This window comes from Mesoplodon mirus (assembly GCF_964341445.2).
Source record: "Mesoplodon mirus genome assembly, chromosome: 8".
NCBI lineage: Eukaryota > Metazoa > Chordata > Mammalia > Artiodactyla > Ziphiidae > Mesoplodon > Mesoplodon mirus.
Genome location: NC_138984.1, coordinates 19799102 through 19939290, shown reverse-complemented (window position 1 = coordinate 19939290; position 140189 = coordinate 19799102). Strand labels below are relative to the sequence as shown.

Sequence of the window (140189 nt, the reverse complement as noted above, 5' to 3'; positions counted from 1 at the left end):
AGACTCTTCCAAATTCCTGGGGAGCATTCTACAGGGGGGGTAAGCCCTGCATGAACACACAGGGTCTAAAACAGTGCAATCTGGGTTATCGCTGCTGACGTGACTTCGTTTGTGCTCACAGGCTGGGGGTGACCTGGGAAATATGGGTGACATAATTATTTCTTTAAATTAGATGTCACTCGGATGCACTAACGTACATTGGTTTCCTCACTTTGTCAGTTCATTCAGTGCTCAACAAAATGATATCAAGTACCTAGGGTTTGCCAAACACTGTGTGTGTCTGGTTTGGGGAGACGAAAATTTCATTTTATTTATATATATATATATATATATATATATGAATGAAATCCTTGCTTTCAAGAACCTCACATCAAGGAGGAGGAAGCAGCCAAACTGATGATTATAAATCCCCGAAATTGATGCCATTGTAGAGGTAAGCCCGAGGATGCAGATGAGCACAGAGGGGGGGCGGCAATGCATGGAGGTGACGACTGGGCTGAACTGGAAAGGAGAGAGAGCTGGCCAGCCCAAGGGGGCGGGGATGAGGAAAAGGGAAATGAGTGCCGAGGCCCAAGCGGAACCAGAACAGCTCTGAGGGGGAACTGCAGGTTGTTCCCTGTGGCCAGAGTTAAGGATTCAAGAGGGCATGGCCTGAAATAAGGCTGGAGAAGCACACAGGGTCAGAGGCAGGGGCGTCAGGTGCCATATCAGGAATTTGACTCTGCCTGAGGGCAACGGGAGTCTTTGAAGGGTTGCAAGAGGGAAAGAGGGTGATCAAATTCACATTTTTTTTTTTTTGGCCGCACCACGTGGCTTGTGGGATCTTAGTTCCCCAATCAGGGATCGAACCCAGGCCCACCGCAGTGAAAGCGCTGAGTCTTAACCGCTGGACTACCAGATAATTCCCTCAAATTCACATTTTAGGAAGGTGGTTCTGGTAGAGAGTGGAGGATGGATTGAGGGAGGAAAGACTCGACACAGAGAGCGTTTAGGAAAATAGTGGTCTGGTAATGTTGGTAGTAGAAGTAGCAGCAGCAACCAACAGTGCCAAGCACCATGCTAACTGCTTTATAAATATAGACTCATTTAATCCACATGACAATTCCATGCAGTGGGTGCTCTCATTATCCCCATTTTACAGATGATGAAACTGAGTCCAGTGAGATGAAATAACTTGCCTGAGGTCTACAACCACTGACATTGCTGGGATCCTAACACAGACAGTCTAGCTCTGAAATCACAGCCATCCCATGATGAACGCAGTAGTTTAGGCAAGAGAAAATAAAGCGGGACCTAACATCATCAGTGAAGACGGTGAGGAAGAGATAATCAAGAGAGATGTTAAGGAGATGGCCTCCGTGGAGAGGAAGAGCAAGGCAAGCGTGAGGGGCACGCCTGTTTCCAGGTTAAGGAGGAGGGGCACCCGTGTCAGGGAATTCCGTGAGACCGGTTTTCTACATGTTGAGTTTGCAGCATCTGTGGGACCTCAGGGGAGATTCATGAAGTGATTAAATGTAAGAATTTGAGCTTAAAGAGAAGCTTAGAAGAGAAGCTGGGAACTATAGGTGTAGGAGACACTGGCAGATACTGGGTGGGGGCTGAAGCCAAGGAGGCAGGTGGGCTAGTCTAGGGAGAACAGGTAGAGAAGAGGACCGAGGCAGACTCTGAAGAACATCCATATTTGAGGAATGAATTGAGAAAAAAAGTAACAAATAAGACCAAGAGAAGTTCTCTGAGAAATAAGAAAACAATGGGATCAGTGGGGTTAAATGGTTCAGAGATCAAATAAGATAAGGCTTGAACGGTATCCATTTCACCGTAAATACAGTTAAAAAGCATACAGCAGGCTGGGAGAAGATATTTTACCATGATTGACAAGTATGAGACAGTATGAGTAGACAGGGTAACAGGCCCTTTTATAAACTGATAACAGGAGAATACACTGCAACAGTCTTTTTGAAGCACAATGAGTAGTAGTTATCAACATATCAACATGCACAGTTATGACCCAGCAAAATTATACTTAAGCTACTGAAACACTCGTACAAGTTTCCAAAGACCGATATCCAAAAATGTTCATAGTGAGAACCTAAATATTCATCTATAAGGTAACTGTCAAATAAGTCAGGTTATGTCCTTGCCATGGGCCATTATGTCATCACTGAAAAGAGTAAGATGGATCTATATGTACTGATGTGAAATAGGTATATAATACATTGTTAAAGTGCAGAACAATATAACTAGTTAGATACTATTTTATTAAAGAAGGAAAAAACACGTTTGTATGTGCATGGGGGAAGTCTGGAAAAATATTCACAAGATACAGGTGAACAGAAGGATGGAAGAGTATCACATATTACTTTATATGCTTTTTACCACCTGTTTTCTTTACACTATGCACAGTTTATTTTTATAATATTAAAACAGCTTTATTTAAGAAAAGAGTTTACTGGATTTAGCAACCCTAGGTCACTGGGAACATTGGCAAAAGCTGTTTCCTCAGTACAGTGGGCAGGAAGCTGGTTGCAGTGGGTTGAACAGTGAACAAGAAGATGGCAACGTGGAAAAGGCAACTGCTCACTGCTTTTTCAAGAAGCTTGCCTGTGAAGCGGAGGGCCCAGGGGGAGTGGTCGCTAAAGGAGTTCTAGAACAGAGGGAGGGAGAGAAAGACATATGCAAGTCCAGGGAAAGAGGTGGTTGAGAAGCAGAGGGTGCACGAGGCAAGACCTTCAAGGACGTGAGAGGCAGCGGGGTCCCACGGCCAGGTGCAGGACCTAAAGAGAAGGAAGAACACTTCTCACGCTGCTCGTAGAAGGAAGGAAGAAGTGTACACACAGAGTCCGGCTTACGTGTCAGCTGGGGGCTGGGGTTGCCTGCATCTCCCTTGTAAAGAAGGAGGTGTACGTTGAAAACGAGACAGAGGTAGACTAGGTAAACCTCCACCTTCAGACTGGCAGGCTCTTGCAGAAGCCTTTAGACAAGAAGGCCTGAAAATTCCCAGCGCTCATTACACGGTTGCCAGGAGGAGGCTTGGCCTTCAGTCAGAGTCTCAGAACAGACCTCGTTGTTCCTCTGTGGGAACACCTCCTCTGGTGGGCCTCCTGGATTTCCCCCTCAGCAGCCCTGGGTCAGAACTTTCCAAGTGAAGCCTGCTTTGCTTTTTTCCTGTGCAACAACTGTGACAGCTGTCAAGCCCTGAGTCGCAGAGGAGGCATCAGTGGGCACTCCAATAACACGGCAGCTGTAGCAGCAGCAACAGGTAGGTGAGCAGTTCGGTCCTCGGGCTGCTGGGGACTATTTCTGACAGAAGGAATTTGGAAACTTCAGTCTCCTCCTTTGAGTCCCCTGAGAACTGAGGTGGTAAACTGCAGACACAAAATAAGTCTGCGCCAAGACAGCACGGTGCACATGAAATTTCTACAGTAATGGAAAGGCCCTGTATCTGCACTGTCCAATATGGTAGCCACTAGTCACATGTAGCTATTGAGCACTTGAAATGAGAAACTAAATTTTTATTTTATTTTAATCAATTTAAATTTAAGGGACTCCCGTGGTGGCGCAGTGGTTAAGAATCCACCTGCCAATGCAGGGGACACGGGTTCGAGCCCTGGTCCGGGAAGATCCCACATGCTGCGGAGCAACTAAGCCCATGTGCCACAACTACTGAGCCTGCATGCCACAGCTACTGAAGCTTGCGTGCCTAGAGCCTGAGCTCTGCAACAAGAGAAGCCATCACATTGAGAAGCCTGCACACAACAACGAAGAGTAGCCCCCGCTAGCCGTAAATAGAGAAAGCCCGTGCGCAGCCGCGAAGACCCAACGCAGCCAAAACTAAATAAAAAAAATTTTAAGTGCACAGTATAACGCACTTCAAATATAAATATGAAGTGCTTTTACAAACATATTAAATTTAAGTAGCCACATGGGGCTAATCTCATTTTCCAGGGTACCACATTGAGGCACAGAGAGAAATGACCTGCCCAAGCTCACCCTGACCATTAACAGCAGAACCAGGACTGGATGCCGGTTCTGTATTCACCCCACCGTTGGTAGGCCTGCTGTGGGCTCAGTGGAAATGAAATCAATCTAATGAAAATCAAGAAGTAGGATGGTTAGGAAATGTCAAATCTGGGCTGCCCTTTGCACACCCTGTTGTCTGGGACAGAGAGGTACTTAGTGGAGCTCAGCCCCACACTGCAGTGGACACAATAGCAGATTTGAAGTCAGATTAAAAAAAAAAAAGTCTCAAAAACTGCTTAAAAGTCAGTTCATCTGCGTCACTCTAGGTAAGTTGCCTAACTCCGGAGTCTTAGTTTCCTCATTCAGAAAGTGCACTCTCCATGGGGTTGTTGTGAGGATTAAATGATACAGATTCTGAAAAGCACTTTCCCTGGAAGCTAGGCCTTAGCAGGCACTCAACATTAGAGCTAATGGGACTAACGCTATTCAGGTTAAAGGAAATTAAGATGTACCTGGAAGTCAGCCCCGAAAGCAGACCCACTGCTTTCTCTTGCTTGGGGATGTAGTGGGAGAGACCCCATGCTATTAGCTAATTAACTATTTCAGTAATAATAATCACAACGATAAATGCTAACACCGTGCTTTATATGTGTCTTAAGGGCTTTACAGGTAATCCCTCATTTCATCCTCAGCACAACCCAATTAGTTAGATTCTATCATTGGCCTCATTTTACAGATGAGTAAACTGAGACTCAGAAAGGAAAAGTTGCTTGCCCAGAGTTGCTAGGCTAGCAGAGTTCTTAACTGCTGTTCTCATGGCTTCTCTCCGTGTGTCCTGGGCCTCTGCCTGGGTTTAGCTTCACCTGGCCAGGAGTCACTGTGTTCTCCAGCGTGGAAAAGAGAAAGGTGACAAAGAACGTTTGCTAAATAGCTGGACTCAAAGGTTCTTGCCTAGGGGTCAGCAGCTTAGATGAGTTTGCCATAGGCTTTGAGCACTGTGTGGGCCCTGGGATGCATGGAGCAACAGGTCAGGGTAAGGAGTAGTGGAGGGGACTGAGGCTTCAGTCACTGGGGTGGGGGCTTAGGAGGGAGCAGTGAATTAGTGTTCACTGCTCTGCCTGGATTTATCCTTTCAATTATTATCAACAGCAAATGTGACAAAATATATTCTTGGTGTCACTCAACACTGTTTTCAAAAATGTATTTGAACTTGGGTGGGATTTTAACTTTTATCAAATGGTTTTCTTTCCAAATTAGATGGTCTTGGTTCCAAAGGTAGTAGCTACTGCAGATCCAATTCCAAGTGGACAAGCTAAGAAAAAATAGCAATGCCCTAAGAGAGGCATGCGGTCAGAGCAGATGGTTGGGGAGGGAGGTGAAAGACCAGGTGAGGTAGAACGGGGCCCCCATTTGGGGGTGGGAGTTCTCAAAGGGGTATGGCATGGAGAAGGAATCCTGTGAGGCTTTAAGGATGCCCAGGGTGGATGGGATGGAGACAAGAGGCATTAAGTACAGGGAAGAAAGCCACCAGGCGCACCAGAAGCTAGTTCCGTTTCTGTTGCCTTAAAGAGCTGTTCCCCTTTGAGATGGAAAGATGTTTAAGAGTAGTAACGCTGCTGGGTTGTAAGCATGGGGTGCCCGAGACTGCTGGATTGTGGGGAGAGTAAGACAGGGTGGCTGAAAGAGCCAGGGGCTGCTGAGCTCAGGGCAAAGATAAGAGAAATCCTTGCCGTCCTGGGCCAACTACTTCCTTTGGGTGGGTCTCAGTTTCCTCATCTGTGAAATGGAAAGATTGGCTAGAAAAACCCCACAGGCCCCTTCCCAGTGTGAACTCTGCCAGTTAATAAAATGACTACTAGTTATCAAAGAGTTGACCTGGGAATTAATTATTCAAGCTATCAAAGGCATCCCACACCCTCAGGGGCTCCACCCCAGAATTGAGCAATCTAATCCACCACTCACTTCCTCCACTGTGTTCTCACCACCGCCGCCCTTTGTATCAGGCACATCTGCCTTCCTGGAGGTGTCCCACAGGTGACAAGGCCAGAATCCTGGTAAGTCTTGGAACACCCTTCCAGAATGTCTCTGCTCTCTGTCCCCCTTGTCACCCAGCCTCCATTTATCCCCTCCATTTATCCCCACACTCCTCAGTCTCTCCATTCTTTCTCTAGGCTTCCCTATCCCCAAAGGGAGAGGTTCTGCCCCTCTTGCCTACACCTCTGTCCAACAAGCACCTAGGGCAACTGGCTGCCCACCGCCTTCTCTTGAGGACCCAGCCGGCTCTCCCTGCCTTGGCTAGGATTGGGTCTGAGGAAGAGCCAGATACTACTGAGGCCCTCTTCCCCTATATTAAATGTAAATATATGTGGATTATATTTCTAGAGAGAAAGGATACTGGAATTGTATACAAATAACCTTGAATTTGTTGTTGTTATTATTGTGTTGCCGTTGTTAAAAAGATTGCCTTAAATGTTTGGGCTTTTGTAAATGTAGCATTTTCATGAAGTAAATTAGAATCATCCTTTCCATGAGTTTTTGAGCTATCATGAGTCATTAAGGGGCTGGCAGTTTCATTCACTGAGGGGATCTCCTGCTTGGTTACGGAGAACATGACTGGGTGGTCAGCAGGGGCCAGTCAGTTCAAGGGCATTTGGTTTATGATTCCTGTAAGGGCTGTTTCTCTCGTTCTGGGCCTGAGGAATAGCAAAGAAAGCAATGCACAAAACCTCAAACAATGGGAGTGAACCAGAGCCAGGTTAACTTCATGATATCTCAAGAACTTAGCTTACAGCTATATTTGATACATGAGCTGTGATTTTTTTTTTTTTTTTTTTTTGTAGGAAGTAGATCTGTAGACTGAAAATAGCATGTGAAGCCATTCACACATAGTTGGAATCCGGGCTGTGGCACTAAAGAAGCTCTGTGACCACAGGCTGGTTTCTGAGCCTCGCTGTGACTGTCTATTTATAATTGCCGAACGACCCCATGTACCTGTGAGGCACAAAGCAGATCTCAGATGTGTATCTCCCTTCCCTTAGTTTCTCCCTTTAACTGTCAAAACATCCTCACCAGAGACTGGTAAATTAAAAAACAAACAAACAACAACAAAACATTCCCCTCCCTCACCTTCCAGTGGCTGGAGGTCATTGCCCTGGCCTGGTTTCCATTCCTGAGTTCTCTACCTTCTGTCCTAACTTGCATGGTCTCCCTCTGGACCCTGAAGCTGAGCCTTCACGTCTGGGCGCGGGAGTTCGCCCATACACCTCCAGCCCAGCTCCAGCACAGCCGAGCACTGGATTATCCAGAATGAGGACTTGTCTGTGAAACATGCTTGGCTGTTGCTGCTTCTTCTGAGAGGCAGTTTCTGCGGCTGCCCCAGCTCTGCCTTCTCACGGCCAATGCTTGTAAATGTGGGGTTCTCCTCTCTAAGGGCACAAGCTCTCTGCACCCATCATGCTCTGCAACCACTCTCAAAGGTGGCCTTCTCTTAGGTCATGGGTCCCCTTAAGAACATCTCTGATCGTCTGCTCCCAGAAGTGACCCACCTTGTGACTTCATTAGACATTACCCTGGGCTTCTGAGCAAACTTGCCCTTGACCTTGGGGCTGCAGAGTCAGTGATTTCACGCAGGTTTCGTCAGCAACACTGGCTGAGCCAGCTGTACTATCCACCTCTCTCACTACCGTCCCTGCCTCCTGGCCAGACTGGGCCCCATACTTATCATCACGTCTTTTAGGTTCACAGACTGGTCTAATCTGCTCTATCTGTGGTATCCGTGTGCTGAGAAGGCAATTTATCTGGCTCCCATCACTTAGGGGAGAAATACCTTCTCAGGAAGGTGAAGGCTAAGAATTCTATCACTCTGGGGAAAAGGGGCATTGTTTCTCCAGTTTCCTTAACCTCATTTTAGCTTTTTTTTTGTTATGTATGATTGACAGTAACAGTTTCTTCTGCTAAAGAGAAAAGCTTCCTAGGACCTTTGTTGTTGTTGATGATGATGTTGATATTGTTGTTTTAATATTTGTGTTTCCTTTGCAATCCTCTTTACCTTTGATTAATCTTTTTTAATTGAGATATAATTCACATACTATAAAAGTCATCTTATGTGCATACACACACACACACACACACACACACAATGGAATACTACTCAGCCATAAAAAAGAATGAAAAATGTCATTTGCTATAACATGGATGGACCTAGAAATTATTGTACTAAGTGAAGTAAGTCAGACAAAGACAAATATCACATGATATCACTTATATGTAGAATCTTAAAAAATGATACAAATGAGCTTATTTAAAAAACAGAAAGAGACTCAGACATTGAAAACAAAATTGATGGTTATGAAAGGGGAAATGGAAGGGAAAGGGATGGATTAGGAGTTTGGGATTAACGGATACACACTACTGTGTGTAGAATGGATAAACAACAGGGACCTATTGCATAGCACGGGGAACTATATTCAGTGTCTTGTGATAACCTATAATGGAAAAGACTCTGAAGGAGAATGTAATGCGTATGTGTAACTGAGTCACTTTGCTGTGCACCTGAAACTAACACAACACTGCAAATCAACTATACTTCAATAAAAAAATTTTTAGAAAAAAAAAGTCACCAATTTACAGTATACAATTCAGTGGGGTTTTGTATACAGATGGTCCCCAATTTACAATGGTTCAACTTAAAATTTTTCAACTTTATGATGGTGCAAAAGTGATTTTGCTGTACTTTGAATTTTGAATTTTGATCTTTTCCCAGGCTAGCAATGTACAATAGGATACTCTCTCATGATGCTGGGTGGCGGCCATGCAATCATGAGGATAAACAACCGATACACTTACAGCCATTCTTTACCCATACAAGCAACCATTCTATTTTTCACTTTCAGTATAGAATTCAATAAATTACTTGAGGTATTCCACACTTTATTGTAAAATAGATTTTGTGTTAGATGATTTTGCACAACTGTAGGCTAATGTAAGTGTTCTGAGCACATACAAGGTAGGCTAGGCTACTCTATGCTGTTCAGTAGGTTAGGTGTATTAAATGCATTTTCGACTTAGGATATTTTCAACTTATGATAGGTTTACTGGGACGTCACCCCACCGTAAGTTGAGGAGTGTTATACTCAGTAACACTCCCCCACCCCCAGCCCCTGGCAGCCACTAATCTACTTTTTGTCTCTACCAATTTGCCTGTTCTGGACATTTCACATACATGGAATCACACAGTATGAAGCCTTTTGTGTCTGGCTTTTTTCACTTAGAATAATGTTTTCAAGGTTCATCCATGTTGTAGCCTGTATCAGTACTTCATTAATTTTTATGATTGAATAATGTTCCCTTGTATGTGTATACTACAATTTGCTTATCTGTCTATCAGTTGATGGACATTTGGATTACTTCCACTTTTTCGCTGCATGCTGCTAAGAATATTCACATACAAGTTTTTGTGCAGACATATGTTTTCTATTCTCTTGGGTATACTAGGAGTGGAATCACTGGGTCGTATGGTAACTCTATATTTAGCTTTCTTAACAACTGCCAAACTGTTTTCCAAAGCAACTGCACCATTTTACATTCCCACCAGCAATGTATGAGGGGTTCAACTTCTCCACATCCTCATCACCATCGTTATAGTCCTTCTTTTTAAATTATGATCATGCAAGTGAGTGTGAGGTAGTTCCTGAGCCTTTTTACTTTATGTTCTTCACTTTAACACTGGGTTCCATGTTGAGGTGGGCTACAGACTGGCGTAGGGTAACAGGATGGCCAGATCTTGTTATAAAGAAATGGCATGATGCTGATATATTTTGTGGTTCAAAAGGAAGTTAATTCAGTAGCTGGTCACTTTACTTCCTCTCTGCAAACTGGGATAATATTTCAGGGTGGCTGCAGCTTCCCCCAAAAGAGGGCTCTCTGCTACCCCCATAACAAGGGCAGAGCCCACAGAGGTTAGCCGGGCATGCTGGAGAGTCAGGTTTGGAAGAAGGCACTACTAGCAAGGCAGGAAGGGTCCCCAGCAGGACTGGAAAGCCACCAAAACAAGGATCGTGTGTCTCCACCTGCCTTCTCTGCTTCCTAATGCCCCTCCTCCTTAGGCTGGGAACATACTGCCTTTCTCTGCTCACCCCTACATGGCAGAATCTGCCTGTTCAGAGCTCCCAAGATAATGTTACATTTCCACCCATGTGGAGAATCAGTCAGCCACCTGCTTATGATTTTTAATATATTTTTTTCAAACTACACAAGTATGCCCAGAGCAGGCCCCACGCATCTCAGAAGAAAAATTCTGGGCTGTACTAGTGGAGTCAACTTTCTCTTAGCTCGAGCATCCTGAAACTCCATGCTGCTATCACTCAGACTGTTTTTCCAGAACACTTCTTTTTTTTTGCAGTACGCGGGCCTCTCACTGCTGTGGCCTCTCCTGTTGCGGAGCACAGGCTCCGGACACGCAGGCTCAGCGGCCATGGCTCACGGGCCCAGCCGCTCCGCGGCATGTGGGATCCTCCGGGACCGGGGCACGAACCCACGTCCCCTGCATCAGCAGGCGGACTCTCAACCACTGTGCCACCAGGGAAGCCCCGGAACACTTCTTTTAAAATAACTTTCAGAAAGTTGGACAAAGGGACTCATCTCTTAGGTTTATAGTCAAGCCTTGATCTTTTCCTAGGGATCTAACACAATTGGATTGCCTGCTTAGTCCCCCAGATTGAGAACTGAATGGTACCTCATGTTTCTGACATTAAAATCAGCCTCAATAGTAAGAGATGCCCACCACCAAGGATCCAAGACATGTTCTGTAGGGATTATCCAAGGGGACGTTTCAACAATGGTTTGGGTGACAGCAATGTTATGGAAAGTGATAAGAACCTCTCTCTGATGTTGAAGGGAACTAGACACTTTTTGTGAAATGTATCACGTTTTACTAAATATGTCTCCAAAACCGTAGTGCTGTGGCCATTCCTTGAAGTGAAAGTTACTTCCATGCAATATACAAGCTAACACAAAGAATCCTATCTAAATGTTGTGAGCAGACAGACTAGAATCTGGGGAGATTTATTGTGCAGTAACCCTCGTCTCTCTTCTCTAGGCCGGAAATTAAGTTTACTTCAAATATGGAAGGATTTAACTGGGAAAACTACAGCGATGGAGATTTTGATAATTACAGCTACAACACTGATCTGCCCCCTATTCTACCGGACTCTGCCCCATGCCAGCCGGAATCTCTGGATATCAACAAGTATGCCGTGGTCGTCATCTATGCCCTGGTCTTCCTGCTGAGCCTCCTGGGAAACTCCCTGGTGATGCTGGTCATCTTATACAGCCGGGTGGGCCGCTCTGTCACCGATGTCTACCTGCTGAACCTGGCCATGGCTGACCTGCTCTTCGCCCTGACCTTGCCTATCTGGGCCACCTCCAAGGCAAAGGGCTGGATCTTTGGCACAGCCCTGTGCAAGGTGGTCTCACTCCTGAAGGAAGTCAACTTCTACAGTGGTATTCTACTGCTGGCCTGCATCAGCATAGACCGCTACCTGGCCATTGTCCATGCCACACGCACGCTGACCCAGAAGCGGCACTGGGTCAGGTTCATATGTTTAGGCATCTGGGTCCTGTCCTTGATCCTGGCCCTGCCCATCTTCGTCTTCCGAAGGGCCATCCACCCGCCCTTTTCCAGCCCAGTCTGCTACGAGGACATGGGTGCCAATACAACGAAATGGCGGATGGTGATGCGGGTCCTGCCCCAGACCTTTGGCTTCCTCCTGCCCCTGCTGGTCATGCTGATCTGCTACGGACTCACCCTGCGCACGCTCTTTGCGGCCCACATGGGGCAGAAGCACCGGGCCATGCGGGTCATCTTTGCTGTCGTGCTCGTCTTCCTGCTCTGCTGGCTGCCCTACAACCTGGTCCTGGTTGCAGACACCCTCATGAGGGTCCGGGTGATCGCGGAGACCTGTCAGCGCCGCAATGACATTGGCCGGGCCCTGGATGCCACCGAGATCCTGGGCTTCCTCCACAGCTGCCTCAATCCTCTCATCTACGTCTTCATTGGCCAGAAGTTTCGCCACGGACTCCTCAGGATCATGGCCACCCATGGCCTGATCAGCAAGGAGTTCTTGGTCAAGGACGGCAGGCCTTCCTTTGTTGGCTCTTCTTCCTCTACTACCCTCTGAGACCGCACGCAGCGCTCCTCCCTTCCCTTCAGTATCCGCCCCAAGCCGCATGTCCTCTGGCTGCTCACAGCCCTGTGTCAAGGCAGGCAGCCCCCCATTGTGGTTACAGAAAGTTGCTGAGGCCACATCCTTACTAGGCCCCCAGCTATGGATTCGAAAGCCCTGGCCCCCACCTCTTACCGTAATTACCATGTCAACTGCTAGAGCTCAGTCCATCCTACCCCTGAGACCACAGCACTCTGTCTTCTGGCAGACATTCTTTGAAGACATTCTTTGAAGTGATTACAAAAATTTCCCACCATTGGGAGGCATTAGTGTCAAACACCATTGGTTGCTTCCCCAGCTCTCCCTTTCCTTGCCTGCTAACAAAGTCCACCTCCCTTGAGAGAGGCTGAAAATGACAGATACTCACTTTCTCAGACTTCCTTAAGCCAGCAGTGGCCATATCATCTGGTTCTGATAAATAAGAATTAAAGGCAAATTGTGTGCTGGTAAATCACTTTCCTGGGGGAAAAAGTCTTGGTTTGTAGCATTTACCACCTTCTGTGGTGTAAATAAATGCTCCCACCATGACCAATTTCAAGGTGGCAGTGTTTAGCAATGAGATCACACGATCTAGAAAATGTAATAATCTGCTTTCACAAGCACATACAAACTGGCTTCAGTGCATCATTGCTTAAGAAGTCTACTGAGGCCAGGAAACCCCTGGGAAGTATTCCTGATATGAGAGAGAGAGAGAGAGAGAAAGGGAAACATATCTTTGGTTCTTGCTTTTTAATATGGTTATAGGATATGCTATGTGGTGCCAAGGCAGCCACTTTGTGAAAATGAGATGAAAAGTATGCCCAACACACTCGAGTTGCTGGAGCCAAAGGATATAAAGAACCGGAGAGGACTTCCCTGGTGGTGCACTGGTTAAGAATCCGCCTGCCAATGCAGGGGACACAGGTTCAAACCCTGGTCCGGGAAGATCCCACATGCCGCAGAGCAACTAAGCCCATATGCCACAACTACTGAGCCTGCGCTCTAGAGCCAGCAAGCCACAACTACTGAAACCCGTGCGTCTAAAGCCAGTTTTCCACAACAAGAGAAGCCACTGCAATGAGAAGCCCATGCACTGCAATGAAGAGTAGTCCCCGCTTGCTGCAACTAGAGAAAGCCCGCAAGCAGCAGCGAAGACCCAATGCACCAAAAAATAATTAATTAATTAATTAATTAATTTTTAAATAAAAAGAACCTGAGAATAAAGAGCCCAGAGTAAACCTAAGCATAAACAGTCAAACGATTTTCAACAAGAGTGCCAAGGCTATTCAATGGGGAAATGATAGTCTTTCACCAAATTGTGCTGGGAAAATTAGATATCCACATGCACAGAATGAAAGTGGACCCTCACCTTACACCATACACAAAAATTAACTCAAAACAGATCAAAGACCTAAAATTAGGGCTAAAACTATAAAACTCTTAGAAGAAAACACAGAGGGAAATCTTCAGGTCATTGGATTTGGCAATGATTTCTTGGGTATGACACCAAAAAACACAGGTAACAAAAGAAAAAGTAGTTTAATTGGACTGCATCAAAGTTTAAAACTTCTGTGCAGCAAAGATCACTATCAGCAGAGTGAAAAGGCAAATCACAGAGTGGGAGAAAATACTTGACATCGTATTTCCTATAAGGGATTAATATCCTTATAAAAAATTCCTACAACTCAGCAAAACACAGACAAACAAGCAAACCACCTAATTCAAAAATAGGCAAAACACAGAGCGGCTGGGCCCGTGAGCCATGGCCGCTGAGCCTGCGCGTCCGGGGCCTGTGCTCCGCAGCGGGAGAGGCCACAGCACTGAGAGGCCCGCGTACCGCAAAAAAAAAAAAAAAAAAAGGCAAAAGATTAGAGAATAAACATTTCTCCAAAGAACATAAACAAAGATCCTATCACTAATAATTAGGAAAATGTAAATCAAAACCACAATGAGGTACCACTTCACACATATTAGGATGACAATTGTAAAAAAAAAAAAAAAGAATGAAAGAAAGAAGAAAATAACAAGCACTGGCAAAGATACGGAGAAACTACAACCTTTGTGCACTGTTGGTGGGTATGTAAGATGGTGTAGCCACTGTGGAAAACAGTGTGACAGTTCGTCAAAAAATTAAACATAGAATTACCATATGATCCAGCAATTCTACTTCTAGGTGTATACCCAAAAAAACTGAAAGCAGAGACTCAAACCAATATTTGTACACTAATGTTCATAGCAGCACTATTCACAATAGCCAACAGGTGAACACAACCCAAATATCCATCAGCAGATGAATGGATAAACAAACTGTGATATACCCCTACAATGGAATATCATTCAGTCTTAAAAAGGGATAAAATTCTGTTATATGCAACAGCATGGATGAACCTTGAAAACATTATGCTAAGTGAAATAAGCCAGACGCAAATGTTATATGATTCCACTTATATGAAGTACCTAGAATAGTGACATTCATAGAGACAGAAAGTAAAATAGTGTTTACCAGGGGCTGGGGGGAAAGGGGAAAATGGGGAGTTATTGTTTAATGGGTACATAATTCAGTTTGGGATGGTGAAAAAGTTCTGGAGATGGACAATGGTGACAACTGTACAACAATGTTAATGCCACTAAACCGTACACTTTAAAATGGGTAAAATGGTAAATTTTACGTTATGTATATTTTACCACAATTAAAAACAAAAAACCTTGTACCAAAAAGGCAAACTTGAACCACTGGAACCACCGACCTGTAACTTCTTAAGTGAGATAATTAAATGTCTTTTTTTGTATAAACTACTTTTAGTTGGGTATTTCATTACTTGCAACAAAAAACATCCAAAGTGCTACAGAGAGGTCGGGCAAGAGTGAGCAGAGGTCCTGAATGAGGGTCTTTACAATAAATAAATCCCTTCGTTGTGTATCGGGTACATAGAGAGAAGGTCTAAAATCGAGATGGAGGCTGGTATTTCTTCCTTCTTCCCCAGCCCAAGCCTCCTGCTGCTCAACATGTATTATGGAAGGAAACATGTCCTGGCATCATCTTGTGCTTCTCGTATCCTTGGGTGAGACAGGAGTCAAGAGTGTCAAGGGTGGGACTTAGAATGGCCAAGAAAGTCTACCAAATCAGCTGGATTGGGTAGTTGGAAGGCAGAGAGCTCTTCTGAGCTCGACCAGCAGCTCTCACTTTGACTCATCCTTCACACTCTCCCCTCTCCCACCCACACACACACCCATCATTCAGGTTTGACAAAAGGGCACTCAGTTTTGTTTCTTTTTATGGCTGAGTAATATTCCATTGTATATATGTGCCACATCTTCTTTATCCATTCATCCGATGATGGACACTTAGGTTGTTTCCATCTCCGGGCTATTGTGAATAGAGCTGCAATGAACAGCCATAAAAAGAAACGAAACTGAGCTATTTGTAATGAGGTGGATAGACCTAGAGTCTGTCATACAGAGTGAGGTAAGTCAGAAAGAGAAAGACAAATACCGTATGCTAACACATATATATGGAATTTTTAAAAAAATGTCATGAAGAACCTAGGGGTAAAACAGGAATAAAGACACAGACCTACTTGAGAATGGACTTGAGGATATGGGGAGGGGGAAGGGTAAGCTGGGACAAAGCGAAAGAGAGGCATGGACATATATACACTACCAAACGTAAAGTAGATAGATAGTGGGAAGCAGCCGCAGAGCACAGGGAGATCAGCTCGGTGCTTTGTGACCGCCTGGAGGGGTGGGGTAGGGAGGGTGGGAGGGAGGGAGATGCATGAGGGAAGGGATGGGGGAACAGATGTATATGTATAACTGATTCACTTTGTTATAAAGCAGAAACTAATAAAAAATAAAATAAAATAAAATAAAATAAATAAAAAAGGAGGGTAAGTGAGGCAATTAAAAAAAAAAAAAGGGCACTCATGCACAATGGGAAAATGACTGTGTCACCCAGACAAAACAAAGAACTGGACTCATTCCTTCAACAGTATTGAGAACCTACTCTTCTAGGGCTTTGAGTATATAAACAATCAAAACAGAGAGTGCCTCACCCTGGCACAGCCCCTGTTCATAGGGCTGGTCTCTGAAGGAGGGGCCCTGGCTCTGAGCAGCCTACTAAGGAAGTAAGGAAACAAGGGGAACTGAACTTCACTGTCACCAGACTTTTACCAGGTTCCAATCCCTTTCATGTTAACAACTCTCTGACCATTAAATCAAGGAGACAGCATCTGTGGCTATGACAAGAGGCCTCTCCAGGCAGACAGAGGCAAACCTCTGAGCTTCAGTGCTCAGGGGGCAGGTAACCACTTCCCCTAACTCACGAAAGTGCTTTTCCTTTTCCAGTCAACAAGCAGGATTAATTCAGCAACAATAATCCCTTGTTCCAAGCTCACTCTGCCAGGCACTGGGCTAAACTCAGGATCAAGCATGACTTAGCTGCTCTGGCTGAGTCTTCAGAACAGCTCCCGATTCAGCAGGAGGGAAAGGCAAGGGAATGTGTATTTACAAATCATCCAAGTTGCCAGAGGGACCCATGGTGTCCTGACAGGACAAGGCAAACGGACAGGACGGCTCGCTGAGATGTCTGTCGGTGGGAGGAGGCCACTCTGGTGCCAGGAATGCTGCTCTTTCCTCCCTGAACAAGGGCTAGAGGAAACATGGTTCTCCAAGGAAAACAAGAGGATAAAATAAGCCCAGAAGCAATGAGGCAGAGGCTGAGTTGTACTTACGTGAACTATTAATATTTATCCCTGGCTCTTACACTCTCTCTCGCATACACATATAAAGACAGTCTTGGCATAAATAATCGACCAGCCAAGCCATCACTAGGACAGGGCATGCTTTTTTTTTTTTTTTTTTGCGGTACGTAGGCCTCTCACTGTTGCGGCCTCTCCTGTTGCGGAGCACAGGCTCAGGACGCGCAGGCTCAGTGGCCATGGCTCACGGGCCCAGCCGCTCCGCAGCATGTGGGATCTTCCCAGACCGGGGCACGAACCCGTGTCCCCTGCATCAGCAGGCAGACTCTCGACCACTGAGCCACCAGGGAAGCCCAAGGCCAACTCTTTTAATACATAAATGAGGAAACTGAGGCCCAAGCAAAGCAACTTGACCAAAATCTCATGGCTAAATAGTAATGGAACTGGAATAAAAATTCCTAGTTCATTTCTTCAGATATTTTGCTTTTCTAATGGTAAATTTTTAGACATCTTATGAATAAATAAATGAACTTCTCAAAGCATTCTGCTCACTTGGCAGGGCCAGTCTACCTCTTCAGTGCCTAGACTCATCTGTGTTGGCACTGGGGTTTGGAGTCTCCATCATCTTCTGCTAGAGGTAAGGGCCAGCTGAGGCTTGGGGCACAAGTGTGGGAGCAGGCTCAGGTGGGGTTACCCTATTCTGCGCTGGCAGGCAGGGTAGTTAAGAGGCAATCGGAGCCCAACACAAAGTTCAAAGACAGGCCAAACTAAACCCTGTGTTGAGACACACGCTCTATCACACAAGGTTGATTTAGAAAAGCAGAACCACTAGAAGGAGGGATTTGTTACAGGGATCTGACTATAGCAATTGGCAGCTGGTTTTTTGTTGTGGTTTGTTTGTTGTTTGTAAACAACAGAAATTTATTTCTGGAGGCTGAAAGTCCAAGATTAAAGCACTGGCAGATTTGGTGTCTGGTAAGAACACCCTTCCTGGTTCATAGACCTGTCTTTTCACATGGTGAGGAGTTTCCAGCATTTCTTTCTTTTTTTTTTTTTAAATTTTTCGGCCGCACCTCGTGGCATGCAGGATCTTAATTCCCCGACCAGGGATTAAACCAACGTCCCCTGCAGTGGAAGTGTGGAGTCTTAACCACTGGACCGCCAGGGAAGTCCTGGGAGCTGGTTAAATAGTCTAGAGCAGGCTGTTGACTTTGCTTCTGGTTCTGGGACCTGAAAGTGGGAGGACAGACAGCTGAGAAGGAAAGATGCACTTGAGGTGGAGAAGAGTGAGGATAGACTGAAAGTTGTGTGGGGCTCTCGCAGCCTCCAAGCTCAGGCTGTGGATGGCCTGCCTGCTGGAGAAGCTGGCTCCTGTATCACAAAGATCAGCACACTCCTGGCTCAGGAGTGTGCGGGGCTGTGGACCCGTTTCCAGCCAAACCAGCAAGAGCAGCCAGCAGATAAGCACAGCAACGTCACAGTGGCGCTGACCTGCCAGGGCATTAAAAAATGCAGCTTCTGCCCTACCCCTGCCCTCCAAATCCCACACTAAAGTCTCTTCTGGCCAACACTAACCTGGAGCTATGCAAGGAAGGGAATCGGGTGAAGCATAGTTCCAACTGAACTAAATGGACTCCGTACAAATCTTTCACACGTATATATGTTACCTATGAAAAGGAACCTAAAGAAAAAGGAATGTTTACCACAAAAGTTTGGATCATGTTTTTTTAAGGTTTCAGTCCATCAGGGAAGAGCACACTGGGGCTTTTGAGGGTCCTGATAATATTCTCTTTCTTTACCTAGATCACAGATATCTGGGGTTCATTGTACTATCATTCTTTAAGCTATAAACATAAGTTTTCTACAAGCTGTAGTATGTGTGCTATTCACAATAAAAATGCTTTTAATCATTAAAATAAAGGGGAAAACTGTGAAGAACATTATCAAAAGCACAGAGGGACAACTCCCATCATTTCAAGGAACCCTGGCAGGGAGCTGGGCAGAGGCTTCTACATCCTATAGCTCTGGGGTCAGAATTCAGCAGATTAGAAGACAATATCATCATCCACCACTCCTAGGAGAGTAAATAAGTGCAACCTTTAGAGAAGGCAATTTGATCATATCTGTTTTAGTGCACACACCCTCTGATCAAGGAGCTGCACTTCTAGAAATGTACCCTACAGAAATACCCACATAAGTGGACAAATGGATATAGGCTATTTGTTGCAGCTTTATTTATAAAATGCAAAGCTTAGAAACAACCTAATGCTCATCAATAGGGAAATGGCTAGTTCAACTATGAAGGTGCATCCACACCATGGAATACATTGAAGGCAGTGGTTTAAACATAAGGTTAAAACCATGATGCTAAGTGGAAGAAGTCAGGACAGAAGACCACATGTATGAGTCCATTAAAATAAAATGCCCAGAAAAGGAAAATCTATAGTGGCAGAAAGCAGATCAGTGGTTGCCTGCGGCTGGGAATGGGAGCAGGGAGTGACTGCAGATAGGCACTAGGGTTCTATTAGGGGTGATGGAAATACTCTAAATCTGAATTGTGGTAAAAGTTGTACAACTCTGTAAATTTACTGAAAATCATTAGATCATGTACTTAAAGCTGGTCAATTTTTTCCCCCCTGCAGTACGTGGGCCTCTCACTGCTGTGGCCTCTCCCATCGCAGAGCACAGGCTCCGGACGCGCAGGCTCAGCGGCCATGGTTCATGGGCCTAGCCGCTCCGCAGCATGTGGGATCTTCCCAGACAGGGGCACGAACCCGTGTCCCCTGCATCGGCAGGCGGACTCTCAACCACTGCGCCACCAGGGAAGCCCCCATAAAGTCGGTCAATTTTATATTAAGTAAATTATACTTCAATAAAACTGTTTTTTAAAATCTTTAAAAAATAATGAAGTAGTTACAGTTGGCCCTCCATATCCATGGGTTCTGCATCTGAGGATTCAACCAACCGTGAATCGAAAATATTTGGAAAAAGCATTCTAGAAAGGTCCAAAAAGCCAAACTTGAATTTGCCATCCATCAGCAAGTATTTTCATAGCATTTACATTGTGTTAACTATTATAAGGAATCTAGAGATGATTTAAAGTATACAGGAGGATGTGCAGAAATTATATGCAAGTACAATGCTATTTTATATAAGGGACTTGAACATCCATGGAGTTTGGTACCCATGGCGGGGGGTCCTAGAACAAATACCCTGTGATACTGAGGGTTTGTTGCATATGAACGGACATGGGAAGATCTTCAAGAAATAACGTTGAATGAAAAATGAAAGTCGAACAGCATGCGTAGTAAATGGCTTATCCATTTGTGTAAATACATTAAAATATATATGGTTTGGGGGCTTCGCTGGTGGCGCAGTGGTTGAGAGTCCGCCTGCCGATGCAGGGGAAACGGGTTCGTGCCCCGGTCTGGGAAGATCCCACATGCCGCGGAGCGGCTGGGCCCGTGAGCCATGGCCGCTGGGCCTGTGCGTCCGGAGCCTGTGCTCCGCAACGGGAGAGGCCACAACAGTGAGAGGCCCGCGTACCGTTAAAAAAAAAAAAAAAAAAAAAAAAAAAAAAGAACTAAGAAACATTCAAGGCCATTGGAGCAGTATTTCTAATGTATTTCTATAATAATTTCTATATCCGTGTTTAAAATGGACTCCTTGCTTAAAATGCAGCTTTATGGATAAGCCCTGAATGGATCCGGGTCCTGGCAAGAACCAGGTGGAATAGTGGAGCTGGGCAAGGAGAGAGAGATTCATCAAACTCATGAGAATTGAATAAAGGGACCTTTAACAAAAGTGTGAGAAGGGTTTGGGGAAAGTAATGAGCAATGGTCAGCACCCCAAGGCCAGTAACGACTGAGAGCTCTTACTATCCCTAGACCTAAGGGGTGAGGTAGGGAAGCCATTGCAGGAGCCCAGAGGGAAAGCTGTATGATAAGGCCTATCTGACAAGAGCCAATCGCAGCATCCAGCAGGGACAAAGCTGGGAGAATAAATGCCCTGACTTGAAGCTTCTGCCCACAGATACCCGACCAGTGCTCCTATCAGCTAAGCTCAGAAACCAGAGGATGGGGAATCCACTAAGGCATTCCATATTGGTCAGCATCCCAGGGCATAGAGCATGGTAGACAAACGCAGAGAATTGATCCGGAAGAACAAACAGAAGGTATCCAACTCACCATCCCAGCTTAAGGTTAAGGTAAGGTGACAGTCCCAGGCCCAAGGAATCTGAATGGTTGAGGGTGGGTCCTTGGAAATTTGGAGCCCAAGATGAGTCTGATCAAGACTCAAGTTTATTTTGGTGGGAATGTAAGTTGGTGCAGCCACTAGGGAAAACAGTATGGAGGTTCCTCAGAAAACTAAAAATAAAATTACCATATGAGCCAGAAATCCCACTCCTGGGCATATACCCAGACAAAACTATAATTCAAAAAGATACACGCACCCTATGTTCACAGCAGCACTATTCACGATAGGCAAGACATGGAAACAGCCTAAATGTCCATTGACAGATGAATGGATAAAGAAGATGTGGTACATATATACAGTGGAATACTACTTGGACATTAAAAAGAATGAAATAATGCCATTTGCAGCAATATAGATGCAACTAGAGATTATCATACTAACTGAAGTAAGTCAGAAAGAGAAAGACAAATACCATATGATATCACTTATATGTGGAATCTAAAATGTGACACAAATGAACCTATCTACAAAACAGAAACAGACTTACAGACTTAGAGATCAGACTGTGGTTGCCAAGGTGGAGGGGGTATGGGGAAAGGGATGGACTGGGAGTTTGGGGTTAGTAGATGGAAACTATTACATATAGAATGAATAAACCACAAGGTCCTACTGTAGAGAACAGGGAACTATATTCAATATCCTGGGATAAACCATAATGGAAAAGAATATTTAAAAATGTATATATGTGTAAAACTAAGTCATTTGCTGTACAGCAGAAATTAACACAACATTGTAAATGAACTATACTTCAATAAAAAATAAATTTTCAAAAAGTCAAGGTTAGGGCTTCCCTGGTGGCGCAGTGGTTGAGAGTCCTCCTGCCGATTCAGGGGACGCAGGTTCTTGCCCCGGTCCGGGAGGATCCCACATGCCGCAGAGCGGCTGGGCCCATGAGCCATGGCCGCTGAGCCTGTGCGTCCGGAGCCTGTGTTCCGCAACAGGAAGGGCCACAACGGTGAGAGGCCCACGTACCATAAAAAAAAAAAGTCAATATTATTTTTAAAAAACTCAAGTTTAAAACCCATCGACTCAGAAGCAATGGTGGCAAAGCTTTTCAAACTGGAGATGAGAAATGTCCTGTTGGAATTAAAATTGTCTGTGAGGGTGATTCTTTCCCTTGTGGGTACGTGTTCTACTTCCTCTCTCTCTCCACATACACCCGCTCTCTAAGACCCCCACAACTCCCCTTAGCTGACCTCTAGCCAAAAGCAAGGTGGCCTTGCATGGAGCCTCCTCCTGACCACCCCATCTGCCCAAGTTGGGGCAGATGTAGTGGTGGGGAGGGGATGTGGGGAGGTGCAGACATCACTGCCCCAACCTAAGTCCCCTCCCCCAGCAGCTTCAGAAACATGCACAAGGCACCTTCCGGGAGAAGACAGACGCATCACTGATTTCCCAACAGAGCCTTGCAAAGTCTGATGTCAGACACATTCCCCTGGCCATAAACAGAAGCACCAGTTTCCTAGCAAAGCTGGCTCTGTGCCAAGCTGACCCAGAGTTTGGGTCAAACTCTTGATTCCCACGACGTGTCCTGTCCCATGTTTGTTCTCTATTCCCACTACAGCAATAATACCAGCTGGCATTTCTAGAGGACTTGCTTGGAGGTCCAGCATTATGCTAAGGGATTTACTTCACTAGACTATACAGTTGGCTATGGCACTTGGACACCTCTACTGCCCCGTGCCTAACTCCCTTGCCCAAGTGTCCAAGTCAACTGCCAAAAATGAACAAGCATGACTCCCAGGGAGCTTCTGAAAGCTTCCAGTTTCTCAGTGTCATAGTAGCTCCCAGGGACCAGGGTCAAGGTTGCACAAAATCCCTCTGTTTATGGGAAGATCCTACTAATTCTACTTCGGATATATACATGTAATAAGTGTGGTTGTCACATTGTACTCTCTGCAAATGGCACCCTTCTAGGTCTGTACAGTGTCAAACCTGCCCATCTGTGAGTGGTGGCCTTGAAGTGCTTTACCTAAATCTAGAGTGTCTGGGTGGGAGGGAGCTTAAAAGATTCACTTATAGACTGACCTCCCCTTTTGACAAGTGAGCTACTTGTTACCCAGAGCAGGTGGACACTTGCCAAAGGTCTTGAACTACAGGTGATGGAAGCGGTGCTGAACCCAGGTCTCCAGGTTCCCCATTCATTCCCCTCTTTGCTATACTGGGACACCTCCTCACAAGTCGCTGGGGAATCTAATTCCCACAGGACAAATAGCAGGATTCGCCATTGTGCCCATGACCTTTTCCTTCCGTACGTGTAGATAAAGATTCAGGGAGAAAGAAGACCTGGTTTTGAGAGAGACCCAGAGGGTAGTTCCAAAGTTGCTCCGTCACTTATTCATTTATTCCCAACCATCATGTGAAGCAGGTAAACGTTTGGAGCTCATTTAGTGGTAAACATTAACATGATTAAAGCTTCTTGCAAGAGTTTTTAATGCCATGAAGTCTTAACAGCCACACAGAGAGGGGGTTTTTTACATTTTTTAACAGCGTCTTTGAGATGTAATTGACATACCAAAAAAGCTGCAGGTGTTTAATGTGAACAATTTGATGAGTTTGAACATATGAATATACCCATGACCATCACCATAATCAAGATAATAAGTATATCCATCACCTCTGAAAGTTTGCTTGTGTCCCTTTGTGCTTTTGCTTTTTTGTTGTTTTTTGTTTTGTTTTTTGTTTGTTTGTTTGCTTGCTTGCTTTTTGTGATAAGAACACAATATTTGAGATCTACTCTCTTAACAAAATTTTAAGTGCACAATATCATATGGCTAATTATGGACACTATATTGTACAGCAGATCTCTATAACTAATTCATCTTTGAGATGCATTTTTTCAATCCAGTAGATTAGAAAATGTTAAATTTTTTTTATTATACCAGTGTTAGGAAGAAAAGGGGGAAATTGAGATTCCAAACATGGATTTTGTAAGGCACAGAGAGATTTTTTTTTACCTAAAAGCATAAACATAAAGGATGTTTTAAAAGAAAAACTCAACTAAAGCATGGTGAAACAAGGCATAATTAAGTAACCATCATTAACAGATAAGTATTGGAAGAAAGGTACCAACCTGTACCTTGAGGTGGTTTAGCAGAGTGCTTGAGGGGGTAGGCCCTGGGGTCAAATCCCTGCATGCATATCGCAACTCTAGTTAAACTCTTGTGTCTCAGTTTCCTCCTCTGTAAAATGGGCTAAAAAGTAATTAACAAGAACTAGCCCCATAGGTGGTCTAGTGAGTAAATTAGTTATTTCTACATATAAAGTACTTAGCCCAGTAATAGACAATGGTAAGCTTTCAATATATGTTAGCTATTAGGGATTTCCCTGGTGGTCCAGTGGTTAGGACTTGGTGCTTTTACTGCCGAGGTCATGGGTTCAATCCCTGCTCAGGGAACTAGGATCCCTCAAGCCACACAGCGAGGCCAAAAAAAAAAAAAAAAAAAAAAAAAGTTAGCTATTAATACTTATTTAAATCTTTAATTTTGTTCCAACTTATGGATGTAGTAATTTGGACTAAACTTTATGCATAGCAATTTTCATATAAAGTTCAAATGAGTTCCTAGCTATAGTGTTAATACAAAATGTACACAGCCACCATCCATTTGCCTGTCATATAAAGGTGGTGATGTTTTTCAAATCTGTTCTAAAATCTGATGTGTTCCGCTTTTAGCCATTCATTTATTTACGTCAGCTACTAAGTGAAATTAGGCAGTTTTCATCTAGGAAGTCACAACCCTGTAAACTTGCAGAAAACTAAGCCTAAATTACGCAGTTTCCCGAGGGCTGATATTCATGGAACTCTGATGAACAATGAGGAACATGCTGCCATCAGAATAAGCCAACTGTGGTATTTTCTTTTTTCCCATCTTATGCCTGAATCCAGACCCTCAGAAAACCTGCATGTGGTGGATAGAGACTAATGGGCTGTTCCACTCATTCATTTAAAAGTTGAATCTATCCCCATTTTAGACCTAGCTATTCCTCCAAATCTAGAGGGGAAGAGGTGAAAGGTTCAGTGACCTCATGGTGTAGTGGAGAGATAGACCAGAAATCAATTAACACAACCCAAATGTGATAAGCGTTAGAGACAAGTTATGCAATGGTCTTATGGGAACACATGGAGGGACTCGTAACTCAGCCTGGGGAGGCTTTCTGGAAGGTCTAAATCTTGACCTACCTTTTGATGGATGAATAGAATTTAGCCAACTGGAGATGCAGGGAAGAACATGCAGTAAAGGGGAATAGTATATGCAAAGGCTCAGCAATGTTACAGTTTAGAGACTTTTGTATGGGTCATACAGAAGTCTCTCACCCAAGCCTCACTTCTCCAAGCTACGTGTGTTCTATGTCCCCGGCCAAAGCAGAGCTAACCAGAGTTGCTTTCCTGGAAATGGGAGACTGGGGTGTTACCTGAGCTTTTCAATTGATTTGGGGTGATGTAAACTCATGGATAGCTGTGGGCAGAAAGAAGCAGAGAAAGCTGGTGTACCTAGAAAGAGGAGTGAAATAGACCTGCTAAATGAAGTAGAGATGAAGAAGCGTGGCCCTCAAAAAGGGGGAGCCCAAGTAAGGAGCCACCTTCCTGCTCCTAGTACTAGTCCCTCTAAAAATCTCATGACCCTTGGGGTCCATCAGATACCCTTGGGATCTTGTCACTAAATTCCCTTTAGGCTTCTGCCTCTTTAAAGCAGATTTCTGTTACTTACAACCAAAGAAATCTAGACTAAGGCAGCCAGTATGAGGTATTCAGGGAAATTTAAGGAATCCAGTATGGCCAAAGCAAAGGTTATACCAGATGTGGGTATGCCATATTGAGACCTGGGCCAGCAGGCAAGGCCTAACGGCAGAGGGCCTTGAGTGCTGTGCTAAAGTGTGGAAACTTCATCCTACAGACAACAGGAGCTTTAAGCAGATGAATACTGCAATCATATTGCTCCCTGAGTGGTATATGAATAGACCGAAAGGGGTTGAGGATCAAGGCAGGAGTCCAGTTAGGAGGTTATAGAAGAAATGGTGAGTGTCTGGGCAAAGTAATGACAGAGGGGGTGGAGATCAGGGCTTGAGTTTAAGAGATCTTTAAGGGCAAAACAACAGGACTTAGGCTTCCCTGGTGGCACAGTGGTTGAGAGTCCGCCTGCCGATGCAGGGGACACGGGTTCATGCCCCGGTCCAGGAAGATCCCACATGCCGCGGAGTGGCTGGGCCCGTGAGCCATGGCTGCTGAGCCTGAGCGTCCAGAGCCTGTGCTCTGCAACGGGAGAGGCCGCAACAGTGAGAGGCCCACGTACCACCAAAAAAAAAAAAAAAAAAAAACAGGACTCGGCTATGAATTGGATAGGGGTGGAGTAGTGAGAAGGAGGGAGTCAAAAGGATTCTTCAACCTATAACTTGGACCAACGGCTTGAAGGAAGTGGGTTTTGGAGGGAAGACGCTGGCTTTAACTTTGAATTTATGGTGAGGGTACAAGGAGGCATGTCAATGTGCATTGGAATCCAGCTCTGGAAGCCCAGGGAAAATGGGCTACAATCTCCACATTTGGGGAGATAATTCTCACAGAGACAGCAGATCATTCAAGCCACAGGAGTAGATGATGTCATTCAGGGAAAGCAGACAGTAGGGAAAGGGCAGAAAAGGGGGAGGAAGAGGATCTGGAAGAATGTCAACATTTAAAGCACTGAAAGAGGAAAGGGGTCTTCCGAAAAGACTGAAAAGAAGGCAAAGATGCAGGAGGAAAGCAGGAGCCCAGAGAAAACAGAACTTTAAGAAGGAGGAAGTGTGTGGCAAGTGGGGAAATAACAATGATGCTCTCTGCACTCCTCATGGGACAGAAATCTGACTCCTTTCCTCTTTTTGAGCTCTTTCTTTGTTTATACCTGTCTGTGTACATCCAGTGAGAATGCAGTGATTCAGCACCTCAGGAAAGCTCTCCAGGACCCTCTTCCCACCTGCCCCCTTGAGGCTCCCGGGCCTTGTTGCCAAGCTGGCCTTAACCCTCAGCTGATTCCAGCTCAGCCACCTGGAAGGGAACAGGGCCAGGTTATCCATGTATGTTGCTTGCACTGCCAAAGTCTCCCGGCTTTTCTCATGTTCACTGCCAGCCCCACCTCCCTAACATTCAGGCGAGAGTCCACAGGCCAGGGCTGGTCTTAACTGCAGCGCCCACTCCCACTGCCCCCAGTTCTGAGTGATGGCCTTCTGCAGACCCATGAGTTTTACTCTTGTCCCCTAGGGATGAGCTCGTTCCCTAAAGGGCCCTTGACCACTCATTCCTTTCATTTGTGCCCAGACTTATCCCAACCCCAGAGTCAGCCCAGGTCAGGATCCAGCTGAGACTCTGCTAAGTGTTCCTCAGCTCCCTTCACAGGCTTAAAGCACCCTTTGAGCAGTGAGACTCAGAGCTTAGCTGCAAAGTGGAGCAGAGAAATAGGACCATAGCTGATAACACTGTGGGGTCAACAAGAGTTATTATAAGACGAGAGCTTGTATGTTAATGGCAATGACCCGGGAGAGGAAGAAAAAAATGGATGTTGGAAGAACATGAAGGAAGACCATTGGTCCCTTTTCCAGCTGTGTTTTCATCTCAGAACAGCCCGATGTCTTTGAAAGCAGTATATCCTATCTCTCCTATTAGCCCCTGACCCTGTGATATCATGCAGAAGCCCTGCCCTTAAAGTTAGATTTGGGATTACTTGCCTGTTCCTCAACTGACACAACTCTCTAAGATTCTCTGCTCTGATAATAATGTCTGCCATTTTTCAAGGTCCTAGTCTATTCCAAGAACCTGGCATCCATTACCTTGAACATTGACAAGCTTCTAATGCTACTGAGCCTTCAAGGAAACAGGGGTCAGAGAAGTTAAGTGCTTGCTCAAGATCATACAACTCAGGATAGACTAAGACCCAACCTGACTCAAAGCCCCCTGGGGCTCTCACTCCACCCCAGTGCTTCTCCATGTATCATGAGCAGTTGAGACCCCAGACTCAGAAAGCAGTTAATCCTTGATTTAAACTCCAGTTTACCACTTATCTGCTGCTGTGTTACCTTGGACAAGGTACTTAATCTCCTTGGGCCTTATTTTCCTCATCTATAAGACAGGATAATAATAATTCCTACCGTAAGGTCTTGGTAAGCTTTCAATGAAATAATTCATGTAAAAAATGCTTTTCGGGGCTTCCCTGGTGGCGCAGTGGTTGAGAGTCCGCCTGCCGATGCAGGGGACACGGGTTCGTGCCCCGATCCCGGAAGATCCCACATGCCGCGGAGCGGCTGGGCCCGCGAGCCATGGCCGCGGAGCCTGTGTGTCCGGAGCCTGTGCTCCGCAACGGGAGAGGCCACAGCAGTGAGAGGCCCGCGTACAGCAAAAAAAAAAAAAAAAAAAAAATGCTTTTCACCGAGCCTGGCACATCTTAGGTCTGCAGTTACCAGCAGACACATCTGTTAGTAAGAGGCTAAGCTGACGTGTTGGATTGTAGTGTGCAAGTCTGCTCATGACCCTGAAGGCTCAGAAAGAGAGGCTCTTCTGTGCAAGAGAATGATTTCAAAAACCCATTATCTTTCTAGGCTTAATAACTGAAATAAATGTATTCCCCTCACCAGGGGTATTTGCTGTTTTTCCAAGGGGCCTGCCAAGCACAAAGGAATGAATTGCTGACAGTTGAAGGAGGAAGGTGTTGGAGGGTGAGTTGTGGGGGGAAGGAGGGAGGCCTCTCTAGAAATTTTCATGTCAACCCTGGTCAGCAGCTGCCCAGAAAGCACACACTAAGAAGTGATCTTCTATGAAGCACCTAATTACTAAGGTTCATGTTCTGAGCAAAGAGAAGTTTCATATCAAGTTCACATCTGTAGAGGTATAGATTCTTCAATAGAGCATCTCGTCTTAGAACTAGAAAGGAGCTTACCTAATTCAACCTCATTTCATGGAAGAGGAAACTGAGCTCAGAAAGGTTTTTTGTTCATTTTGTTTTGTTTTGTTTCTTTTTACTCCTAAAAGAGCAAATATTTATTGAGCTCCTATGTGCCAGCAGAAAGTTTAAATGAATATTCTAGGTCACACAACTACTAAGTCTTTCTTTTCTTTCTAGGTCACACAACTACTAAGTCTTTCTTTTCTTTCTTTTATTTAATTAGAAACATTTTTTCCCAAATCTTCAGATTCAGTTTGTGGTTCACTAGAACCCCCAGACAGATCTCTTTGTCCTGATCACCTTGACACTACAGGAAATTTCATGAACTCCTCACATATCCTCCATTCACAAGTTTCCTTGTCCCCTAAGTTTCATTTCTATAGTACCTGTCCTTATTTTAAGGGTCTGGCACAAAGTTGGGTGCATAATAGGCATTTGATACATAATCAGCTAACTGGCCATTTGATTCCTATTTATGAACATATGTTTTCTATCACATATTGGTGAATGGGCACAGGGGACAGTGCCTGCAGAATATCATCAGGATCCCAGCTAAGGGAAGTGTACAAGGATGCTGGCAAAGTGGGGAGCCCTGCACTGTGTGGCCCTTAGGCCTTACTTGTTTAGTTTCCCTTCACCTTCAACACTCTCAAAGTTGGAGCAAAGCCAGCTGTTTTGGGAAAACAGCCTTGTTTACAACATGGGAACCAAGAGAAGTACGGATGTGGCCTCATAGGTTTCTGTTGGGCAATCTGATTTCTTCCCGTGTCGGAAGTGACTGGATTTCCCCAGAAGCACCTCCCCACTTACCTTCTATATCTTACTTCTTTCACACTGCTGATTTGAACCTGGCTAAAAGAAGGGCGTGATAATCCTGAGATACTGCAGGGTCATTCACCTCCAACACATACATACACATGCACATGTGCATATGCAGCATATACTTAGAAGCTGTGAGTTAACTAGACATTTGGTCAATGTGTCCTCCAGACTGACATTAAAATTCACTGGGAGAAAGTTTTAACTACACTTATCTTTAAGGAAGGGAAATAATGAATGGAAAGAAACTGATTGATTTTACGTGCTATTTGAATTTTTACTGATATCCTATTATGATAGTGCTCTGAGGAGCATGGGAAGCAACAGTACACACACACACACACACACACACACACACACATTGAAATGTTAGATAACATATATTTTAAATTTTTTAAATAAATATCTGAGATCAAAAGCAAGGGGGGGAGGGACTTCCAAGGTGGTCCAGTAGTTAAAATTTTGCCTTCCAATGCAGGGGGTGTGGGTTCAATCCCTGGTTGGGGAGCTAAGATCCCACATGTCTCGAGGCCAAAAAACCAAAACATAAAACAGAAGCAATATTGGACCAAATTCAATAAAGACTTTAAAAATGATCCACATTAAAAAAAAAAAAGCAAAGGGGGTTCTCTAAAGGCCAGATATGAAAAGGGAACTTAGAGATGTACAGACTTAATCAAGAAGCAGGAGTTGAAGCCACAGGAACCCAGAGGGTGCTAGAAATGGTTGTGCATCTCAAGGATGAGAATGATAACACCAGTGGGTCTACAGACCCTGGTACAGCTGGGAACTGGAACTGGATTCCCTGCAAAAAGCCAGGAACCAGAGAAGAGCTGACCCGCCCTTGCCTGGGGATAGAAAAACATTTGCCAGCTATGAGACATGACCCCAAAGTGAGCAGCCTGCCCTAGACATGGGGGAAAGAGGGCCACCTGAGGGACAATCCAGACTTACAAGTCCTGAGTAGAAAATGGTGAGGATCCAAATATGCCCTTTGGAATGATGTGGAAACCTAGGACCAAGAAATAACAAAAAAAATTACCAAAAATACTATGAACCATATGACCCAGTAGGGCCCCAGCAAGGACAGCCATGACACTGCACCTGTGTAGATTTCTTCATAATCCCAGACACATGCAAGACTCCCATGGGAAAAAAAAGTGCTCTTCGATAGATGAGCTCATAATCGAATATTACAAAGAACTAATAACAACTACAATCAACAGTCAGCCAACATAACAAAAAGGAGAATTCACACCTGAGGGACTAAAGATAAAATAAGACAATCTGGATGAGACTTTAAAATAAGTATGTTTTTTAAATCCAGGGGACTTATTATATCAAAAATGGAGGACTGGAGAAATGTTTTTATATCTGCTCCCTCTCAAAAATCCACTACAAATTACACTGAAGGGATTTTTTTAAGGCATACTCTCACACAGTACAAGAACAAAGAGAATGTGAAGGAAAATAGAAGATAAGAGATTTTTTTAATGGAAGTCAGAAGGTAGAAGTCTAGTTGTAACTGAGTTATCAGACCAAAAGAAAAACCCAGAGACAGTAAGGGAGCTAAAGAAATCTTCACAAAAACCATAATATCCTTAGAAAGATAAGAGGAAATATTACATCCATGAGGCAAGAAAGAAGTGCCATAAAAGGAAACATTAGAGAACAAAAAAAGCTTATTGGAAATTTAAAATATGATAGTGGAAATTTTAAGTTCCAATTAAAAAGCTGAGGAATAAAGTTAAGGGTAATTTCATGGAAAGTGAAAATATTAAGATTAAAAAAACAGGAAAAATTGAAAAAATATTAGAAAATCAACCTTTGGGGTTCAACAGTCAAATAAAAGGAATCCTGGAAAAAAAGAGAATGGGAAACATGAGAGGGAAAATATCAAAGAAATAATACAAGAAAATTTCACAGAACCTGTGTTTCCAGATTAAAAGCATTCACCAGGTGCCCAACAAAATGAATGAGAGAAGAACCCCCAGCAAGGCACATCATCATGTATTCTAATACTGAAAAGATAAGGAGAATATCCTAAAAGTTTCTAAGAGAAAATTCGGTCACATAAAATAGATTAAGAATAGAATAACATCGTAAGTGTCAACAGCAACCCTACAAGCTAGAAGAGATTAAGAAAAGCCTGCAAAATGAAATTAAGAAAAGCCTGAAGGAAAATGAATTCTATCCTTGAATTCAATACTCCACCAGAATACCAATCACATGTGAGAGTAGAATAAAGGCTTTTCTGAAAATTCAGGATCTCTAAAAAGTTATCCACTATATATATTTTCTCAGCAAAATCCAGTAGTACAACAAAATAAAGGAGTAAACCAAAATCATGATAGTTCACATTTATATAGCACCTATGGTATAATAGGCATTCTTCTAAATGGGGTGTGTGTGTGTGTGTGTGTGTGTGTGGTCATTTAATTTAATCCTCATAGGAATTAGCTGAACATCATCATTATCCACATTTTACAAGGTAGTAGATGGAGGTTAAATGATCTGCCTTAGTCACAAAGCATGTAAGCAGCAGTAGTCTGGCTCCAGAGGCCATGCCCTTAAAGAAAGAGGAAGATTTAACACCCATTCATGAAAGGAACTTCCTCAACCTGATAAAGGGTCTCCATGAAAAATCTTTAGCTAACATGATGTCTAATAGAGAAAGACTGAATGCTTTACCCTAAGACTAGGAACAGGGCAAACTCTTACAACTTCTATTCTGCATTGTACTGGGGGACCTAGCCAGTGAAATAAAGCAAGAAAAGTAAATAAAAGGCATAAATAAAAGGAAGAAATGACTGTCTTTATTCTCAGGTGACAAGATTGTGTACACACAAAATCCAAAAGAATCTTTAAAAATAAAACTACTAGAACTAATAAGTGAATTTACCAAGGTCCCAGAATACAAGGTCAATATACATAACTCAATTATATTTCTCTATAGTAAGAAAAAACTGGAAATTTTTTAAAAATTAAATACCATTTATAATAGCATTTAAACTACCATAAAATACTTAGAGATAAATCTAACAAAATATGTACAAGATCTATGTACTGAAAACTACAAAACACTGCCAAGACAAAATAGAAAAGACCTAATAATTGGAGAAAGGTGCCATGTTCATGGATTGGAAGACTCAATGTTATTAAGACATCAACTTTTTCCATATTGATCCATAGATTCAACATAATGCAGATCAAAATCCCAGCAGGACATTTTATAGAAATTAGCAATCAGATTGTAAAATTTATCTGGAAATGTAGTTAAAGCTTTTTAGAAAAAAAGAGCAGGCATAGTAACCTGCCCAGATTGGAACAGGGGTATAAAGGGCTCTAGGCAAGGGGTCTCCAAGAAAGAAAAAAAAAAATGATAGATTATCTGATGTTTATTACCTTGATTATCTGATGACTGTGAATGTATTGAGGGAGACACTTGAGAGTGATGTAATGAAAAGTACATGGGAAAATCCTATCATTAATTCTAAGGAAAACAAAACTTGGACAAAAAAAAAGGAAGTGTAAACATTGCACCCAACGGTGAAGTGTTTTTTTATATAGTCATTTTAACTAAAACATTGAATGCTGATTTGACCAAAAAAGTGTGTTATCCATGTCCTGGAAGAAAGGAAGAGGCAGTATTTGTGTTTGCTTGGACAGGAGTAAAAGCAAGAGAGAGTGTGAGAGAGTGTTAAATCTTCATAAGCCAAGATTGAAAGTCAATAGATGATATCTAAAACTCAGAAAAAAATCTCAAGAACTAGCAGAATAAGCATGATATTTAGACATATGTAGACCTCTATTGAATGAAACAGCTATGCGAGTTGAAATTTGTTGCCTTTGGACTTCTCTGGTGGCACAGTGGTTAAGAATCTGTCTGCCAATGCAGGGGACACAGGTTCGATCCCTGGTCCAGGAAGATCCCACGTGCTGTAGAGCAACTAAGCCCGTCATGCACCATAACTACTGAGCCTGCGCTCTAGAGCCCGCGAGACACAACTAATAAGCCCGCGCACCACATCTACTGAAGCCCACAGGCCCATGCTCCTCAACAAGAGAAGCCACTGCAATGAGAAGCCCACGCATCGCAACAAAGAGTAGCCCCCGCTCACTGCAACTAGAGAAAGCCTGCAAGCAGCAACGAAGACCCAACGCAGCCAAAAATAAATAAATAAATTTATTTTACAGAAAGAAAGTTGTTGCCGTTGCCTGGGGGAAGTGGGGCAGGAGGGCTGCTTCTGGTTTTCATTATAAGCTTTATAAAGTTATTTCACTTTTTTAAACAATGTAGGTGAAATACTTTGATAAAAAAGAAAAACTAATTTTAGAAAGTTTGCATTAACATATTCTGCTTATTTTTATTTTTTTAATTCTTTAATTCATTTCTACCCTCAGGCTTGGAAGAAGAATCCTGAGTTTAAAAACAGAATACCAGGATAGATAAAAACAGTCGTGGTGAGGGCTCAGCTGTTAGCCACTTGTGGCTTTCTGGGTCACATCCAGAGATCTTTGGCCTCTCCAACCTCTGCATAGAAATAGCAAAGGCTGTACAGGCATACCTCCTCATTTCACTGTGCTTCACTTTTTTTTTTTTTTTTTTCTCGGTACGCGAGCCTCTCACTGTTGTGGCCTCTCCCGTTGCGGAGCACAGGCTCCGGACACGCAGGCTCAGTGACCATGGCTCACGGGCCCAGCCGCTCTGTGGCAGGTGGGATCTTCCCGGACGAGGGACCAAACCTGTGTCCCTTGCATTGGCAGGTGGATTCTTAACCACTGCACCACCAGGGAAGCACCCATTGAATAGTCTTGGCACCCTTGTTTAAAGTTATATGACCAGGGACTTCTCTGGTGGCACAGTGGTTAAGAATCTGCCTGCCAATGTAGGGGACACGGGCTCGAGCCCTGGTTCAGGTAGATCCCACATGCTGCAGAGCAACTAAGCCCGAGCACCACAACTACTGAGCCTGCACTCTAGAGTCCATGAGTCACAACTACCGAGCCCATGTGCCACAACTACTGAAGCCCGAGCGCCTAGAGCCCATGCTCCACAATGAGTGAAGCCACTGCAGTGAGAAGCCCACGCACCACAATGAAGAGTAGCCCCCGCTCGCCTCAACTAGAGAAAAGCCCACGTGCAGCAACAAAGGCCAAACGCAGCCAAACACATTTTTAAATAAATAAATAAAGTCATTTGACCATTTATGGTTTATTCTGGGCTCTTTATTCTCAGGTCCTTTTTATCCTTTGGCTCCACCAGCCTAAGTGTGTTGGGCACACTTTTTGCCTCATTGTCACAAAGTGACTGGCTCAGCTCTACACATCATAACCTATAACCATATTCAAAGGCAAGAACCAGGGATATGTATGTGTGTGTATGTCTTTTAAGTCAGGAATATATTCCAGGAGTCCCCTGGTCCCAGTAGACTCCCTCTTAAGCAATAGTGCACTGAAGCCAGTTTGTGAAAGCAGATTATTACATTATCTAGATTTTGTGAGCTTGTTGCTAAACACCACCACCCTTGAAATCGGCCATGGTAAGAGCATTTACTTACACCACAGAACATTAAGACTTTCTCCCAGGAAAGTGATTTACCAGCACACTATTGCCTTTGAGTCTTATTAATCAGAACCAAATGATATGACCACTCTTAGTTTAAGGGAGTCTTAGAAAGTGAGTATCTGTCATTTTCAGCCTCTCTCAAGGGAGGTGGACTTTGTTAGCAGGCAAGGAAAGGGAGAGCTGGGGAAGCAACCAATGGTGTTTGACACTAATGCCTCCCAATGGTGGGAAATTTTTGTAATCACTTCAAAGAATGTCTTCAAAGAATGTCTGCCAGAAGACAGAGTGCTGTGGTCTCAGGGGTAGGATGGACTGAGCTCTAGCAGTTGACATGGTAATTACGGTAAGAGGTGGGGGCCAGGGCTTTCGAATCCATAGCTGGGGGCCTAGTAAGGATGTGGCCTCAGCAACTTTCTGTAACCACAATGGGGGGCTGCCTGCCTTGACACAGGGCTGTGAGCAGCCAGAGGACATGCGGCTTGGGGCGGATACTGAAGGGAAGGGAGGAGCACTGCGTGCGGTCTCAGAGGGTAGTAGAGGTGTTCCCTGAAGAAGAGCCAACAAAGGAAGGCCTGCCGTCCTTGACCAAGAACTCCTTGCTGATCAGGCCATGGGTGGCCATGATCCTGAGGAGTCCGTGGCGAAACTTCTGGCCAATGAAGACATAGATGAGAGGATTGAGGCAGCTGTGGAGGAAGCCCAGGATCTCGGTGGCATCCAGGGCCCGGCCAATGTCATTGCGGCGCTGACAGGTCTCCGCGATCACCCGGACCCTCATGAGGGTGTCTGCAACCAGGACCAGGTTGTAGGGCAGCCAGCAGAGCAGGAAGACGAGCACGACAGCAAAGATGACCCGCATGGCCCGGTGCTTCTGCCCCATGTGGGCCGCAAAGAGCGTGCGCAGGGTGAGTCCGTAGCAGATCAGCATGACCAGCAGGGGCAGGAGGAAGCCAAAGGTCTGGGGCAGGACCCGCATCACCATCCGCCATTTCGTTGTATTGGCACCCATGTCCTCGTAGCAGACTGGGCTGGAATAGGGTGGTTGATAAGCCTCACGGAAGACAAAGATGGGCAGGGCCAGGATCAAGGACAGGACCCAGATGCCTAAACATATGAACCTGACCCAGTGCCGCTTCTGGGTCAGCGTGCGTGTGGCATGGACAATGGCCAGGTAGCGGTCCATGCTGATGCAGGCCAGCAGTAGAATACCACTGTAGAAGTTGACTTCCTTCAGGAGTGAGACCACCTTGCACAGGAATGTGCCAAAGATCCAGCCCTTTGCCTTGGAGGTGGCCCAGATAGGCAAGGTCAGGGCGAAGAGCAGGTCAGCCATGGCCAGGTTCAGCAGGTAGACATCGGTGACAGAGCGGCCCACCCGGCTGTATAAGATGACCAGCATCACCAGGGAGTTTCCCAGGAGGCTCAGCAGGAAGACCAGGGCATATATGATGACCACGGCATACTTGTTGAGTGTCTCAGTGTCCATCTTACAGGGACTATAATGATGTTCTTCTGTGGGTGGCGTGCCAGTGAAATTTGCAAATTCATCCTTAAACAACTGCCACAGATCAGTGTCATTAGATAAATCATTCAGGATGATAGTCATGGTTTGATCTGGTTGAAAGATTAGAAGGAAGGAAAGGTGATTTAGTGACTCAGATTCAAGTCACTCTCATCAAGGATGTGATAACAGGACTTCCCTGGTGGTGCAGTGGATAAGAATCCGCCAGCCAATGCAGGGGACACGGGCTCGAGCCCCGGTCCAGGTAGATCCCACGTGCTGCAGAGCAACTAAGCCCACGCACCACAACTACTGAGCCTGCGCTCTAGAGCCCGTATGCCACAATTACTGATCCCACATGCCACAACTACTGAAGCCCACACACCTAGAGCCTGAGCTCTTCAAGAAGAGAAGCCACTGCAATGAGAAGCTTGCGCACCACAACGAAGAGTAGCCCCCACTAGCCACAGCTAGAGAAAGCCCGTGCAGCAATGAAGACCCAGTGCAGCCAATAAATTAAGTAAGTATGTAAGTAAGTAATTAAAAAGGATGTGATAGTGGTTACTGGGATATCTTCTGCTTCTCTGCTAGTTTGGTAGCCGAAGATCCCTTCTTTCATCTCTATCTCGGTCTGCTTTAGAGATCAGCTTCACCGTGTTGTCAACTTTCCATAACTCTGAGGCTTGAATGTGGGATAAGATGGACTACAGGGGAAAACCCCTGCTATTGGTCAGCCCTACAATGCCATCGACTCTACCCTTAATACTGCCTCTGTGCTCTCTTTGGCTTTCTCCATCCTCAGCCATGTCTGTGCATTCAGATGGGAGGTCCAGCTTGGTCCTATACATTCATGGGAGGGCCAGAATCAGGCAAAATGGAAGGAGGCAAACCTTCCTCAGATGTCTTCATCTGCTCAGATATCCCTTTCTATGTTATTTCCGTTCCATGCCGTGCGGCCTGTGAGATCACAGTTCCCTGACCAGGGATCGAACCCAGGCCCCAACAGTGAAAGCGCTGAGTCCTAACCACAGGACTGCCAGGGAATTCCCTTCCTGATTCTTGTTTAACCTTCTTAAAATCTACTGAGGGAAGAAAATGATAGCAATGGATTGCATTCAAGTGTATTTTAAGGGACTTTCCTGGTGGTCCAGTGGTTAAGACTCCATGCTTCAATCCCTGGTTGGGGAACTAAGATCCCACACGCCGTGCGGCGCAGCCAGAAAAAAAAAAAGGTGTATGTTAAGCCTTTTCTCTAAGGGAACAATAAATGTTTGGGTCCTCTGTCTAAAGGAAGTGTAAGCATTTAAGAGAAGTCCCCATCTTGGTCCATGAAATCACCCCCTAAACATCCACAGAATCGTCCAACAGTTTTCAAATATCTTTTAAAATTGTGAAACATTTGCTGAAGCAAAATCTTACCAGAAACCCAATATGTAAAACAGATAAAAGCTCATCTACTGGGGAGGGAGGGTGTGCCGCTCTCTCCATCCAGACAGCCACCATGGAGGTTCCCACAAAACCCCCAGGGCTCTTCCGAGAACAATCTGAAAACCTATAAAAAGTTACCAAGACTGGAAATAAGGATAACTGGTATCCGGTCCTCACTCTATCCTGATTCTGTCATTAATAAGTTACATGACCTTGAATGGGACCTTTTACCTCTACAGATTTCCATTTTCTCATCCAAATTGAGGGAGGCAGAGAAAATAACCTCTGAGATGCTTCCAAGCCTGAGGTTCTATGACTTCATTTAGATTCACACATTTTAATATCCCTGCCAGGACTGCATTTGCACAGAACACAAAGTCTTAGGGCAAAGCAATAAACATCAGATTGGGGAAAGTCATCCTCTTCCCTGTAAAAAGGAGAGGTATGAAAGGAGGAGATGAGACGGCTGTGGCCTCCTTGTCACCATGTATAAGGACAGGGTTGAACACACGGTCGCAAGGGAGGAGGCAGGGAGTCAACTGAGCAGAAGTCACAGGTCCCAGACAAATGGATGCATTTTCTAAAATACAGTCAAACCAAGTCACCCTGCCCCAAAGAAAGTCCTGGCAAACAGAGGTAGCTTCTTACCTGAGTCACTGGCCATGGGTGTCCAACTGTAAGAGCCTGGAATTCAGAGACCAGAGTGACTTAACACTGAGAGAGAGTTGATTAATAAAATGAAATAGGGAAGGCACGTCACAGCCCAGCTCCTCCCTGAGCCCTGCCCATGTCTACATTTGGAGAACAGGTTAAGTCAAGCATCAGAGACTCCCAGAGTCCACACGGCCAAGCAGGGGAACCAGGCATGAAGATGGAGTTCAGGGTCCATATCTGAATTCTCCACTCTGTGGATGATTATTTTTACTGTCTTCCTTTTCTTGCATTTACTTCCATTTATTTCCAGGCAAGCTTCCACCTTGCCTGACATGAATAAAGGGCAAAAGACTTGACTTTGCATGGTAGAGACTTCAGAATGAATTCAAAGTAGGAGGGCCTTGTAGGAGTCCTCCACTAGGGGGGACTAGGGGGCAACCCAGTGGGAAGAAGGTAGAAGATTGCACTTGACCTGTGTTTGGACAGCAAGCACACAATTATTACTTAAACTCTAGACTTCTTTGGGAAGCGTGGGTGGAGAAAGCTTGTTGGTCCATGAAATCATGCCCTAACCTGTTTGCAACAGTTTTCAAATATCTTTTAAAATTGTGAAACATTTGCTGAAGCAAAATCTTTGTTGGTGGAGCTTTGGAGGGAGAACTAAACCCCCTCCACCACCAGCCACTCCGTGGTACAACCACTGCCAGCTCACGATTGTTGATTAGAATGGCCCTGAGGCTGGGGGCCACTCCTGGAATCTGGCTGGACCACAGGGAGACCACTGGAGCTGGGGCAGTCGGTGAATGGAGGAGTGGGGGTCATGTCATTCTCCCCACTCTCAGTAATGATGGATGGCATCTCTGGGAACCTGCCTCAGCTGCTCGCAGCAGCTAATGTCGTCCCTTAGCTTTACCTCTGGTACTTTAGTCACTTCTCCATTATAACATGAACCCTATCGTTCTGTCATGATGTGTTTACAAGTCAGCCTGTCCCGCTAGACCGTGGGCTGCCAGAAACCCTCTCCAATTTTCTGCCAGGAAACAGAGTAAGTGCTCACTCAATGGTTGTAGAATAAATGACGTTAGTCGTATCTCCTTTGATTCGTGCATCGTGGATCCCCACCATGATTCAGGGTGTCTATCACTTGAAGCCACACAGTCTATATAAGGTGTGCCTGAAAGTTGCACTTCCATACAGCCGAGCTGGTCTGCCTGTCCTTTCCAAACCATCCTCTACTGTTTAGAGTTGGTGCTAACCTATGCAAGCGTAAATCCTGCCCCTACCATAAATGCCGAATTTATCACGGCACTGGTACCTACAGTTCTGCCAGGGGCAAGCATATTTCTTAAACTAAGTCATGCTCTCCTCCTGGGTTCTCTTATTCTTTATAAGTAATAGCAGGAAGTGTAAGGAGACAATTGCCCTGGGGTTACCCATGCTTTGCTTTTACAGGTGTTGACCAATTGTGATCTGATGCCTAGACTAGAAAGAACTTGAAGATGGGGTAGTCCCTCGAGGGAGCAGACATTACTCCTATTAATCATCCAGGGAAAAGGTAGCTCCTGGAGCAGAAGATAGGGAACACAAAAGAAAACAGACTGTCCAAGTTGTGTACTGCAAAAGCCTATACACACTCAAGTGCAAGCTGAGAGAGTATTTGCCACGAGGGGGCAGCAGTGACTGGATAGGGAAGTCTTTGCAAGGAAGAGACCCATTGAGAGAGACCAGGGAGAGAGCAGCCTGATCTAACACCTGGTTTAAGCTCCTCTTCGTGTATAATTCCCTTCTGCTTTCCCAGGCCCTCAGTCAAGTTGGTTCAGTGTTCCAGTCTATTTCAACTAATCCCTGGGGTCCTAGGGAAGGGTCTGGTACTCCCTCAAACCCGAGGAGTAAAAGGGAAGCAGCCCCTCTGGATGAGCATGGGGGTGGCAATGGTGGTAACTTAGGTGTCCAGTGGGAAGACGATCTGGAGGACAAGAGTTGAAAAGAATCTTTCCCTTCAGGGTGGGAAAGAGCATTTCACTGAAGGAGGGGGAAAGGCACATACAGATGTGCTTGGAATAAAATTTTACCCACCTGAAAATGTTCCAGCCAGTTCGCCCACCCGACGTATCTTCCATACGTCACTTTCCACTTATAACGGCTCCCTCTTAAATGGATCTATAATGTTCCTAATGGGAGAGCATTTTTCCATTCTGTGCAGAACATCCAGTGCCACAAAGATTGTTGTGACATGTGCAGCCCAAATGCCAGTCCTCCGGCAAAATGCAGAGGCCTGCTCTTGCCATTCTCTTTTAGAAATGGCAGCTTCTATGCAAGACCATGTGAACAGCACAATATAGCTGTAAGGATATCTATTTCGTCCCTTTGTCAGCTTTGATGCCAGCATCAGCATCTCTTCTCATCCCTGCAGAAGAATCCACTTGGACCTGGGGACCAAAGTAGAGGCAAGGGAGGTGGAGGAGAAGGTTCACCCCTCTCCCCGGTGATGGTCCCCATTGCCATAGTGACAGGTTCAAGGGCAAGCATGTGACCTAAGATGATCCCACTCAGAGCCAAGTTCAGGATGGTTGTTTAATGACTGTGGAAAAGCAAATATGTAGTCTTGTTGCTGCTGCAAATCATTTTGCTACCATAAATGGCAAACCAATCCAGAGATAAAAACTAACACTTGGAGGAGGACAAAACAGAGAGAATCACAGAAGAACAGAGCCAGGGCCCTGAACATACCGTGCCCAGAGGTCTTCTTCTCTGTGTACTTTTCAGTTACATGAACCAGTAAATTGTCTTTGTTGTTAAGCCCAGTTCAAATGGAGTTGTCTGGTACACGCAACCAAAACTGTGACCAACTGAGAGAGTTCTGGAACCCAACAGTGATCTAGGATGAGAGGAGAGGGGAGGGAATGTCAGTGTGACACTGGGTCAGGCAGACAGTCAGGTAATGGCAGGACTTGACAGGGGTGTGTCCTGGGGGTGCAGACCTCCCAGCCCTGGTTGCCAGCCTCTGGTGGAAGCCAGAGAGGAACCTTGGAGAGTGAGCAGGTGAGACCCCAGCTGAGGACACTCTCCTGAATGAACTCAGAAATCCTCACGAGGGACCCAGAAACCCCTGCTTTGGAGGCAGACAGACCATGATTCAAACGTCAGCTTTCCTTTAACAGTTTTTGACCTTGGACACATTTCTTAACATGTATCAAAATATCCTTATCCGTAAAAATGGGGATACTTGGGACTTCCCTGGTGGCACAGTGAATAAGACTCCACGCTCCCAATGGAGGGGGCCCGAGTTCGATCCCTGGTCAGGAATCTAGATCCCACATGCCGCAACTAAGAGTTCACATGCCACAAGTATGGAGCCCCCCTGCCGCAACTAAGACCCGGTGCAACCAACCAGATAAATAAAATTTTTTTTCTAATGGGGATCCTTGCCTCATGGAACTATGTGATGATGAAATGGGGTAAGATCACAGGCTCTAGAACCAAATCACCTCGATGCAAATCCCAGCTCTGTCCCTGGCCAGCTGTGTGCATTGGGAAGCTAGATACCCACTCTGTGCCTCAGTTTTCTCCTCTGTAAAATGAGACTAAAAGCAGGAGCCAGCTCATAGGGTTGGTATGAGGATCGTTGAGTAAATTAAAGTGCTTAGTATAGTATCTGGCAGATAATAAATGTTCCATGACTTTTAACTATCTATATACAGTCCTGTTGGGTGAATACGTATCAGACTCACTAAACAGCACAAACCCTCTGACCCTGCAATCCCACTTACATGAGGGAAGCAAAGAAGGAAAGAAGTAGAAACAGGGAGGAAGAGAGAGGATAAAGTTTATCTCGGAGTTGTTTATAATAATAAAATTTGGAAATATTTCAATGCCCTTCAAAAAACTTTTTTTTACAAATTATAGTATATCTGTAAAATGGAACACTATGTGTCTATTAAACACAATAATGTATAGCTACTATTAATGCTGTGGAAAGGTATCTATAATAGAAGCAGAATGTACAGGATGATAACATTTTGTAATGAATGTATGGATGTATATGCACAGGCAGAAAATAAGAGTCGAAATGTCAACAGTGGTTGTCTTTGGGTGTTGGGATTACGGATATTTGCTTTCTTGCTTATATCCTTTGATGTGGCCCAATTTCTAAAATGAGCATTAATTTTGCAATCAGAAAAGAAAAACTGTATTCAGCCATTTTCATTCAAAAGTAAATAAATAACACTCTGAGGGTCATCTTCCTTCTCCTCCCTCAGATTTGCCTGTCCAGCTAGGTTGGTGATCAGATGTCCAAGACTCAGCCTCCTCCTAACTCCTCAACCCTCAGTCTGCTACAGTCTTCTTCACCTCGGGGCCGAGTACCACCCACCCCGTTCTCTACTATTGTACTTTTCAGACTGGAATACACTCATTTCTAGGACTCTCTCTCCCACCCAACTGGGAATAGGCAAGAATCTGACACAGAGCAGTGATTAATAAAGCATCTCTCCTTTCCTCCTTGCCTCTCTGTAAAGGATTCTATTTTGCATCCGTAGTGCCCAGCAAAGTGTGTGACACATACTAGTAGATGCCAAACAGGGAGTGGGCATGTGATTGTGCAGTAGTACAGGGCCCCATTCTCGGAAGAGCCCTGCGCTTGGGGTGTAATGCTCTGTGGCCAGATAAAATTATGATTTTATCTTAGAATTTGTGTTTTGTAATTGAGGTCTGATGGGGCAATGGAACACGCACAGGGGCCTAGAGCTCTGCTCTAGTGCAGTCCCACCTCTTGTTGCCTCCCTGGGACAAGGGGCTCAGCCTCCCACTCCCCCCACCCCCGAGTACCCCGAGCCTCAGGGAGTGCAACATTAGATAGAAAATAAAAAACACTCTGTCCTCCTTTTCTTTGGAGGGGGGCATACCATGCAGCTTGTGGGATCTTAGTTCCCCGACCAGGGATCAAACCCGGACCCCCTGCAGTGGAAGCGTGGAGTCCTAACCACTGGACCACCAGGGAATTCCCCAGTCTGTCCCCTTGAGAGAAAGACCATGGAAGAAAGAAACAAGCTTTTTCCTGTTTTTTGAACAAGGGACCCTGCATTATCATTTTACATTGGGTCCAGCAAATTATACAACCAGCCCAGGCACCAAATATATATTTCTTAGGTGGGTGAAATATTGAAGGAGTGGAGAAGAGATAAATGGCAGACAGGACTTTTTACCTGAGTTCAGGTGATGGCAACTCCATCCTTCCAACAGCTCAGGCCAGAATTCGTGGACTCATCGACACATCTTTATCTCTTACACCCAACATTCAATCTACCAGAAAATTCTGCTAACTCTTTCAAAAGAAATTGCAACTCCTATTTTCTCATCTCCTCTACTGCCATTGCCCTGGTCCCTGCCACCATCCCTTCTCACCTAAATCGCTGAGGTGACCTCCCAGTCTCCCCCGCGTCTGCCCCTTCTCTCCTACAGCCTGCTCTCATCACACCAGCCAGAGTCATCTGTTTATGTTTTAAGTCAGATCGTGTCATGCCTTCTTACTACCCTCCAATGCCTCCAAAGGATGAATTTTACTGCTTTCATTTTTTTAAGTGCATTTTAAGTAACTGCACAGTGGAGAAACCAGACAAACACTACCTTCCTTCACCAAGTGAGGAAGGCTGATGCTACCAGGGAGGCTGTGTGGGTCTCACGTACCCTTGAGACGATGTAAAGAGAAGGGCACCTCACCTCTGTGATAGTCTCTCCAAAAACCCATCACCCCGTCTAATCATGAGGAAAACATCAGACATGCCCAGATTGGGGCATATTCTACACAATACCTGGCCAGCACTCCTCAACTCTGTCATGAAAAGCAAGGACAGACTAAGCAAAACTGTCACAGACCAAGGAGATTGGGAAGCCATGCCAACTGAATGCCATGGGGAACCCTGGATTGGATCTTGATACAGAAAGAGGAGATAATGGAAAATCTAGAAAAATCCAGATAAAGTCTGGAGCTTAGTTAATACTTGCTATTAACGTTGTTACCTATTTTGTTTTATTGACTTTTATTTATTTTTTTTAAATTTTTTTTTTTTTTGGCTGCATTGGGTCTTCATTGCTGCCACGGGCTTTTCTCTAGTTGTGGCGAGCGGGGGCTACTCTTTGTTGCGGTGTGCGGGCTTATTGTGGTGGCTTCTCTTGTTGTGGACCACAGGCTCTAGGCGTGTGGGCTTCAGGAGTTATGGCATGCAGGCTTCAGTAGTTGTGGCACGTGGGCTCAGTAGTTGTGGTGCACGGGCTTAGTTGCTCCGTGGCGTGTGGGATCTTCCCGGACCAGGGCTTGAACCGATGTCCCTGCATTGGCAGGCAGATTCTTAACCACTGCACCACCAGGGAAGTCCCAGAGCTTTATTTTTTAAATCAGGAATAGGTACTGAATTTTGTCAAAGGCCTATCAAGATAGTCATATGTTTTTTTCTCTTCTTAGATATATTAGCATGTGAATTATATTAATGGTTTTCTAACATTGAGTAATGCTTGCATTGGGGGTGATATAGCCCACTTAATCATGAAAAAAAGTGAATTTGATAAAAGTGAAAGTCCTTAAATAGCCTTTAAGGCTTTCTCCGTCACTCCTCCACCCCCTGCACTCTGGGCCACAAACCGGGTGGCTTAAACAACAGAAAAGTATTTTCTCACAGTTCTGGAAGCTGGAAGCCCAAGATCAGGGTGTCAGTAGGGTTGGTTCCTTCCAAGGGCTGCGAGGGAGAATCTGTTCCAGACCTCTCCCCTAGCTTCTGGTGGTTTGCTAACAATCTCTGGAATTCCTTGATTGTGGAAACATCACTACAGTCTCTGCCTTCATCTTCACATGGTGTTCTCCTTGTGTGCATGTGTTTGTGTCCAAATTTCCCCTTTTTATAGGACAACAATTATGTTGGATTAGGGCCCCCTCTGATGACCTCATCTTAATTAATTAATCTGCAAGGACCCTATTTCCAAATAAGGTCCCCTTTTTTTTTTTTTTTCGGTATGCGGGCCTCTCACTGTTGTGGCCTCTCCCGCTGTGGAGCACAGGCTCCGGACCTTTTTTTTTTTATTTAAAATTTATTTATTTTATTTTTTTATTTTTGGCTATGTTGGGTCTTCGTTGCTGCACTCTCTAGCGCAGCTCCCTCTAGTTGCGGTGAGCCGGGCTACCCTTCGTTGTGGTGTGTGGGCTTCTCACTGCAGTGGCTTCTCTTGTTGCTGAGCATGGGCTCTAGGCGCACAGGCTTCAGTAGTTGTGGCACACGGGCTTAGTTGCTCCACGGCATGTGGGATCTTCCCGGACCAGGGCTCGAACCTGTGTCCCTTGCATTGGCAGGCGGATTCTTAATAAGGTCCCATTTTGATGTAGTGGAGGTTAGGGCTTCAACATATGAATTTGGGGGGAAGGGACACAATTCAGTCCATAATACTCTCTAATCGTATCCTCTTTTTTTTTTTTTTTTGCAGTACGTGGGCCTCTCACTGTTGTGGCCTCTCCCGTTGCGGAGCACAGGCTCCGGATGCGCAGGCTCAGCGGCCATGGCTCATGGGCCTAGCTGCTCCACGGCATGTGGGATCCTCCCGGACCGGGGCACGAACCCGTGTCCCCTGCATCGACAGGCGGACTCTCAACCACTGCGCCACCAGGGAAGCCCTCGTATCCTCTTTTGTCCCTTAGAGCTCTGCTCTGGCCACATTGTCCTGCTGGCTTTGCTCCTGCCTTAGGGCATTGCCTCCACAGTTCACACTTCTGGTAATGCTCTTCTGTAGATGCTCCTGTGGGTAATTCCCTCGCCTCCTCCAAGTGTTTGCTCAGATGCTACCTCCTCAATGAGGCCCAGCCTGTCCACCTACTTACAGTTGCATCACCATTGCTGGGTGTCCCTAACCCCGCTTTATTTTGCATGTTTCTCCCCCACAGCACTTACCACTTTCTAACAAACTATATAATCTATTTGTTTACTATAGACTCTATTGTTTATTGTCTGTCTCCTCTCTAGAACATAAGCTTCACAGGGGCAGTGATCCTTATCTATTTTTATCACTGTATCCCAAGTGCCTATGAGACAGCTTGGCAATTAGGGTGCCATAAAAAGTTGTTGACGAAAGAAAAGGAAAGAAAGACGGATTATATTTCTAGACACTGGGAGACCCACGAGTGGCTTGCCTTCTGTTTATCTCGCATCTGGCCTCTGGGAAATTACCCTGGAGGGAAAGTGGACCCCATCATGGCTTTGGACAGCATGAGACCCCTAGCGATGCTGACAGCACCTGAGATCTAGCAAGAGTAGGGAAAAAAAAAAACAATCTACTCCTGGTGGCCAGAGGATGTAGTTTCAAAATAAATCCAGAAGAGGGCAGCATTACCTTCAATTCAAACCAAACACGGGGAGGGGGCCGGCAGGCAGACGAGGGGCGGGGCGGGGCGGGGCGGGGCGGGGCGGGGCGGGGCGGGGCGGGGCGGGGCGGGGCGGGGCGGGCAGTGAAATAATCCACGTGGAAATACCCTCTACCCGCTAGAAGTTGGATTAGGCAGCCAATGTCTAGAACCTAACACCACCTTTAAAGGTCTGCAAACCTTTTCGCATACATTCATTCTACATTCATTCTCCCCTTAACGACCTCCCAGATGAGAGTTTAGCAATTGCCAGAGCGTGAGCGCGGCTTGAGATGAGCAGTTGAAGTTTACCACCCGTTTGGTCGTATCTCACAAACTTGTCACAGGCTTCATGAATAGCTGTCCCTGTGGCCATCCCCCTTCCTCCGCAGACCCTTCCTCCAGACCAGCGGTTCTCAGTCTCTTTGTGTGAACCCACACTTTTAAACACAGCACGTTTGGACACACTTGGCAAAGCAATTAAAAGGTATTATTTCAGACAACTGAAAATCTTTTCACAGATTTCTTATAGCTCACTTTTTGGTTCTCCAAAATTCCAAAATTGTCTTAGTCAGCTGGGGCTGCCATCACAAAATACTGTGGACTAAGTGGCTTAAATAACAGATATTTATTTCTTACAGTTTTGGAGACTGAAAGTCCTGGTAGGGTTCTTGGTGAGAGCTCTCTTCCTGGCCTGCAGACCGCTGCCTTCTGTGCAGAGACAGAAAGAGCTCTGGCCTCTTCCTCCTCTTTATAAGGAGACTAAACCCATCACTTGTGGGGGGGGGGGCGGGGAGCCATCACCCTCATGACTTCATCTAAACCTAGTTGCTTCCCAAAGACCCCACCAGCACCACAAAATACCATCACATTGGAGGTTAGGACTTCAACACATGAATTTTGATGGCCCTGGCAGATTCAGTGTCTGGGGAAAGACCTCCTGGTTTACTCCAACTTTTGTTACTTTTTTCTAATTCTACTAAAATGTAACCACGGGGGTTTCCCTGGTGGTGCAGTGGTTGAGAGTCCGCCTGCCGATGCAGGGGACACGGGTTCGTGCCCGGGTCCGGGAGGATCCCGCATGCCGCAGAGCAGCTGGGCCCGTGAGCCATGGCTGCTGGGCCTGCGCGTCCAGAGCCTGTGCTCCACAGTGGGAGGGGCCACGATGGTGAGAGGCCTGCGTACTGCAAAAAAAAAAAAAAAAATGTAACCACAGGAAGTGACTGATCTCCGTTACAGCGATCTTGGATTTTCTTCCCAAAAAAAAAGAATTTTGATGGGACACAAACATTCACTCCATAACAACCACCATGTCCCAGTTTGAGGAGAATGATCTCCTTGCCTGATAGCACTCTCTTACATATTCATAAGACAAGGTTCTAGCAAGTTCTAACAAACTTCTGTCTTTAATGCAGACTTGCTCATGTTCTCTTACATGCTGCCAGCTGCACTAAGCTCTACTCTGTGTGGCTCAATCAGCATAATCAACATTTTGTCTGACAGACGGGGCAGGCAAAGTAGCATCCTTGGTTGCAATACAAATAAACAGCACAAATATTTACCTGGGAGTGGAGGGGTTGGAGATGGGAACTGGGCAGATGGGAGGCAGGTGGAAGAAGACTTTTCATCAATAGCTTTTAATTTTTTTTATTTTTGAAACACGTGACATAGTTCCCGTTCTAAGTTTTAAGTGTGAAGTATAATCTTAACATGTTAAAAGCCAGTAACTTAACCATGGGAGTGGGAAATATGTCGTGCTGCTGGGAGCTATCCTTGAAGCTCTGGTATCCGCACTTGTATGTCTTCTGGCTGCTCTCTCACCTTCCACCCAGCGAGCCAAAGAGGCCTCGGCCAACTCCAGGAAGCATCTTCCTGGGCCTGGGCCTAGAGGCCTGTCACTTCTCTTAGTTCCCATCACTCCAGACCCTTAACTCCAAGTCAGCTCACGCTGGACTCTCTTGGTCCTTGACCCTCTTCTGTCACTGGTCTGTCTAGCTACTTACACTCTCCCCTCCGTTGCAATCAAGGGCGTCCTGGACTCTCCTGTCTCCCGCTAGGCCCTCTCTCTGTATTGCTGCTAGATGCAATTCCAAATAGCTCCGCTGCTGTCCTTCCCCACTCTCCTAGGCACCAAAGAAACCTCAGGCCCTGGGGCTTTTTTTTTTTTTTTTTTTTTGACTTCTTTTTTATTGAAGTATAGTTGATTTACAATGTTCTGTTAATTTCTGCTGTGCAACAACTGACTCAGTTATACATATATATACATTCTTTTCTTTAATATTCTTTTCCATTATGGTTTATCATAGGATACTGAATATGGTTCTCTGTGCTATACAGTAGGACCTTGTTGTTTCAGGCTCTGGGTTTTAAACTCGCCCTGGCAGTGAATTCTCATGGACTCTCCTGAACTATTGAAACCCACCTACTTTCCCTGGCAACATTCCCACTTTCTTTCCCTTAAAATAAGGCCCTTAAATCAACTATACTTCAATTAAAAAAATTTTTTTTAATATATTTGAAGGAAATTTTTCAGAAAATTAAATGTGTGTTGATATACAAATTCCATAATAACATATTTCTATATTTAAACTTTAAGTATTTTTTTTTTTTTTTTTTTTTTTGCAGTACATGGGCCTCTCACTGTTGTGGCCTCTCCCGTTGCGGAGCACAGGCTCCGGACGCTCAGGCTCAGCGGCCATGGCTCACGGGCCCAGCCGCTCCGCGGCATGTGGGATCTTCCCAGACCGGGGCATGAACCAGTGTCCCCTGCATCGGCAGGCGGACTCTCAACCACTGCGCCACCAGGGAAGCCCTAAACTTTAAGTATTATAATAATAGATAACTAATTATCTTAGTGAAATAATAGTCACACAAACTTATATTTCCTTGATTTATTCAAAATATATTCTTCAACCTCAACGAAAAAACAAAATAAGGCCCTTGATTTATACTTGAACATAGATAGTATAACCAGCTTCCTGCTGAAATTACCTCTCCTAGTCCCCATGCCACAGACCCGATCAGCCTGCAGATGAGTTTCCTTGGCTACACAGGTTTGGTTTCTTTGTTTGTTCATTGAAATTAGAATTGATTTTCAACCTATTAAAATTTAAACTTTTTCACATTAAAAGAAATCTGGATTTCTATCCTCTCTTCTAAAATTTGGAAGATGGGACAATACTGAGCTCATGGCAAAAATCAGCTAAAGGGCTTCCCTGGTGGCGCAGTGGTTGAGAGTCCACCTGCCAATGCAGGGGACACGGATTCGTGCCCTGGTCTGGGAAGATCCCACATGCCGCGGAGCGGCTGGGCCCATGAGCCATGGCCGCTGAGCCTGCACGTCCGGAGCCTGTGCTCTGCAACGGGAGAGGCCACAACAGTGAGAGGCCCGCCTACCACAAAAAAAAATAAATAAAAATAAATCATCTAAAGTTGGTACATAAAGGAGATCCTAGAAGTAGAACCACATTCACACCATCACTTGATTTTCAACAAAAGTGTCAAAGCAATCAAATGGGGAAAGGAAAATTTCATCCATAAAATGGTGGTGGAATAACTAGATATGGAAAAATATGAACTTTGATGCCTACATTATACACAAATATTATGTTGAGATAAATCCTAGGTCTAGATGTAAAAGCTAAAACTGCAAAGCTTTTAGAGAAAAATGTAGATGAATATCATGACTTGAGCATAAGCAAACTATTTTTTACAAATCAAAGAAAGCAATAACCTTTAAAAATTTTTTGGTGAATTAGACTTTGTCAAAATTTTAAGTTTATGTTCATCAAAAAAGACACCATTGTAAAAAGTATTAAACAAGCCACAAGCTGGGAGAAAATAATTGTAAAACATGTATGTGACTGGCATCAAGGATATACAAAGAATTCCAAAAATAATAAAACACAAACAACTCCCCCCAAAATGGGCAAAAGATTGGAACAGACACTTCACAAAAGACAATATACAAATGACTACTATATACATGAAAAGTGTTCAACATCATTGGTCATCAGGGAAATGCAGATTATAACCACAATGGAAATACCACTATGCAATCACCAGAATGACTCAAAAAAATGTTTAAATGATAATATCAAGTGCTGGTGAGGATGTGGAGCAACTGGAATTCTCATACATTGTTGATGGGAATGTAAAATGGTGCAACCACTTTGGTAAAAGGTCTGGCAGTTTTTTTATAAAACTAAACATACTCCTCTTCTATGACCCAGAAATTCCACTCCTAAGAATATACCCAGAGATGTGAAAATACATGTCCACAAACATATTTGTGCCAAAATATTAATAGCTTTATTCATAATAGCCAAAAACTAGGTGTCCATGCATAGGAAGATGGATAAACAAACTGTGGTACGTTCATAAGTCAAATACAATGGAATACTTTTCAGCAACAGAAAGGAGAGCTGCTGATACACTCAACAACATGGATGTATCTTTAAAACTTTATGCTGAGTGAAAGAAGTCTTACACAAAAGAGTATATACTGTATGATTCTGCTTTTATAAAGTTCTAGAACAGGCAAAACTAATCTATGAAAGAAAAATAATCAAAACCGTTGTTGCCTTAGGGGGATGGAAGCAGAGACAAACTTAGGAGGAACGTGAGGCTATTTTGCGAATGATGGTGATGTTTTCTAGATTGGGGGATATTTCTCAATGGAAATTTAGATGACAGGAGCACATTATTTGTCAAAACTTAGTGAATATACACTGAAGGTCTGTGCATTTCACTGTACATAAATTTTATATCTAAAAACTAAAAACAAATATTGATCTCTAGTTAATGTACAAACTGGTGTATTTAGGGAGATGTGCATGCAATTTACTTTGAAATATTTACAGTAGAAAGAAATAAAATTGATTAATGAATAAATGGATAGATATTAGATAAAGCAAGTAAAATGTTCCTAGTAGAATCTAGGTACTAGGTAGATAGGCATACAGTGTAAAATTCTTTCAGCTTTGCTACATGTTAGAAATTTTTCACAAAAATGCTGGGGAGGCAGATCAGCTGGCACTAAGTCTTGGCTAACTCCTTGAAGCAGAGTGTACACCCTCCGGTTTGCCACACTCCACACCCCTCCTTATTGCCTCATGCCCACACTGCTTCACTCACCTACATTACTTGCACCCCTCAATACAGGGTTGTTTTATCCTAAACACATATGGCATATCCTAGTGGTTATTACATAAATCTCTGGAAGAGGCAGAACAGCATTGTACCAATCCCAGCACTTACCAGTTTTGTGATCCTGGGCAAATTAATTAATCTCTGAGCCTCAGTTTTTTCATCTGTAGGATAAGTGAAGTGGTGAATGCAAAGTTTCTAGCACACAGTGGGCACCAGGTAAATGTTGACTGTTACCACACAGTTTAACGTATTGAATTTGCAAATGTAAACAGATAGAATAAGGACTGCTTTTCACAGTAAGAAACTCTATAGAGTTTCAACTCACAGGGGAAAGAGTGGCAATACTATTTTTCTGGAAATTGCCCTATTTGTTTTCACTAAATTTCTTCTCACAGAGAAAAAGCTATCTATTCAGTAGTTGTTTAACGAGCACCGGCAACAACTACAAATACTACCTGTACCTGTGGGCTAAGCAGAGACTCTGCCACAGAGACTTCAGTGAGGCAGCTGCAATAATAAACATATGCTCAAGCTCCAAAGGGGGCAAGGAAAGCTTCAGGGAAGAGGGAACACTTGAGTTGGATCTTGCAGGATGGATAAGAGTTTTCCAGGTAGACCTGGGGAAGGTGAACTGTCCAGGCAGAAAGTACAACATAGGCAAAGGCACTGAGCAGTGAAAAAGCAATGGGATCCTCAAATCTGATGAACAGTTTGTATTATTAAAGTCCAGGGAAGGCAGGAAATGAGACTGGAGAGGGAGGTAGTGACTAAATCACACCCTGTTTATAAAGTTACAGAGTCTGAGTTTTGTGCAGCACAAAAAAAAAAAGCCTCTGGTACAGTTTAGGAAGATACTTCTTCAGCAGAGCAGGGCTAGATTGACAAGGGAGAGACCTGAGACAGGGAGACCAGTGAGGTACCAGTGCTGCCCATTGCTTGGAAAAATTGCCTGGGATGCTTGTTAAGCATACAGATTCCAGGGCCCTACCCCAGGCCGATTGACTCAGAGTCTAGGAGAAGGGCCTGGGAATCTAGATGATTAGCAAGCACCCCAAGTTTTCCAATGAACTTGGAAAACACCAAATCCAGGAGATGGCAGCCACCATCCTCTGAAAGGGAATGAAGGGCTGAACTGAAGCATTCGGGGAAGGAAAGAAGGGGCGTACTGCAGCGTGATTTAGAGGAAAGAATCTACATAACGTGGCAAGGGTTTGCATGTGGGGGAGATGACGTCCTGGCATGACTCTGTAGATGGCTCCACCATTTGCCAAGATAGGGAATGCAAGAAAAACAGCAAGTTCAGGGAGAGGAGGTAATGATTTCCGCTGGACCAGGATGAATCAAGATCTTGAGAGTCAGCACTGTCTTGGTGGTGGTTAAAATCATGGCTGGTTGAGGTCACCCACGGAGCGACTCTGGTGTGAGAAGGGAGGAAAACCACAGCTCCCAAATGCATTTGATGTCTCTTGTGCTTCTCACACAGATCTGTAACTTGGATGTCTCACATCCTCTAACCACGTTAAATTGTAATCAGGACAATAAATTACATGCATGAAGTTTGGAAATAGGCAAGCAGAAAACTAAACATTCCCTAGGTCTCTGAAACCCAGATGCGTGACAGAGTCAGGCTGCCTTCTGCCTTTTGATTTAAGCCAGGGACAGAGCTGATGGGTGACATTGACCAGCCCCCAAGGAAACTCCCTCTCTCGTGTATTTATTCCTTTGTCCTCTTGATGCTATTTAAGGAATAAACACTTCCCCTTTAAAGATGGTCCTTTAAAAAATATGGAGATGGCATAAAGAATATATTAGTTGTCAGAAAACCTAAGTTAAAGTCACATGAAGTTGAGCAAGTTAACCTCAGAACTTCTTTTTCCTCTTGTGTAAAATAAGGATTCTAGTAACTGCTGTAAAGAACAAATGAGAAAACACACTTTATGCATGTCAAAAACTCTGCTTGGAGCACGGGGAACTATATTCAATATCTTGTAATAACCTATAATAGAAAAGAAAATATATATATATCTATATAAAACTGAGTCAGTTTGCTGTACACTTGAAACTAACACAACATTGTAAATTAACTATACTTCAGTAAAAAAAAAAAAAAAACTGCTTGGGGCTATAATGAATAAAAACCCACTCTCACTAGCTCAAGTCAAAGATGGTTTATGGAAATGATACAACAGGCAATCTTGCCAACTCGCAAGAACAGGAAATGAAGTACAGTTGGCCATTTAGGGATTGGAGCTGAGAGCCTGACATTAGTTCCACAGTAGCATCTCTTTGGGCAGATGGTGTCCCATCTCTGCTTCTCTCTGCAGGTCCACACATCCCCACATGGCAGACACTGCAGTTGTCTACCCACCACCCGTTCCCGTTCCTTCCTCACTAAGAGGACCTCGGTTTGATGAGGATGATCTAAGCCAGTTACAACAATCTACGGTCCACTTTCCCAGCCTCCTTTACACCTAGCAGTGGCCATTTATAAGGTTCTGGCAAATGAGGCTTAAGGAGAAGACTGCTGGGAACTCTGGGAAAGCTCTTGCTTTTCCTGACAAAAGGCAAGGCACTGCTTGTTGCCACCTCTTCCTTTTTCTTCCTTTTGGCTGTGATAGCCAGAGCAGCAGCAGCCATCATGGGACCATGAGGAAAAGGCCAAAAGAATCACAGAGAGGTCTTTCACCCTCAGACATCATTGAGCCCCTGAACCAACATTGTCCAACAAGTGGAAATTATGTGTAAAATAACAAAACCCAAAGACAAAAACCAACTTTTTTTTAAAACTTCACCCCCATGCTTTTAAGCCATTATGAGTTAGGTTTTTGTTACTTGCATCTGAGGGCACTCCTTCTTCTTTTTTTTTTTTTTTTGGCCACCGCACAGCTTGTGGGATCTTAGTTCCCCACCCAAGGATAGAACCTTACCCTCGGCAGTGAAAGCCCAGAGTCCTAACCACTGGACCACCAGGGAATTCCCCTGAGGGCACTCTTGACTGATAATACTGCCAACTAATTTGGGAGTTTCCAAACTTCAATCATCCTCAAACCTTCTGTACCATTTTGCCATGTTCACTCAAATACAGTGTTCTTTACATTTATTCACTTGTGTTAAATTAAATACCTATTTTAAGCCTTGTGCTCTCATGTGTGTCATTTTTTTAATACCCATTAGAATAAAATAAATAAATAAATGTAACGATTAAAATTAAAACAGTTTCTGGATGGCTGAGTACATTTACCTGCCACGAGGGTGGTACACCCCATCTCCACAGGGAAGATCCTGCTCTCAGGACACTTCTAGACCTTGCCTGTTCATTTGTATCCTTTACAATGTAAGTAAAAAAGAATAATAATTTTTAAATTTTAATTAAATTAAATTAAAACAGATTCACCATGTACCACCCCAAATCATCTCGTTTTTACCAGTGGAGCACTTTGCAAAAGCAAAGCCAGATGACTAGATATTCCTGTTCCAGATTTCCAGGAGGGAATGCTATAGATGAGGGTCTTCCCCTGAGTCACATGGTGCATAAGGCCGTACACACTTCAAGTAGCTCAGGGGAGATGGAAATAGTTGGCAGGTCTACCACAACCTTATACAGGATGATGATGATGATGATGGTGAAGGAGAAGAAGGAGAAATGGCCCCATTTCAAAGCTAAGATTTCTCTGTACATCAGTATAAAACAACTAGGGAATATTGGTCAGTCCTTTATGTCTGTTCAGAGCAAGCTACATGGCCAGGGGAGAAACAGGAATGCCAGGCCAGCTAGTATAGCTGGTACAGCAGAAGAGGAAGGCCTTCATATTCTCCTGAGCACTTTGCTATGCCCATCTCCCAACATTGTCAATCTAGTGTTCACTCAACTATAAAGTAACATTTCAAGTCAGTAGAGGAAAGATGGGTTATTCAACACATGGTATTAAGATAGTTGGAAAATTATTGGGAAAAATTAAGTTATATCTCTCACTCTACACAACACACACACACACACACACACAAATTCAGATGAATTGCAGACAAATATTTTTTAAAAACCACAATTTATGTTACATTCATACAATAAACTATCATTCAGCAGTTAGAAAAGAAAGAAATCAATCCATAGGTACTGACAAGGAAATATTTAAACACTGTTCAATGAAAAAACAAGTTATAAATAACACATATAGAATGATGCCGTTTATATTGAATATGTGTGTGTATCTTCATATGAACATATAAGAGTTTGAAAGCACAGACCTTAATCAAATAGCAGTGATCACTTCTAAGGAAGTGACTAGGATGTAATCATATATTGCTCTTGTAATTAAAAATAAGCAGAAACAGATAAAACTTTAACTAAAAAATGATAAACTACAAACTAATAGAGAAAACAGAAGAATTTTTCAATAATTTTGATGTGACAATCAGCTTTCTTAGTACTATGCCAGTGACAAAAACCATTTTTTTAAAAAATTGAGAAAATTGACGTGAAAATGAAAAATCTCTGTATAGCAAGGCAAATCAACAGCATAGCTAAAAGACAAATAACAAAATGGAAAAAAATATTTGCAACGTGCTGGAGAAAGAGTAGTATAATTAAACTATGGATTATTTAGAAATAAATAAGAAAATTACAAGCCAAATAGAAAAGAAGTAAAAGACACAAAGAAGCACTCCATAAAAGAAGACTTGTTAATGTCCAAAATTCATATTCAAGATGTCAAACCTCACTAATAATTACATCCAAGCAAATTAAAATGAGATTCATTTTTCACTTAGATGGACAGGATTGAAAAGATTTCTAATAGCCGGTTGTTGGCAAGAGTGTGTGGAAACAGGCAACCTGACATCCTGTTGATGGAAGCTTAAATTGGCACAGTCCTTTGGAGGGCAATTTGGAGATGGGTATCAAAATTTGAAATGTGCATATGTGCTGCCCTCCTCTAAATTTATTTTAATAAAATAATGGTGCAGGTGTGCAAAGCTGTACTGAAAAATTAGCAACAACCTACATGATTATCAAAGGGTTTTTGTTAAATAAATGTATGAGACTCAGAGGTGGATACCAAGCAGGTGTTATGAAAGATAAGGACAGTTTTTATGTATTGACACAAAGGATACAATGTTAAAGTGAGAAAAACAGCTCACCCAATTCCACATATAAGGTGATCCTCTTTTGTTTAATATATAACCCACTGGCAAGGTAGACGCTCACCATTTACAGTTGTTATCTCTGTGGGGGAGAATTTCCAGGGAAATTTTCTATATTATTTACATTTTTTATAAGGAGCATGTATTATCTGTAGGATAACTAAAGTCAATAAGTATTTCATTTTGAAAACTCAAGGAAGACAAATGCTATTTATGCTGTCCTTTAAAGGATTTCTGCACGTATTCTTTTATTCAACAAATATTAAGTTTATTATATGATAAGTTGTGTCTCGCGGATGGGGGTGGACACAAAAGGCACTTGGACCTAAGCCCTGGAAACCTCCCTCTACTTCCTGACACCAAACCAATACTCTCACTGGGCCCACCGCACGCCTTCCTCCTTGCTTGTGCCACAGAGGAGTTGCGTCCCTCAGCCACCGCAATGCCAGTTTGTGCCCTACTGTCTGTCTACCCACCATTCTCTCAGAAGCCTCACACTATTAATTACCATCTTTGCTTTACCTCCAACTTCTCTTTTGCAGCCTACTAGTCCTCAATGAAAACTGCTCAAGCCTCTTCCATACTAATGGAGGGAAGGAAGGAAGGAAGGAAGGAAGGGGGGAAGGGAGGGGGGAAGGGAAGGAGGGAGGGAGGAAGGGAAGGAAATACATTCTGGACAGAATGATTTGGGAGCAGGACGAAAGGAGGGAAGAGGAGGAAAAAAGGGGGAAGGAAAGAGACCTCTTGAGTGTATTTTCCATCCTTAACATTCTTAAAGAAATGTGTTAGCTTGACTACAATAAAAAACGTGATAGGGGCTTCCCTGGTGGCGCGGTGGTGGAGAGTCCGCTTGCCGATGCAGGGTACACGGGTTTCGTGCCCCGGTCCGGGAGGATCCCACACGCCGCGGAGTGGCTGGGCCCGTGAGCCATGGCCGCTGAGCCTGGGCGTCCGGAGCCTGTGCTCCACAACGGGAGAGGCCACAACAGTGAGAGGTCCGCGTACCGAAAAAAAAAAAAAAAAAAAGTTATAGAGAAAGCAGTATAAAAGCAAAACCATGAGATCAGCAGAGAAGGTGTTCTCTACCACTCTGACCAAGAGAGCTGGTCTAGCCCCAGCACCTGCCTTGAGCTGCCCTCTCTCAACATCAGAACCTGGCTGATCTCTATAGTGGATGACATCTCTCTCCAGTTATCATTCAATCTCTCCTACAGCCAGACTTCTGGAAAGAATTGTTGGCTTGCCCTCCTTTTCCTTACCTCCTGTCCACTCCTTAGCTCCACCACTCCGCCAAAACCAGTTCTCCCCATGGACACCTCTCAGTACTGTCTTGGCTTCTCAGGAGCCTTTGACACCACACTCTTGTGCCCATCCTTTCTTGGTATCCTTTGGCAGTGTTTCCTCTCCAGCCTGACCTCTCAGTACTGGGGGCCCCAGCACTCAATCCTGAGACCCTTGCCCTCCTCCCTCTACCCTCTTTCCTAGGCAGTCTCATCCAAGGCAGTGTGTTAATCATTGTACAAACACCAGTGACCTCCAAGAGATATTGGCTTATCACTGTCTCCACTTGGATGTCTCACAGACTCATTCATTCATCCATTCATTCATTCTATTGAGCACCTACTATATGGCAGGAACTACACTAGGTACTGGATAAAGAGTGAAGAACAGAATAGGCATCCTTCATGCCCTTGAGCATTTTAACTTGACAGGTCAACAACTGAGCCGAAGATCTGCCCTCAACCAACATGCTCCCCCAAGCTCTCATCTCAATAAATGGCAAAATTTCCACCCACCTGCTCAAGGCAGAAATCTGATTAGAGCTGACACTTTGCTTTCCCTTATCCTACCTGTGGGGGACACACTCTAAAGTGATAAACCCCCTCCACTGAGTTATGTCTTTGTATAATCCCTTCTCCTTAAGGCAGAACCTGTGACATGTTTCTAATCAGTAGAATATGGCCAAGGTGATGAACGTCAGCCTCTTGTTCAGGTTGTCTTATATTGCAAGGGTGACAGGATGTCAATCCCATAGTTATAGGACTCCCATTATTATAAGACTCCATCCTGCAGGCTGAAGTGAGAGAGACACCCTTGTTGGCTTTAAAGAATTAAGCTGTCATATTTGTCAAGGAAGTGTGGGGGGTCCTCTGACAGCCAGAAAGAAAATGGGGAGCTCAGTGCTACTGCTGCAAAGAGATGAATTCTTCCAACAACCTGGGGGAGCTTGGAAGTGTATCTTTTCCCAGTTGAATCTCTGATTCACAGCCCCAGTCAGCACTTGGATTGAAGTCTGGTGAGATCCTGAGCAGAGGACCCAGTCAAGCTATGCCTGGACTTCTGACCTATAGAAACTGTGAGCTAATAAATGGATGTTATTTTAGGTCGCTAAGTTTCTGATAACTTGTTACTCAGTATAGATAATTAAGGCAGCACCTATTCAATCTATCACCAGAACTTTTTGATTCCTTCACTGAAATAACTCTCAAAAACATCCAATTCTCTCCATCTCCACTACTCCACCCAGAGCAAACTGTCATCATCTCCTACCCAGACAAATAGAATAGCCTCCTGATCTCCCCTGTCGCATTTGCCCCTCCTATTAGAACAGGGCCAAGACATGAAAGCAAGCGAATGCTTTGGCGTTCCTTCAATTCAACATTTATTCAGCAGAAATGAGAGAAATTGTCTATTAATAATAGTGGTGTGTCTCTCTTTTTATGCCAAAATGAGAGGCTCAATACATGTGATTTTTCTAAAGCAGATAACTTCTGGGGAGGCACATGAAACCACTTAAAATTTAAATAAATCTCTAATTTTCTGTAAATAGCACAACCAATAACATTATTCATATTTAGACTTTCAGCTGACTAGACCTAATGAGAGCTCTTGGCCGACTCACCTCAGGTTTAGAGCTACAGCTTGTATGTGTCTATCACGTGTTTAATTTTGATGAAGAACAATTTATGTTTTCCTTTTGTTGCTTCTGCTTTTAGTGTCAAGTCTAAGAATCCATTGACAAATCTGAGGTCATAAAGATTCTACCCCTGTTTTCTTCTAATAGTTTTATAGTTTGGGCACTTATATTTAGGTTGTTGATCCAGTTTAAATTAATTTTTGTATAAGGAGTGAGGTAAGGGTACAACTTCCTTCTTTTGCATGAGGTTATCCAGTTGTCCCAGTACAATGTGTTAAAGACAGACTCTTCCTTCCCCCATTTAATGGCCTTGGCACCCTTGTCAAAAGTCAGTTGGCCATAGATGTTGGGTTTATTGCTGAACTCTCAATTCTATGCCATTGGTCTATATATGTCTGCCTTTATGGCAGTGTCACACTGTTTTGAATGCTGTAGCTTTGTAGTAAGTTTTTTCTTTCTTTTCTTTTCTTTCTTTTTTTTTCTTTTTTTTTTTTTTTTTTTTTTTGACCATGCTGCATGGCATGTGGAATCTTAGTTCCACAACCAGGGATCAAACCCATGCCCCCTGCAGTGGAAGCATGGAGTCTTAGCCAGTGTACCACCAGGGAAGTCCCACTTTGTAGTAAGTTTTGAAAGCAGGAAGTGTGAGTCTCTGATTTTGTTTTGCTTTTTTAAAAACATTGTTTTGGCTATTTAGAGGCCCTCGCAGTTCCCTATAAATTTGAAGATCAGCTTCTCCATTTATGCAAAAAGGCTACTGGAATTTTGTTAGGGATTGCATTGAATCTGTAGGTTGCTTTGGAGAATATTGCCAGCTTAACAACATTAGGTGTTTCAATTCATGAACATGGGATGTCTTTCCACTGATTCAGGTCTTAATTTCTTTTAGCAACATTTTGTAGTTTTTAGTGTACTAGTCTTTCACCTCCTTGGCTATTTTTATTCCTGGGTAATTTATTCTTTTAGATGCTATTGGAAATAAAGCTTTTTTAATTTCCCTTTCAGATTGTTTATTGCTGGTGTATAGAAATGCAACTGATTTCTGTGTGTTGATATTGTTCCCTAAAATTTTGCTGAATTCATTTATTAGCTCTAGCTGGTGTGTGTGTGTGTGTGTGTGTGTGTGTGTGTGTGTATTCTATGGGATCTTCTTTATATAGAATCATGTCATCCACAAATAGAGATAGTTTAGGGAATTCCCTGGTGGTCCAGTGGCTGGGACTTTGCACTTCCACTGCAGGGAGCACAGGTTTAATCCCTGGTCTGGGAACTAAGATCCCGCATGCCGCACAGTGCAGCCAAAAACAAAACAAAACCAAAGCACAAATAGAGATAGTTTAATTCTTGTGTTCCAGTGTGTATGTCTTTTCTTTATTTTTATTGCCTAATTGCTCTGCTAGGACTTCTGGTACAATGCTAAATAGCAATGGTGAAAGCAGATATCTTTGTCTTGTTCCTGATCTGAGGGGGAAAGCTTTTAGTCTTTCATAACTGTGTATGATGTTAGTTGTGGGTTTTTTCATAAATGTCCATTATTGTGTTAAGGAAATTCCCTTTTGTTCCTAGCTTTCTGAGTATTTTTATCATTAAAAGGTGCTGTATTTTGTCAAATGCCTTTCCTGCATCTATTGAGATGTTCTTTATTCTTTTCCTTCATTCTCTTAATGTTCTGTATCGCATTGATTGATTTTCTTATGTTGAACCACCCTGCATTCTTGGAATAAATTCCACTTAGTTGTGGTATACAATCCTTTTAACGTGCTCTTGGGTTTGGCTTGCTAGCATTTTGTTGAAGATTTTTATATCTATATCTATATATCTGTTTTTATATCTATACTCATAAAAGATACTGTTCTGTAATTTGCTTTTCTTGTGGTATCTTTGTCTAGCTGCTGGCCTCATAGAATGTGTTAGGAAGTTTTCCTTCCTCTTCTGTTTCTTGGAAGAGTTTGGATAGAGTCAGTATTAATTATTCTTTACATGTTTATCAGAATTCACTAGTGAAGCCACCTGGTCCTGGACATTTCTTTCTTGTGAGGCTTTTGATTATTGATTCCATATCTTTACTTGTTAGAAGTCTGTTGGTATTTGCTATTTCTTCTTGAGTGAGTTTTGGTAATTTGTGCATTTCTAAAAAATTGTTCATTTCATCCAGATTATCTAATTTGTTGGCATACAATTGTTTATAATATTCTTTTATAATCCTTTTCTTTTAGATCTTCATTTTTATTTCTGATTTTGGTTACTTGCATCTTCTCTTTTTTTTCTCTTAGTTGAGCTAAAAGTTTGTCAATTTTGTTGGATCATTTTTAAAAAAAAACTTTTCTTTTGGTTTTATTGGTTCTCTCTATTGTTTTTCTATTCTCCATTTAATTTATATATGCTCTAAACTTTATCATTTCCTTCCTTTGCTAGCTTTGGGTTTAGTTTGCTCTTCTTTTCCTAGTTTCTTAAGGTATAAAGTTAGGGTGTTGATCTGTAAATATCCCTCTGAGCACTGCTTTCACTGCATCCCATAAGTTCTGGTAAATTATGTTTTCATTTTCATCCATGTCAGAGTATTTTCTAATTTCCCTAGTGATTTCTTCTTTAATGTACTGGTTGTTAAAGAGTGTGTTGCTCGGGCTTCCCTGGTGGCGCAGTGGTTGAGAGTCTGCCTGTTAATGCAGGGGACACGGGTTCGAGCCCTGGTCTGGGAAGACCCCACATGCCGCAGAGCAACTAGCCCCGTGAGCCACAACTACTGAGCCTGCGCGTCTGGAGCCTGTGCTCCGCAACAAGAGAGGCCGCGATAGTGAGAGGCCCGCGCACCGTGATGAAGAGTGGCCCCCGCTTGCCACAACTAGAGAAAGCCCTCGCACGGAAACGAAGACCCAACACAGCAAAAATAAATAAATAAATTAATAAACCCCTACCCCCAACATCTTCTAAAAAAAAAAAAGAGTGTGTTGCTCAATTTCCATGCATTTGTGAATTTTTCAGTTTTCTTCTGTTACTGATTTCTAGTTTCATTCTCCAGTCGTTGAAGAAAATATTTTGTATGATTTTGATCTTCTAAAGTTCATTGAGGTTTTTTTATGGACTAACATATGGTCTGTCCTGGAGAATGTTCCACGTACACTTGAGGAGAATGTATTTCTGCTGTTGTTGGATGGGATGTTCTGTACATGTATGTTCGGTTTACTTGATTTATAATGTTCTTCAAGTCCTCTATTTCCTTATTGATCTTCTGTCTAGATATTCAAGCCATTGTTTAAAGTGAGATATTGAAGGCCAACTCCAACTGTTATTGTAGAATTATCTATTTCTCTCTTTAATTCTGTCAGTATTTGATTCTTATATTTTGGGTGTATATGTTTATAATTATTGTATCTTCTCAATAAATTGATCCTTTTATCAATATACAGCATTCTTCTGTCTCTTGTAACAACTTTTAACTTAAAATCTATTTTGTCTGATGCTAGTATAGCCACCCCAGCTCTCTTGTAGTTACTATTTGCATAGAACATATTTTTCCAATCATTTCAACCTATTTGTGTCTTTGCTTCTAAAGTTTCTTGTAAGCAGCATATAGCTGGATCACAGATTTTTATACATTCTGCCAATCTCCATCTTTTAATAAATTGACCTTATCCATTTACATTTAAAATGATTACTGATAATAAAAGACTTACTTCTACCATTGTGCTATTTGTTTTCTTTATATCTTAAACTTTTGTCTTTATTTCCTTGAATACACCCTACTTTCGATTGATTTTTCTAGTGTACAGTTTTGATCCCTTCTTCATTTCCTTTTCTATACATTTTTTTAGCTATTATCTTAGTGGTTACCCTGGGGATTACAACTGACATCCTAAATGGATAAAAATCAAGTTTCAATTTATTCCAGCCCCCCAACCCCTGGAGGTAAAGACCTCCAGCCTCTGTCTTTATGACTGAAAGCAGCAAATTTCAGGCTGTTTTAGAACAGTCGCTTTCCCTACTTTGGCCATCAGGGTTCAGCAGGATGAAGGTTCAATCAAGAAGCTGTTGTCTTTATTTAAATGAAGTGTCAGGTCCAGTTTTTTATACTTTGATTTTATCATACTTGAAACTAAAATGCAGAACTATCCAGTTCAGTACTGGATACCAGTATTGCATGTCATGTCAACTATCCTGTTGGATACCAATATTGCATGTCAAAACATGACATCTGGAGACTAAATCCCAGTTCAATGACCAGCCACATGTGTTACTTTGGATACATTCTTTAGCCTATCAGCATCTCAGTTTCATCATCTATAAAATGAATTAATAGTAGTTCCTACTTCTTAGAGTTGTCACAGGAATTCAAAGAGATACATGTAAAGTTCTTAAAACAGCACCTAGCACAGAATGAATCTTCCACCTGAATGTTAGCTATTACTGTGTTTCCAGCTGTCCATCTCTTGGCACTTCCCCTCTCCAGCTCTACCTCTCTTTATCTACCTGGCTAATTCTTATTTTAAAAATAATCAGATGTTTTTTAATATCCATCCACTTAAAGTCTGATAATGCCAAGTGCTAGTAAGGACAAGGAGCAATGAGAACCTTCATACATTGCAAGTGGAAGTATAAATTGGTACAGCTATTTTGGAGAGCAATTTGGCAACATCTGGAAAAGTTAAAGGTGTCCATAATCCACATCTCAACAGTTACAATCCTAGGGGTATACTCTAAAGAAACTTTCACACCTGTACACAGGAAATGTGTACAAGAATGTTCCAAACAGCATTGCTTGTAATAGAAAAAATACTGGAAAGAACTTTAGTGTCCTTCAACAGGAGAATGGATAAATACCTTGGTAATCATAACATATAATCGTACATTGGAATGCTATATCACAGTTAAAATAGGTTCACGTAATGATGGGTAAATCTCAAAAACATATTGCTGGCTAAAAGAAACAAGTTTCAAAAGGAGATGTACAGTATGATACTTATTGTCAAAAAGCTTAAAATCATGCAAACTTGCTACACATTGTTTATGGATACATGCATATGTAGTAAAAGTGTAAAAACATGTGTGGGAAGGATAAACACCAAATGCAAGGTGATGGTTATCTTTGAGGAGGAGGTGGGGAAGGAGAAAAAGGAATAGAATTGGGTGGGGTTCACAGGAAGTTTCAACTGTATTTCTTTTTTAAAAAGCTCTGAAGCAAGTTTAATTATAAAATGTTAAGATTCAAGGAAGCTGGGTGGTGGGACAAAGATATTTGTCCAATCAGTCAGAAGTTTAAAAAAACCAAAAGCAAGATGAAGAAAATGGGAAGATTGGTTGAAAATCTGTATAAAGAGCATTCTAGGTCCCCAAGTAGTCAGGTGATTATCCCATTTCCCACCTGACCCATCCCATTTCCACCCCTTCCTCCATCTCCACCAACAGAGATTTATTTTCTATACACTCAAGCCCAGTGAAAGGCAGTGGGGAGGTACAGGGATTATAATGGGATTAAGTGGAAGTGGGCTGGAACTTTAAAAGCATTCTTAAGACTCTGGGAACACTCATAGCCAAGTTTGTAAGCCCCAAGCAACTAGAGGATCCTTCTCTGGAGAAAAGACCTCCCAATATTGACATTTGTGGGCCCTCTATGAAATCTGGCACATCATCAGTGCACCTTAGAGTGAAGTCCATTAATCCAGTGCTTCTCACCACATAATATGCATTTGAATCACCTAGGGATCTTGCTAAGGTACAGATTCTAAATCTGTAGTTTATGGTGGGACCTGAGATTCTGTATTTCCAAAAAGCTTCCAGAGGAAGCCAATGCTGCTAGTCCCTTTTAAGTAGTAAGGTGCTTGTTAACTCATCTTGTCCACACACTTCAGCCTCCACTCAGCTTTTTGGAGTCTCATCCCTAAATACGAACAGGCTGCTAAAGTAACCAGACTTTTGAGGATGGCCATTAACATAAATGAGAGAGATGAAAAAAAAAAAAAAGAAAAGAAAAGAAAAGAAAGAAACAGAGAGCAGTTTAGTTTAGTTTTTAGAGAAAAATTAAAAACAAACACACTATAGTATCCTCAGAAAGAAGATATTCCTCTCCATAAAACATATAATATCCTCAGAAAGATAGAAGATATTCCTGTCAATAAAACAAGGATAGAATAATATGGGAAGGGGAGTTGGGGAAAAAAGGTCTTGGGAATTAAAAATAAGAAAACTGAAACTTAAAATGGTTGAAGATAATGACAAGGGAATATCGCAGAAAAATAGAACAACAAAAACAAACAAACAATGGGTACAGAGTTTCAGTTTTGCAAGATGAAAAGAGTTTTTGAGATTGGTTGCATTACAATGTCGATAAACTTAACACTACTGAACTGTACACTTAAAAATGATTAAGATGAGAAATTCTATGTTATGTACATTTACCACAATTAAAAATAAAAATAAAACAAACCCAAAGAAACAAAAAATAGAAGAAAAAAATGAAAGGATCAATCCAGAAATCTAACTTCTAAATAATAGGCATTCCAGAAAGAGAACAAAAAAAAGTGGAGGAGAAGAAATTATCAAGTAAATAATCAAAGAAAATTTCCTCCAAAACTGAAGTACATGAGTTTCCACTCTGTATGAGTGCTCAGTACAAAAAAACTAAGAGTCACAGCAAAGCACATCATTATAAAATTTCCAACCAACAGCCTAAAGAGAAAATCCCAATGCTTCCAGAGATGGAGAAGATGTAACATACAAAGGATCAGGAATATGAACAGGAATCAGACTTTTTACAACTGCAACCCTGGAAGGTAAAAGAAAATGAATAATACCCTCAAAATTATGATGGAAAATTATTTTCAAACTTGAATTCAATAACCAGCCCAACTATAAATTCAACTACAAATCAAGTATTAGAATAAAATTAAGACATTTTAAAATATGCAAAGATCCCAACAACATATCCCCTATCTCTCTTCCTTACAAGGTTACTAAAGGAGGTGCTTTAGCAAAACAAAGAAGTAAACTAAGAAAGAAGGCATGGGATCCATGAAATGGGCAAAACCAGCCCATGACAGCAACGAAGGAAAATCCCAGAATGACAACTGTATAGCAAGTCTAGAGATCAGTCAGCCCAGATTGAAACAAGAGGAAGGAGGCTCTGGGACAAAGACTCTAGAGAAAAAAATGGAACTTATGCATTTGAGTATATGGAAAATATTGCTAGACTTTTGGACAGAGTCTTGGAGCACTTGCAGGGGTGGGGGCAGCCAACTGTAGATAATATAGAAAATTGACAAGTGAGGAAAAAAAGGCAATAATTAACTAAGAAAAATGGAGGGCTGTATAAACTAGAAGGCATGGCTGTACTACCTTTATTGGCTCATTAGTAAACAGTATTCGCAAACATAATTTAAATGATGATTATTGGTTTAACTAAAAATAGTTATATAAATGTGGAGGTGGAGAACAGAAGTGATAGACTCATTCATGTTCTTATCTATCACGGCAGGAAGTCAACAAATAACCCTTAAAATTAACAAATCAAGAATTAGTAGTATACACATTTATTTAGATACATGGATCTAATCTGTATAAATACCTAAAGGAGTTGAGGCTAAAGTAGGCCAGAGAACTGCTTTTTTCATTACAAGCCTTCTAGTATATGTATATATATTTTAAACTATGTATGCGTATTATTTTAGTTCAATAAACAACGTTAAAATGTTAGCATATAATTTGGGGGTATCCGCAATGTCTCGAAGTTTATCCATGGCCGGTAAATAAAGAAATCCGTTTTGAGGGGCTCTCTGGGCCTCGATGACAAGAGCTAGTTTTTTGCTCATTTTCTGCATTCCCCCTCCCCCTCTTTCCTGGGAGCACTTAGCATAAAATAAATTAATACATGTAAAAAGAACTCAAATTTGTCAGATTCTCCCTGGAGAAGAAAAAATACAAAACAAGACACACAGGCAGAAGGTACAGACGCAGCACAAAAATGAGTTCATTTCCCGCGTGCAGTTGAGTAAAGAAAGTATGTCTCTGGCAGATGTGCTGGAAGGTAAGGGTTTCAGAGGCAGAGAAAATCATGTTCGGGGCACCTTGGAGGCAGCTCCAGGCAGAGAAATGGAGGCATGACAGGAGACCAGGTAGGCTTATTCACTTCGGTGACTTCTCATTCCTTTCCTTCACTTGCCCTTTTAACACTCTGTAGTTACATAAATTGAGTCTGTAGTCCGTTTCCTTTACCAGACTATGAGCTCCACGGGGGGGGGGGGGGACCTCATCTGTTTCACGCGCCACTGTATCCCCAGCGCAGAGCAGGAGCCCATTAAACATCTGTGGAAGAAATGAATGCAAGATGGTGCCGCCGGACAGCCATTAGTGTGGCATGAGGAAGGGTCACACCGACAGCAAACAAGCTGAGAGCAAAGAAGCCGGCTGGGAGATGACAAGGGCGAGCTTCTTGTAGGGTCTCTGAAATTACAAGACGGGAAGAGTGGAAGTAAACCTTTGGGGAGTGCGGGAGGGAGACGCCGGACGGTGAGGCAGGCCTCGGGGAAAGACAGCAGGCTAGGAAACACACTACCTACAGCCAATTCGAGCGTCTATGGGAAAGTGGAGCTGGAACTAGCGGCACCGCACATGCGCATGCGCGGCCTCCGCGGCCTCCGCCCCCGCCCGGCGCGCCTGCGTGCGCGTGCACGAGGGGTCGGAGCGGAAATGGCGCCGCGGGGCCGCGCGTCCGGGCGGCGAGCGGAAGTGGGTGTGAGAGCGGAAGTGGCCGGCTAGAGCCGGGGGCTGGGCGGGGACCGGGTTCGTCGGTGAGGCGGCAGCGGCGGCGGCGGCGGCTTGGCAGGCGGGTTCAGGCTTCGGGGGCCAGGTCGGTCGGGTGGGTGGGTAGGTGTCTCCACAGTCAGTGCGTGCGCGGGCCAGCGCGCGCGTGTTCCCTTACCCCTACCCCGATCCCTTTCCCCTTCTCCCCTAACCTCCTACCCCACCCAGCTCCCCTCCTCAGGGGGCAGCAGGGCCGCTCCCTCCGTCCTTTCCTCCCTTACCCACCCTCACCCGCCCTTGTTTCTCCTTCCCCTGCCCGGGGCAGCCGCCGCCATGATCCTGCTGGAGGTGAACAACCGCATCATCGAGGAGACGCTCGCGCTCAAGTTCGAGAACGCGGCCGCCGGGTGAGCGCGCACTGGGGGCCGGGGGCTGGTGGGTGGCGGGGGAGGCAGAGTTGACCACTGCTAATCGTTCAGCCCCCCAGACATGGAGGAGGGAGGTGGGAGACCTGGCAGGGTGTGGGGACTGCCCAGGCGGTGTAGACGTGGGCGGTGATTGGGCGCGGTGGGGTGAGGGGCAGAGATGCGTGGGGAGAGGCTCAGAGGAGGGATGCGGAAGCAGTGAGTGGACAGGAGAGCGCGTGCCAAAGTGCAGGAGACCTGTGGGACGTGAGGGTAGCTTGGGCCAGAACTCTCGCTGGAGAATCCCATTGCCCGCTGGAGCGAGCAGGGGACCACTTCCCTCTGTATTCCCCGTCATTGTTCAGAACCCGGAGAGAGCCCGTTTGGGATTGTGTTGGAAGGAGTTTTCAGGAATTCCCAGGACTGGAAGAGGAAAAAAGATGCAGGCCCAGATCACCACCAGTCTCTCCCCACCCCCACCCTCGTCTAAGGGACCGGGAGGGAAGACTGAAGGCAGGCCCAGCCTTGCAGCCGGAAAACCCGATGATCTCTCTAGTTTACCTTCCCTGAACCCAGCTGTGAGAGACACTGGCCGTTTTGTTACATTTCTCAAGCAAAGTTAGCCGTCCCCCACATCCACAGCCCTTCCTTATCGCTCTTCTGAGGTTCTAATAATCCTTTCCCCACCCGCTGTCCTCTATCTGGTTGTTTATCTTTTAAATTCTTATACCATACCCCTGGTCTGTGATTTCTTCTGCAGTAATTCTGGCCTAGATACACAGTTAAAAGCCTCCAGAGTCTATTAAGTTCTTAGATGAAACCTGTTTTTAACCATTGGCTTTTTTAAAAGTGGGCTTTAGGACATGTTTCAAAGGCACCCTTCTCTGTCAAACACGAGAATCAGTAGAAGACAAACTCTTCCCCCAAAGCTGCTTTGCTTTTCTAATATATTTAAACCAAGGAGTTGATCTTAGCCACGGATGGGGCTTCACATCTTGCTTACACAGTTGAGGAAATAAGTGCAAACCGTTTCTGGTGAACTGGGAACTAATAATAAGAGAGCAAGTGCTTGGAGAGTCACAGATGGAAGAGGATTGGTGGAGGGGAAATTCTAAGTGGACATAATGAACTTGTGGCTTGGAGGCATTAAAAAAAATACTTATAACCCACTGCTTAAATTGAACATATTGTCTCCTATCTCTTTTATAAGGCCACAGATTTTATCTGTAAAACAAAGCACAACGTTTCTTGAAGTAACACAGTGAGCAGTAGCTACTGTTTCCTGCCAGGGACTGCAGTTGCTTATATTTTAGGCTAACTTGCTTCGTGTCTTCACCCTCACTTACCAGTTGCTTTGCATTTTAAATGTTCAAACGAATCAGCTTAGTGGCTTATTTTGGGTGATTGCTCTGTCCTTTTTGAGCAGTGTAGCACATAGGAGGAAGTTAAATTGACTTCTGCATTTTCACAGTTGATCTCAAGTGAATTCTCAAGTTTAGACTAGCAAAAAATGAGACCTGGGTGGTTATAAGCTGATCTACAAGATAAATGCCTGTGCATTTCAAGTAGAAGCATGCCTTGTAGTGTAGGAGTCCCTTCACACCTACTTGTTTGTTAATAACTTGTGATTCTGAAATGTAGCCCATTACGCAGAGCTTCAGCTCTTCTGCTTTTAGAACATGACTCTTAAAAAGAGCTACTGACCATTTCAGTGGGAGTAAAGTAGGCACTCAAGTCTGGAAGGCCTAAGTTAGAACTTCTGGGACTTTTTTTTACAAAGTATATGTTGTAGCAATGTTGGATATTGGGGCAGGGCAGCAAGTTTTGGCTTTTATCCTGGCCCATCTTCCCTTTGAGGTGTGTCTTTAAGTAAGTGGGCTCAAAACGTATTCTGCTGCAAAGCACTTTGAACATCTTTGAAAAAAGACTATGATATTCAGCCGAGGAGGTAGGGCTTTCCTGGGATTGCAGATGTAACACCTAGCAGAAGCCTGTTTCCAGGCGGAGTGTGAATTTCCAGGCATACCAGTACGGTGAAGCAGCAGAAGAGTAGTTAAGAATTTATCAGGGTGCATGTCTAGCCAGGACTTCCAGAGAAGCGTAACCAGTGTGATCATCATAGACGTCTGTAGAGTTCTCCCAGTGCTCAGCACCAGGAAGGAACAGGAAGGGGGGACCTTTCTGAGAGTACTGGCAAAGTGACAGAGGACCAAAGGGGTGACACGTGTTGGGATGGAGATCAGAGAAAGATTAAAGAAAGGCAGTAGTGCTATGGAGAAACCCTGGAGATTTGAAAGGCTTGGCCCTTGTGGGAACATGCTGGGAGAGGTCAGCTCCACCCTGCTTTACACTTCTCAACAAACCAGTTGGGGAAATCAGGTTCTGAGCAGCCTTCCCCAGAGTGAATCTTCCATCTCCACAATGTCCAGTAATGATAGCCAGTAACTACATGTGGCTAGTTAAGTTTAAATAAAAATTAATTAAAGCGAATTAAAATTAAGCTTCTCAGTCACACTAGCCACGGTTCTAGGGCTGAGTTGCCGCATGTGGTTAGGAGCAGCAGTATTTGGGTAGCAGAGATGTAGAACATTTCCATTATTGCAGAAAGGTATCATTTGGAAATGCAGCACTGTTCCAGCTACTAAGAACATAAGCATGAGATAGTCTTAAAAACAGTTCTGTTTTATATACTTCAGAATACAGTTAGAGTAATTTTCCTTTTGAAGTTGATCTTATTTTAAATGCCTCTCAGAGCATGGTAATGGATTTATGGCGGGTCCTTCTCTATGGGCCTCTCATAGTGTACCCATGCCAGAGTAAATTGCAGCCTCGAACCATTGCCCAGCCTCCTTACCTGTGGGCTGTGAGCACTGAAGGGTGTTGTACAGTATGAAACAGAAAAGAATGATGCCTCTCATATCATCCTGCTGGGTCTTCTTGCCTGTGACATCCTACTAAAAGTCTAAATTTCCTTCGAATAAAGCAATTCTGTCATCTAAATTGTTTAAGAATACATTTAGGGACTTCCCTGGTGGCACAGTGGTTAAGAATCCGCCTGCCAATGCAGGGAACACGGGTTCGAGCCCCGGTCCGGGAAGATCCCGCATGCCGCGGAGCAACTAAGCCCGTGTGCCACAACTACTGAGCCTGTGTGCCACAACTACTGAAGCCCGCGTGCCTAGAGCCTGTGCTCCGCAGCAAGAGAAGCCACCACAGTGAGAAGCCCGCGCACCGCAACAGAGTAGCCCCCACTCGCTGCAATTAGAGAAAGCCCACGTGCAGCAGCGAAGACCCAACACAGCCAAAAATAAATAAGCTAAAAAAAAAAAAGAAAAGAATACATTTGGTCACGACACCCTTTTAATTTGGAGGCAGTTCCGACAAAGCCTAAGATTCATTCCAAACGATTTACCGTTTTTTTTTTTCCTACCGCCCTACTGGGAAGGTGGCTTATTGGAATGATTTCTGTATCCTCACAGAATGATAGTTATTGGTAAATTGTCTTCCCAACAGCCTCCAAACTAAGAGACTGTGACTGATTAAGAAGCTATTTTGAACACTGCAGATAACCTCATGTGCAGATCTTGTCAACAGCATTTTGTTTTTGTTTTTGTTTTTTTTAATCATTTAGGAAGTCTTACCCAGGCCCCCAATTAAAGCAGAAGTAATCTGGCAAATTAATTTAATTCTTTTGTTAGTATATACACACCAAGAACCTTTACAGCCTCAGAAGCTAGGGTTGTCAGCTTAGCTAGAGTCCAAAATTGAGGAAATGCTGTCAGATGCAAATTGCTGTTGATTTTAAGTGCATGCTGGCTTCTTGCCACAGCTGTGCATATTGTGGGGAGCTGTGGTTCTGTGAGGGGGAGTGAAGCTTAGTAAGCAGGCTGTGCCAGTTGGGGTGGGCGAGGACTGTGGGAGGAGAAATTTGAGAAAGGAATAAATTAAATCTTGCTGATACCTTGTTCTCATTCCCAAATATGCTGCATATGTCCTCAGAGAGACATAACTGGTTTGAAGTGATTTGGAATTAGGACATTGTTTAAGCATTTAGAAGAAATTGGATGTAGTGGCTGACTTGCTGAGACGATCCAGTTGGTCTTTTTACAGGTCACGGTAGTTACACACTGCTGCCCACCCTCTGGCTGCCTTGGGACCACTTTGGGCATAAAGCCCCAGAGCTGCACTCCTTACGTGTGTACCAAACCTGTGACTCCTTAGGGGCAGGGCCTATGGTTTCATCATCTTTGTTTTCCCAGCATTCTCACGGTGTGTATAGTCAGCTTAATAAGTGTTTTCTTGAAGCAATGGATGAAGCCAGATAGAATGGTTGTTAGTTTCTTTAGCAGTTTATCACTTTTCTGACATTGTGTGAATGAGCTTTTAGACCCTCTTTGTTCTCCTTATTTTGAGATGTGGCTTAACAGAGAGTAGGACCACCCACCTCTTACCTAGCATGATCCATTTTTCTAGGCTTTGCTCAAAAAGGAGGATGGGAGCCTTAGAGAGGACTTAAAGGAGAGTAATCAAGAACTTTATGGTGAGATGATGAGCCAGAATTCAATAATTCCTCTAATTCAGCTTATGGAAGGGATAACAAGAAGAGGGACATAAATGCATGACGGGGAACTGGATGCATTCGGGAGTAAAAACTCCAAAACCCTTAGTGAGGAAAGAGGATTGGACAATAACAGTTGCCAGGAGTTCTTTATTGACTGATTAGTGACATTCTAGAAGCTTCCTTAGAAAAAGGAGAAAAGGAAATTTTTTTCTAAAGGATTTTAAGAATGGCTCTTGAAACACATCTGAATGAATTGAATATGTGTTAGTGTCTTGTACTGTCCAGTCAGTAACCCTGAGGGCTTATCCAGGGCACTTTATTCTAGGATTCCAGACATTACGACAGTCTGACAGTTATATGGTTCCGTTTCTCCTTGTTGAGCTGACCAATTCCTGATACTGGGAGTTAACACAATCCCAAAACCTCTCTCGACCATGACTCCAAAGTCTGATCTCCTCTGATTCTACCTAGAAGAAAAACTAATTCATTGATCACCTTCTATGAACCAGGCACTTTACTATAAGCTTTAACGTGGTTTTGTTCCATTTCAGAGTGTGCCTGGGTGACAGACAGCAGTTCCAGTAATACAGTTGACAAAACTGGGGCTCTTGGGAGTTGGAGAGGGAGTAGACATATGTATTAAGCATTGTACAGGCACCCTTCCCTGGTGATTCCTGGTATGTCACACACAGAACATGACCATACCTGTGGTACATCTGGGTAAATGGTCTAGCCCAGAGATCCTGCCTCTGAGCTGCCCTAAGGGCTGTGGGGATCATTATCTCAGCATATCTCTAACTTAGTCACAAGACCCTGATTGGGAAACTTTGCTGTCCACGTAGCATCTCGGTTAGTCTTCACAACAACCTTGTGTGGTAGATGCTTTTAATCTCCGTTTTCTAGAAAAGGAATTTTAGGCTCGCAGACATTTGAGTAACATTGCCCATGGTTTCATAGCCAGTAAGGGACAGAACTTGAGGTGAAGAGTCAACTCTGAAAGACATGCTTTTTCTGTGATTAAACTCACCCCCAGCATCTGAAACTTTTGCAGACAGTGGAACAGAAGGTATCTTAACGATTTACCCTTTTGGCCTATTAAATGGTACACTTTCTCCCAGACCAATCTTATTCCCCTCTAGCTCCATGATTTTAAACCACAAAAGTAAATAAGAAACACCTGGTCTTGGAATTGAGTCATGGCCCTGTCGTGGTGTATTTCCCGCTCTGTGCAGTCTCCACGTTGGGGCATAGAGTTCTCAGACCTCTGACTCCCAGCTGACGCCTCAGGAGGACTCCTTTGGCCCAGTGCTCTCCTCAGCAGCCTGCCTCTCTCCTCTACAACTTTTATGCAGCCATAAATAGTAAGCTAAAATATTAATGGCGATGATTTGACAAATATTCCCAAGTCAGGCAGCAAACCACATAGTATAGATGTTAGAGACTTCTCCCAGTGGGGAGCTGTGCTCAGGGAACTTTACGGCCTAGCGAAATGCAGAATTTCAGAGTCAAAATGTTGGAACCCTAAGGTTTTTTATCTATACTTGATTTTTCTCGGTCTGTTGATGAAGTGAGAAAGTGAGGAACTCAGTCCTTCCTTGGCTGAATTAAAGCCTAAAGGTTAAAAAAAACAAAAAAACCAGCCGCCTACTAAGTGATACAATGTGGCCTTTTATAAGCCTCCACCCTGCCTCTTTGGCACAGCCAGCCTTCCTCTGGAAAATGTGCTTCAGTGCTTCCTCCCGTTGTGCAGCCTCTTAATATTTCACTCAAGCCAGCCGTAGATTAACGTGTCTACTTCTTCCTTGGCTCCTGTTTTCTAGAAGTGAAAAATGGTGGTTGGCCATTCATTGCCTTAGTCTCCAGGCTACAGTTTCAAATGAAAGATCAGAAACAACTTAAATTTTTATACAGTTCTTTTCATCATATTCCGAACTCTCTGCTTGTCCGTAAACCCACTTGATGCTTCGATTCTCAGACACCCAAAATACTTTTTCAAAGTCACATATGGATGGCTCTGAAGAAGCAGAGTGGAACTTTGTATGTGATTTGTATAGGCTGATTTTACAACAGGGCTAGCATATGCTTAGGAGAGGCCAGTTTCCTTGAAAGGCATTGTTTAGCTCTGCTGCAGCTTTTTAACAGTCATAAACCACGTTATCTATTCCATTATTTCCCAGCAACTCTGGAGGGTAACTCAGTCTTTGTTCCTTTTACAGGTGAGGGAGCGGAGATAGTAAAAGAGATACGCACTTGATCGTGAGGTCTTGAGCAAGCTAGGCAAGAATAAATCTGAAAATGTGCATATCTTGTCTGCTGGCCCATAAAACAAAGTGGCATCATTTGAGTTTTAGGGTGTTAGCTGATAAAACTGTAGAGTCTTTATTCGTTTCCTACGAATGAGGAGAAGTGAGGAAAGCATGTAAAGTAGCTTTTCACTGGAGGTTAATTGACTGTTATTGTTTATAGCTAGGATATATGTCATGCTTTCTAGGTAATAACTCAACAGCATTTATCAAGTAGAAGTCCATATTCCAGGCTCATCTGGGAATCGTCTTTGCCTTCCAGGATAAGTTCTTCTGTGTCTGTTCTCTTGTTTTATCTTTAGCAGTTGTGAGAGGTAGGTAGGATCATTTGTGTTCTCCCATTTCATAGATGAGTAGGCAAGAAAATGAAGGCGTGTAGTGTTAATTTGTCTGAAAACATGGTCCTGAAGAAAAGGCTAAAGTTGGAAAACAGGTGTCTTAACTGTTCTCAGTGATTTCGCAGTGTCATTTTGTGCTACACTTTATGGAAGTACACACTGGAATTTAAAAACAAAACCAAAAAATCTAGGGTGGAATCAAAGAGGGCTTCACTAAGGAGAGTGGTGAGTACTTCGGTCATGTAAGGGAGAGGGAAAGATGTGTAGGAAGACTAACAGATTGTCTTTGAAATGGAATAGAACTGTATCGTTTATGGCCTGAAATCATCCTTTCACTTTAAGTAAATTTAAACCATTCTATGCTCTGTTTAGCAGTTTTCCTGCTGAGTGTGTGTGCTACCTCCACTGAGTATGTCCCGTGGGGGAGGGATTGACCAAAAGAGGGCATTTTGTGGGTCACGTATACAAACGTGTCTATCATGGTCTTAAGGAGTTGAGAATTGAAGGTGAGCACAACCACAGCAGAGATTCCAGCTGCAAAACAAAAGCTTTATCTGTCCTGCTTCCTTTTTTCAGTCCTCCACCCTAAATAACTCCAGAGGTTTAGATGCATGAGAAAATGAATTGTGTACCTGGATCAATGGTAAGTATAAGATTTTTACAGGATGGTCCGATCTTAAATAAAGCTCAGGAGCCTTTTGCAAGTCCCCTTGAGGCAAGCAGCAATATAGTTATATTGTTTTTTGGCTGCACCATGCGGCACGCAGAATCTTAGTTCCCTGACCAGGGATCGAACTCGTGCCCCCTGCATTGGAAGAGCGGCGTCTTAACCACTGGACCACCAGGGAAGCCCCAGCAATATAGTTATCTTAACTAAAGGACTTGTTTTGTTTTGCAGAAACAAACCAGAAGCTGTAGAAGTAACATTTGCAGGTAAGTGCCTTTATCTCACCTACTAAGAAGAAGGCACAATATAAAAAATAGAAAATAAAATTCTTCCTAAAATAAGCTTTTTAGGGCTACTATCTTGTCTCTGTGTGTGTGTGTGTGTGGTCTTTATTTTAGGTGATTATTCCATGGATTTAGTGAGCCATATAAAGTTGCCTACTGATATCTTAGAAGTTTGGGTTTAATTTTGTGGTACAAACTAAGGTCTTTTAAATTTGGAAATATTATGTTATTATCTTTAACCATCATCTTAGTTCGCCTAGCACTAGAGGAGTGGGGAATCACAAAAGTGCTAAGAGACCTGTTCCACAAGTCAGAGAGAGATGTTACTGCTTTCTTTTCCTAGAAAGAATTAGGTATTGATACTACTCGCTTGCTGCGTGAACTTTGAGGAGTTGGATAGTCATGCTCTGTAGAAATGAGGGTACTTGGCTAGATGATCTTGGAACACTTTTTGCAGCTCTGAAGTGCTGTGACTTGGAGGCCAGGCACCAACCCCTTCCCCTCATACTAACTAGCAATGCCAGGTCTCCCTAAAGTAATTACATTCAGCACCTGGTTTCAAGAACTACAAGAGAGGGGAGGCCTGTGGCGTACAGAAACTTAAGGGATAACCAAATGCAGTGTGTGGGCTTGTTTGGATCCTAATTCAAATAAGACAAAAAAAAATTTTTTTTTGAAGCTGAAGTCGTCTTTATTGACAGAATCAACAGAACATGCGTGGCAGAGTTGGCCACAACGTCCCAACACAGCACATTCTGACATTCAAATTAGACTTATTTAAATGTGGCTCCTTTTGATTCCTTCAGCTTGGTGCTATGATGATTATCTGTGCGCAGGGATTCTATATTGAAACAACCTCATTAACATCACCACTGTCACTCAGTTTTTGGAGACTAACAGCTTGGTCCAAATTTTAAAAAAGGTAATAGATTAAAAGACAAAAAAAAAAAAAGTCAGCTAAGCTATCAGGCCTAATCAAGAATGGCTTAATATTATTCATTCTATTCTTTGAACATTTTACATAAGTAAGACAACAATATTTTTTTTTAATTCTTGAGACAATATTTCAGTGCTTGACTGGATATTTGATATTAATAAATTGTTTTTTTTTTAATTTAGGCATGACAGTGGAATTGGGGTTTTTTTTTTTTCAACTGTCTTCTTTACCTTTTAGAGGTGTATTCTGAAATATTTATGGATGAAGTGACGTGTGCGATTTGCTTCAGAATAAATCATTGGGAAGGGGTGTGTCTAAGTGAAACAAGATTGGCCATATGTTGATAATTGTTGAAGCCATGAGGAGAATAGGGGTTTGTTATACGTTATGTTTTATACGTTTAAAATACATCACAATAAAGATTTTTTTTTCAAATTCTTTCAGCACCAAGCTGTGATTAAAGTAAAAATAGCTTTGTAATTTTAGAAAAGAGCAAAGAGATAGGTATTCTATAATTCTATCTCAGTGTTTCTGCTGACTTTCCACATGGATTTAAAATAAATGCAGTTTTACTTATATGCCTACTTGTAAGGGAGACTTCCATGTGGCCTGCAACATGTAGGCAGGTACTTTGAGATATTATTCCCTATTCCCAAGTTAAGCAACCTTATTTGCTTTTCCTTGCAGATTTTGATGGAGTCCTCTATCATATTTCAAATCCTAATGGAGACAAAACAAAAGTAATGGTCAGTATTTCTTTGAAATTCTACAAGGAACTTCAGGCACATGGTGCTGATGAGGTAAGTTCCACATCACTTTTCCTTGGGACTCTTGTTTCCTCCTCACCTTATCTTGGTAGCTTGCCACTCCTAGAAGATCCACGGCACTGAGTCATCCCTACTGGCACGGGCCACTCTGGATGGCTTGCTCACCTAACCAGGGGCTCTTGACTCTGTTTCCCATAGTCATAAAGAAGGATGTTTCCCAGAAAGAGTTTTGATTCTTTGCTTGCCTGCTTTTTACTCTGAAGAAATAAAGATATTCTCTAACCAATGAAAACAAAAACAGCTTCAGTTCTCAAAAAATGGAGCAAAGAATACTTTTCCTTGACCAATACAAAAATAACTGTCACAAGACTGAGATGGGTTCTGTTCTATTTCTGTTACATTGTGAAGCAGGTATATAACCTCTGACCTGTTTCAAGTTTACCATCTTAATTTCTTATTTTGGAAATTTAGGCACAAATCTGCCCTTTCAATTTTTTAATTTAATGCTCTTTAGAGCTGGCCTCTTTAAGTATCTGCTCTTCTTTATGACTACCTTAGGGGAAATAAGAAAGGGTGTCCATGCGTTATGAAACTCTTGGTGGCCATGCTTTACTCCCTGGCTTCTTTCAATGGGTTTGGTTCCTGTTGAACTGTGTTTGCGCTGGGGAGAGCCATTTATGGAAGAAAGAAAATGCTATTACACCAGTGTGTGCACGTTGTGGTTGGGTCTCAAAGCAGGAAGTATGACTCAGTTCCTGAATCAGTTTTCAAATATCTTTTAGTTTTAACAAAGCAGGTTCTCCTTAATCTGGTGAATGAAGATACAGTCTGGTGAATGAAATCAGATACATTTTCTTTCTGATTAAGAGTAGTAGCTTTTGACTTATTTAAAACTTATGTAATGAAAAAGGCTGTTTGCAAAAGAGTATAATCAAAATCTTAATAATAAAAACTAAAATTGATGTTAACCATGAAGAATACCAAGAGCCATACACAGTCACTTCCCTTACTTCTTCATATGTGATTGGTTTGCCCTGTAAGTTCAAGGGTAGAGCTAAAACCTTTTCTGATTTGCCTCATAAATGCAAGGGAAGAAAGATGGTTTAGAGAATTTGTATTCAGGGTTATTTTACCTGAAAAGGAAGAGCTTCAGGAGAAAGACCTAGTCTTTTAAAGCATTTGAAAGATTATTAATTATGTAAGTGATACTGGCTGACTCTTTACCAGATAAAGAGCAAGGGGAAACAAACGGCATTAAGCTGGCCGTGCATTAGATGATGTAGAAGACAACTACCTGGAAAGAACTGTTGAACATTTGAACAAACAACTAAAAAACTGTGTGATGATTCTCCCTAGATAGTCCCCTCTCTTTAAAGATCTAGGTGCAACACGAACAATCCTTGGGAGGGAGAGAAAGTGTTAAGCTAGATTTCTTAAATCTCCTTTCCCGTCTGTGCTTTCCTTATAGAACTCCAGAACACATTGCTATTCTCGTAGGTACCACAGGGGTCAGAGAAACAGCCCCACCCGCTCAAGTGGGTGGGGTACATAACATTCGCAGTGTTGGGGCAGAGTGCACAGTAAATGGCTCCCTGGGTTGGTTAAACAGTGACCAGCCTGGGATAACCACAGGAAGCTTGTTACTTTGTCACAGGCCCTTTTTCAGAGCAGAAAGCCTCAGCTGCTGGGGTGGGAAGGTCTGATCTTCTGGGTGCCGGTTGGAAGAGGGGGCACAAATTGAAAAGTGAGTCATGGTTAAAAGTGCAAGTGAAGTCAGCAGGGACGCGCTGGCTGGTTTTGCCAAGAGGAGTTGAATGTGGTGTAATTTTGGCTCTAAAAACCTCTTAGATCTCAGAGTATTAACTTGGTAACTTGGAATTAAACTAAATCTGAGGTGCTGTGGTTTCTCCCCCATCTGATATTCCCTTCCTCCAAGTACACACAGTACAGAGTTGTAGCTAGTTAAAATTGTTAATGGGGTATGTGTGTTACTTTTTTTTCCCCCAGACAGTTAAGGAGAAGTGGTATATGGGACACCTGAAGGTCAACAGACTTTATGACCTTGAACCTCTCCCTTGAGTTCCTCTTCTGTAAAAGAGAATACCTTACAGTGGCTGTATGGTCACCAAATAGGAACTACATGGGACATTACTTATCTTTTACCTTTATACAAAAAGTGTGGTCACTGATTCATGTGGTGAGGTCCACCCTATTATCCAAGTTTTGCACGTTGAGAATTTCTCCCAGCTATAGGATAACGCTTGATATGTGGAATACTAAAGAATATTTAAGAATAGGGGGAAAGAACCTACCTTGTGATAATTTTTTTAAATGGGACAGGAAATGAATGGTTTGCTCCTGGTTTGTTTGTTGTGTTTGTTTTAAATAACCTAGAGAGTACATTGAAAATGAGATGAGAAGAAAAGCATCGGCATTTGCTCAGATCTATTATGAGTCCCCGGTTGCGGGAGCTGGGCAGTGAGACCACAGGAGTGCACGAGACAGAGGCCCTGCTCACATGGGCCTCCACTCTAGTGCTGCCTATTTTGCAGTGCTTTTCGCTGGCTAGTGGGATCCTTTAAAACACACCTGCCACTCTTACAATTAAAACAAGTTTGTATTCTTGTTCATTTTTAACTTGGTAACTTGTCTTAGATTCAGTGCCTCTTTTTTTGATATCCCAGAAAATGCAAGAGGATCATTAGTGTGTTTGTGGTGGCATAAGGTTAGAAATTGGATGCCTAGAGACAAAACCTCACAGCCTGTTATACCACTGAGGGCTAATATATTGGCCTCAGTTCTACCTTCCTATACAATAGTGATGACATCTTTCCTCCCTAAGTGTAAGGTTCTAATGAGACTTAGTAATAAGCCCTGTCTGTGTTTTGCCTCTTAAACATATAAAGACTACTAAATACTGAGAGGTTATTAAATTCTAGTGACTTTAATATTTATTTTTTTTCTCTCCAAATAACTGCCTTTCTACTGCTTAATGTGTCCCATATAACATTTAAGTCAGAACTGTTCCTTCCCGAATAAAAAGTTTGTTTCTTAAACCATGTCAGCCTAGGAGCAGTTTCTACCAGGGAGAGCAGTCATACTGGCAGAGAAAAAATAAGAAGGTGTAAAAGGGGCTCTTGTTTTATCATTTACTCCAAAAAGCTGGAAAGTAGCCAGCTGTAAGGATTGGTTTTGAGAAAAAGACATTTAGAGAGTACAAGCTTCTGTGGACCCATCAGCATAAATAACTGGCTAAGATTCAGTTATCCATTGCTTTTTGTCTTTTAAAAAAAGATGATGGTGAGCTAAATAATTTTAAAGCATACAAGACAAGCAAGCTAACTGGAATCACTTCCCGACAGTTCTGGTTGTATCTCATCATGTAACGGGTGTGACTGAGTCCTAAAAGAGTAAAGGGTGAACCTTGATTGAAACACAGATCCTAGACCAACCTTTTGGAGTTCATTGCAGTTCTGTGAGTGATTTGCTTGGTAACTCAGATAAATCTGCTTCCCCCTCTGCATCCAGTTTCTAATTCGTCATTTGAAAGTTAGGAAGAACGCTGGCTTAGGAAAAGCTCAGCCAGCACAGTGCTTTGAAAATAATGAAATTATCATGGACTTTGAATTAACCTATTTGTTTTTGTGTTTTCTAGTTACTAAAGAGAGTGTACGGGAGTTTTTTGGTAAATCCAGAATCAGGTATGTAGTAATGTGAGCAGCTGTGGGATGACATAGAAAGAGACCTGTCCTTTTTTGTGCTATGCTTTTTTTAGCCAAAGGATTTCGTTTAAATGTTAATTCATCTTACAAATATTTTTGCATGAGTTCAGTTCCCACTTCAACTCTTGTCGTAAAAATAGTTTTAAGGGGCTTTGCATTGTCCAATAATGGTACACGTTATTGTTACAGTCACACAAAGAATTGATGTATGCCATTTTTAACATTTACCGGATAAGGCCTAATGGCTCTCCCTTAATGTTTCAGCCAGAGGGCCACCTTTCTTTGCCCATGATGATTAAAATGCCTTTTGAGAAAACTAAGCAAACATTGAGTCTCCCTCCCAGCCCCTAGTAACACCTTTGTCTGTACACTGTACATTTGGAGAAGGAAAAGCAATATTCACAACTATTCTCCATTTTCAAGTAACAAAAATTTCAGCCCCTTTCATCTGTTCTTCTGATGAGTGATCTCTGCCTCCTTCATGGCCAGAGGTATTGGAAAGCACCATGGCCATCCTTGATTAGAACAGCTGTGTTACACTGCTTTAAAGGAAGTTTAAAGTAGAAAAAAATAAACAGTATTTTTATCCCTATAATTAAGTGGTAGTTTCAAATCCTGAGGTGTCTAGCCGGGGCCCCATAGTCAGGACCAAGTTGTAAGACTGTTTGAACATAATATTTGTTACTCAAATCCTGTGACTGTGGTACCTTGACTAACAAATCCTTCTAAAAAGGAAGGTGTGTCTGTCTCTTTTAACAAGTTACTTTAAAAACAACAACAGGGCGTCCCTGGTGGCGCAGTGGTTGAGAGTCCGCCTGCCGATGCAGGGGACATGGGTTCGTGCCCCGGTCCGGGAAGATCCCACATGCCACAGAGTGGCTAGGCCCGTGAGCCATGGCCGCTGAGCCTGCGTGTCCGGAGCCTGTGCTCTGCAACGGGAGAGGCCACAACAGTGAGAGAGAGGCCCACGTACCGCACACACACAAAAAAACAACAACATGACACCACCTCACTATTCCCATTAGAATACCTTCCTGTGACCCTTATATGCTGCTTTGGAAACAAAATATCTAATAAAGAAAAAGCGCCTTTGGAATGTAACTTGCTACTAGGCGTATTTACGGATGTGAGCTTTGCACTCCTAAAGAATACTGAAATGTGTTAATCCCCAAATTGATGGTACAAACGTATCTCAGAAATAAAAGCCAAAAGATAAATAACACTGCAGGCTTTAAGAGGAATCAAGGAATTTCAGAAAGAACGAAAAAAAAAGAACTATAGCAGAAAAAGCATAAAGGAACTCTCGGACATGCTTGTCACCGCTCAGATCCTAAAATCTATCAGAATAAGCAGAGTATAACTCGGAGAGCTTATGCTTCTGTCTCTGGGCCTTTTCTTCCACTTCCTGTGCTAAAGCACACGCTACCAAATTGCAGACCTTGTGTTCAGACAAGTGCAAAGTATAAAAACATGTGAAGGTAGCATGTTTCTTCCTCTTTTTCTATGGATTTATCTAGGCAAGTTTGGAAAACTCAGCAGGGCATACTACATTTTTACTTTCTTCATTTTCAGTATGTTCTGTCCATCATGTCAGAAGCTGTACTTAAGTCTGGCTTCAGTTATAGTTTTATTTAGTTTGTTTTATTTGGCTTCTTAAAACTAGCAAACCTCAAATTTAAATATTTTCTTTTTTAATCTAATCTTGTGGTCTATTTGTTTATCTGGTTTTCAGGTATCCAAAATGGAATGGTGATTGGTATTATTTAATATTGGAGTGCCAAAATTGTGCTAAGCACTATCTAGAACAGAGATTTAGATAGCCAGCCAGTGCTCTCAGTGAGGATAGAGCCAACAAAAAACACAGACCCCAGGAATGCTTTCGGGAAAAAGTTAAATAGTAACGAAGTATAAAGGTCTAAGATACTTGGAAATGTGAAATCTATACAGTTCTGGCAAAATTATTTCTATCAGTTGTCTAGAATATGAAATGATCCTCGGTGATGTACAGATACTCTTGCAGAATCATCTGTAGGCTTTTGGGCAGGTATTATATCGCTGGATTATAAAATAAAGCATCCCAGCCTTGTTGGAATTTGTACTGGACACGCTATAAAGGAGGCAGAATAGTGTAGTGGTCAGTACACTCGGATTTCAGTCCCTGTTCTGCCCCGTTTATTGATGACCTGCTGTGTTCCAGGCACTTTAAATACTGTGTGTTCTTTTAATTCTCCCAGCAGCCTCCCCCAACTCACCACCCTTTTTTTTTAACAGATGCAGGAATTGTAGAAGTTAGGCAATTTGTCCAAGGCCAGGATTTGGACCCAGTTTTTGTTCAGCTCAAAAAAGAGTTGCCTCCACCTTTATATCATGCTGCATTTGGCCTGGCACTTTGCTTCTTTGAACCTCTTTTTCCCTCTAAAATGAGAATAACCATATTCTGGCCTACCTATTTCGAAGAATTCTTTTTTTTTTTTTTTTTTTTTTTTTTTTTTTATTTATTTTATTTTTGGCTGCGTTGGGTCTTCGTTGCTGCACGCGGGCTTCTCATTGCGGTGGCTTCTCTTGTGGAGCACGGGCTCTAGGTGCACGGGCTTCAGTAGTTGCGACACGCAGGCTCAGTAGTTGTGGCTTGCGGGCTGTAGAGCGCAGGCTCAGTAGTTGTGGCGCACAGGCTTAGTTGCTCTGCGGCATGTGAGATCTTCCCGGACCAGGACTCGAACCCGTGTCCCCTGCATTGGCAGGCGGATTCTTAACCACTGCGCCACCAGGGAAGTCCCCAAAGAATTCTTATGGAGATCAAATGAAGTCAAATATTTTAAAACACCTTGAAAATTTTACAGGGTACACAGATCTCCTGGGGAGGTATATGTACCCTTTTTTTTTTTCCTTTTTAGGTTTTTTTCCCTACCTCCATCCTCAGGGTTTGTGATGGCATGTAAGCGGGTATATTTTATTATCAAAAAGCAACCCAACTGCTGGCCGTGTTGGCACTTGGCACGTTAAACCTCAGAGAAAAATATGTAACTCGTATTATAGCTTGATAGCATCTTCAGCCCCCTTCACAGCTATGTCTGGAACATGAAATTTCTAATGAAATTTCCAGGATTATGACTTCCTCCCATTCCTTATTTGTAATCAGTCATCTTTGATATTGATTCAAATTTTTGCATAGTATCTGTTAATTAGCTATATATATATATTTACAGTAATTCTTCAAGAATTAAGATTTTTTATTTCATCTCATTTGCCCTTTGAAGTAGATGGGAATGGACAGCTTTCTACCTGGGTTAAAAGTATAGACATTGAGACAAAATAAAATGTCATTAGAACCTGTAAAGTTTTTTTTAATATAATTGTTGGGTGTTTTTTTTTCCCCTCCAGGATACAATGTCTCTTTGCTATATGACCTTGAAAATCTGCCTGCATCCAAGGATTCCATCGTGCATCAGGCTGGCATGTTGAAACGAAACTGTTTTGCCTCTGTCTTTGAGAAATATTTCCAATTCCAAGAAGAGGGCAAGGAAGGAGAGAACAGGGCAGTTATCCATTATAGGGATGATGAGACCATGTGAGTATAGAATTTGGTCCTGAAGCCTGGTGTGGCTGTCACGCATGCTTACTGAAAGTCATTCGGCTAAGTCACACCTTAAACTATTGTGTGAATCCCCCGAGTGTCTTTCTCATAAAATTTTTTAACCCAGGATGTAAGTGTTGGGGGGGAAAGCCCACTTCTCCTTGTCTCCAGATACTGAAAGTTGGCAAAAGATGAAAAGAGAATCCAGTGCTTTCCTTGAAGGCACCATCATTTTGAGTCCCCTTCAGCAGTATAGCTGGGTAATCGGGAGGCAGAGGGTGACTGTAGGTTCCGTGTTGTTGCAACTCTTGGATCATCTACATGCTATGAGTCTCATAGTGTATAAAGAAATACATTCTTTAAAGTGGAACTCTGAGAATCACTAACTCTAGATTCCATGTCGTAGCATATAGGCAAGTTAATAACATCCACTTTGGGTGATTTTCATTTCTTGCCTCACATAGGGCATGCATTTATTATACTGACTTCGTTGGCCATAAATACTTAGTCTCACTGGCACACCTTGTTTTATGAATGAACAGGTTCGTGACTTTACCCTCCTACTTCACTTGTAGAGCAAGTTCTTGACAAAACCCTGTTCTGGTTCTGTACTCACTCTCATGGGTTTTGTTCCCCTCAGGTATGTTGAGTCTAAAAAGGACAGAGTCACAGTAGTCTTCAGCACAGTGTTTAAGGATGACGACGATGTGGTCATTGGAAAGGTGTTCATGCAGGTATGGAGCAGACATCTTGGGGGGAACCATGGCCTGGTGACTTACACCTTGTCATCAAAGCACACCATGAGCATATAACTGGCAGCTCATTTGATGTTGGAACTTGTTGAAGATTTAATTAAACAGCCCCCATCAAACTCACTGAATTTTTTTTCTTAGTGGGTTTAGCCCTTTTGCAGGACTGGACTAGAGGGTGAATTGAGTATTAAACATACTAACAAAATGACTGAATATTAAGCATCCATCCTGCCGTGGGGTCTTTAATTTAAAGCTTGGTCACATTTCCTGCCCTCTTAAGTTTCCTCAAGTTTCTAGCAAGGTCTACTGGCTTGGCTTAGTCCCAAATAAAGTCTTTTCAGAATGGAATCTAGAGAAAATTCTTAAGTAGTAGGTAATGCATTAATAGGTTAGAGTTGTCGAACTGACAGTGAAGAGAAGGGGCCTCAGTTTGACCGAGGTCCCCATGGAGGGAGTGCCTCCCTCAGAAGAAGCTCATCTACTAGAAGAGTAATGGGGTTTAACAGGACATTTTGTAATTGGATTTCTGGTGCGGTTGGACTCAGGTCTGACACAACACACCTGTTGTGGCTTTGTCATGCTGTCTGCTAACCAGTTGCTGGCTTTAGGATGTGAGAGCTCATTGGTGAAGTGGTATCCTGGCTGCTTTCTTCTGAGATGGCTCAGCATTCAAAATCTAGTACAGTGGTTAAATTTCAGAGCACTTGTACGTTCATTCTGTTCCTTAGCAGGGTGAAGAGGTTTAAGAATTCTGGGACAGAATCTCTTTTGCCAGGTTGAGTTGAAAGACAGTTGTGCTTAATATAGTGAGAATACTTTATGTGTAGCTGTTCGAAGTGGCTAGGGAAGTCTTCAAAAGGGGTATTCTCAGTTTGATCCATCTGTAGTGGCTTTTTGGGGTTTTTTGTTTTTATAAATTTATTTATTTTATTTATTTTTGGCTGTGTTGGGTCTTTGTTGCTGCACGCGGTCTTTCTCTAGTTGCGGCGAGCGGGGACTACTCTTTGTTGCCGTGCATGGGCTTCTCATTGTGGTGGCTTCTCTTGTTGCAGAGCACGGGCTCAGGCGTGCGGGCTTCAGTAGTTGTGGCTCGCAGGCTCTGGAGCACAGGCTCAGTAGTTGTGGCACATGGGTTTAGTTGCTCTGCGGCATGTGGGATCTTCCCGGACCAGGGATTGAACCCACATCCCCTGCATTGGCAGGTGGATGGATTCTTAGCCACTGTGCCACCAGCGAAGCCCATGTAGTGGCTTTCTGTGTTTAAGCTAATTAATCAGAAACTAATTTTGTAGTCCCTGTGCAGAAAAATTCGAATATTGACACAGCATTTGAGAGTACTCAAACTTACAAAAGTGTGTGTGTATGTACATAGATATATAGATATGTATATCTTGGGTCCTAAATGAAAGCCTCCGGCAGGCATTTCATGTGTTTCTATGCAGAATTGACAGGGGAATTAAACGCAGTAGCTCCGAAATTGGGCTAAATCCAGACTGACAAGCTAATTTTAAAAGCTATGAACTATATATTTAGATTTGGCTGTTTTTTTACCAGTCTTGTTCCATTTTATTCCAGACCACATCTTAACTTATTTTTAAACAGATCTTATCTTGGAGAGCATACTGGAGATTTGTTCCTTAGGAGAATTTTGTGTGTTCTTTTCTGCATGTGAACTTACGCTCTCCCTCAAAGTACATGTGGTAGGGCACTTCTAAAAGGAAACAGAAAGTCTGCATTTTTGCACTGACGGTTTCTCCAGTGAGTGATGGGCCTGGCACCTGTGAGAAGACAGTGCTCAGGAAGCCATCTGCCCTGCCGCCCTCTCCAAACTCCAAGGCTGGGGTAATTTATTGGAAATGACCGTAGAAACCGGGACTTATTTTGCTGGTTTTCCCCTCCAGAATAAATCATCTGATCGTTGTCCTAGGCCTAGTTGTTTTAAATTTCTAGGAGAAGGGACAACAGTGGATGCCCAGCACAGAGTGTTGTGACCTGGAGAGGCTGTTTGAAGTTCCTTGTGGTCACTAGTCTGCTTGCTGTGGGTCTTTGTTTTCTCATGCTGGCATGCACCTCCAGCCTGGTCAAAACACAATCCCTGCTTTTGTCATTTGGCAGGCAGACTTGGAGGGACGCTTATTGCTGCCATAAGGAAAAAAACAGGGAGTTTCCATTCCTCACTCATAAGGATGTCCTAGTGCTCGGCTTTGGGGCATTATCTTTGTAGGCATATGAGCTGAGCACCAGGGAAAATCTGGTAGATATCCTCATTTCAACGCTTATTATGTGAAAAGCAATAGAAACAATAGTTACCCTTTTGGGCATTGGAGTATGGCGAGCTAGGATTTTTTTATATTATTAGATCTTTAAGTTAGTTCAGTAAGTAAGAGAAGTTAAGTGGAAACCACTGGTTTCTCCACGTTCAGAGACAAGACAGAAGCAGTTTGCCTCTTAGGCAATTGTGAAGATGCCCCTTTTGAGGCCCCTTGCTACCTGTATACATGTGGGGTTATATCTATAGGATATTTTCCTGAACTGGGAACACTGATTCAAAGTGAGTAATTTTGAAGGGTATTGCCAAACTCTTCTCCATAGAAGTTGTGCCATTTTCCCTCCCACCACCAATGCATGAGAGTGTCCATTTCCCCAAAGTGTTGTTGAACTTTTGGATTTCTGCCAATCTGACAGGTTAAAAATGCTACCTACTTTTCTTATGAACAAGGTCAAAACATCTTTTTTTATGCTGAAGGCTATTTTTTTTTTCCTGTGAGATGTCTCTTTATGTCCCCTACGCATTTTTCTGTTGGGTTATTGATCTTCTGAATTTCTTCATATACTAGGGAGATTAGCCCTTTCTCTGTGATAAGAATTGCAAATATTTTTTCCAGTCAGTCGTTAGACTTTGTGAGTTTTTGTTGTTGTTTTGTTTTGCTTTTTCCCCATGCAGAACTTTATTTTCATGTAGTTAAATTGGTCAACCTCTTATGGCTTCCAGATTTTGAGTCATAGTTAGAAACTCCTTCCCTACTGCAAGGTTATAAAGAAGTTTACCTGTATTATTTTCCTGGTGTTTTTATAGTTTCATATTTTACACATAAATCTTATTACCTATGTGGAGTTTCTCTTGGTACATGATATGAAAGGTGGATACATCTTTTTTCTAAGTGGCTACCCACTGGTCCCAGCAGCAATTATTTAAAAGCCCATGTTAAACTACTGAGATTTTAAGATGCTGCCTTTATCATATACTAAATTTCTGTGTATATTTGGGTTTATTCTAAACTTCCTGTGGTCAGTTGTGCTTTGATGGAGGAAAGAAATAGTATTGTGATGTTCAAAAGACATCCCAGCTGGAGGGAGAAAAAAGAGGCAGTATTGCTGATACATCTGTAACAAAGACACTAAGGAAAAGAGAGTTGCTGGTTGGTGGGTTGATTGGCTTTTAAGTGTTATGTAAGAGAGAAAACCAAGGAGAAACATGAGATTGCCTAAAGGATAGCCCCAAGTCAGAAGTATATTGTTAACCAAGTCTGAAATGTTTGAAATGTATCACTTTCCATATACAGAACTGTTGAAATGTTGCCAAGTCACCACAGGCTTACAAATACTCCAGCTGGTTGTGAATGCCACATGTACCAGTGAACTGGAGCCTTCAGGAAGCTTACTAAACACAAGAAAATAGTGGCGGGCAGTTATTATCTGTTCTGTTTTCTCCCCCGAGGCTAAAGAGGAAAACTGATAGAAGTTAGAGAACCTCCCAACCCAGTTGCAGAATGAAAGGTATTTTCTAGAGAAGGGCAATCTCAGAAGCTTTGCTTTAAGAATTTCCATTTTGAATGATCTTGGATCCTTCCCTCCCTCTCCAAGTATTATTCCTTTGGGGAACAAAATTCACAGGGGAGCTAATCTAACCCAGTGGTGTTAATTTATTTCCCACCAACCTTCAGAAGCCACGCAGTGAGCTCAGGAGGCAGGGTGGTGAAACAGGCGAGATCCCAGACTGGGTATTAGACCTCCTTAGGTGTTATCCTTCCTCATTTACTGAAGGCTTGCTGATCAGTGTGTATTCTCCTACCTGCAAATGGAAACATAGTCCCTGCTCCTTTACAGTGTCCTGACACTGGCACTGAAGTCAGCTAGGGTAGAGGTGCTTTCTTTCATTCAGCAAGCCATGTGCTAGACAGTCTCTTTGAAGGGCAGAGGACTAGATACAGAGATGAATAAAAGCAGGATCCTTGGCTTGAGGAACTTTTACAACCTGGTGGGGAAGCCAGATGCATTAATGAATAGTAAAGTATCACAGTAGAGCTTTGTAGAAAAAACATGGGAACCCCGAGGGGAGAGCAGCCAGCTACCCCCAGGCTATTGGAGATAGCGTTATAGAAGAGGTCATATCTGAGCAGCAGTAGAAGAGCGTTGCAGACCAAATGGCTGTATAACATGCCTTCGGTATACTCATAAAACTCAGAGACCTTGGAAAGCCTTCGGTTCCATCCTTCTGCCGTCACTCAGAGAATTTGGATCGTCGGTTTTACTGGCATTGCTGGAAAATCTAGTCCTGTTCTTGCAGATCTGGGTTGAGACAGGGATGCCTTGTATCACTTGTCTATTTACACAGGAATGTATGGATTGGGAAAGCTTGAGATGTGGAGATTAGGACATGGAAGGAATGGCCTGGTTTTTACTTCCTTAGGCATTTTTCTGTAGTTTGGTGAGGGTGGATACATTTTGTCAAGGGTGAGCTCTTACACAGTGTGGTGGTGATTTCATCCACGGCCATTCTAGAGCGAGAATCAAAAGTCGGACTTCCAGTTCTCATGTCACACAGTCTCCTTTTCTCAGTGAACACTAAGACAGCTCAGCTTCTTTAACATTGTTGTCTTCTCCCAAGAAGGGCTTAAATTTGGTCTAAAGTTCTCACTGATGAATTCTAAACAGTAACAGGGTCTAAGTTACCTCAGTGCAACAAGACTCAGAGCCCAGAGAAAGCGTAGTATTCATGAAACTGGAAGAAGTGGAGGTGGGGTGAGAGGAGGGATGAAAAACTGGTCAGCTCATAAGGGGCTTTATGTGCAAAGGTTAAATGAGTTAAGACTTCAACTCGAAGTCTTTTTTTTTTTTGGCTGCGTGGGGACTACTCTTCGTTGCGGTACGCAGGCTTCTCGTTGTGGTGGGTTCTCTTGTTGCGGAACACGGGCTCTAGGCACCAGGCTTCAGTAGTTGCAGCACTCGGGCTCAGTAGTTGCGTCACACGGGCCCTAGAGCACACAGGCTTAGTTGCGCCGCGGGCTTAGTTGCTCCGCAGCATGTGGGATCTTCCTGGATCAGGGATTGAGCCCATGTCCCCTGCATTGGCAGACGGATTCTCAACCACTGCACCACCAGGGAAGTCCCAAACCTGAGGTCTTAATCAAGCTAAAGCTTGGGTTCCGTTCACCCAGAAATTTTTTAAATTTCCTGGAAAATGCAACCTCTTTTCACGTTAAATCAAAAGAGACTAATAAGCAGTAGTCATTATCCTGAGTGTAATCTGGTTCTCCCAGTGCTTTGCAATTTGTTGTCTGTTTAGTCTCATAAGTAATTTTATCATCTGTGTTCTTCCAAAACAAGAGAAAGGCAAAAGGATTAACAGTGCTTTTCCACACTCATTGAAGATCGGACTTGTTAAGTACTTTGTGATCTCTCCTCTGAACCTGAAGCGCATTGATAGCGGCCAGCACTTGTAATATTTCACATTAGGTGTAGTTTATTTTTAGCCTCTGCTGGTCAGAGGGCTCAGAGGTCACACCCATAGGGCACACCCTGGGGCGTAAGTTGCCGTTCATCTCACACCAGATTCTCTTCTGGTTGCTTTTTGCTTCATCCTGGCAGGAGTTCAAAGAAGGACGCAGAGCCAGCCACACAGCCCCACAGGTCCTCTTTAGCCACAGGGAACCTCCTCTGGAGCTGAAAGACACCGATGCTGCCGTGGGCGACAACATCGGCTACATTACCTTCGGTGAGCGGGGCGGGTTGCTGCGTTTGCGCGCCGTGATGGGTTCATACTGCAGTTGAAGTGGTTAAGGGGAGTGGGGGCGAAAGCAGGCATATCGCTCGTTCCTGTTGCCACTGCCATGGCTGTAGGAGGCCTGCCACGGGACGCTAGTACAGGTCGAGTGCTATTTTTATACAGTAATCATTTTCCTTTTTTCCCTGTTTTTCCTAAATCCTGAGGAAAGAAGTGTAGCCTGTGATATCAAGTGTGAGAAGTTAGGGCCATATAAGCATTGCTAAGCAGCTGGGTGGGAATACTGTGTCCTTTGGCGTTTCTTGGTTTTTTGCTTATTAGACCAGAGCTCCAGCCATGATTCACTTACTCCACTTTGCCCCTGAAAAAATTCACGTGCTCCCCTCTTACAGTTGCTTCAGCCTAGTGAGCTGGCTCATCATTATTCACCCACTGCCCCAGATGCCACTAAAATGTCCCCCTTTCTGGAGTTTTCTTTAATTCACCTCAGTGCTGAAGGTGCACCAGTTTATCGAAGATGAGTGAGTTGATTTACCAGGTTTCAGTAAATCTAAGATACATTGTTTTTTCATGTTAGTCTCTGAGTTTGGCACACAGCTCACAATTCGCAGCCTGCCACAGTTTAATTTGGCAGCATCTCTCTTTATGGTAACTAAACTGATGGTAAACTTGCAGTCACTAGCATCTCAGGACCTCTGCAATTTTGTTATGTCCTGGCCTGGTGCTCTTTTCTCTCAGGGCAAGCTGACACAGGGGTCCCACCCTTTCTTATGAGGCATTCCTTTTCATTTCAACAAATCTTTATACTTGAGGATTTTGCTTATGGTGAGACCGCTGAGTAGAGTGGGTGCAGAAGATAGAGAGGGCTCCAGGGAGCCAGAAGGAGAGGTGTGCGGGTTGGCCCAGGCGCAGGGCTGAGTGACTGCACAGGCCTTCAGGGGGTTGGCGGCAGGGGAGCTTTTCTCAGCCCCAGCCAAAGCAGCTTCTCCTGCCCATCCTCATCAAGAGCGCTCAGATCCTTCTCCCTTCCTGTTTGGTTTTCACCACAGACTACATGACCCTCTGTGGATCTAGTTTCTCTGAAGACTTACTCGGCTTCAGCACCAAGGACCTAGGACAGGCAGGCTTTGTTCTCTAATCCTGATTGCTCCACAGTCCACCCAGGTAGCCAATAGTGTCATCCTCCAGAGAGACTGCTGAGCTGCAGAGGCAGGAGCTCATAGGTGTGTGGCAGATGGAGTAGATTTCACAGTGCACAGCCAGAGAAACCAGGCCCTGGAATGAATGCCAGGGCCAAACCCTTTCCCTGAGGAGCTCTGGTTTTCGACCATGATCGCCTCCATTTGCACTCACTGGCAGGAAACCCTGACAAAGCCCAGGCCTAATGAAATGAGTGGACGGTCCTTAAGGAGGGAGAGATGGAGCTGACTGTAGGCTGCTGGTCTTCCCGCCCTTTGGCATTGGTGTTACTAGACCCTGACGCCTTGCCTATCCCCCCCTCCCCCACCGCCGCCCAGTGCTGTTCCCTCGCCACACCAACGCCAGTGCTCGAGACAACACGATCAACCTGATCCACACGTTCCGGGACTACCTGCACTACCACATCAAGTGCTCAAAGGTGAGTGAGAGCAGCTGCAACGCCTCAGTGTCCTGTGCTCTGGGTCATTCTCACCGCCAGAGCTGGTGCCATAGAAAGTCATCTCTGTAGTCCAGGCTCTTGCTATGACCTCTTGTAGGTGGTTCTAGAGGCTTCAAGAAATCATGGCCTTTCTCCATCTCTCGCTCACCCCTCCCCATAGCAGAGAGGTGAATATATGCTTCCTTGCATGGCCCTGTGTCAGCCCTAGGGTGGATGTGCCCAGACCTTCCTGATAATTTCTGCTAATTAGAGCAAAGCTGTCTTTCTAGAAGATGACTCTTCTTCAGTACCCACTGTGTTTGCCTCCAGGCCTATATTCACACACGTATGCGGGCAAAAACATCTGACTTCCTCAAGGTGCTGAATCGTGCACGCCCAGATGCTGAGAAGAAAGAAATGAAAACAATCACGTGAGTCGCACCGTCCTGCAGAAGGACCACCTTCCTCTCCTAAGCTCACCAAGAAGGAGGTAGTGGTGTCGGTGGCCCAGGTGTCTGGGCAGTAGCTGCATGGGAGGCAAGCAGGGTTGGGCCTGTAGCTGCCCAGCAGACTAAAGATGGGACACACAGGTTTTCGCTTCTCGGGGGGTTTCCTTGTTTCTACATCTTTATAAGCGAGGAGAGTGGCAGCTAGGATAAAATACAGAGGGGGACCTTTTTACTGACATCACCTGTGTTCTCTTTGGGCCTGAGTTGAGGGGCCAGTCTTGTCCTTTTCAGGTCTTCTTGGAGAAATGAAGTAATTTGCTTAAGGACATTGAGTTGAGTAAATAGGCCTGGAACCACCCCTAAGTGTTCTTTTTCCTGGTCCACTTGGCGGCAGGAATTTTGCATGGAGAGGAAGTTACCTTTATCAGGGATGGAGATGATGAGAGCGCTAAATGGTGTGAGGCTCTGCATGCAGGAGGCCAGCATGGTCTGAGGCCTGGGGATTTGGGTCTGTGCCAGGTGCCAGATCTTGGGTGCCCCTCTGGTGAAGTTTAAGCAGTCCTGTTCTCCAGATAGGGTAATAAGTGCTGATCTGCTGTCTTTTGTGCCCACTGAATTAAAAATCTTGAGGTGAACTAAGCCTACCCACAACCCTCACAGCCAGTGCATTTGCCAACACCCCGTAATCTTGGGGGTAACCTTCGTAGGTATGGTGTGCCTAGGGCTTCAGACTCCTTCCCCTGGCCTCTTCTATCAAGCTAGTTTCTGCTGCCATTCAACAGGATGAGAGAGGTGTCTGACTCTTGGTTGCCTGAGCAGAGGGTTTTTAATCTCAGACATTTATACAGAACAAGTTAAGTCACCCCTGCCTTCTTTAGGCTTTAGAGGCTGCCTGTCTCTCCGTTAGGAAATGGGTACCAAAGGCCTTTCTCTATCATAGCTCCGCCCACTGCCCAGAGCCGGTGGAGTGTTCAGTCCACAGCTCAATCCTCTGCTTGGAGAGAGGTGTCCACGTGCCGTGGCAGTATCATTCCTTCTACTGTGGCATAGCCGCAGATTGCAGCTTCGTGGCATACCCTAAAATAGGCAGAACTCACAAGGTGGGGAGACAGCGGAGTGTGTGCCCTGGGGGACGCACGCTCCCGCTGCCCTGCAGGACCTTGCCTCCGTCCTGGAGTTCACAGGTCCCCCTTTCCCTGCTTGCTTCTCTCACCCACACCACTTTGGTGACCTTGAGTGTGAGGCAGCCAATTTTGTGCCACTTTCAAGGCCCAGTGAAGAGACAGGCAGTTCAGTAGAGGCCAGGAGGTGAGCCAGCAGAAGGCAACCTGACCTGGCCAGCCTGTCGCCCACCGAACAGGAAGGCTGGGCATCATGAGCTGCTCATGTCACCGTCAGCCCTGTAACTGCCTTGTCCATTGAGGAGAAGGGCCCACCAGGCGGCCACCACCCAGTGTCTCCCTGCAGGGCTTCTCCCCTGCCCTGTTAACACAGCCAGCAGGCGGTCTTGGGGGGTCATTGCAAAGCGAGTGCAATGGACAGAGGGCAAGGACAATTCCCTGTCCTGATGGGGGACTGGGAAAAGATGAATCCTTGAAATGAGCAAATTGTCCATAAACCTCCTTCCTGGAACTTACGAGGAGCAGCTTTGCCTTTTTCTGTCCTGTGATGTCTTTGGCAGAGGTGGGCCCCAGAAAGGAGAAGGGTGAGGTAAACAACTGCATTCACCCTGAAAACCAGATCGTGTTTCCAAGGGTGGGCAGGAGAAGCCAGGACCCCTGCCCTGCTGTGTGAGGTTTCAGAACACAGAGCAGCATGAAGGCGCATGGCGGGTCTGCTATGATCAGAAGCCAACCATCAGCACCCCACAGAGCTCTGCCTGAATTGAATATACGTGAGCTTTTTATTGGGGAATGGATAACAAAATATTTTAGTTTCATTTTGGGTTGGATGAGACATTCAGGGCAGGAAAGTTTTAGCCCCTGTATTTTTGCCTCAGTTTCCCATAGTTCTCAGCTCTAGCTTCCAGGATGCTTTACCAGATGCGCACCCCCATCTTTGGGAACCAGCCTGTTCCCAAAGTTGGCTATTCTGGGGAAAAAACTGGGTGGAACAGGACACCCCAGCTCAGAAACCTTAAGTCTGGCAAGTGTTCTGTGGCTGAGTGTAGTCACCACATGACAGCACGAAGCGCCTTTAACCTTGGAAGTTTGGAGGGTTGCTTCTTTGAAGGTCCTGCCCCCATGGTGAAAGATTTAAGGAACTGCTGTGTGCTAGCCCGAAAAGGTATAAACTGCGTAGGAGGACCCTAAATTCTTTACTCGGAAGAGGATTGAGCCCAGTCTGAAATGCAAATAGGTCTAGGCCATCCAGAAATTGTGGGCAGGTGATTCTCCTGTCTAACTTGGTACATTTACTGCCCTTGTGGGCTTATTAGCACAGGTATTACTTGGTACCCCGGAGTATTCAATAGGGAGGAAGAGCTGATGAGACATTTCTGTGAAAGCTGGACCTTAGCCCGTGCCTGGAATTCCTACATACCTCTGCCTGAGGAACCTTACCACCTCGTGTTTGCTGTCTCTTCCGGGACCCCATTCCTAGCCCAGAGCATGGGGTGGACGGAAAGGTGAACAGAAACCAGCCTTCACACTTACTCTCTGCTTTTGAAGGGGGAAGACGTTTTCATCCCGCTAACTCTTGGGAACAGGAAGAGGAAGCGGCTGGCAGCTGAAGGCTGGAACACTTGCTACTGGATAATCGTAGCTTTTAATGTTGCACCTCTTCAGGTTCTTAAGGGATTCTCCGTTTTGGTTCCATTTTGTACACGTTTGGAAAATAATCTGCAAAAATGAGCTGTGCTTGCAAGGACTTCATGGTTCCCAAGAATTAAAAAAAAAGGAAAAAAAAGAATTCCACTTGATCAACTTAATTCCTTTTCTTTATCTTCCCTCCCTCCCTCCCCTTCCCCTCCCCCTCTTTTCCAAGCTGTTTTGCTTTGCAGTATGTTACTGGTAATGAGTTGCAGGATAATGCAATCTTAACTTGTTTTCTCCTAAGTATTTGAGTTCAGAACTCCTGTATCTAAAGAAACACGGTTGGGGTCATTAATAAAGAAAATCTTTCTATCTTACATGAGAATTCACTGGGTTTCTGGACTGTGAGTCCAAACAAGAGAGGAGGAGGGATGAAGGGTGCACCAGTACTGCCCTTGAACCTGCAAACCTGCACTGGAAAAGCTTAGGTTCCAGAGGCCCCCCACCCACCCCACCCCCCACCCAGCCTCCCTGTAGAGGAGAGAATGGCTCACTGGTAAGCTCTTAGTTGGCATTTCTGAGTAAACGTAAACATGCTCACTGTAAAGCTTGGTTCCTAAGTCTGTCCGGCTGTGGCCAAGAAGCTCGCAGGACAGTGACAGGCACTTTATAATGTGTTTTCTGGTGAAGCCTTTTATCTTGAATAATGTATTAACGTTTCCCCAAATGTGTTTCATGGTGTGTGTGGTTCTGCAGGTCATTGTGGGTCTAATGCAAACAACTGGGCGCAGTTTCTTTCTCACACAAGAGCCCAATAGCCTGGCACTCCACAAAACTCACTGTGGGAGATGCTTACCTAATAAACAGGACAGAGCCTAGCAAGGTATCCTGCTGTCCCCACTGATCCCTAAAATACAATTGGTTCAGAAAGTTTGTTTGGTAAAGAAAAGAACTTTCGGGGCACCTGAAATGGTCTAAGGGTGACCCTAATGGTTTCTACCTTCTTGCTTCCCCTTTTAATTTGTCTCCATCAAGTTCAGTGTGTTTCAAACTGGTTTGAGACTGTTAATGAATTGTGAAATGTCCTGACATTTTTATTTCCTAAACTATTGTGAGATAATTGTACATTCACTGCAGTTGTAAGAAATAGTACAGAAATTCTGTAGTACAATATCACAGCCAGGAAGTTAACATTGACACAATCCCAGCCTTGCTCAGATTTCACCAGTTTTGCATACACTCATTTGTGTGTGTGTGTATGTGTTGTGTCTTCCGTGCATTTTTTTTCACGTGTGACTTCAACGTTTTTTAAAAATAGAATAGTATATATATACTAATCAGAATGCATCACTCCTATTAAGGGTAAGTACTGATTTAGTTATAGACATGTTGACTAGATTGTAAAAATGTCTTTTTACTGTGGGTCATGATCAGATTTAAAAGCAACAGGTCATTTAGTCATCCTGGCTTCATTTTACTCAGGATCAGTTACGTTCCCATCCCCTCAACAAATATGTGCCCCGGAGAGTGCTGTCCCCTTGGTGGGGCTGACCATAACTTTTGAGTGGAGAGAGTTTACTGCATCGAGTCTTCCCAGTGTTTTCCTGGGATGTGGCGCCTCATCACCTACTTCTGGTGGATGGAAAACTGGGCTAAATTTAGATCTGTTGAGAGACAGTGACATCGATGTGTTCTGTACCCCAGGAGCTATTGAAGGGGTTTGCAAGGGTAATTTTGGCCAGAAGTTGTTTTTGCTCTCCTGCTGACTTTAGAACATAACTCCTTAGTAAGTTGGAACTCACTGTATTTTGCCAATAATGGGGATCAGATTTCTGAAAAGTGCTGTAAATGGCAAAACCAGAGTTGCTTAGAAAATATGGAGTTAGGAGAAAAACAAAGAGGCATTAAATATTTTTTAATAAACCCTAAGGAGTTGTCTTAATTCCAAGACTTTGTCAGCATAAAAACCCATGCTGGGGCTTCCCTGGTGGCGCAGTGGTTGAGAGTCCGCCTGCCGATGCAGGGGACATGTGTTCGTGCCCTGGTCCGGGAAGATCCCACATGCCGCAGAGCGGCTGGGCCCGTGAGCCATGGCTGCTGAGCCTGCGCGTCCGGAGCCTGTGCTCCGCAACGGGAGAGGCCACAACAGTGAGAGGCCCACATACCACAAAAAAAAAAAAAAACATGCTGGTGAAAACCCCTCTCCAGACATGCTCCTTTGTCTTCATCTGTTTCCAGAGCACACTTAACTCTTTCTCAAGGACCCTCCATCCCCTTTGTGGACAGACGCACACTGTAACTTCAGCCAAAGCCCATAGAATTGTAGGAGGATGGAGGTCTCAAGCTGAGGGTCAGCATGCTGAGAGGATGTGGGTGACAAAAAACGGGATCTAGTCTCAATTGCTGCTAATTTGCTGCCTTACCTTAAAGGTCCATACCTGGGAGGTATAGATGAGCTGGGATATAAGCTGGAGAGGTGGAAACAGTGTTTAAGACCTGGGTTTGAATCAATGTTCCACCACTTACTAGCTATGTGACGGTAAATTTCTTAATCTGAGCCCTGATGGCCTCATCTTTGGACATGACACCACCTATTTCACAGGGCTCTTAAAAGGAATAGAGAACAGATAAGTGCCTATCACGTTGTAGGCATTTATAATGCCTATAATTATCATTGATAACACCATCTAATCTTAGTTACATTCTTGTACTCTTAAAGAGGATCGGAGTGGCAGGACTGCTGAGAAGCCAAGTCCAGCATAAACCAAGGTCACTCTGCCTTGGGGTTTTTCAGGTCCTCACCAAAAACGGTGATATTTTTCACTGTTTGGTGGCCCTCAGACTGCAGCGTGGGGTGAGAAGGGTGTTGGTGGGAATCTCCAAGTCTGGATAAAGTGAGACCTGGGCAAGCTAAGAACCAGGAGCTTGATGGAAAAGCAAATGAGACTGTAACAGAAAGTGGAGGTGTGGAACCAGAGGACATGAAGTTGAAGCCAGGAAGAGGAAGTAATGCCAGCTGCTGCGTCAGCCCTTGTACCCAGAGCTGATACTTGACAGTTAACCATTTCAGTTCCCTTCAGTCTCATTCGAAGTAGGCCTGATGGACCCTTGTCCCAGCAGCTACAGAGACCTAAGACCAAAGCCTGGGTCGGCTCTGGGGGCTATTTTGAGTTCAAGCAATGCTGCCCCCTTCTGGGGATTGCTAAAAGCACTGCAGTTTGTGTGACCGAGGGAGACTTGAAAAATCTGTCGTTTAGCCCTGACAGGAAGGACCCAGAGTTTCCTCTGCCCTTATAGCTGACTTTAAAGTCTTCCTGAAGCCAGGATCCTGGCCAGACTTGGTCACAGGACTGTCCCCAGAGCCCTTCAGAGGCTCCCAAGGGCTCATCTGCTGGAGCCTATGGGGAGCCACCCAGTGCCAGACACCCAGGGTCGACAGACAAATTTCCAGGAGAATGGGGTGCATGAAGGAGACCCAGGTGGATCTCCTGCCACAGTCCAGATTGGGCACCATGATACAGGCTCTACCTGAAAGGTGAACGGGGACAGGTGTGGTACTCTAGGGCCCACAGATCCACTAGATGGAGCATCTGAAAACTGCCTGCACCAGAGCCCTCCTGTGGGCGAAGGAGAGAAGGCTGGGGATAAGTCAGTCCCAGGGACTGACGGAACAGAGAGGAGCTAGATGATCCAATAAGGAGGAAACAGGGCTGAGCTGAGGACAGAATCCAGGCTCCCCGGCTCTGGGTCCCGAACTTGTTCTCCTTTACATGTCAGCCCACACACAGTGTTTAGACAGAGTAGCGAAGAAGAAACACAGACATCCTGCATCCTGCAGGGAGGAGGCCAGGGCTGGGAACAGAAGGAGGTCTGTTTATTCCTGGCAATCCAATATGAGGGGACCCACTTCCACTTCTGTCAAGGCCCCAGGGTGAACTCTCCCAGAGCCTCTGACTTCACCACCAGATAGCGTGGGGCTGAGAGCCGTCCACTGGAATGCAGCATCCTCCCACCCACCAGCTCCCTTGAGGATGGGTTTGAGGCTGGGTGCTTTCCTCTTTCCAGTTTTTGTCCCAACAGAGGTCCTTCTCTCCAGGACTCCTGACTGCTGTGCAGGGTTGGCAGAGGTAGACCTCTCAGGCCTCCAGCCTTTCAGGCCCAGGTCTCCCCGAGAGAGCACAGAAGACCCCTTGCTCCATCTACAAGGAGCTTTTTCCTAATGTCTAAACTCCAGCTTTCTTGCTGCAGTTTTAGCCTGTTCCCTCCCACTTCAGGCCTCAAGAGAGTGTAACTGCTTCTCTCCCTCACCCCAAAGCCTCACTTGACACAAGCTGGAAATTGGGGCTTCCTAGCCTTGAACTTGCCCCTCCTCTCACTCTACGTAGTTTCTCGTGTTTCCCTGTGGAGTGGAAGTGTCATTCCCCTCTTGCTTTTCACAGGCTCTCTATCAGCCTTTCTCAATGGAATTCTCAGAGGCGACAGGTGGCTGGAGGGAAGGGATGTGCAGAGAAGGCCAGAAATCCCTTTCATTGTGTGCTTCTGTGCCGAGCACTGACCCAAGTCCTCATCACATGTTTTCTCTCTTTTTTTTTTTTTTTGGCTGCACCAGGCAGCATGCCGGATCCCAACGGCGAGGGATCCAACCTGTGCCCCCTGCAGTGGAAGCGCAGAGTCTTAACCACTAGACTGCCAAAGTCCCCCACACATTTTCTCATATAGTCTCACAATAGGTGAATACAATATGAGCCCCATTTTGCAGATGAGAAAATTAAAGTAAGAGAACTTTAATAATTTACTCAAGTTTACACAGCCAAAAAGATAGGATCCAAAAAGGATTCTGAGATTTAAACCCAGGCTTTCAGATTCCAGCACTGGCTCATGCCTCTTGGTCGTCATGGAGGGAGGAAGGGAATCACTTGTTGAGAACCCTCCCCCATTAGGTGTCAGGTACTGGGCTGTATGCAGTCACATGTTATCCCATGTTATCACATGTTATTCCCCTCAACAACACTGACAGGTGGTTTTCCTTGTTCCCATTTTACAGGTGAGAAAATGCCCAGAGGTAGCTTGCCCCAAGTCACACCCCCAGAGCTATTTGTGCCTCATAGCCCAGAACTTGACTCACAAAGTAGTTGAGAAAAGTGGAATGACCCCAGATTCTGGAAGGCAAGCCTGGCTTTATAAGCTGAAATTCCCTACCAGGTGATAGGAAGGGCGGGCAGTGAAGATTCTCATATTCCAGACATCCCCCCAACCACCACCATCAGACACACACCACTATGCGGACTGGCAGAATTACAGGAGGTGAATGCGCTGTCAGCTGGCTGGCCACTCCAGGGGTTTAAGGCTCATAAAATGTAAATACATGAGCTGGGAAGTAGGGAAGGTAGACTAAATCATTATTGTTCACTAGCTGGAATGCATTTCTCAGGTTAGCTGAGCAGTAGCAGGCCAGAGGGCTCCAAGCTGGGTGACGTGCCTTCTTGGTGGCAAGCTATGGCCAGTGGCTGGAGAGGGGGCCACTGGTACAGGAGGGTAAGGAGGGGGCACTGGAGAAGGGAGGCAGGCCTCCCAGTACTGCAGCTCAGGGTGTGCCAGGTCCCACCCCCCAGAGGCGGGGCCAGGCTGAGCCCCGCCAGCCTCAGCTCCATCCCTCCAGGAACCCAGGCGAGGGCAGAGCCTGAGAGTGCAGTGGAGAGCCGGGGCCCTGCTGGCCCCGCACAGTGGAGGTACCATGCCCTCACCGGTCAGGACACCAGACATCGCCAGAAGCCCTGCAGCGCTGGCTGCGGCAACTCCCTGACACTCAGAGGAAAGCCCCGGCTGGGGGAGCGACACCTGTCCCCCACAGCCATGTGAGTAGCTGCCCCCTCTCCCCCTTCCCCACCCGGCCCCCGGGGCCACACCTGGAGACCTCGGCCCCAGATCCTGCAGAGGCCATTGCACGCAGCCCGAGCCTCCGGGTTGTGCGGGTCACACAGCCTGCATACCCATAAGACTGCTGGGAAGTCGCCCCGGCGGCTGACCCTGCCTTTCTCGCTGCTCTGTTGGACGTAGGGTGGGAGACTCACTCCAGCGAAGAGCTGGGAGCTCCAGCCCATGACTCCAGAGTCCAGGTTTGAAGTAACGGACTCTGAGGTCTCCTGGGGTTTAATAAAGTTCACAGTGCAGGGATGAAGGGGAACAGAAACTGGAGGGCCGCTGGAGAGGCAAAGATGTACCCAGCGGACAGCCCTGGGGGAGGTTGAGGAAGAAGAAACAGAAGCTGAGGGTAAAGGGGTGCAGCAGCTTGGGGGGCCTGAGGGGAGCTGGGGATAGAAGGGGCAACGTCTCCTGCGCTCAGGGTGGCCGTGGGGCCCTCTGATCCTCTAACCCGGGGGAGGGGGCAGGTAGGAATCCTTTCCCTCTTGACTTTAATCCTAGCGACAGCAGCTGCTCCCGTTGGCAGAAGCAGGAGTTCCCACAGGGCCCAGGACCCCTCCCCTGTCCCCCATCCCTATGATGTGGCAGTGGGGACAGGGCACGGGACGACTGGGACAGGTCAGAGCCACAGAGAGGCCAGGCCCTGCCCAGCGGCTCCTCCTCCTCCTCTGGGCTCGCTTCAGCCCTCTGCCGCTGGCACCTGCACATTCACTGCCAACCCTCCCCCCTCCCAGCAACTCCTCCCCTCTTCCAGTTCCCAGGAAAGGCCCTGTTGCTAGAGTGGTAGGGACGCGTCAAGTTTATGGGCTGGAAGTCCTACCCGGAGGCTGCTCACTGAGGTGTAACTGGTGACAAGGCGGATGGAGGGGAGGTGCAAGGGACAGGGCAGCCCCTTGCTGCCACCCATTGCCCTGGCCTCATCACTAACTCAGTGAGCCTTGCCTCAGGGTGACTTCTACCCCTACCTGCACCCCGAATCCTTAGCAACCTACCACCTCTTAATGCACGGGTGCCGACTAGCCTGCGAGCATCTGAAGACAAGGACCACCCTCCTTCATTTAGCACCCACCCCGAGTCCCTTGTCCCGGCTCTGGCCCCAGCCCGAAGGAGGCCATCAACTGTTGGCTGGCCAGAGGGCCACTACACACCAGCCAGACCCTATCCTATCCTGTCAGCTAATTTGTTAGAGGCCTCACCTGGTGGAGTCAGGGATGGTCAAAATGCTTTGGGGATGGGTGGATCCACTTTTCAGCCTAAACAGAGGCATAAACACAGCTGCCCAGAGAGGACCAGACAGATAACAGAAATGGGCGAAGGGGCTGGGTGGGGACTGTGGGAGCTATCTGAAGGCAGCCACCACTCAACTCCAGCTGGTTGCTACCATACAGGCAGGACCTGATTTTTTTAAGCCCCAGATATAAATTTTTATGTAAATTTTAATTGGCAGTTCATTGGGGGAAAAATGTGTATCAGCAAGCAGGATATGGCCCACAGTCTGTTGGTGTGCAACCTCTGGATTAATGTGCAGCCTTGCCGAGAGGACAGTGACCAGCAGCCCCACCCTAACTCCGGTCGCCCCACCTTCCATCTAGGCATGCCCGCTGCTGCTCCAGGCCTCCCCCGTCCCCAGGCCCAAGATGACACCCAACAGCACCAGGGAGATGCCCAGCCCCATTCCCGCAGGGGCCCTGGGGCTCTCCCTGGCCCTGGCAAGCCTCATCGTCGCTGCCAACCTGTTCCTGGCCCTGGGCATCGCCAGGGACCACCGCCTGCGCAGCCCACCTGCTGGCTGCTTCTTCCTGAGCCTGCTGCTGGCCGGGCTGCTCACCGGGCTGGCACTGCCCATGCTGCCAGGCCTATGGAACCAGAGCCGCCGGGGCTACTGGTCCTGTCTGTTCCTCTACTTGGCTCCCAATTTCTCCTTCCTCTCCCTGCTTGCCAACCTCCTGCTGGTGCACGGGGAGCGCTACATGGCAGTGCTGCGGCCTCTGCGGCCCCGTGGGAGCACCCAGATGGCCCTGCTCCTCACCTGGGCTTGCCCCCTGCTCTTTGCCAGCCTGCCTGCCCTGGGCTGGAACCACTGGGCCCCTGGGACCAACTGCAGCTCCCAGGCTGTCTTCCCAGCCCCCTACCTCTACCTCGAAGTCTATGGGCTCCTGCTGCCCGCCGTGGGCGCTGTCGCCCTTCTCTCGGTCCGCGTGCTGGCCACCGCCCGCCGTCAGCTGCAGGACATCCGACGGCTGGAGCGGGCCGTGTGCCGCGGCGCGCCCTCGGCCCTGGCCCGCGCCCTCACCTGGCGGCAGGCCAGGGCACAGGCTGGAGCCACGTTGCTCTTTGGGCTGTGCTGGGGGCCCTACGTGGCCACCCTGCTCCTCTCCGTCCTGGCCTATGAGCAGCGCCCGCCGCTGGGGCCCGGAACTCTGCTGTCCCTCATCTCCCTGGGCGGCGCCAGTGCGGCGGCAGTGCCCGTGGCCATGGGGCTGGGTGATCAGCGCTACACGGCCCCCTGGAGGGCGGCCGCCCAGAGGTGGCTCCAGGTGCTGCGGGGAAGACCCCAGGGCAGTCCTGGACCCAGCCCTGCCTACCACACCAGCAACCAAAGCAGCATGGACCTCGACTTGAACTAGGGGAAGCGCCTCTGCTCGTTCCTGCTAGAAGCATCCATCCATCTCGGCCACCAGGCCCATCTCCACTTATCCCCACACCTCTGGATCAGAGACCCTGCCCCTATATGACCCCACCCTGACTGAATAAAGCTCCCCTGGCTCCCAGCTTATGGTTATCTCATTCCATATCTTAGCAAGGGAGGGACAGGTGAGCAGCTGTGGAGAGAACCTAGAGGATCCAGGGAGATTCCAGTTCCAGACAGGCAGGCAGCTATAGGTGAGGATGCTGCTGCCTGAGGGGGTGAGCTGAGGCACCTTGAGATCCAGATGTGGCAGGGAGCCTCACCCTGACACGCCCCTCACTGGCTCCTCCTCATGTCCGGCCACCACAAAATCCACACAGACACGTCTCTGGGAAGTATATTTTATTTACATTTTTAAAATCTGTTAACTAATATCTCTTCCTCCTTTCCGCCCCCAGAGACTTGGGAAGGGAAAGAACGGGAACTTCGAAGACCTACTCCCCACATACAAATACACACCCCCATGGCTCACACCAGCAAAGGAAGTGAAAGAGAAAGAGGTCTGAACCTCCCTCTGAAGGGCCTGCCAGGTCTGGGCGAGGACTACGAGGGAGAGGGCGGGAAGGAGGGGCCCGAGGGGTGGGTCTCTTAAGAGAAGAAAGGGACAGAGAGGGGGCAAGTCAGTTTGAAGTGGTTGGAAAGTGAGTCCGAGGCCCATCCCCTCCTCTTCCCTCCTACCCTATCGCCTCTGCTGATGGGGGTCTCTCTGTGCCCCCTCCACACCAGACACAAAGCAGAGGCTGCAGCCGTTAGCGGTCAGGCCTCTGGACACAAAATACTTTTGCTTTGTGGTCTCCTGACGTGGTCACCACCAGGGAGGCATCTCTGTGGACAGAAGACACAGCTGGGAGGGACTGGAAGACCTCAGGCCCACCCTAGGCCCACCACCCAGGGGCCTTCTGGGGCCCTCCTGCAGCTCATCCTCAACTCCAGACCCCTAGTGCCTGGCGCTGGGCTGACCCACACCCAGTGAACACGCCTGAAGCCAGCAACCAGCAAGGGGATCAGAGGAGAGCCGCCTGCATGGGGGAAGGGGTCCCAGCTCCTGCGCCCGGGGGATGAGATGTGAGGCCGCACCGTCAACGGAAGACGACTCCCGCAGGCCTGCCAGCTCTCCTGCCTCACAGGCAGGCCCAGGCCTTGGGGCCTAGCTGCCCTTAGGCATCGCCCCCTACACCCTAAGGACCCTGTGACCCCCCATGTGCTATTCCCACCTTCCAAACACACAGAGACCCCAGCCCTTGCCCAATTCACTTACTTGCTGAGAGCAAAGTCCAGGATCTCGGCCGTGTGGCCCCGGTAGTCAGTAAGCAGGCGGCCGGTCCGAGCATCCCAGAGGCGCACGATGCCATCCAGGCTGCAAGTGTAAACCACGGCGGTGCCTGCCTCCCACAGCAGCTGCACGATGCCCGACTGCAGCAGGGTACGGCAGAAGCGGCGTGCAGTCAGAGGCGGGAGAGCTGACAGGCATCTGCTCCCAACTCTCAAGGAAGGAGGGAGGGACTATGGGCCATAGGGAAGGACCAGACAGGAGCCGGGTCTGGGGCAGACGCTCCCAGAGACCTGGGATTCCCATGGCCATGGCCATGGCTCCAGGCTGCCTGTACCTGGTGCTGACACTGGTGCCTGAGGGTCTGCGTAGACAGGTCATAGATGGCCAAGGTCCCATCCAGGTAGCCAACAGCTGCCAGAGGCATCCTGGGCAGAGGAGAGTTTCACGACAGCTCGTGGAGGAGGGACCTGGACTCGGGGCCCTCTGGTCCTCCCTGGTTCCCCAGCCCAGGCCCCCTCCCCCAAGCCCCCTGCTCTTGTGTCAGGCTGAGGCCCTGCTCACACTCACACACTGCAAAAGCCCAAGGACTCCACGGAGTTGGACTCGCTCTCCTCCCCTTCTCCCAGATTGGGCTGGGAGGCCACAGTCTCGGGTCTGAAAACGCCCACCACCTATGAGCCAGGGGAGAGGATCAGAGAAGAGCCTGGAAACATGGTTCTCTATTAAGAGAAAAAAGGCAGTGGGGCAAGGAGGCTGGGTGAAGAATAAGAGAGGAAGGGGAGGAGACGCGGAAAGCGGAGGGCCCCAGAGCCAGACTCCAGGTCCCACTCACCTTGCCGGTGGTGGCACTGACCAGCTTGGCCTGGCAGTCCACAGAGCCAGTTAGGATCAGGCTGCCATCCTGGTTGGTGGCAACACAGGTCAGAGGGCCTTGGTGACCCTCGGTCCCTAGGATGAAGTGGAGGAATAAGTCGGATTTCATCCTGTCCCAGGTCTCAGCCCCTGCCCCACAAAGGCCTAGGTTAACACTTTCCCCACCCCAGATACCTTTTAGTACATGGATAGAGTTTCCCTGCTTCAGGTCCCAAACGCGGATGGTGCCATCTTCATAGCCGACAACAGCTCGCTTCCCTAAAGGGCCAGAGATGGAGGTGAAGAGAGAAGAACAGATAGTACACTCAGACATATCAGCAAGGGAGGGAGGGGATGGGGGCAAGGAAGTGAGGGAACGCACAGTGCCTCAGGGAAGACCCAGTTCCGGGTGGAAAGGGGGAGCTGTCTGCTCTGGGGCCTGGGAGGTCAGTGCTCCCGAGAGCAGGCCTCAGAGTTTGCTGGCGGTGGCCCAGGAGGGAGCCAGGGAGACGCGTAACCCTGGTCCCCACCTCTCTGCACTCAGGAAAGCTGCTCTCACCATCAGGGAGGACTCGGCCACAGGTGGCTGGGCAGTTGGGGCCCTGGAAGGTCTTGCAGTCACCATTCGGGACCTTCCACATCCAGGTGTTGCCGTCAGCCGTGCCCGCCAGTAGGACAGGTGCCCGAGAGTGCCACTCCATCCACTGGGCAGAGACAAAGTCTCAAGAGGGAGGCCCCTCACCCCATCTCACCTAGGAGTCTGCCCCATGAGCTCTGCCAAGTTTTCCCCGCGTCTGAGTCAGCAGGGACACCCCAGGGAATGGGCCTAGACATTCTTGCTGTACTCTGGGAGTGTACTGGCTCAGAGCTGGTTTGGTCTGCTCAAGGTGGCACGGACCCCCAGGGTCTCACCCCTCCCCCGGCCCTCAGAGTTGAATCCCACTCCGATGATCTCACCTCCAGATCTCCTGCTTCAAAAGACCAGACCTCCTCCTTGGTATCCACCTGCCACACTTTTAAGAGGCCACTCATGTCCCCTGTGGCCACTAGGGTAGAGTCGTGGCTGAAACCAGCACAAGTCACAGAGTCTTTATGGCCTGCAAAGAAGAGTGGGCAGGAAGAGAAGAGAACATCAGGGTACCTGGTGCTGGGGACACAGGACCCAGGTATCTGGCCCCCAGAAAGGACCAGCTGGGAAAAAAAAAGGATGGGTCCCAGCAGAACAGGTAACCAAACTCAGAGCTGCTCCAGGAGCCAACAGCCCCATGTCTCCCCAGGGGAGACAGTGCTGGCCCCCCACTCAACCATGTACAGCCCAGGCCTATGTCTTCCCCATTCTGTACGCTCCACATCTCTGCCTGAACTACTCACAGCCTCCTTCCTGCCCCGATTCTCCTTCACTAGTGTCGCCTCCTCCCAGGCCTTTCCCTGACTCCCTCAGCCAATCAGTGCCTCCCTCCCCTATGCCCACAACAGACCATGATATTCTTTGGGGCCCTCAGGCCAAGTATAGAGCTGGCAAAACGGGAGTCCATAAATGGCTATTGGATGCACAACCGCTGCAGGCCAGCCCCCTAAGACCTCCAAAGGGGCAGGACCTCACCCAGGCCCGCTCACCTGCACACTCAAAGAGCAGTTCCCCATCGCTGAGCCTCCACACAAAGGCTTTGTCATCTTCGCCCCCTGTCACTGCCAAAGTGTTGGTCTTGGGGTCCAGGCTCACACAAAACACAGATGCTGTCCCAAGAGATACTCCATGAGTAAGGAGACAGAGCTCCCACCTAGGATTCTGTCCTTCGGGACCCTTGGGAAGCCCACCCCCTTCCACCCAAAGTAACACGTCTTTCCTCCTGGAAAAGAAGGGTGCATCCAAGTTCTTCTAAGTTTCAAGCATCAGGTTGTTGGAGAAATCCCTTCCCAAGCTTGCAGAACTCTAAGTCCTTCTCCAGGACAGATCCCCCTTCGGTGCTGTTCCCTTCACCACCCCACACTGATGCCACGGACAAGAGAAAGGTATGTGTGCAGCGCTTACAATTCTCAGCATGGGATGCCACCAGTCTGGGGTCTGAGTGAGGAAAGCGTCATGTTACTGGCTCCTTATTAAGAGCTAATATTTAAGAGGATTATCTAAAACATGCTCCAAAAGGTACTATTACCTGTAGTTCACAATAAAGGAAATTTTACCAACGACAACTTTTTAAAAGGAAACTAAAACCCAGAGACATTAATAAAGATCATAAACAGACGAGGAGCTGGGATAGGATTTGAACCCAAGTGTCTCAACTGACTCCAGGAGCCAAGCTCTCCTCCATTGCATCATACTGCCCCCCTACCTGTGAGCTCCTCCAGGGCAAGGCCAGCATTTTCCCACCGCTGTGTCCCTCATAACGCTCCCGACACAGCGGATGGCTGATGCTCAAACGCCCACCTGGATTGAGTTTACAATGGACCTCCTCAGAGACCTACCCGAGTGCAATGCAAAGGTGACTTCGCTATCGTCTGGGCCCTCCATGCTGCCGACCACCCCTTCCTGGGGTTCCAGAACCCAGCCCTCCTCATTGCCCTCTTCTTCTTCCTCTTCCTCAAAGTCCACATCTTCCATCTCCTGGGCCAGATCGTCTGCTTTGGGGAGAGGGTTAAAAGATGGGGTTCGGCAGGCGGTAAGAGGGATGGGAAGTGCGGGGAGGCTGGGGTGGTCGTGTGGCAAGAGGGCAAGGTGAGGTCAGACAGAAGGGGTGAAGCGGCAGGGGGAGGGGGCGTATGGGACGGAGGACAGGAGAGGTCTGAGGACCTGGGGTTGGCCAGGGACCGTGTGGGAAGGGAGGAGCGAGGGAATGATGGGAAGGGGGGTGTGTGAGGGGAAGGGCCAGGGGAGGCGTCAGAGGAACCCCCACCCGGGCCAGGCCTGAGAACTAAGTGTGGGGTTGGGGGAGAGGGGAAGGGCGAAGGAGGTCGGCTGGAATGACCGGTGGGGTGGCGGGGGGTGGGGTGGGGGTGGGGTGGGGTGGGGAGAGGGAGAAGCAGGGGTCAAAGGCCAGGGGTGAGCGCCTCCTGTCCCGTGGCCCGAGGATCGGCAGCTCTCACCCGGGTCCGGCGGACCGGGATCCAGTTCTACCACCTCGATAATCTCTTCATCACCATGGAAGCTTAGGGTCTCCAGTGGAGGGGTGTCAGCGGTGGCCCCGCTTTCCGATTCGGACTCCATGCGGCGCAAGCGGCGAACCCACTTCTCTGGGCCCAAACGCCTCCCAGAGTCAGCTCTGCGCGACGACGCGGAACTCGAGCCCCTCCTCCCGGGAGGAAGTAGGCGTAGGCGACTCCCCGGCAGGGAGAGCGACGGCCTCTCGACCAATAGAGAAGGGGGTGGGCTGGCTGAACCACCAATCACAGGGCAGAGTTGGGAGACGGGGCCGGGGCGTGGAGAGGAGAACCCAACTCCGCCCGACCTGACTCCGCCCCCAACAGGAGGGCAACAAGCGAGCGTGCGCGCCTCCGGGGTATCTCCTGGGAATAGTAGTTCTCCCGCGTCTGTTCCGCGGGCTTCTGGGAGATGTAGTTTCTGTTCTGTAGGCTGGACGGGAAGAGCGGGGGAGGCCCCTTACGCAAACTACAATTCCCGGCGGGGAGCGCGGTGAAGGGGGGTGGGACCTGAACATGGCGGCGGTGGTAGCTGCTACGGCGCTGAAGGGCCGGGGGGCGAGAAATGCCCGCGTCCTCCGGGGTAAGGAGAGGGACCCCGGGGAGGGCCGGACTGCAGGGGGCACCCTTTTACTCACATCCCGCTCGGCGATGGCAGGAGGTCAGGGCTGTCGATTGCTGCCCACACTCCTCTGCAGGATCTTAAAGAGTCTGGGAGCTAAAAGATGCTCTCTAGAGGTCACCCAGTCCATCCCTCAGCCTTCCCGTTACACGACACCTCTGGGGTCTTGCAGCGAAATGGAGCCCCAAGGAAGCCTTTTAGACTCCCGTGCTCCAGGTGTTTCACACTCACCGCAGTGCAGAGGAAAGAGCCCTGGGCTTCTGGAGGCTTGGGTTCTAGCCCCGGATAATTAGCAGTTTGACCTTGGGCGAAGCAGTTCGTCTCTTGGGGCTTCAGTTTCCTCTTCTATAAAATGAGGGGATGGAGTAGACTACCTTTAAGCTCCCTTCCAGTGCTAACATTCTGCAGTTTGAAAACCATTTCTCGGATTTCCTTCATACGTCTCAATGTGAGCCCCACTGCAGTCCTTCACATCCTGTCGTCTGATGAGATGAAGAACAGCGAAGCTCGCTCTCCTCGCACCAGGGTGATGAGCCCGCAGTGACGTGGAAGTGGCTTTCAAAGGTGCCACCTCGATGGCGACTTTCCCATTTCCCTCTGGACTTTCCCTGATACTTGTTACTCCAAACTGCAGTCACTCCGCTTCCTCAGATCTCAGCCATTCCTTCCCCGGGCTTTCTTCTCACCTTCTCTTACCTACCTTCCTTGCCTCCATCCACAGGGATTCTCTCAGGAGCCACAGCTAACAAGGCTTCCCAGAACAGGACCCGGGCACTGCAAAGCCACAGCTCCCCAGAGTGCAAGGAGGAGCCTGAGCCCCTATCCCCTGAACTGGAATACATTCCCAGAAAGAGGGGCAAGAACCCAATGAAAGCTGTGGGACTAGCCTGGTGAGTTTTAACTAACCCTTTGCCCACCAGTGGGGAGTGGCACCAGGGGAGGGTGGGACCCAGAAACTTCTCCAAGTTTCAGGTGGTGAGCTGAATCCAAGGTTGCGGAGACCGGATTGCTGGGTGTGAGGACTGGAATCTCAGAGGACTGGGGCAGGGGAGGGAGTTGGGAAAGTATGTGAAATTGGAGAGAGAGTGGATTTTCTGTGGAGTGAGCTGAGCTAATCTGATTCATATTTGGGTCCCTGGCCTCATCCTCTCTTTTGGGAGCTTGGGGCAAGACCCAATTGAGATTTTAATTGAGATCACGCGAGATTATATTAGTTGTATAGTAGTAGCACCTACAAGGTGTTCAGTGCATTATTTGAATCTAACTCTGGTCTTAATACGCATTATTGATCAATATTAAAAGAAAAAGAGGGGAAAAATTAACATTTTTTCCAGCACCTAAGGTGTGCCAGTACTTTACCGTGTGATGTTTTAGTCTTTCTGAGATAAATAGGACATCCCCATTTTACAGAGGAGGGAACTGAGGCTCAGAGCTGGATTCTCACCAGGTCTTGTGATTCCATGACCTTTCCCCACACTGAAGTGCCTCCCACGTAGCAGTGACTCAGATTAAGAAGGGGAGTCTGGGAGGGGGTATGGGGTGGTTTAGGCAGAGGGAATCTTTGCCAAGACTTGGAGAGGGAAAGAGGATGGGCTGTCTGGAAAATCTTGCACAGTTGCTACAGCAGGAGATGGCAGGGCTCATGCTGAGGAGTGTCAGGCTAAAGGGGAAAGGAATGACAAGGCGGGCAGAGACCCAACCACACTGGCCCTTTTGTGCCGTGCCTAGGAGTTTGAACTTGGCCAGGAAGTGATAGAGAGCTAGTACGGGGTTTTGAGCAGGGCAGCGACAGGATCTGATTTGAGTGGGACCCTCCAGCAGCCAGCACAGAGGCTGAATAGATGCGAGCGGTATTGCAGTCTTCGTGCAACTGGTGAGGCTGGAATGAGATTCTCCCCAGCTCCTCTGGCTCAGGCTTGGCCCCTCCCCAAACCCCGTGCACATCTCCCCACCCCTAGGGCCATCGGCTTCCCCTGTGGTATCCTCCTCTTCATCCTCACCAAGCGGGAAGTGGACAAGGACCGTTTGAAGCAGATGAAGGCTCGGCAGAACATGCGGGCATCCAACACGGGCGAGTATGAGAGCCAGAGGTTCAGGGCCTCCTCCCATCATGCCCCGACTCCTGAAGCTGGGTCCGGGGTGCAGTGGTGAGGAACACTGCAACCCTCCCCTAGACTGTATTGATTGTGGCCTCCAGACTGTCAAGTCCTTTCTGGTCTTTGCCTCTGAGGCCCACCAGAGGGCGCATGAAGCCCAGGCTGCTGCCAGCCCCATCCCTCCCGAGAAACGAGCCAAAGGCAAATAAAGTTACTGAGTGTTTGAGTGGAAAGGAACCAGGACTGGGTTTGTGAGTCCCTTGGGATGGGAGGGGCAGAGTGTGGGGTTGGTTACTCATGTGTGCTCCCTCTCACAGAAGCCTCAGTGTTCCAGGCTGAATGGTTGGGGAAACCACAGAGACTTAAGTACAAGCCTAGGCTCAGGCCCTGGGGACCAAGCCCTCAGAGCTGCTGGCCAGGAGGGTGGGGTTCCACTCAGCCTAAACAAATAATAAAGAGAATCAAAGAAGGCGTTCAGGGTGTGGAGTTTAAAAAAGCACTTAATCCTCTTGGCTGAGTCCAAATGACTCAGCCTCTCTGGGCCTCAGTTTCCTTGTTCCTTAAGAGGGATCGAACTAGTGATTTCTAAGGCAGGAGTTCTAAACCTGAACATTGTGGTCCATCCCCACCCCCACGCCCCATATGTGAAATCGTGTGTACACATCCAGTTTTGAGGGGAAGAGAATTCATAGCTCTCATGCACTTTTGTAAAGGGTCCGTGATGCAGAAAAGGTCATGTGCAATGGCTCTGAGCGGCCCCTGCCAGACCTGGGGTTGAGGGTTGAGCCATCCATCACCAGGAAGCGCTGGGACAAAGTATACTTGGTTATCGTAGAAAGGGTAGACGATACCAAGCCAGAATGCAAAGCTAGGATGTGGATGCATTGGGCAGAGCCAGACAAATTCTCCCAGAGCTGACGACACCTTAAAGTGAAGAAAACCAGAGCCAAACAGGGTTTTACCTTCTAAACATTAAACTTTATTACATTTCTGGTTATGTCCTTTTGTGGGATATATTTAGGACCAAATACTTAATAGAGAAGCCCTAATTATACCCTTGGGCTGATTGGGTCTCCACCCCAGCCCATAGAGTGACCCTTGTCCTCCTTCCCCATTCCAGCTTGAGGCACTTGGTGTCATGAAGAAAGCAGTAGTTGGCTGGAGAGACAGGGCCCAAGTCTTAAATCCCCCAAGCATGAGTTAACAAACTAAGAAGGGTGTCTCCTCCCTCTTGGGGCCCTCGCCGAGTTAGCAGAAGGGAAGAGCCATGGGTACAATAAGCTTCCGTATCTCTCAGGGTGGGGGACGCCAAGGCACTTCCCCCGCCCACACCCCAGTCTCTCTTCACCCTGGTTACTTCCTGGCCACACAGCCAGGAAGTGGTGATCCTACACACCACCCCATCTCCTGACCTTTGTCCCTCACATTCTGCTCTGAGCAGCCTGAGCACAGGAAGCAAGAGGTCCCTCTGACTAGAGATCTCAGAAGCACCAGGGAGGCCCCAGGCAGCTTTGGAGAATGGGGACCAGGTGGCCGCAGAGGGGCCTGCACTACCACCACAAGCCATGAGGAAGCCCCGGATACATGCTGCTCTGTATTGGCCTCTGCGCTTGGCTTTGCTCGCTCTCCTCTCCCTCCCCACCCGAAACCCAGAAGATCAGTATATATGTGCTGTCGAAAGAAGAGGCTGAAGCAGGGGAGACCCACGGGCACAAGCCCCCTCTATCTTCCTGAGTCGGAAGGCGCCAAGGGTTGCCGAAGAAGTACAGGATAATGCCTATGAGTCCAGGAGGCGGGGGGCAAAGCTCTCTGGCTTTGTTGGGGGCTGAGAGAGGAAACAGCTCCAGCTATCAAGTCCAGAAGCCCGTGGCAGAAGTGGGAGAGGAAACCCCATCACCAGAAAGTCCCTCGTACCTCTCTTATTCCATTTTAGCTATCAGATAGGCTCTTTTCATCCCTCCCCGCTGCAACCCCAACTGTTAAGGATTTGGTGCCCCATAGTGGGCGGAGGGAGAATGCACATCTTTGGCCCAGTTCCTGCCAAGTCCACTAAGGGCAAGAGTGAGTGAGTCCCTAGTTCCTCCAACCCCACCAAGTACCTACACATCCACAGCCAGAGAGGCTACCCATCCCCGGACAGAAAGGAAAATGGGCATATTACTTGAGGGGAAGGAAAGCGGTCTAGGCGCAGACCCAGGTCACAGGGCCCAGCCCTCTAGGGAAAGGAAAGTCCAAGGTAGGGCGGAACGGGAGGTGCTCCTTAATCGCGATTCCCCAGGAGCTGCAGCACAAAGGTGAAGATGTAGACAATGTCTGTGTAGATCTGCAGGGCACCGGTAATGTAGTCCTCCGGGCTGATGGTGTACCTCCGGTTCCCCAGGACCAGCTGTGTGTCGTAGGCCAGGAACTGCAGGACAGGAAGCCACACATGAGGACCCAGGGGCTCAGTGGTCAGCAGATGTGTCCTGGGAGCCTCTGGGCCATTAGATGTGCTTAGGGAACACATTAATGAACAGCAGAACACGTGGTCTCTGCCGTTAAGCAGTTCACAGTCCAGAAAGGGAGACAGACACACCATCTCCATAATACGGCCCACTGACTGTTCTCATAGCAGGCGGTGTGAACAAGAGATGACGGGAATGCGCAGAAAATCAGTGGAACCTCTGGACAGTAGGGAAAGGGAAGGAAGTAGGCCCCCCTCCCTGCCTCCCAAGCAGCCTACATCCACCATCCTCCCAGTTCCTCCCCTCTGTCCCCCCAGCTCCCCTTCCTAGAGGGGGCGGGGCCTCACTCACCAAAGTGAAGCAAATGGCCCCCAAAGCAGCATAGACCATGTGCAGCCAGTAAACCTGGGGAGAAGGGACAGGAATGGCATTAGAAATCTTAGCATAGCTTGGACCGAGGCAGCCCTCAGGACCATCTTTCCCCCGGACGTCTGGCCAAGTGCGAAGATCCAGGAAGCTAGCTACGTGAAAGGACTACTTCTACCTTCCAGATCCTGGGAGAAATTAAGAATAGTAACGTATATGGTAGAGAAAACAGAGGCCATCGTCCAATGGCCATATAAAACCAATCACAGCATCCTTTAGCCTAACCAGTCTCCGAAGTTAGTCAAGGTACAGAGGTGTCCACTACGCTTCTGGAAGAAAGAAAGTGGTTGAGTTCTAGCTCTGGGAGGGGCAGACCCAGGCAGGCACTGCTTGAAGAGCCCCATCGCCTTTACCCTAGTCATGGTCAGCCTTCAATAGACCGTGTTCCTGCAGCCCAGCCTGGGAGGGACAGACTAAAGGAGAGGGCTGGGAGGGAAGCCCTCCAGCCACCCTGATAAACAGCAGAGTCAGGGAGCACCCCCAGGGCAGCCCTGCTCAACAGCCCTCCAGGGGCCTGTCCACAGAAGGGCAGGGCCAGCCATGGTCAAGTGGGCAGGCGGCCCTCCCATTCACGTGCTTCCCCTTCCAGCACTGTTCTCCCCTCCCCGCCAATGAGGCTCCCCTCAGCCTAGGGGTCTCACACGCTGCCCCTCCCGCTGACTGGAATAAAAGAAGCGTTAGGTACAGTGACCCCTAAGGTCCCTTCCACCCAAGCCCATCTTCTCGGTCCTCTGGGTTCCTCTGGCAACCTGCCTCCGAGAACCTGGTCTCAGCTGTCAGACAGATCTAACCACTGCTTCCCATAGGAATCCCATGATGCTATCCAGGGCCTCAGGTGCTATGGCTCCCAGGACCTGCCATTTCCAAAGATACCCCAATCCAGAGGATGGCGCTTCAGCGTGAGTGCCTTTGCTGCCAGTCGAGAGGTTCTAGAAGCCAGAGGCCTGTGGGGCCTGCTACACCACGATATACAGAAAGTCTGCCCTGGGCACTGGGTTCAGTGACTTCGGCTCTCCTGGGACACTCACATATTTGAAGGACAGCACGATGGCAGTGACAATGCCAGTCACCATCATCACAATCCCCAGGACACAGAAGAGGCCTGTGCACGAGGTGAAGTCCACCTGCCAGGAAGAGAGGGGGAGGCCCGTGTCAGACAGGCCACCTGGCCCAGCCTGCCGGGCCCTCCCTCTTCCTCCAGGGAGTCCCAGTGCTGCCTCCTGGGGGCCATGGGAGTGACCGTGACATTCTAAGGACAGATGTAGGAAGCAGTTTTGTGGATGTAGTTGTGAAGGGGGTTAAGATCTCTAAGGGAAATGCCTGGCATAGGGGTGTGGGCCCTTCCAAGCCTGCTCACATGCCAAGCCCGGAAGGCCAGGTCTGTATAAAACAGGGGGATGGGGTGGCCAGGGAAGGGCCCTCCGGTGCCCTCACCTTGGTCTGGAAGCAGAAGATGGTGACTGAAATGGACACCACAGCAGTGATGATCATTGCAATGATGACGGCTTTGGTTTCATACACGCTGCAGGGAAGGAGTTGAGAGAGGCCAGAGGCACATGCCACACACGAATGACTCCAGAACTACTACTGCTGGAAGCATCGTGCCCAGAATCCACCCATACAGGTGGCTGCCAGCCCAGAGATGCCCCACGCTCCCCTAATAAAACACACCACCGTGTAGTAACTGTCCTTGAACATACCTGGAAATGGTGCCGGTCATGTAGCCCATGGCAAGAGTCTGAGGGAAGGACAGAGACCAGAGTGAGACACTTAAGAAGAGAGCCGGAGCCCTGGAGGCACGGCCAGGAGGGCTTGCCAGAGCTGGCGATACGTGTGACTGAGCAGGAAAGCCCGGGGAGACCAAGGGCAGGGGTCAGGGTAAGGTCAGGGAGAGAGCTAGGGACATCTTCCACCACGGTGTGCCATCCCTTCCCTGGGACCAGCCCTCCCTCACCATCTCCACACCCTGGACCTTTCTAGACTCACAAAGAGGGTCAGCAGGATAATGTTCCATGGGAAACGGCGTCTGAAGGGAAAGAAACCATAGTTAAGTGGTGTGGGGCCGGCCAGGTCTCAGAGGCTCCGTTAGCAGAAGGAAACTCTTGGCTTATGTGCCTGGAGAATTAGGCCTGGACTTGGGGGAGGCGAGGCTGGCATGGCCCTTGATACCTGCTCAGGTGTCTATGCAGGGACAAGAGGGACAATAGGACAGACCTGGGCTGTGGAGCCACAAAGACCTGGATTCGTTTGCAGCTCTCTGACTACCTGTGTGACTGTGAGAAAGCTCCTCGGCCTCTCTGAGCCTTGGGTTCTTCCTATTTGTTAAATAGTTTAAGTGCTACACATCTTGCAGGGTAGCTGTAAGAATAACAGCTAGATAGCTAAATAGATCCCGCACACGCCAGGCACTCTGCACACAGCCGAACGACAGCCACCATCACCATCATCATCACTGCCGGTGCGTCTCCACTTAGCTGCTCTGAGAAATCCCCTTTCTGTGCAAAACAGCCCCACACCCCCACCCCTTCCCACTGTCTAAGTCTCTGGGACTCACCTGGGTCCCTGGCAGCAGGCAAGGATCAGGTACGTGACCAGGAACACAGCACTGGGGAGAAGAGACAGGGAAGTCGTCTCCAGACCCACTCTGCCCCTTGGCCCCCTCCCGGCCCAGCCTGGCGGCACTCACCACACCAGCAGGCTGGAGGTCCAGAGAGCTATCTAGAAGTGTGAGGGGAAGCTACCCAGCAGGACAAGATCACCCCAGCCAGGGGCACTGAGCACATCTGTAACAGGGGGTGTGGCCAGGGAGGAGGCTGCAGGAGCCACCGCAGAGAGGCTGCCAGAACACGGGGACTGTTCTGCAGGATGCACGCTGCCACCAGTCCCCCACCCCTGGCTCTCAGGACTTCCGTGACACTTACACTCGGTGGCACACACCCACACTTCCCAGCACAGCTGCGAGGGCCCCTCTCCCAAAGGATCTGATCCCTGCCCCGAAAAGCTGGTCAGCTGTCACCCCTCCTCTCCTTGCCCCCATGCAGAAAGGAGCATAGACTCACTAGGATGCGTAGTAGACGGCCAGGTTTGCCCTCACGAACTCGCTGACTGGCTTCCTGTGGAGCAGGGGGGACAAGAGAGGAGTCACACCACGGCTTGTCTGCCTCCCTGCCGAGGCCCTGCCCCCTCTTCTCTGATCGCCCACAGCCCAGCTCCTCTTCCAGTCCCTCTGAGTTGAGGGCCCACCCCAAGCCACGCTCCCAGCAGGTGACCCAGAGCCCAGGACCCCAGAGCTACTTCCCAACGGTGCCGAGAGGCCTAGAGACTCACACAAAGGTGAAGATAGCGATGATGGCCACCGTGATGAGCAGCTGGATGGAGATGATGGTGTAAACCTGGAACACAGGCAGTGGTGGGGAGCACGGTCACCACCCTGCACTCCCGGCCTCTCCCCAGCAAGCAGCCGGCCCCTGAGACCAAGGAGCCCAAAAGACCTTACCACCCTAGCCCTGGCCCCTCTTTCAGAGCTAGGGAGGAGGCTCCTGCCTCATTCTAAAGGACCTACTCTTACTCCCCTTCCACTTGGGAGCCTGCCCCAGCTGCAGCTTGGCAGAGAGCCCGCCCCCAGTAAGGGCTCAGATACTGTACACGCCCCCCCCCGGGGCTGACCCCCTCCCTGCCCAGCACCTGGCCTCCACTGGCACTCACCGCCCTGCCTCTGCCCCCTGCCTCACCGCACTCCCAGGTACAGCATCCGCGCCTGCGGCGGTTCAGCCTGACATTGGTCAGGTATCTGTCCACCCTGAGCAGGTGCCGGGCAGACGTGAGATGGGGGGCAGGGGCTGTGAGCGAGTGCAGTCAGTTCTGGCTTCAAGTTGCTCCCGTCTAACAGGAGAAGGAAGCTTGCAGGGGGCAGAACGCTTCAGCAGAGGCTGCCCAGATTTTCCCAGATTGAATCTGCCCCCAAAACAAGGTCAAGGAACAGAGGAACAAAAGGTGGGCGAACACAGGTTAGAGGAACTGGGGTCCCCTGTGAGGACAGTGCAGGGCTAGAGAGGACCCAGAAGGCAGCAGCGCATGTGCGTGGAAACGAGTGTCCCCCGGCTCCGTTCCCCCAGCCCCGGGGGCCTCCCAACCCGTATCTCACCTTTCGGATGAAGGCATGTCGGACTTTCCTGTCACCCCACTCTCCAGATCCGAAGTTGTCACTCACAGCTCTCTCCTCCCCATCATAGCCCTGGCCTGGGCCTGGGGACAGATCACATATGACCAACTGGGGACCTGGGACGTGTGGCCTCAGTCCCCAAGCCTCCACGGCACTATCTCACAGTCTCACGTATCTCCAGCCAAGAGACATGTGTTACAACTCAGGAACTCCTCAGCCAGGTCCTCTAGATACCTTCCACATGACCAGAGCTGGTACCACAGGGAGCAGCGTACCCCTGGCCAAAGGGGGCTTAGGTGTGACCACTCCGTCAGCATGCATTTACTGAGGGATGTGAACACCTGTGGTCACGGCCATCAAGGGGACACGATCTCGTGAGGAATCCAGGCAAGCGCGGGGCAGAGGGGCTGGCGGAGTCAGAGCAGGGACTCAGGTGGAAGGAGGAAAAGGAAGATAGAAACAGCGCACGTGTGTGGAGGATGGAGAACCGAGTGTGCAGACTGATCTACATCAGGCAAACATTAGGACTCGGGGAAAACAGAGATCTCGGGTATGCATGCACAGGATGAGGCATGACCACAAACGTGACTGATGTACCAATATTCACACCAGAACACGTACGGCCAGATGACAGTTGGCTGCGCTCCAGGATTCCAGAGATGCTGCAGGGGCTCAACACGTTCTTTTTTTTTTTTTTTAAAGATTCTTTGCGTCTATTTCTTTTTTTTTCTTTTTTTTTTTTTAGACCATACTTCATTCAGATTTCTTTTGCTTTTATTTATTTATTTATTTATTTATTTTTATTTATTTATGGCTGTGTTGGGTCTTCGTTTCTGTGCGAGGGCTTTCTCTAGTTGCGGCAAGTGGGGGCCACTCTTCATCGCGGTGCGCGGGCCTCTCATTATCGCGGCCTCTCTTGTTGCGGAGCACAGGCTCCAGACGCGCAGGCTCAGTAATTGTGGCTCACGGGGCTAGCTGCTCCGCGGCAGGTGGGATCTTCCCAGACCAGGGCTCGAACCCGTGTCCCCTGCATTGGCAGGCAGATTCTCAACCACTGCGCCACCAGGGAAGCCCTCAACACATTCTTTGAATGCCTCCTTGGGAGCTGCTTTCAAAATCCGCATGTGAGCCACACAGGAAAATCTCACCACATTTTAATCTCATCTCATTTCTGACCAAATTTACCAGCCATGATGCTTATCAAACATCCAAACGACTTCTGGATGTTTGCGAAAATCAGATGTTACCTTAAGAGATGAGGATTTGTCAGCACCGAGAATATTAAAAAAAAAAAACAAAAAAAGTCCTTCGGGTTCCAAAGGCGGTTCCTAAGGAAGTGGGGAGTGTAGGTGGGGTGGCAGCTGCCACGCTGGGCAACGGAAACGGCCTCCTCGGGTCACGGCTCTGAAGGAATTCATTACTCCACCAGCCACTTTCTCATCTGATGTGTAAGTTCTGGTGTGTGTCTTATGGACCCAGTCTCCTTTCTGAATAAAGGGGCTGGTAGGTGGTCCAGGGGGCTAGGAGCTGAAGGAAACAGCAGGGAGGTAACAAAGATGGGGAAACAGAAGGAGAGAGCTAAAGAGAAGATGAAAAAAGGGATAAAGGAAGTTGAGAAGGAAGGAAAGGAAGTAGCCTCACATGCTATGAGTATTGCCTCCTCCCACCCACCCCCACTGCCCTTCAGGGACTCACCATAGTTCATGGGTGTCGGGTGGATGGGGGGCATAGGCTGTGGGTAGCCAGCAGGGTGACCGTAGCCAGGCTGTGGGTAGGGAGGGTACCCGCCAGGCAGGACAGATGGCTGCCCGTAGGCCCCCGGGGGCGGAGGGTCATGGTACAGGGGGTTGCGGTCCTCATACGGAGGGGGGGCACTGGGGTGGGACATGGTGGCTCACGGGCTGAGGGGAGACCCCAGCTGCTGGGACCTGAAAGAAAGACGAGAGAAGCAGTCATGAGTGCCCAGGCCCCGCTCACTCAGCCCCAACCCAGCCTGCCTCTGTGGAGAGGAAAGCCTCAGACTTTCTCTCCCCACCACGGCGCGTCATTCCCTGCCCACAGGCCACCGTCCCCATCCCCCCAGTACCACCCACCCCACCAGCTCAGCCCCTGCCCCTCTGCCTTCACGCCAGCCCTTTCTGTGTAGCCTCCTGCCATAGGAAAGCAGGAGACGGGGATTTAGTGCGGGAGCCCGAAGCAGTCACTGGGCATCAGTGGTATGAGAGCAGCGGGCCTGGGAACCACGCCGCCCCAACCCCTATGCTCACTTAAGAAGGCCTTCCAGTGACCGGGGAAGAAGCCCGATGGCCCCAGCAAAGCCACGGGTGAGTCACAGGGCCAGCTGGGACCCACTGAAGGGGTCAGCCCAGCACCCACAGCAGCTGGCAGGAGCTCCCGGCCTGAAAGGCAGCGCTGGGGAAGAGCCAAGGCCCGAAGTGGAAGACAACAAGCTAGCCCCAGGGCTGGAGCTGCCAGGCCTGGAGGAGGAGGGCCAACGGTGGCAGGCTGAGTCAGGGGCCACCCGAGAGGCCTGAGCAAGTGGGTGCACGGGGATGGCCCCTGGGGGTTGGCAGGCTGCACAGAAGAGCAGGCCAGAGACAGGACTTTCTTGTTGCTTCAAATAACAGCCAAGGAGCGTCAGGCATGCGACAGCCTGTGGCTGCCACCACTCTCTTCGTGGCCTTGCCAGGGAGTGGAGTGCCAGGGAGTGCAGGGCCCCGAAGCCCCCTGGGAGGGGGAGACGCACGTTTCGAAAGTCAAGTCCCTGGTGTTCCTGTGATTCCTGTTTGCCCCCCGGGTTGGCGGCCAGGATAGGAGAGAGCGCTGAGGAGTCACGCCACATCCAGCCAGTGCCTTCTCTGAGGCAGGAGAGCCCCACAGCCAGGGGAGGGCTGAGGAATGAGGAGAAGGGAACCCCAGAAACAGAGCCCAAAGGGACCCCAAAGTTGTACAGCCCCAGATGCTCAGCTCCACTAAGGGAATCCAGGCCCAGAACAGTGAAGTGACTCCCAAGATCACAGAACTAGCAAGTGAATGGCACAACCAGAACCGAGGCAGGCTGAAGGTCCTGGGTAGGTAGGTGTCCTCTATATTATGCTGTGTTCTTTAGGCCCTCTTATGCCAAATAAATGGCCCTGGGGCCTGGTGTTCCCCTCTGAGGTGGCAGAGATGAAGACTTGGGAAAAGCTAAGGAGGAGGTTCCTGGAAGGGCCCTAAGCCCTGACAGAATCTGGGCCCCTTCACAGGGCCACCACCGGCCCCTAGCGCATCTCCCAAGGGAAGAACTTCAGGACCCCACAGGGAGGAAGCACACCCAGATCGAGGTCAGCAGACATCGCAGAGGCTCTGCCAGAAGGGCGGGAGAACTGGCTCCTCTTTTGAGGGCACGCTGCAGAGTGCAGGGAGCAGATAAAGGATTGTCTGAACTCTTCTCTCTCGACTGGGATAACACAGAGAGGGGAAGGTAGCAGGGAGGGGCGGGGAGGAGGGCTCGAATAACAGGCCAAGTCAATGAGTTATTCTGAGGAAAGCTGTTCTCCATCTTCCCAGAGTGAATGGACCAGAACAGCAAGAATGTGTCAGGTCAGAAATGAGAAAACCTTCCTGACAGTGAGGGTGTGACACAGCAAACCTTCGAAAGCAGGCCATGGCGGAAGGCCCCGCATGGTGGGGTACAGCACCCTGAGGAAACAGGGAGCGGAGAACGGGGAGACCCAACACTGAGTGGTGTGAGTTTAAGAAACAGGGGTAGTGTTTTTGAAAATATTTTGGGTTTGTCAGGGTAGGGCAACATTCATAAGCAGTTATAATACCTGCATCCCCTTAATAGACTTTTTTAAAAAAGGAAGGGAGAGAAACTGGGCTCTCCTGCCCCAGGGCAAGAGGCTCCTTCTTCTGACAGCGCCCTCCCCCCCTCCCCCTCCAAACACCCCCCTTAACTCCACCCAGAGGACAGCATCCTGTCTTCGGGAAGCAGCCCGGTGGGGGGGGTGCCACCTGTGGAGTAGGGTTATCTGTCGTTACTGCGGTGGGCCCAGCTGACAACAGGCTAAACACGGCCCGCGAGACACTGGCAGGAAAGACCCTGTGGTCGGAGGCCCCAGCCGGGCCACTTGACAGTGATGTCACCATGACCTGGTCCTGTGGGCTCCTCAGGGTGCACCTCTGTGAAATGACGTGAGTGACCCAGATGATCTCTGAGCTCATTTCCAGCTCTAACGGACTGGGACTTATCTGACAAACCCAGTTACGCGCGCGGGGCCTGCCCTTTGCCCGGCCAGCCAGATGCACCACCCGCCAAGCCAAGCTGGGCAAACAGGTCCCTCCCCAAACCAGAGGGTGAATCAGGAAGCTTGAGGCCGGCCTTGGGTAGGCCACCAGGACTCTGGGGTTCCGGTCCAGCACAGTGGGCCTCTGACTCATGAAGTTGCCCTCTGCCCTCCCTCGCCCCTCCCCGTGACGCTTCTCGTTTCAGAGGAACTCACCGGTAGACCTCTCCGCAGGGAACACAGAAGCTCACAGTCCAGTTCTCTGAGGGCTTAGCCACCAGCCCATGCTCACCAGAGACCGGCACTGACCACTTTACCTCACTATGTGTCAGTTTCTCCATCTGGAAAGTGGGTTTAACACTCTACCAGAGTTGTTATAAAAATTAAATGAGAAAATACATGTAGAGTACTTAAAATAGTGCCTATCTTTAGTTGTTATTTCATTAAATCCTTATGATAGCCCAACAGGGTGGATATGTTGTTATCCCTTTTTACAATAAAGAAATAGAGGCTTGGAGGAATTAAGTCACTTGCCCAAGGTTACTTAGCTAGGGTGTGATGAAGTCGGTCAGCTCCAGACCGACTCCAGGGCTCTTAATGTCTCTGCTCTCATCCTCATTTGGACACCCTGCCTATCCGAACTTCACATCACTTCTCAAAGCTTCCCATCTCAGACCCTCTACTGACAAAAGAACGCTCACACACCAAGTGGACACTGAACCATTCAGCCCCTTCCATCATCCCCATGGTCCCCAAACCCTGTGCAACCACCAGGAGGAGAGAGAGTGGTCAGAGATGGAGATTCTTAAAGGTCAGCACTGAAAGGAAACTCACTCATCTAAGGCAAGCTGACCCCTCCCTTTACCAGCCAGCCAGCGACAGTGCAGGAGGTAGAGTGACCTGTCCCTGGCCACAAGGTGGGGCCCGGGGCCAGGACCACATCCCAGCTCTCTGGTGTAGAGACCTGTGCGCCGGAGATGGAGAGAGTGTTCAGGCCAGTCAGGGGAGTAACTAAGCTCCCCTCCGAGCAGAGGGGCAGGAACCTAAGGCCCAGGGCTGCCAGCATGGGCAGCTTCTGAGCCTTCTCCCTGGCCACGGCCCGACCTACGTGGAGCACTGGCCACTTCCACGTCATTAAGGCCTCAGCTAGGGATGAGGTTTGGGCCTGGCATGTGACTAGGTAGTAGGGAAAGGAGGAAGTGGTCGGTATTTACTTTCATGACTATGACTAAAGTTGGGAACCGCAGGAGAACGTGGAATCCAAAGGGAAGGAGGGGAAAGAGGCGGGAGAAGATACAAAGTGAGTATGATTGATACGCAGAGACTAGAAACCAGGAATCTGGTCATCTGAGTTCCGCTGGTAGCTACTCCAGGGGCCATAAAGGACCTTTAAGTTTCCCCATCGGAAGCCTGAATTTTCCTAAAATACAGTAGGCATTCGGCTTGTTGTTGGCATACACACTCCAACAACAGGAAGCAAGGCTGTTCCACTGCTGGCAGCTTGAATCATTACAGCATTCTTCCTCACAATGCAGTTTATCAAGACATTCAGACTCCACCCCATCCTTGCCAAGTTAGATCTAAGCTTGCTCCCCATCCTCATGACCCCATTCTCATGTCCCATCAGGAAGGAGCCAGAACCTCTCCTTTCTCCTACATGACCCGCAGGCCCAGCCATCGGAAGTGGGTGGGCTCAAACACAGGATGTTGGCTGTCAGGGTTATCAGAGGCAACCGCGGGGAAGCCATCTCCTTCCCCTGGCGCCATCTCAGTGTGGCCAGCATGCTCCCAGCCAGCTGGGGCCCAGGTTCAGGCTCCCTGGGGGGCATCTGAAGGGTTAAGGCTCTGGAATCTGCTGAGAGGAAGCTGAAGCTACTGGGGTTACAGCAAGAGGGTGCATGTGTATGTGTGTGTGTCAGAGGGAGGAGCGGAAAGGAGCAGCTGACTGGTCCAGGCAGCCTGCCCTCCTCCCTGCCAGGAACGGGTGCCCGAGCCAGAATGGAAAGAATAGCTCAGAGTGCGCATCTCAGGAGACCCCACCCAGCCGGCACAGCAGCGCAGCCCCTGGCCTGCTGTGACCAGGCCTCTTGTGACAGCCTCCTTCCCTCCCTTTTCCTTTACCTACCCCAACTCCCCCAGCTCTTCACTCCCCTCCAAGAAAACACTTCACCCTCCTAACCCAGCACGTAGCCAGGAGGGCAGAGGAGTAAAAAGATCCACCCAGGAGTGGCTGGGCACGCCACCAGGCCTGACGCACACAGACCAAGGGGCCCAGAATCAACGTATCCTTCTGTCCGCCTGGCCTCTGTGGTCAACAGGGTGATGCCGAGAGGATCTAAAAACTGAAACGTCACAGCTGGAATGAACTTTAGAAATCATCTGGTCATTTGACAGTCCAGGAAACCCCAGAGCCAAGAAAGTTCCTGCCCAGCCCGTGACAGGCCTCTTGGTCATGGGTTTGGAACTTTCATTCCCAGCCCTGCCCGCTGTCTGAGAACTCAGAGTGACAGACGCCAGCACACGCATTGCTGAGTCAGAGCCAGAACAAGTCCCCATCCCCCCGCTCTCCATGCCCTCCTGCTCAGAAACAGATAAGGCTGCCAACCCATGACCTCCCTCCCACCCTGGTCTCTAACCAGGGTAGCCTCTCTCCAATCGGAAACTGAGAAGGCGGCTCCAGCCTCCCAGGAAGGGGAAGCCACCCTGGAGGGCATGGGAAGACCCAAGCACTAGGGTCCCCCCATCACCCTTCTCCAGGGGAGCAAAGCAGTGTCACCAGTGCGGGTGATCTCGGAGACCCCAGCCAAGCCAGTGGTCAGAACAGCTGTGGAGTGCAGATAAGGAAAGCAGACAGCAATAACCAGGGCTGGATGCAGCTTCAGAAACACAGCCCCATCCATCTCCTTTGTGTTTCATCTTCTCCTACCTTTTTCAGTTGAACTTCAAGATGAGGAGGGGGAAAGTCAGACAGATAATTAACAACCCACAGTGGAGAAGGGAGACAAACCCCTCCCTGCGGTGGGCAGGGAAGGAAGAGAACCACTTAGAGTAGCAAGTACTGTGTATTTACTACCGGGTACCAAGGATGTCTGCTCCTCACAAGGGCCCTATGAGGGGCATCTCCTTATCCCTACCCTACAGATGAGAAAACTGAAATTCGGAGAAAACCCGATCCAAGGTCCCAGAGCAGTCAAACAGTAGAGATAGGTCTGAACCCAGATCTGACGTCTGACTTAGAGCACCCTTTGCTATTACACCTGCCTGGAGCAAAAGCCCCTGAAGCCCCCACCAATCACCTGTGTGAATAGGCCAACACCAACACGCGGGGTGTTGAGGTAGTGAAGACCTTTCTCGTTGACACCAATTCCTTTTCCCTCGTGGAAAGTTGATCTTTGCCAGAGCCCTGGGTTAGGAGGCAGGGAGCTGAGTTCTCGTCCTGGCTCTGGTCCTGACTCCACTGTGTGAGTCAGGGCTAGCCACCGCACATCTCTGGACTCAAGTTTTCTCATCCATAAAGCAAGTGCAGTGAACCAAAAGATCAAAGTCCATTCGGACTCTAAGAGTCTCTGCTTTTGAATGAACAGCCTAACAGACCAGAGCAGAAGGCTTCAGGGTGGAATGACTTGCTTCCTAAAGAATCTCCGCCGGATGTGAAACTGGTCTGGAGGATGGCTACAGAGGCAGAGGCACAGGGCATGACCTGGGCCCGGGGGTGGCCATAACTCCCTCTCCTCCCAGACTGCCCTCTGGACCCCGCGGCCAGCATCTCCTGGGTCTCACTCACCACAGAGCCTGCAGAGAAACAGTGACACGCTGCAGAAGAGAAAGAGTACGAGGCAGGAAGTCAAGAGATCTGGGTTCAAGTTCTAACTCTGTCACTAACTAGTTGTGGGGATCCAGGCAAATGACCTCCTTTGGCCTCCTTTTCCAAATCAGCCCACATCGGGGAAAGGAAGAGGGATGAGTTACCCGAACCAGAGAGTGGAAAGCTAGACTCATCCAGCCAGGCATTTCCCAGACTGCTCTAAAGAGCACCGCCCCAAGAGATGTTAATGGATGAGCTCAGAAACAGATAAGTCTGAAAAACAACCCATATCCCCTTTTGGAAACTCACAAGGCACAATGGCATAGGAAGCCTCTGAGAACTTCTGCACTGAGCAAACGTGTTGGGCTTTGTTCCTTCAAACTTCCTTAAGGCTGGAACATTTTTATCAGGGCACACCTAGTTACCATCCTGTGGTGTGCTGGCCAGGCCACCTTTGTTTTACAGACTGACCTCAGAATGATTCATGTCCTAACTCCTCATACCTTGAAACCCCTGTCCTCACCCCCAGGCCCTCAGAATAGTCGCATTCAGTACCAGGCAGACCCCCTCACTCTCAGAGCCGGATCCTCTGCGAGGGGCCCTCCTCTGCCCTGTCCCCACAGCTGCTATAATCTCCAAAACGGGACTCACTGCCAAGGGCTGGGGGACATCTCCAACCAGCACAGAGCCAGGAGGCTGCGATTCCCTAACATCGCCTTCATGTAATAGGAAAAAATACCAATCATTACATACGAGAATAAGGACTCATTCTCATCCTCCTCCCTGACCCTCTAGGTACCTGGCACTGTGGCACTGTGGACTTCCGGGCATCATTTCTACTTTAAAACAAGGCCCAGGTTTTGGCCTAGATCCCCAGAATCAAGGTTGGAAGATTCTGTCAAGGCCATCCCCTCCACGGCATTCCCAACAGAATACTCCAGAAAGCCCACATCAGGGTTAACCATACTGTTAGCAGAGACCTTCTCCCCAAGTTGCTGTGTGAGCTTCCACTCTGGCCCTTCCAGTGTGTGTCCCTTGCCTGGGGCTTCTGCTCTTTCTGAAGGGTCCAGGGTGACAAGTTTGGGGGATGGAGGTGCTCTTCCAGCTGAGCCATTCCCATGGGAGGAGGCTGAGCTGAGGTGGCTATTACCCCAGCTCATGAAGTGAGCTTCTCCCCACACCTGACATGTACCCTGTCATTACCTCTCTGAGGTGCCTGTTTTTACAGGTGAGGCCCTGAGGTCACGGCACAAGATGACGGGAAGTCAGGGCACTTGACCCTGTGTGGTCCCACCACTACTTTTAAGTTTTAAACTGGCTCTCTGGGTCCTCATGGCTGGAGAGGTGGGAAGAGCAGGCAGGTGAGGTGGAAGTATGGCTGCCCCCTTGCCCCTGACAAAGCAGCCCCAAGGGAGCACTTGGCTCCTCCTGCCACCACCGGCCAAGCCAAAGGCGCCAGCTTTGAAACCAAAGCTCACCAGGGGGATGAATATTTCAGAGCCCCAGAGAACTGGACACCCGAGGGACCTTCCATGACATCTGCCTCTGTCCCTGGTTCCCAGGCCTACCCCCCTCATCCCATGTCCAGGTTCCTCGGGGGGAACCCCAACCCCTGGATACCACACAGAGGCCACCGTGGGGTCAGAAGGGATGGTGACCCCCAGTGGACAAGAGCTGGTGCAGACCCCGCAAGATCAGGGCCGAGCCTCCCAGCAGCCTTCCTCTACTGCCCCTCCCGCTGTCCCGTCTCCACGGTCTTCCCCTTTCCCATTTTCCTGTTTGGTTTTTACTCCGGCCCAAAGAGGCCACGAGGAGGATAGTATTGGTACTTCCGGGTAGCTTTCTGAACCCAGTCTGAGGGCAGTGGCTAGAAGGGGGTGCACTGAGGCAAAGTCCTGCTGACAGAGGTGGCAGGTTCCCCACGCCAAGAATGGGGGCTGCTCATGGCTTCCACCCGGTCCCCAACTCACTCAAATACTCGGTCACCTGTCTACACCAAAGCTGCCACCAGGGCGTGCAGAGCCAAGCCGAGGCCAGGCCAGGCCCTGGGCCGCCTCCCCTCCCCCTCCCACCAGCTTAAGGCCGTGACAGCCTTTATCCCACGCACAGCTGGCCACCCTGGGGCTGGCACTGTGGACACGCCCAGCGACAGATACGCGCCAGGCAGCGGGGGACAGGACACCCTCAGACCCGGGCCCGATCGTGCCCACAACCCGCGGCTCGGCTCCCAAGGCTAAACAGGCGCTACACGCCCGCCCGGGGCGCACAGGGAAAGAGAAACTCCAAAGGTGAGGGAGACAGAGCCCCATTCTGGCCCGCGGCGCCCTCCAAGAAAGTTCGGGACCACATCCCAGCGCCGCCCCGGCCCTGGCCGGGTCCCCGCCGGCCCGCGGCCCCCCACTCCCGCCGGCCCCGGGCCCCTGGCTTGCCTGCCGCTCCCGACGGTGCGTCCGCGGCCTCCCGGTGTCGCAAGTTGGGGAGCCCCTCGCCGGCCTGGACTGGACTGGCGTTCAACGCCCCGCCCCGTCGCGCCGGCCACAGCCTGGCGCTGGGGTCCGCCCCTGTCCCGCCCGCGTCCGCCCCGGTCCCGCCCGCGTCCCGCCCTGTTCGCGCCCCTCCCAAGTCCCTGAGGACTTCCTAGTATCTTCGGATTTTAAGGCAGTACGTAATCATAGTTGGAAACTCAAAACTACAGGAAAAGATCACCTCTTCCCACTCCTCCCGACTCCCAGCGGCAAGTGCTTGCTTTTGATGCTTCTTTGCCTATATATATCTACGTATTTTACTTGTTTTGTACGATGTTTTGCTTGTCGCTTTTTTTTTACTTCACAGTTTTGCATGAACATTTTTCTTGTCACTAAATATTCTTCAAAAGCATAATTTTAAAGCCACAAAGTATTCTATCACACAGCTATTGCTGATTTATTAAATCGGTTTCCTACTTTTAAGGACATTTAAATTCTTTCCCATTTTTCTCATTATGAGACATAAATCAGTGAAGAACATCCTTGACAATACTATGCTCTTAAGCCAAATGTACTTTTCAAGTTTTCAACTTCAAACGTCCAAATGCAGAGATAGATGGAACTTAGAACCTCTGCCCCTGGGAACTAAGACATTGCCTGCCTGAAGTTACTTCAACCAGGAAAGCAGGCGTTTTAGGGTCAGAAATCCTGGGATGTAGATCCCTACAATCAGTGCGCAACATTGTGTTGGGGGCTTTGCACCTGTAGTCTCAACCCTCACAGCCCCTAACGGTAGAATGTACTAGTCATTCCATTTTACAGGCAAGGAAATAGGTTCTGGGAAGTTTTGAAACGTTGCGGAGTTTACCTAGTTCCAAAGCCCATGGTTTTTTTCCATTACGCCAAGGCTGCCGGTAGATGAACGGCTTTGTTTAAGGTGCTTATCTCGTGCTACTAGCTGCAGATCGGCACTGCGCTGAATGTTGTTCACAGCCTGTTGACACTTTTCCTTTTTGAATGGGGAGGGGTGTGACTTGACAAAACACAGCTAGAAATGAATGCGGTTGGACAACCTCGGGATTCCAAACCCATCACTAAGCACTTTTCTTTACATTATTATCTCCAGCGGCCAGTCCCTCTCTTTCACAGAGCAAGGCTTAGGAAGGAGGAACCTGTGGACTTATCTGGAAGCTCATTTGCATACTAAACATAAGTGAAAGCAGTGTGTTTACTACTAGAAAGCATAGTAAGCAAGGTTACCACTTGGATTGTAGTGAGACCAATTAAAATAAAGGTGTTGTTTAAATTGCCCCCTCCACACACACTGTGTATGTTTATTTGTATATAACTTAAGTAGGAGTTACTCAGGGGCACTGGCGGACATTTTGGTGGGCTAACTCCCCCGACCACCCCAACCCTTCAGTGTAAGTTCGGTTTGGGGTCAAAGACCTCACTTTAGGAAGTCCCCTCCCAAAGGGAGCAAGAACGCACCGGGGCAAGTACAGTTCTGCTCAATATCAGTTTACCCCTGGATCACAGAACAGAGCCCTCATGAACTGCAAAGCCCTGCCGCATCTGGCCAAGTCTCCTGACATCCCTTCATGCTGTCTGCACTTGGGCCCCTTCTCCAGAAAGTACGCTCCACTTTATAGAACTGCTACAATGATTTCAAGGGGATTCATTTTCCAGCCAGCAATCACATCCACCCCCCGGGAAAGTGGGCCGTGGGGATGCACACAGACAAGCCCCACACAAGCCTTGCTCCATGTTCTTTCTCCTGAGCCCATTTTCTGATCATGGAATCAAGATTGTGTTGACTGAAAGAAAAACGCACAACGTAAAACTTCTGAGTTAAGTTTTATTCGGGGACCTTACTAAGGACCATAGCCTCTCAGATAGCTCTGAGAAACTGCTCCAAAGAGATTAGGGAGAAGCCGGAATATACAGGATCTTTTTTGCTGGGAAAAAACACGTATTCAAGCATAAACAGGTTACTGCTGATCACAAAGAACAGCTATCTCAAGTTGATGATTTTAGTGTTCTGTGTATGGGAAGATGCAAGAATCTGGGGTCATTAAAATTTATTCTTAGATGTGCATCTTAACTATATAAGGACCCTTATATCCAAAGCACAGAGTGCCTCCTGTTTTTTTTCTTTTCCTCCACCCGGAATTCCCCTCAGGGTGCACTGTTGGTGGGTGACTGCAGTGGCCAATGGCTTGATCCTGTAGAACTAGAATGGCGGGCAATGTTTTTTTCTTGACAATTTTAATCCTAAAAGAACATCGGAAGCTCCCAGGCCCAGGGTGACCATTCACAATAGGTAGTCAATAGTGATGTCTCCTTCTCTGGACCCCATTGTATGCCTGGATAAAAGGGATAGGGCCTTATCTGCAGGACCCTTAGCAGATTATTAATTAAGCCCCTACTGTCTGCCAAGCAGACAGGAATTTCCGGTTCTAGAGATGACAAAACTGAAGGACACAGCCCTTGACCTCAAGAAACTAACAGTCTAAGGGAGATAGTAAAAGACCAGATAATTACAATTTTGTCAATTTTACCAGTGCTGGCATAGAGGAGTGTTCACTTGGTTCCATGGGATCCCAGAAAAAGGAGCATGGTGTGGGAGTGAGGGATGTTTCAAGAAAGACTTTTGAGGGGGAATTCCCTGGCAGTCCAGTGGTTAGGACTCCAGGCTTCCACTGCAGGGGGCCCAGATCGATCCCTGGTCGGGGAGCTAGGATCCCACAAGCCGCACCACATGGCTGGGAAAAAAAAGAAAAAGAAAAAGAAAGAAAGAAAGACTCTTGAGAGGCAGTAACACCTGATTCCACGTTGGTGGATGTTTAAGAATCAGCCTAGCTGGTGCAGGGGCAGGGAAGCAGGTTCTCCAGGTAGACAGAACAGCATCTGAAGCAAGGAGCTTGCCCCTTGTCCCAGCAATCATGGATGGGGCGGGTGGAGTGGGGCGAGAGTGGTAAGAAATAGGGCTGGGCAAGGAGACAGGGGTCCAGGAATTGAAATTTTACCCTAGGGCAACGGGGAGCCAAGAGACTGTCAACAGCCATCTAGAGGGAGGTTGGGAGGATGGGGGAAGCTTGGTGGTACCCCTGGGGGTAAAGTTGCCAGCTTCGGCAAAGAAAGATGCAGGACGATCAGTTAAATTGAACTTCAGACAAACAACAAATCACTTTTAGCATAAGTATGTCCCATTGCCCCATACAATGTTGGGAAATACTTACACTATTTATTTGTTTCTTATCTGAAGTTCAGATTTAAGTGGGTGTCATGTATTTTTCTGGTGACCCTGCTCTGGGAGGAAAGTCAAGTCAGTGGCTGCAGGAAGGGTGGAGGATGAAAGGCATCAAGCTAATGTTTATTTTAGGGATGGAGTAGCCTAAGTTTAGTGATTGATGACAGGGGGTGGAGTGGTTCCCTGGAGCCCAGAGGGACCCCAGGGAGTGGGTGGGAAAACTTGACTGGAGTGGGGATAAAAGCGAGCAAAGGGCTTGCCTGCCCACGGCACAGAAAGCCAAACACTGACGGTGGGAGTTTGCAGCAAAGTAAGGGTTTATTACAGGGCACCAAGCAAGGGAGTGGAGTGGGAGGCAAGCCTCAAATCCACTCCAAGTTGGTCTTTGAGTTAGGGGGCTTTTTAAAGGGGAAGCACAAAGAGACTGGGATTAATCATCATTTTATGACATTTCTGTGACATTTCTTTTTTTTTTTTTTACATCTTTATTGGAGTATAATTGCGTAACAGTGGTGTGTTAGTTTCTGCTTTATAACAAAATGAATCAGTTATACATATACCTATGTTCCCATATCCCCTCCCTCTTGTGTCTCCCTCCCACCCTCCCTATCCCACCCTTCCAGGCGGTCACAAAGCACCGAGCTGATCTCCCTGTGCTATGCGGCTGCTTCCCACTAGCTATCTACCTTACGTTTGGTAGTGTATATATGGCCATGCCTCTTTTTCGCTTTGTCACAGCTTACCCTTCCCCCTCCCCATATCCTCAAGTCCATTCTCTAGTAGGTCTGTGTCTTTATTCCTGTCTTACCCCTAGGTTCTTCCTGACATTTTTTTTCTTCTTAAATTCCATATATATGTGTTAGCATACGGTATTTGTTTTTCTCTTTCTGACTCTGTGACATTTCTTTTTTTTTTTTTTTTTTTTTTTGCGGTACGCTGGCCTCTCACTGTTGTGGCCTCTCCCATTGCGGAGCACAGGCTCCGGACGCGCAGGCTCAGTGGCCATGGCTCACGGGCCCAGCCGCTCCGCGGCATGTGGGATCTTCCCGGACCGGGGCATGAACCCGCATCCCCTGCATCGGCAGGCAGACTCTCAACCGCTGCGCCACCAGGGAAGCCCCTCTGTGACATTTCTTAATCGTAGTTTCGGGAGTCACCATGTCTCTTGTCTACAATTCTCCGGCCAGGTGATCCATGACTCCAGGGTCCATTAGCTCATCGTGCCCAGAAGAAACAATCTGAGTTTGTATGTTAATGGTGATATCCATAATAACAATTTTAGTATATTAACAATGTTACCAACAACAGCAATTTTAGTCATTAGTGTTCAGTTAGCATAGAATTGAAGTCAGAGGGGACAAGAAAGGGAAAGAAGTTTTTGATAGAGAGATTAATCATAAACTCAGTAAGGGAACTCAGTTTTAGGGGGACTTGGTTTTCAGAGGATCCAGAGAACCTTCTCTGCTGCCCAACCCCAGGGCTCCACTAACTGGTCCCACACATTCCTCCTGCCATATGCCTTGTTACTTAGAGCTTATGTGTCACTCCACCCAAGGGAGGTCTTCTCATTTATCACTAACTTTCTCAAAGAAGTTGCCTTTTTTCAGAGGACTTTGTATTACTGAATTGAGGCATTTAACCTGGCCTGGGGTAAATATGCCTCTTTCTCCTTTTGGAAGGCAAGGACAAAGTCTCATTTATCTCTAGGCCTCAGCACAGCCCATCCCCATCATCCATTGAATTTAAGGGATTCTAATGCTCTAAATTGACGTCAGGGCAAGGGTCTCAGGCAGGAATGACAGATATTAGAGTAGGAAGGACATTACAGTTCTTTCCGCTAAAAATTAGCCTTAATATCCATGAACATTAGTTAGCACTTTCATAAAGAAATAGGGAGTGGAAAGAAAGGTGGATTCAATGTCCCAGGAGGAAGGGCTTGTCCCAGTGTCCCAGGAGTGGCTGTGAGGCCTGGGCCCATCTCTTTATCTATAATGGGTTTAATGGGTCTAATTGTACTGCTCTTTCCTATCTCCTATGACTTTCTTTTTTGTGTGTGTGGTATGCGGGCCTCTCACTGTTGTGGCCTCTCCCGTTGCGGAGCGCAGGCTCAGCAGCCACGGCTCACCAGCCCAGCCGCTCCGCGGCATGTGGGATCCTCCCACACCAGGGCACGAACCCACGTCCCCTGCATTGGCAGGCGGACCCTCAACCACTGCACCACCGGGGAAGCCCTCCTATGACTTTCAATGCCTCAAATGAAATCATCTATGTGAAAGGCATTGAAAATGGCACACGGTGATGTTGTTAGTGACTCTACCAGACTAGACAGAGCTGGAATCAGGTTAAATAAGAGCTTCTCCTTCCGAGGAGGAAGGCTGGGCTACAGAACCAGCCTGACATTCACCACACCGCGATGGCCAGGCAGCGTGCAGGGTACAATGCTTTCCAATCTTCCCTGACCATGAGAATCACCCAAGGGGCTTGTGAAAATATATAGATTTTCTTGGGGATACCTCTTTCTAGACCTCTGAATCAGAATCTTCAGGGAATGTGGAAATGAATCCCTGAAGGAGAATAATTATCAGCCAGCTTTGGTGCTAGACAGACCTGGGTTCTGTTTAAATTACTTAATAGTGGTTTGTGACATTGGGCATATTACTTCTCTGAGCCTTGGTATCCTTATCCATATAAAAGGAGGTGACAATATAGGACAGTAAGGATTTAAAATAGCAGTTTTAAAGTGCTTGGGACCTAGCAGAAACTCAATTGCTATTGCTGTTTGTGAGATAGAAACCCAGTGACTCGGTGATTAACACAACCTCAGTTTGGCCAGCTATATGATTTCATTTGGAAGACTAAACAGGACCTAGATGGAGGAATTTGCAGTAGCTCAAGAGGCCCAGGTTCCTTCCAGCTGTGTGCTCTCACACCCTGCCCATGGCCGCCCACCGTGGACCTCAGCCTTCTGAGTCATCCCCACCCGTGGGGGGATTCCCAGCTTTTGCAGCCCCCCTCCTGGTCAGATTGGGAAACCCTTCCTCATATTTCACTTGCATTTGTCTAAACAACTCCCCTCTCAAAAAAAAAAAACCCAACAGCCGTTTCCTCTTATTTCCAGCCCAAGATAATAGCTGCCCTGGAACCTCTCATTACCATTAACTGCATCCGCCATGATCTCAATTTCAAGCACCCCACGCTCTGACCACCATCTCTCTTTCCAGCTCAAGGACCCTGCCGCCAACAACTCCGTGACCGCATTGGGATTGACCATCTATGAATTGTCTTCCCTGTGTCTCCCAGCCTCAATTCCCTCCTTAACCAGCTCAGACCCATCATTAGAATCAGTCCATTCCTTTACCCCTCTCTGCCCTGTGGTACTCAGCAGGCAAAACTGCAGCGCTGCACCCACATGCTGAAAAGGAGGAGAAAAACATGCAAGGTACCAACTGACCTCACTCTGAGTTCAGAAGACTTAGGTTTTTCTCATCCATTCATATTAACATTCCCAGCCACTCTTTCTGCAGTCTCTTCAAACTCCAGTACCTGCTCCACAGCCTCAGTCTCAGCCTTGACCTTGCTTCCTATGTCACTGAGCAAAGAAAAGAACTGCCACCTGTATCTCCACTTGGCTATCTAATAGCTGACTGCTTCTCAAAATTTACGTGCAAACAAATCACGTGGAGATCTTGTTAAATGCAGATTCTGCTGCAGTAGTGTGGGTGGGGCCTGAGAGTCTGCATTTCTAATGTGTTCCAGGTGATGCTGGGCTGCTGGTGTGGGGACCACACTCTGAGTGATGAAGTCATGGGCATCTCAAACTTAATAGGTCCAACCTTTAACTCCTAATCCCTACCCCCATCCATAGCCCAGTCTGAATGAGGATTCTCACAGCTTCCTCCTTCTCCATCAAGGATGCAAGATGCACAGGAGGGGATGGAGGGAGGGACATCAAAAGGAGCTCCAGTTTTGTGAGTGCTGTCCAACAGAAATATAGTGTGAGCCACATGAGTAATTTAAAAATTTCCAGTAGCCACACTTAAAAAGTAAAAAGAAACAGGTGAATTTAATTTTAGTAATATATTTATTTAACCCAACATATCTAAAAATGTTATTTCAACATTTAATCAGTATAAAAAATTATTAATGAGATTTTTTTCATGCCAAGTCTTTGAAATCCAGTATGTAGTGTACACTTACAGCACATCTCAATTTGGATGTTCAATTTTCATCAGAAATATTGAATCTTTATCTAGATTTTATAAAATGTACAGTTGAAAAAGTGAATTGACATACAGTTTGTTCCAAACATATTTGAGTGTTTTCCAGTA

At 46.7% G+C, this 140189-nt stretch overlaps 7 protein-coding genes across 12 annotated transcripts in view; 4 read left to right on the top strand and 3 right to left on the bottom strand.

The window, feature by feature from the left end:
* The window catches only part of CXCR1 (C-X-C motif chemokine receptor 1), a 40430-nt gene extending 1416 nt beyond the window's left edge, over nt 1-39014 (bottom strand). Inside the window, exons 1-2 of one of the 2 annotated variants that reach the window (XR_014294869.1) lie at nt 38988-39014; nt 30796-30853 (exon numbers count right to left, since the gene is read on the bottom strand). Coding sequence is in view for 1 of the 2 variants with exons in the window: in XM_082630689.1 (XP_082486815.1) it covers nt 35934-37024; nt 38988-39003 (1107 nt within the window). In the remaining variant the exon portion in view is untranslated. Of the gene's footprint in view, nt 1-30795; nt 30854-34664; nt 37025-38987 lie in introns of those variants that run through there. The other variant, XM_082630689.1, reaches the window with a different exon arrangement.
* LOC309809534 (C-X-C chemokine receptor type 2-like) lies at nt 11060-12636 on the top strand. The gene has a single exon (XM_082630690.1). The coding sequence runs from the start codon at nt 11082-11084 to the stop codon at nt 12135-12137; it is 1056 nt and encodes a 351-aa protein (XP_082486816.1). The 5' UTR covers nt 11060-11081; the 3' UTR covers nt 12138-12636.
* Nucleotides 39015-69313: 30299 nt separating the features above from the next.
* On the top strand, nt 69314-98823 carry ARPC2 (actin related protein 2/3 complex subunit 2). 2 transcript variants are annotated; one of them, XM_082629769.1, is made up of 11 exons: nt 69314-69419; nt 69639-69720; nt 77818-77852; nt 79495-79607; nt 83230-83275; nt 86678-86864; nt 87511-87604; nt 93491-93617; nt 95144-95244; nt 95575-95675; nt 98363-98823. In XM_082629769.1, exons 2-11 carry the CDS (start codon nt 69647-69649, stop codon nt 98385-98387), a joined length of 903 nt encoding a protein of 300 aa, XP_082485895.1. In that variant the 5' UTR covers nt 69314-69419; nt 69639-69646; the 3' UTR covers nt 98388-98823. The 2 variants fall into 2 exon arrangements, with proteins under 2 accessions (XP_082485895.1, XP_082485896.1); XM_082629770.1 differs by having other exon boundaries at nt 69339-69436.
* Nucleotides 98824-103588: 4765 nt separating this feature from the next.
* On the top strand, nt 103589-107126 carry GPBAR1 (G protein-coupled bile acid receptor 1). 2 transcript variants are annotated; one of them, XM_082631208.1, is made up of 3 exons: nt 103589-104301; nt 105961-106905; nt 106944-107126. In XM_082631208.1, the coding sequence occupies exons 2-3, from the start codon at nt 106006-106008 to the stop codon at nt 107112-107114; spliced, it is 1071 nt and encodes a 356-aa protein (XP_082487334.1). In that variant the 5' UTR covers nt 103589-104301; nt 105961-106005; the 3' UTR covers nt 107115-107126. The 2 variants fall into 2 exon arrangements, with proteins under 2 accessions (XP_082487334.1, XP_082487335.1); XM_082631209.1 differs by having other exon boundaries at nt 105961-107126.
* Nucleotides 107127-107384: 258 nt separating this feature from the next.
* On the bottom strand, nt 107385-112472 carry AAMP (angio associated migratory cell protein). Of its 2 annotated transcripts, none has more exons than XM_082630215.1 (11): nt 112267-112472; nt 111649-111804; nt 110800-110919; nt 110140-110279; nt 109742-109886; nt 109378-109461; nt 109163-109278; nt 108898-109001; nt 108665-108755; nt 108316-108470; nt 107385-107882 (listed from the first exon to the last, which is right to left on the bottom strand). In XM_082630215.1, the coding sequence occupies exons 1-11, from the start codon at nt 112385-112387 to the stop codon at nt 107807-107809; spliced, it is 1308 nt and encodes a 435-aa protein (XP_082486341.1). In that variant the 5' UTR covers nt 112388-112472; the 3' UTR covers nt 107385-107806. The 2 variants fall into 2 exon arrangements, with proteins under 2 accessions (XP_082486341.1, XP_082486340.1); XM_082630214.1 differs by having other exon boundaries at nt 111649-111801; nt 112267-112469.
* A 327-nt stretch (nt 112473-112799) lies between these two features.
* LOC309809247 (putative hydrolase PNKD) lies at nt 112800-115275 on the top strand. Its single transcript, XM_082630221.1, has 3 exons — nt 112800-112903; nt 113664-113832; nt 114901-115275. Exons 1-3 carry the CDS (start codon nt 112837-112839, stop codon nt 115091-115093), a joined length of 429 nt encoding a protein of 142 aa, XP_082486347.1. The 5' UTR covers nt 112800-112836; the 3' UTR covers nt 115094-115275.
* A 719-nt stretch (nt 115276-115994) lies between these two features.
* Nucleotides 115995-132688, bottom strand: TMBIM1 (transmembrane BAX inhibitor motif containing 1). Of its 2 annotated transcripts, none has more exons than XM_082630018.1 (12): nt 132573-132688; nt 123766-123998; nt 122053-122153; nt 121236-121300; nt 120968-121021; nt 120463-120513; nt 119895-119934; nt 119609-119646; nt 119343-119430; nt 118937-119032; nt 117834-117887; nt 115995-117445 (listed from the first exon to the last, which is right to left on the bottom strand). In XM_082630018.1, the coding sequence occupies exons 2-12, from the start codon at nt 123956-123958 to the stop codon at nt 117299-117301; spliced, it is 927 nt and encodes a 308-aa protein (XP_082486144.1). In that variant the 5' UTR covers nt 123959-123998; nt 132573-132688; the 3' UTR covers nt 115995-117298. The 2 variants fall into 2 exon arrangements, with proteins under 2 accessions (XP_082486144.1, XP_082486145.1); XM_082630019.1 differs by lacking the exon at nt 132573-132688 and adding an exon at nt 129635-129983.
* Between the last annotated feature and the right edge of the window lie 7501 nt (nt 132689-140189).

What these genes read in the sequence shown, in the direction of transcription:
- TMBIM1 (XM_082630018.1), bottom strand. Translation starts at nt 123,958, where the DNA reads ATGTCCCACCCCAGTGCCCCCCCTCCGTATGAGGACCGCAACCCCCTG. An exon ending in GCCGTCTACTACGCATCCTA is followed by an intron (nt 120,514 to 120,967) that starts GTGAGTCTATGC and finishes TCTTCTCCCCAG; the next exon opens with TGCTGTGTTCCTGGTCACGT. An exon ending in TCGTGCTGTCCTTCAAATAT is followed by an intron (nt 117,888 to 118,936) that starts GTGAGTGTCCCA and finishes CCTTCTCCCCAG; the next exon opens with GTTTACTGGCTGCACATGGT.
- ARPC2 (XM_082629769.1), top strand. Translation starts at nt 69,647, where the DNA reads ATGATCCTGCTGGAGGTGAACAACCGCATCATCGAGGAGACGCTCGCG. An exon ending in TGTAGAAGTAACATTTGCAG is followed by an intron (nt 77,853 to 79,494) that starts GTAAGTGCCTTT and finishes TTTTCCTTGCAG; the next exon opens with ATTTTGATGGAGTCCTCTAT. An exon ending in ACCACATCAAGTGCTCAAAG is followed by an intron (nt 95,245 to 95,574) that starts GTGAGTGAGAGC and finishes GTTTGCCTCCAG; the next exon opens with GCCTATATTCACACACGTAT.
- LOC309809534 (XM_082630690.1), top strand. Translation starts at nt 11,082, where the DNA reads ATGGAAGGATTTAACTGGGAAAACTACAGCGATGGAGATTTTGATAAT.
- AAMP (XM_082630215.1), bottom strand. Translation starts at nt 112,387, where the DNA reads ATGGAGTCCGAATCGGAAAGCGGGGCCACCGCTGACACCCCTCCACTG. An exon ending in CACCTTTGCATTGCACTCGG is followed by an intron (nt 110,920 to 111,648) that starts GTAGGTCTCTGA and finishes CTCTTGGGACAG; the next exon opens with CATCTGTGTTTTGTGTGAGC. An exon ending in TCAGTGCCACCACCGGCAAG is followed by an intron (nt 109,002 to 109,162) that starts GTGAGTGGGACC and finishes CCTGGCTCATAG; the next exon opens with GTGGTGGGCGTTTTCAGACC.
- GPBAR1 (XM_082631208.1), top strand. Translation starts at nt 106,006, where the DNA reads ATGACACCCAACAGCACCAGGGAGATGCCCAGCCCCATTCCCGCAGGG. An exon ending in CCGCCCAGAGGTGGCTCCAG is followed by an intron (nt 106,906 to 106,943) that starts GTGCTGCGGGGA and finishes TCCTGGACCCAG; the next exon opens with CCCTGCCTACCACACCAGCA.
- LOC309809247 (XM_082630221.1), top strand. Translation starts at nt 112,837, where the DNA reads ATGGCGGCGGTGGTAGCTGCTACGGCGCTGAAGGGCCGGGGGGCGAGA. An exon ending in AAATGCCCGCGTCCTCCGGG is followed by an intron (nt 112,904 to 113,663) that starts GTAAGGAGAGGG and finishes CTCCATCCACAG; the next exon opens with GGATTCTCTCAGGAGCCACA. An exon ending in AAAGCTGTGGGACTAGCCTG is followed by an intron (nt 113,833 to 114,900) that starts GTGAGTTTTAAC and finishes CCCCACCCCTAG; the next exon opens with GGCCATCGGCTTCCCCTGTG.